The following is a 125,705-nucleotide window of genomic DNA, read 5'->3' on the forward strand; positions in this document are numbered from 1 at the left end:
CGATTAAAAACATTGACTGATATGTTTTATTTCAAAATATTCGTGGCGAAGGCCAAAAACCAAACTCTGCCTGGAGACACATATTTTCACTTTGCGGGCCGCATGTTGCACACCCCCGCTTTAAACTTACCGGCAGAGCAAAAAGTTACCGACCTCAGGCGCATGTTAACGAGAAACGATTTTCTTTAAACTACATAAGGCCAGTTAAAAATCAAATCAACTACAGTTCTTGTGACACGAGGGACTCCTCTCAATATACAAGGATACAGTAGAGTTTCGCAGAACCTCCTTCGGTGAGCACTGATGCGGAACATGCAAAGACCTGTAGTAGTGTCCTTCGAAACAGTGTATTGTTTTTAACACAAATCGTTGGCATTTAATCGTTTTAGTATGAATGAACCAACATTGGTAATTGAAAAGTACAAATACTCAAATACGCTGTTGATTGTAGATCCTAATGCAAATCAGGATAGGATTGCAAGACACCCATGAGACTACGTATTATGCGAAACTTCTACCGGTAATAACTGACTGTGATTACACTATGACAAACTTTGACGTTAAAACAACGTAAAACTCAGGGCTGTGGAGTTAGGCGAAAAATATACGACTCCTACTCCTCGGTTCATAACAGGCCGACTCCAACTTCAGTGCTGTCGGATTTCTTTTCATTTTTGTCTTTTGTTAAATTTAATATCATACAATTGTAATCGAAATGGCGACTTTCACAAAAACTGACAAAAACAAACACTTCTATTTTCTGGTAAATTTTAGAGCGCAAAATAAAGAAAAAATATTTTGAAAAAAATTGCAAACAACTTTTTTTTATTGTTAATCGTGTTGTATTAGGCCGGAGAGACGGCATTTTTTAACGACTCCGACTCCACAGCTCTGATTAAAATGCAACAAGCGAACTTTACCACAACTGGGGACCAGGATCGTGTTAAAGGCTGTAAGGGCGCCACGACACAACAGACCCATTGCAAAATCGATAAAAGCTGGGATATACAAACATGCGTAGATTTATGTAGAAGCAAGGCACTAAACGCAATGTGGTACTGTTGTTGAAAACGACTAAGCAAAAACACCATTCAACAAGTCAAATTGGTATGACGATAGAAAAGGAAAGCCTTAAACTTTTTGAACTATTAGGTAAAATTCTCACCGTTCCTTCAACGCAAAGGTTTCATGACGTCATAAAACAAGCTTCGTCTGAGATTGACAAGTTAAGTAAAATCAATGTTGCTTTCTAGAAAGGTTTCCCTAACTTCGTGATTTAGAAAACATTAAAATAAAGGCAAGAAGTTTTGTTTCATTCAAGATTTGAGCCGGATAACCACCAAGACAACAATAAATTAATCAGAAGAAGTATATGGACTATGAAGAACTTCAAAACTTATGTGACCTATGCGTTCTTTAATTGTTAAGCCACACGATCAGTGACGTGAGTCGTTTTTGCAACAGTTGTCCGTCCATGATTTGAATAGCTGCATTTCACTTTGATTAGAGTCCTTCTCAAAACGAACAAACTTTTTGAGTGTGTTCGTAACAATCTTTACGCAACTAAAGGTTAACAGAATCTTTCCCTACATCTTAGCACCTTCATATCTTCATGGAGAGGAGTTATCACTGAATGTTAGCTTAAAACAAATGCAAAACTTGTCATTTTGTCATATTATTATGATTTTGCAGCTAAGTCCTGATATTACTTAAAAAATGCACGAAATAGATCCGATTAGTATACAAACAATTAAGAAAACGAGAACTAAAAAAATGTTGTTGTTGTTGTAATATCACTACATGCGGTAACAGAACATAAGAAAGTTGGCATTCAAAAGTAGACTTTTTGGAAAAACAAAAATACTTGAAAATGTATTTCTCTAAATCAAACCCTTGATTAGCAGAAGTAATGACGTAGCCTACAATTTTAACATTGTTTTAATAATTTTTTTTTGTTAAAAACTTCTTAAAAATCACAGCAATCCTAAGCAATATTCTGTTTTTTTTTTAACTAAGTCAATATGGACGTTACATATTCAAAAAACATTGCAATTTTTCATGCAACAAACTGAAACGACGCAATAAACTGTCATGAATAAGTGAAAAATCGTTGAATCTTGAGATTACCCAAAAGATTTTCAAAAACAGGATCGTGGTAGCAAAGTCAATTTTCTCTTTCTACGTGAATTAGTTCGCAATTAATTTATGCTGTGAAGTTTTAATGCTAACAAATGTGAAGCAACCCGACTTCACAGGTAGTGAAGCAAACACGCGGGTTAGTCAGCTTCTCTTCGGAAGCAAATCACCAGGCCTGCTATAAACACGTCACCGCAATGGCATATACTTTCTTTGAAGCAATTGTACTAAAAGCTGAATACTTTTACACTGCGGTCTTTTTAGCGTCGCTGCGTGAACATTTGGAGCCAGGGAGGGGGTAGGGGCGATCGCCCTAATTGCCCCCCCCCGGATCTTCCACTGGTTGGAGCAATACACAAACGTAATTTTTGTTGGATGGGTTAAACATTTTTGAACAGTCGCATTGTCATATAAGCCACAGCCGGCAGTGCGGCGAGCCGCACAAGCATCGCGTGCGCTTCTTGATGGAGGAGCAAGATGAAGAATAAGAAACCTCTGATCCGGAATCATCTCCATTTGTCAAAGGAGAGTCACTTGTGTTAGAGCTCCCGTCCTCAAGGGGAACACAGCGTCCGTCTGCAATTAGAAAAAAAATTTCGTAAAAAAAGAAAGAAAAAAACGACGGAGTAAAAATAAATTCACAAACACGATAATATTGGAATCTCAGGCAAGGATAGAACTTCTAGGCCACTCAATCAACTGTAGACTAGTTAAGTAGTTACTGTCTATGTGAGAGCCATTGGTCATGCCTGATGCCACAGTTTCTGAACAAGCTTTATAGTTCGACTCCAACAATACAAGGTTTGAAATAAGATGGAAACTGCTTTGATCCCTTTACCTTACTTTTGGTCTCAACTCTCAATCGTTCATAGCCAAAATACGTTTGCGCAGGCATTATTATACACAATTACACATACAGTACATCAAGGCAGTGCATGAACATGTTAGTGCAATGTCAAAACACTGGGTGCTACAATTTGTTCATAGTATGAACACCGACAACATCTTATTACCTGTCATGTCTCCTGTCATCTGGTAATCAAAGGTAAGCTCTTCGTTGACGGCAATGTTTTTCCTCGCGAACAAAGCTATTCGAGGGAGTGACGGGTCGAGGTTGTCAATAAAAACATTGTAGACTTGAAGGTTCGGGGAGCACTGGAATAAATGACACAGATATAATCCTAAATAACGCTACAAGATGCATTGCCTACTACGTATACGCGTAAGCCACGGATACATGGCATCTGTATATACATGGGAAATATATGGTAGGCTACACTGTGCAAGTAATTTTCACGAAACTAAAGATGTGATGTAATACAACAGATTACATCATTTTATACTAACACGTGTGAAATGGATTTGAAAACAAAATATATGCCTGCCCACAACGACTGGGACAATTAGTCAATTACCTTTGTTTGGTGCGTATTTAAAAGTTGCTATACAATTGATGGAAACAGTACGATTGCATGCTTACAGAATGATTGACGAAATGGGAGATGTTTCCAAAATTTGTGGCATCCACAGTCAGCGGATTTTCCGAATCACAAAAATCTAAATCAAACAGGTATGTGATTCCATTGCTGTCGTACTCCTTGCCCCTTTTCTCTGCTTCGTCGTTCGTTATAATCTGTGACACGAATGTGATAACGTGCTTGAAGACTGAAGTTGAGCATGCTGTTACAAATAAAACAATAACTGCCAAGCAATGCAGAGTTTGCGTTGTCTGTTGGGGGAACATTTTATTGTACAGTGGAGTGAAAACGCGTTACAACGCTGGCAAAGACATGTGAAAATTTGGAACTTAAACGTTTGTTTGCAGAATACCAAAATATAAGTAATGTATATCAAATTTTCAATTGATTTCTTTTTTGCACTCGTCATATTTTGGTAGCCTGTAGCATACAATGCTAATCATACGATAGGCAAAATGGCTGAACGATACATAAATTTCCCCAGTGCAAAATTGAAGAACCATTTAAAAAAGTCAAAACCACAGCACATCTGTGCGACCAACCCACGCAACAAATTAGTCCACTCCTGTTTTACATTGGTAGAATGTACGCAGACATTCCAGATACAAAAACTTGCTGGCAGAAAATCTGCTTAGATGTTTTTGAAAGAGGAAGGTGCAGAAATACTTCTTGCATAGGAGCATAGCGCACGTTCCGTGAGATGAGAAGGATAGAAACCAAAGGGATGTGTGCTCTGTCATGAAGCACAACTTCCGTTGTTGAGCGCGAATACTTTTAGGACGGTCTCAATGTTTTTGCTTAAGTTTTTTTTTAAACTGCAAGTTATAGATGACTATGCAAATGACACAAAAGTTTGCACAGACACTCTTCAAAAAATAGGCCGGTTTCAATATCTTTAAAACACACATTTTTATGTAAGACATAAAAACAAAAATTTTTAGCCCTTAAACGTTGGTAACAAGGAATACATGGCAAAGGTAAAAAAGGTATTGATAAAAAAAGTTCCCATGCCAGAAAATGCTCTGGCTAACACAGACTATTGAACACTCAGCTTGCAAAGGGCAATGCAATGCAACTGCCGCTTTAAATGTAGTTCAGTTGGCTTTTAGAATAGTGTTCGCAGTTGGTTATAAATGTTTGCTAATCGAGAAAAAACTTGGAGTGATAGACTTGTGCGAAGAAAATTTCTGCATTTTCAGAATTTAATCAAACCTAAATTCATCATTTGTTAGACAGACGCATTACAGACTATTACTCCTAGTAGAAATGTTAAAAAATAATAGGTTTAAATAACTTCACAAACAAACGGTAGGAAAACTTCTGCAAGGTGTAGTTGTAATGCTCACAAAGCTCATTGGATAGGTACCTCTCCAACATATTCCATTACGAAAGATCCTTTCACGATCGGTTGAAGAGCTTTTACACCCCATCCTTTTCCGTTGGACGTTCGAAAGAGTGAAATAGCGGTTCGTGGGCCTTTTTGAACAATGCGATTAGGACATTCTGGTCCACATTTACATCTGAAGCACAAATATATAGTTTGTACTATGAATACACTGCAATCTTATTAACGAATTATTGCACACAGTGTAATACTGTCCGGGAATCTACAAAAACACCATAGGCTACCAGCAGGAGTATACTACAGTCCACGACATTATAACGCGGTTCCAATGAGTTCAGCCATAATGACGCAATCCTAATGCTTCTATGCCCGAAAACCGAATAGCTGTAAATTTTTTTACCAGAATGCCGCGTTGGCGTAATGACTTTTTAACCTGAATGACGCGAGATTTGGTCACTTCCTGTATCAATTGTTGAAGTTGCGCTGTTCAGAGACATCACTTACACTACAGTGCCAGCAAAGCAAAAATAAATCTCCAAACGAAGCGCGTCACGTTGCATGGAGCCATTGTTCGATCATGGGCGCTACTTCCAGCATTTTCGCAATTTAATTTTGCCTTTTTTGTAATGTTTGATGTCCAAATGGTTTTTGGTATGTCTTTGCTTTTTTCATTTATCTTCTTTTCCTAATCTTTGCAGGCCAATACATTTTACTGTGCGGTAAATGTGTGTCTGAAATAATTTTTTTTATTATTTGTATCAGAATTTTTATAGTTTAATATGGAAAATTCTTCATCTCTAGCGACCTTTTGTTTCCACACAACTTTACTAATTCGATTGTAGTAAGACATCAATTTGTTTCTACATTGACTGTGATATTGAATTAACGTTGTCTAAATTTCTTGACAATTTTTTTTTGCAAGATCTTAAGCAGGGATTCATACTATAGGGATCGCCAACTCGGCTGGAAATCCGACAATCGGAGTGTAAAAGTGTTGCCAGATAGATTTTATATTTTTAGAAAAAATATTATTTTGGCATTTTGTAAAGTAGTAGTTGCCCAAAACTTGCCCGTAAATAAATATTTTAAAACTAACCTAAAGCAATTTTATTCTTCACAAATCAAACTATCATATTTTTGGCAAATTTAACCTCTCTTGTACATAAAACATATTACTTGAAAAATAATTACCGGCTTCAACACTTAAAACATGAAGCTCTTTATTCCTGAGGTGTATTTTTAAGTTTCTCAATTTTTTTTGTTCTTAACTGGTTAGTATAATTTTTTTTTAAACAGTGCAAGTTTAATTTAAGTTTTGCACATAAATTCAGCACATTTTTATTGCAAAGTAACACAACTACAAACTACTTTAACTCAATCTTGTGCAACTTTAAACGTCAAGTTAGTTTTAAACGGACAAGCTTTGGGCGACCACTAATCTTTAAAAATGTCAAAATAACATTTTTTCTAAAAATATAAAAAATATCTGGCAACACTTTTACACTACGATTGTCGGATTTCCAGCCGAGTTGGCGATCCCTATACTATGAATCCCTGATCTTAAGAAGTATTAGACAACGTTATTGGAATTAGTACATGCTTACCTTACACATATGCCTACTCATTTTTGTTGGTCACTCGAGAAAACTATATTTATATTGGCACTTGACACGAGGGTACGTAACTGCCCGCTGTGTTATTCATGAATTTGCAGGGCAAGGGATTAATCGCAAGAAGTCAGATTTATGTACACCATGTGAACACTTAGAGTATGTTAGGTTGTCCACAAGACTGCTCTAGTTGTTTTCAAGACTTTATTTCAGATATGTGTTCAAAGAGGTGACAAATGAAAAAAACATTGGCACCCGTTAAACTTTACTTTGGTAAGAGAAAGAGATTTTATTTAAATGCTAAACTAGCGCTGCAAGTGATGTCTCTGAACAATATCAACAAACAATCAAGTCGCTGTCTACATTTGTGTGAAAGTTATTTAGGGATGGTAGAAGTACATGACTTGTGAGACTTTGTTGAAACCCTGGATTGCCGCCAGTTCTGACGCATCTAAACCGTGCTGAGTTAAAAGTTCTAAGATGAACAGTTTAACAATGTCATGTGTATAGGATAGGCTATATGAAAGAAACTTTTTTTAAAATAAAATTAATGTAATTCATCATTGCGTAATGATGGGTCAATGAGCCAGAAACAACAAACAGCTCAATATTCCACTGTCCCTAAAGTTATTACAACCTCGTGGTATTCAAGTATGGTGGCATACGGATCGCGTCATTCGAGCGTCAAAAACTTGCTCCCAGTACACCACTGTACTTGAATTACTGTTAATTAGTTCTACTAGTATTGTGTGAAATACAATTGAAATGCATTCTCTTTACAACTGACTGCACTTCAGACAAACAGATCACTACATAATGGCAAGAAGATGGCACAAAATAGTATATATTAGAGATGTACCGATACCAATATTTTGGCCGATACCGATATATCGGTACATCTCTAGTATATATACATACCCAAAAGTTCATGAGAGATTATTACAAACAAATTTATTAATGTTGCATACCTAGAATTACATTCAAATATAGGACGGCCAGGTCGAAGGCGAATCAGGCCGTTTTGATAAGGAAACTTTCCTTTGTGGAATCCAGGACAACATTTTCCCCTTTCCAGGGCAAGTGCACAACCATCTGTACATTCACAGCCTAACAGCGGGTCAGTTGGTAAAAGCACTCCTTTTCCAGCAATGTTATTTACCACGTAAGTAAAGGCATCCGGGAGACACTAAACAACAAAAACAATGCGATAAAAGTTATTCACAACAAACACTTTCACTACATTGAGCGAATGTTACTGAAATATAAGAATATCTTCTCAGAAATTTAAGGTGTCCTATATATTAAATTTAAAAAGCACGTGTACACTGAATACTGACAGGAAGCAAAAATATAAACAATAAACTTAATTAGTCAGAGCTAGATCCAGGTTTTTAAAATTAAAACATAACAAAACAACTTAAGACACCTTTGCCTGCATAATGGATCTGCACTAACAGAAAAAAACTATTATATATAATCATATATATCTTCTGTAATGGCGCAAAAGAATGATATTTCTTTTGGGACATGAAAAGACTTTAGATAAAAACTAAATTGAATGCAGCAGCATACTTCAAGGCAGTTTTAATTAACATTTTGTTACAACTTTAATTTGACACAATTTTGAAAGAATATGATACCTTTTCTTCAAAACTGTAAGTAAATATCAAAACTCAAACAAGAGCTATTTTTACAAACTACTTGTCCATTCATTGAAAAAATATTAAGTTAACACTCACAAAAATTACCTTAATAAGATGGTGCAAAATTTAAGCAGCACAAACGTAACCTAATTAATAATTATACACTATATTATACACTTATACAGTATATATATAATATCGAAATGGCCCGTTTCGATGAGTCCGATCCCTATTCGGTGATTTTTTCAATTTTTAAAAAAAAATTGTTGGGTACCGTAGCCTAATTATCATTGCCGTTTTAGGGTTAGGGGTTCGGGGTTAGAGGTTAGGAACTTACCGAATCGAACTCACCGAATAGTAGCAGACCCATATAATATATATATACAATTGCATCTAGTCAGTCGTCAATGTGATTTTTTTTCTGCTTAACATAGTGACTTCTAAGACAAGTTGCTCTTTCATAATTTACAATTTAAGTGTTCTGCATTGTGTGCAGCTAACTTCATCCGGAAGTGGAAGAAGGTGTGCATTTGAGAAGAAGTTGTAAGCTCTCAGGGTGTGTGCTTATTTGCTTAAGCAACGCATTTTAAGCATAGCTCTCCAATTCTCCATTCAGCAGCACCAAGTAGATGGTATAATTCACCGGAATGGCCCGTTTCGGTGAGTCCGATTCGGTGAGTCCGATCCCTTAACGGGGGATTTTTTCATTTTTTTTTTAAATTATCAGGTACCGTAGCCTAATTATCATTGCCGTTTTAGGATTAGGGTTTAGGGCTTAAGGTTAGGGGTTAGAAGTTAGGAACTCACCGAATCGGACTCACCGAATAGTAGCAGACCCATAATTCACAGACCACAACACTTCAACAAGCAAAAACTTCAATCGATCAATTTTCATGACCAGGCATGTGTTATTAGTTCAAAGCCTGTGCATTTGTGCAAGTGTGCAAATCTGTTTAAGTCGGAGGAGAAAGATTTCCACGAATAATGCCGGAATGGCCCGTTTCGGTGAGTCTGTAACGATTTCTTTCTATCTCTTACCAGGAAAAAGACTTGGAAAGGTTCAATGACGTAGTTTAATGGGTTAAACCGAAAAGCAGTCAATTAAATTCACGGATAGTTCTACTAGTGAAACGATATATATGAAAACGATTGAAGGACTCCAACGAATGGTTCACCACTTCCAGCAATTAATCAAAGTAATAGTAAACAGCAATATATTCCAACGCTTGCGGCTTTTGATCGAGTCTAACGTGATCCACTCACAGCTTCTCATACGATTCTAATTTCAATCAGAAATTATATTAGCATCAACTTTGCTTTACTCGTATTCAATACTTCAACTCTCGATCAACAATAATCTTTGCGTCTATTAACAGCTGCTACTACTACAACAATGATCTCTCATCACCAACTCATAATAATAATCAACTCATCATAATAATACTCCCATAATAATCATTACGCAAATTACACCACTATTTATAAAAGGTTTGTTCGGTCTAGTAACTTCGAGAAGGTTACGTAATGTTGCATCACACGAACACATCGTTCGGTCACGTTGCACTGAGCGGCGTAAACAAGCAAGTTTAAAGAAGACTATAGATTTGCACGTAGCAATTGAATGATCTAGAATACACGTTACATAATACAGATTTCGTAATCAGAGGTTACTTCAGGACAATGACCGATGATAACCTATAGCATAAGAATTTTACAATCAAAACAGCACGCTCGATCGAGATACAAGCAGCCCGTAGCAAGACCTCGCACATTGATTGTGACAGAGTCCGATTCCTTAACGGAGGATTTTTTCAATTTTTTTTTTTAAATTATTGGGTACCGTAGCCTAATTATCATTGCCGTTTTAGGGTTTAGAGGTTAGGAACTCACCGAATCGGACTCACCGAATAGTAGCAGACCCAACAATGCAGACCAAAGCAGTACCGGTATGACACAATGACACATGCAAGCATTCACTCAATCACTCATTATAGTTTGCAGCATAAAAAGTACTTTACCTCCAAATCAACTTCGTTTTCCACAGCAATGACTGGAAGACCCTTATTCTTTTGATTAATCATCTTCTGCCATCCTTTTAATTTCATAAAAAGTTGTTGCTTTTGTAGAGCGTAATCCGAGACAAAATGAAAGTTATTTGGAATGACATCGTACAGGCGTTGAAGAACATGCTTTCTTAATCTATTTGCTTGCATGAGCTAAACAAAAAATATGTATTATATAAATTGAGGAGTTACTACACTACAGTATTCCTGTCAACCAGAAAACTTTACATAAACCTGAAAAGCATATGGTGCAGTGTAATTGTTGGTTAATAGGTAGTTATATATATATTAAAAGTGTCTTATATTAGAAGCTTTTAGCAAATGGTGTATATAAATGATAACGAATCCACCAATTGCAATTAAATACAGGTTAATCAATGTTACACCATTGGTAGGCAGTCTTCGAAATTAGCATATTTTTACTTCGGCAAAAACGTTGCCGAGGCCAAACGGCAAAAGTTGAAATTGCCTCGGCAATTGCTGTGAACGTTTATTACGAAAAAATTGTAGGCTACCACAACATGTAAAACGAGAAGCGAAAAATATAATAGAGTAGTCTATCAAGACCGCATTGTTTGATTTGTTGTGATGTAACAATACCAAGAGTAGCGGTAAAGCGAGCAACGCGATACGCACGCTGTTACGATAATTCATGTTAAATAACTCACGGGGGGGGGGGGGGGGAGTATGTTAATTTTGGGTTGATTCAACGTTCGAGTCAGCACAAATCGATTTAATTTTCCCGACCGGTTGTATTGCGTAACAACAATGCCCAATAAGAAATGACGACGACGTCAATACGACGCTTGAAGCTTAACCTTGAAGACGCAAAACTGCCCGTTCATGAACGCGCGATGTCATATGATCGGAAGCATTACTTTTTTTACTGCCGCAGTACCATTTATCCAATTTTGTACTACTTTTTTAGCTGGGCCCCGTAGCTTTTCTAATTCCGATTTGTTTCCGTCATAAAATTCTTTACAAATTTTGCGAAATACTGCACTAACTTTTCCTTCTGTCCCCTCTGTTTCATAACCTATAGCAGGTAAATTCCACTTTTTAACTGTATCTTCCTTTACCATGATTTATTTTGGCAATGACACTTACATGTATTCTATTACTTACATGTCTGTTGATGTTGTGTGGTTCGTTGTGAAAGCGGCGCGATCGTTTCTGATACAGCTGGACGAGATAACGGAAGGCAAAGCGCGATAAGGAGTAAATGCTTACAATAATTTGACGTCTACTGGCGTTGAATCAATGCAAATAGGGTGATATTTCTATAAAAGATTCAATTTTCCCAGCTGGGCAGTGGGCACGTGTCTAAGCGCCGGCGAAGTAGAAAGTAACCCAAATAAAAACATCAAGCAATAGTAAGATTGAATCAACCTCCTAGTCTGGTGTGGTCTAAGAAAATTAGGGTTATTTTTTTTATCTTGTGGTCCTTACAAGCGCTCGTGTGGCCTCGGCATTTTTATTGCCGAGGCTAATGTGCCATTCATGCATCTGCCTCGGCAATCACCGATTGCCGAGGCTAATTTCGAAGACTGGGTAGGCTAGCCTATTGAACATTGCAGTGGTTATTCTTACCATATATTGTGAATACATTAGCGTCAATTTTTTACTGAAGTAAGCCAATTCCAGGGGGAGAAAATTTCTAGGTAATTCTGATAGGTAATTTCTAAAAGTTGCCGATTTTCAGCTTTAACAATTATAATGCACTATTTATGTATACGCATATCAGCCTGTCGCGATTGCCGTGCAAAATTCTGCGCATTATTTAATTTGGCTGAAATTGCATAACGTTGACCAAACGCCCTGGAAGACACACAGCCTTCTGGTTTGGCGCCAGCAATTTCTGAGTCAACAGGTAAATGCTGAGCAGCCTAATCGTACAAAATATGAATTGCGTCAGCAAAAAAGTGCCAAAGCAAATTCCAAACATAATGTTAATTAGCCTACAAAAACCAAGTCAGCAAATCAACTCTTTTTACATTGATTCAATGCCTGTAAACGTTGAATCAATGTAAAAAAGGATTGATGTCTGATTGTCTGCCAACAATTGGTTAACTGAGGCGAAAAAACGTGTCCAGTAGCGAAAAGAAAAATTGTAACTCGCTACGGTATGTGATTTGTCGATGTCATTAAAAGTAGGTTTAGATCAGGGGTGGGGAACCTTTTTAGTATTGCGGGCCACATAAAATGAGAAATAACACAGGCGGACCACTAAAAATTTCGAAATTTTATTTACAGATAAAAAATGCAGCGAAGTAGACAATGATTTATTTCACTTTCACAGCTAGTGGGATGGCTGAAAGTTTTTATTTTTGGTGAGTCGTGTGATGTCTGCTGACACGGAAGATGTTGCAACTCTTAACTGCATCTCCACGTTTTTATCAGTCAGTCTGAAGCGAAGCCGACTTTTTGTTAGATTCAATTTGGAAAAAAACTGCTCGCAACGGTAGGTGCTTCCAAACAGAGACATATATTTCAAAACATGTTTCCGCATGACTGGAAAATCATCAGCATAGAAGGCCATTTGCAATATACCGAGAATGCAGAGCCTACGCTTTTTTGAGCTGTTGTTTCAATATATTTTGGGTGAAGAAATTTTGACGCGGGCCACATGGAATAGTCACGCAGGCAGCATTCGGCCCGCGGGCTGCAGATTCCCCACCCCTGGTTTAGATGAAAACAAGTTTCGACAAAACTAGGTCAGTGAAGTGCGCGATGAAAATTTCTCGAGTCCCCATGACGTTCTTGAAGCAGAGATACTCATAATGTGTGAAAATTCAGTCGAAGAATCATAAAAAAAAGATGTTCAATGGCCTTGATCGTAAATATAAATATTGCGACTTTGACGTTCTCAACATTTGCTTCTTCAATTTTTGTGCCGAACTCGTCGCACAATTTAAAAATACTTGTGCAAGTTACTGTTAAACGATGAAGATTGAAAATTACCGTTGTTGGTGGGTGTGGTAACGCTTTAAACTTTTTGAGCATTTTTACTTAATTTCCTTTTTTTTTTGTAAACCTTTTTTGTGTGATCAGCTACCTGTATTAACGACGTCTACAGACGCGATTATTACCAAGCCAACTTTACACCATTGTTTCATGCGGCCGCTAAGGTTTACGATCAACTACATTACAGTGGTTCCCAACCTTTTTGTCTTGGTGACCCCCTTTAAAAATTTTTGTAGATACCGCGACCCCCACTTATATTCTTTACTCAATGCAAGTATACTATTAACAAATAATACAACAAAAGGCAGCACTAAAAATGTTTTTCTTGCATTTATTGACAAATCAATGCGATGGTTGACCATGTAGGTCTGCAGCTAACCGTAAAATTCGAAGTTGCGTGCTGGACAGAGCCAGTCTCATGTCGTCTTCCACATCCGTTCTATTTCTTTCCTTCGTCTTCATATATGCAGAAGAGCTGAAAAACCTCTCTCACTTAGATACGTCGTAGCAAAGGGCAGTAATACTTGAAAAGCCAGCTTAGAAATCTGTGGGTATGAATCATACATTTCACACCAAAATTGAGAGAGTGACTTTGTATTGTTGGTTTGCAATTGCTAATTTAAATTAAACAACCAGCATTCCAGTCCCAGTTGAAAATATCTATTATTATGATTTCAAAAACACAAAGCTATTGCACTGATGTAATGCTCAAGACTGTTCTCTCTTCCTCCGACACTAAAATAAATACTTAAACAGACCACAAACTACTAGCACTAGGGCTAATCTCGTTGCTAGGATCTCATTGCGGTGTGTTTACATCACCAGCAACCGCTTCATTTCGGTTTTATTTCTGTTGAAACTACCGACATGAAATCCAGACCGCCACGAATCTCATTTCGGTCACCGCATGTAAACAGACTACAAGTCTGGCAGACTAACCGAAATGGAAAATTTTCATTTCGGGCGCAATGAAACGTCATATAAACGTAGCCTGGCACATACTACTAGCGGACCGGTACCTCGTCCTACTTACATGCACTTTTGTTGTTGCATGAGCAACAGCTTTGCGACCCCCTATAAAATGCTCTGCGACCCCTTTGGGGGTCACGACCCTCAAGTTGGGAACCACTGAACTACAATGATCATAGACTGTTACGTAATGAGAACAAATATATTATATACGCAAAAATAAAAACACCATCGCTTAAAACAGCTTTTTTGCTTGAAACTGAGTAGAGAATACTATTTTTCCAAAAAGCAGTTAATTTGTTTCGTGAGCTTTGCATATTAAATAACTGCATAAAAATAAAGTTTAGAATTGGCAAGAAATCATTAAATTTGAAAATACAATTTGAATCCCAGCAAATAAATGTGGTTGAAGTTTTTACTTCCGCAATTGCCCATCCCATTTCGCAATCCGTAATTTTATGTTGGCAATCATTTTTGCTGAAGGCTGGACAAATAGCGAATACCCCATTACCCCTGTATGCTTAATCAGTCTTCGAAACTAGCATACTTTTACTTCGGCAAAAACGTTGCCGAGGCCAAACGGCAAAAGTTGAAATTGCCTCGGCAATTGCTGTGAACGTTTATTACGAAAAAATTGTAGGCTACCACAACATGTAAAACGAGAAGTGAAAAATATAACAGAGTAGTCTATCAAGACCGCATTGTTTGATTTGTTGTGATGTAATAATACCAAAAGTAGCGATAAACGTTCGAGTCAGCACAAATCGATTTAATTTTTCCGACCGGTTGTATTGCGTAACAAGAACGCCCAATAACAAATGACGACGACGACGTCATTTTTTAAGACGCTTGAAGACGCAAAACTGCCCGTTCATGAACGCGCGATGTCATATGATCGGAAGCATTACTTTTCTTTACTGCCGAAGTACTATTTATCCAATTTTGTAGGCTACTACTTTTTTAACTGGGCCCCGTAGCTTTATTTGTTTCCCTCATAAAATTCTTTACAAATTTTGCAAAATACTACACTAATATGTTTCTCGGCAGCCGATTTGTAGCAAGAATTGACAAACCACAATTAACAAAGCTCACTCTAAAGGTTAACGCGTTAACCTATTACTTACATGTATTCGACGTCTGTTGATGTTGTGTGGTTCGTTGTGAAAGCGGCGCGATCGTTTCTGATATAGCTGGACGAGATGACGGAAGGCGAAGCGCGATAAGGAGTAAATGCTTATAATAATTTGACGTCTACTGGCGTTGAATCAATGCAAATAGGGTGATATTTCTATAAGCGCCAGCGAAGTAGAAAGTAACCCAAATAAAAACATTAAGTAATAGTAAGATTGAATCAACCTCCTAGGATGGTGTGGTCTGAGAAAATTAGGGTTGTTTTTGTAACCTTGTGGTCCTTACCAGCGCTCGTGTGGCCTCGGCATTTTTATTGCCGAGGCTAATGTGCCATTCATTCATCTGCCTCGGCAATCACCTCGGCAATTGCCGATTGCCGAGGCTAATTTCGAAGACTGCTTAATTGCTTAAGTAGTACTCAGTTAAATACAACACAGAAAATGTCGTTCGTTCAGGATTGAATTCGTTGGTCCATCAAACACAAAACAAGTAAGTAAATTAAAAAAAAAAACGCAACAGCTTTTGTTATCTAAAATTGGTGGCAATTTTCGTTTCACACACTCTTGATAAATAGCTTGAACAGTTTTCGCAAAATTGAACTTTTCTTGCTAGCCTGTTAGAGTACACATTGTCAAAAGTCGTAACAGACGTTCCAGACAAGCTCGTCGTCACTCAAAGTTAAATAAACGAGCTAAAATTGCGGGAGCAAGTCTTTTAGGCGCAAACAGTTAGGCGCCGGTCAAATAGGCGCGCACACTGTGACGTCTGGATATTTAGGTGCAGAGCACTGTGGCGCCCGTTCATTTAGGTGCTATTTCTAGTAAAGTCTGTAGATTGTATCAGCTTGGCAGGTAGGGCAATGCTTTTCACACAAAATGCTATATTGAACAAAAAATATGTCATGGCTTCCGTGAGTGAAGCTGCTTAAACCGGCAATGCTTTTCACACAAAATGTTATATTGAACAGATAAATATATATTATATATTGTTTTTTAATTGCGTGTTCGGCATTTATTTGTTGTTTGTTCAGGTTTGCGTCGGCGAAAGCTTTATCAATAAATTATTCAAGTTTCCGAACATGACTGAGTTCACTTTTAATTAAGTCAAATAATAACTACACTAAACATCAGTAAAATATACCGTAGCCTATATTCAAGCGGGTGGTAGGATTGTGAAGAGTAACTTAGTTTTCCGTCAAAACCCTGACTAGGTTTAATAACGAGCAAAGTCGCACCATTATGACATGAATACTACTTCTATACAAGTCGCACCATTACGCTTGCATTATTACGCAGTCGCACCATTACGCATTATACAGTACTTCTATACATACAAGTCGCACTATTATGCTTGCAACTTGTAGCCAGGGTTCATATGCCCTATAGAAATGTATTCATGTAGTAGAGCGTTGTCTCATACGTACTCGCCACACGACCATTCCAGCGAAAGATAACAGATTAAGTAAAGTTCCATCTGGCTGCAACCTGTGTTCAGGATGCAAAGCAAATGTACTGTGGAGATGTGCTAATATCAAGAGTAGTAGAGCGTTGTCTCGCACCTCTTCTCCACACGCGCATTAACAAAACAACATATTTTTCTGTTCAATATAACATTTTGTGTGAAAAGCATTGCCCTACCTGCCAAGCTGATACAATCTGCAGACTTTACTAGGAATAGCACCTAAATTAACGGGCGCCACAGTGCTCCGCACCTAAATATCCAGACGACACAGTGTGCGCGCTTATTTGACTGGCGCCTAACTGTCTGCGCCTAAAAGACGTGGACCCAAAATTGCTACAGCACGGTCAGACTCGCAATCTTTGTTACAAGACATTTGGCAGCCGACTTTTGGAATTTAAACAAAGGTAGCTTGTGCATTCGGGTAAACAGCGCAAAACCGGCAGTTTTCTTACAAAGTTGTTAATATTAATGAACAACCGAGGAGGCCCGACAATCGACATATCTCGCCCCCCTATGTCTCACACCATGGGGGTGCCGCCTCCCTGCCCTTGCATAATTGACGCGTATGTGTGAATATAGTTTCAGAGGCTATATGCAAGAATGCACCTGTTCACTCAAGCATGACATATTTCTTTTTGACTTCTCTTATCTCAATAACAAAATAGCTGCATTTATAACAGCTAAAATCGACAAATTTTAATGTAAATGTCCATGGCTCATAGCGACCGAAATACTTAGGCTATTTCAAGAAAATAGTTTTATCACGTATTATTTAAGACTTTTGGTTTTGTCCTTTTTTAATGCTGTCATCTTGAAATGTTTATTAGAGCATGTGCAACTTTACGTTTAGTACTTGGCACTATGGTTGCACAAAAAGATACAAACCCCATGTAACACGCCTGAGTGCATAATTGAGGTCATCGTCTTGCTTGAGTAAACAGGGGAATTCACATTATATGGTACAGGGAATTCACAATATATGATAAATATGGCACCCGGACATTTTGCTGAATGGACATTTTGCCAAAACTCATTTTTGTGTTATATGTATCGATGTTCTCCACAACGTGTTTTAGTCTATCGTTCACAACCTTAGTCCTTTTGGCAATTTGTCCATTCGGCAAAATGTCCGCGCACCGGTAAATATAGCCTCTGCCATAGAACATTAGGTCCTAAAGATGGAAATGAACATACTTTGTGCCAAGTTAGTTCTTTCTTCTTTAAAAAACTATTTAACTTTCTCATATAGTCTTTATGAAAACCTTCTATTAAGCCGCAACAACTCAAATTGGATGCTGGTTCCCATGTATTTGCTTCAGTGGGCCATCCGACCCATTTCACAAGATAATAACAGGTGCCCTGCAAAAACACACAATTGAACTAATATAACTCAATAGCTTAGCTTATGTAAAATCTAGTACTAAAACCAATTGATCGACTTCTATCATGTGCATTTCTTCAGATGAGCAGAACATTTCCAACCAGTAACGATTCAACATCGCCTAGTCAAGGATAAGTTCATGGTTTGTTTAATTCTCTAAGGTACCGGTACAGTGACTACACAAATGCAAAACTGCCAGAATTACACTTTAGAGAAGTCTTTCTCAGTTTAAGACAACTAATCTTGCAGGATGCTCCCTATTCCGTCTCCTGAAAAGATCAAGAAAAAAAATAGAACAAACAGATGTCGCTGATCAGAGTTTTGACAAACATTTTTAAATTTTCCCTTGAATTAATCATTAAATTTTTATGGGCCACCACAAAATAAGTGTGACAAACCCAAACCCGAAAGTGCGGTTCGGTTTATCGTGGTCTACCGTTTCGGCAACTTTGATCAGCGTTTCTGTATTTTTTCTCTCGATATTTTCAAAGACAAAATTTTGAAATGTTTGCGGCAACTCCAATCAGCAACTTTGACTCTGTTGTATTTTTTTCTCAATCTTTTCAGGGGACGAAGTGTTCAGGGGATGGATAGGGCTGCACCGATCAAACTGCATGTAATCGCATTTTAAAAAACATAGAGAAAATAAGATAATACCTCTACAGTATCCTCACATACTGCGCGTGTCACACATTTTGTTTTGATATTAAAACTATATCACAAAATAAACATTCATACAAATTACAATCATACCGTTGAGAATGTCAAAATTCTTAGGTCTATATAACATTTAAACAGTCTGTGCAATTACCAGTATTAAAATATTTTTATAAAACTGCAATCAAAATAAAGATTACATACTTTGATCACTTTAAAATCAGCTATATATTCAACTTCAAACATGCTGTGGCTTTTCTTGGAAGACTGAACTTTATTTGCTTTCAGCTGATGAGCTTTAACAAGCAAGTCTTTACATCCAGTTAATGTTTGTTTTGCTTTTTTTCTATAATAATTATTGTGCTTTCCTGTGGAAGCGCTGTTGTAAAACCAATCTGTTTCAGCATATGGAATAGAATGCTTTCGTTTCCTGGTTTCCTTGACTTCAAACTTATATCCCTGCTTTCTTGCATGACTTTGTAAAACCTCCATGACCATAAAGCCAGGTACAATAGGTAGAAGACTTTTTTTAATTACATATTTAAGATTTGGCACTTTTACAACTGGAACAGCACAAGGAAATATTTCTGGTGAAGAAAGAATGAGCGGCTCTTCAGATTGTTGAATTGAAACTTGATCACCAGCTAGCTTTGTCGCAAGTGCATTTACTTGAGACAGCTTTGTATCTATATTTTCTTTCAATTCATTAACTTCTGTAGCCACATGAAACTGATTAGTAGAAGATTTGCTGGATAAGAAATTGTCAACAGATTTGGTTTCATAATTACATGTGTTTTGACATTTCACTTGCAGAGCTGTTTCTGAATCTAGTTTCAAACGTTTTTTCAATGGTTCCATAAAGTCAAAATCAGATACAGAAACAACATCAACATCTTCATCCATCATAAATTTTTTAAATGCAAAGCATTTCCACATGAGCCAACTGTCAAATCACTGTTTCAATGAACAACCCACATCAAAATTATGTTAATTTTCCTAAATATCTATAACAATCATATATGTCAGTGTCACGGGTGCAACCTAATTCGTACCATGAACAATTCGTACCGTCAGTTCGTACCTAGAAAAGATCGAGAGAAAACATTAAAAAAAGCCGAAGTCGCTGATCAAAGTTTCCGCAAGGTTAGGGTATTGGTAGTTAGGGTTAGAGCAAGGCGATCAAACGATCATCTTGGGTTAGGGTATCAGAGTATCGGTATCCGCAAACAAACAAACTGAAAAGATCGAGAGAAAAAAATAGAACATTGCTGATCGCAGTTTCCGTTTTTCCGCAAACATTTAAAAATTTCTGGTAATGATCCTAAGAGTTTGCCGAAGTCGCTGATCGCAGTTTCTGCAAACGTTTTAAAAGGATTAGGGTGTTTCTGCAAACAAACTGAAAAGATTGAAAGAAAAAAATAGAATAAAGCCGAAGTCGCTGATTGCAGTTTCCGCAAACATTTTCTCTGTTTTAAAATTTCCGGTAATGATCCTAAGAGTCTGCCGATTGCCGAAGTCGCTGTTTCACTGATCGCAGTTTCCGCAAACATTTTAAAAGGGTTAGGGTCATAGGCGCCTAACTATTTTTTTGGCCGTGGGCGTGGGGGCGAAAGCGTGTTTCATCAGCAGCAACGTAAATTCAGCAAAATGCCACACAGATGGATGACGTAATTACAGTATGTCGTCACACTAGGATTGCTTTTATTGCCACACTCGGAGTTATCGCTACGTTCGACCTACCGTTAATTATTATAAACAAAACTCGACCAAAACACATGCTATGCGTCTGCGTTGGCTAGCGGTTGATGGACTGCGACTCTTTAAGCTAAGCACAACATAAAGTTTAGCAACGAACTAGATTTATTTGCATGAAACAAAAGAGGAAAAGGTTTACTAAAAGGTATACTGTAAATGGAATGAAAATACTAACTTGATCATATCGCCGCTTGAATTCAAAACTGACTTAAGTCCATTTTTAGCGTTTTGAGATAATTGCAAATAACTGCACTTGACTGCATAACTGAACAAATTTCTTTGACATGGATGTGCACACAGAGACTTACTATTTACCAGTGATAGGCAATATGTTGGTCTACAAAAATCACTGAATACTTTGCCACTAGGTGGTGCCATTTATATTTTTGTTTGTATGTTGTTGGACTTAAGTCTTTCTTGCTCCGAAATATTTTTGATTCATTTTTATGTAAATGGACATAAGTCTAATTTATCCTGAAGGTTAAGGTACGTACGTGCTGAAAAACACGAATGAATTGTTTAACACCAGTGCAGCATCATTCATTTTCATTTGATGAGTCACTTTTAGAGGTAAAGTATCATAGCATACAGCAAAATAACTTAATTTTTACTCAAACTTTGATGTTCAAAATTTCTTTATCACAAATTTAATTATTTAATCACACCGACACAAACTCTTCCAAAAAAACTCTTTTTCTTAACAAACTCTTACACTAAACTGTGAATTTGCAACTTTTTCCCAAAAGAGAGTAAAACTGCTGTGTAGTTGTGCTGAATTATCTTTTTCTGTTCAATTAACATGTTGCCGTTTCATACAGTTAGTGCAATTGAACTTTCAGTTACTAATTAAATTTATTGTACTTAAACAACTACTACTGCTAACTCAACTACTGTATAGCACATAGTCACTACTGCACTTAATTTGTTTCTCAAATCCAATGCACTTCATTAATTACTACTATTGCCAACTCGATTAAACTTCACCAGCACAATCCTCTTATTAAATTTACTCCATTACTATCATATTTGCTAAATTCAATGCACTTTCATTCACTTCACTACTGGAACTGGAACAACTTATATATACCACCATAATGCGTAATGGCTTTGACGAGTTCACTGGACATAACAGAATGATGCGTTATCATTGCTGACTTGATGTTGTTATCATCAATATGCATAACTTCAAATGAAAAGTGTCTGCAAAGAAGCGCTGTCACTTGATTCTGAGCCTAGTTTATGAAATTATACTTCAATACTGTCTTTGTTGGGAGTGACTGGAAGATTTCGAAAGAAGTCATGATGTTGAATTGGAATCAAGCCTTTGAGGCAGAGTTTTTTCAAATCAATTATGATTTATTAAATGATATTAAATGATTTATATAACCTTGGCATAGTGGTAGTGCTCAGCTTCGTCTTCCTGTATTTTCGAAAATTAGGTCTAGTTTTCTGAATGTGCTTTCACTGTTAGCTGTATTTTATAAAAAAAAATGTTATTGGCTCGGCTTTGGTGATTTTTAGTTATACATGATTTTGGACAAGTAGATTCTTTCTCCATTGCAATCATTGACATTGGCTTTCATCATTTTCGGAAACTGAACTTTTGAAATCAATCACATCACTATGTTGCATGCATTCATCAATTGGTTGATGCTTTTTGAAGGCAGTCATAATCAAACTTTCCCATTGTGCAGTAGTGTAAATGGTCATTTTGCTTGCAGCACGTTCTATGATTGAATGGGCTGTGTCATTTTAGCTTTGGCTATGCTCAGATACCAAAAAGTTGAAGGTGATTTCATCGAAGCCATAAATCTCGAGAGCAATAGCCAGCATGATATAAACCATACAGTTACTGTTCTGGCCACAGCATCTATCACAAAACAAGTAAATTTTCTTTACACCATAGGTGTTTGCTTTTGATAAAAAACTAAGAAGACATGATGCTACTTCACAAGAATCTTTTCTTGCATGACATTCGTTCCACAAAAAGCAAGCAGTTTGCATAGAGTTCAAATTAGTCACAGTAAAGTTGTAATTTTTCAACCTTAAACGGTAATAAAATGAAGATGGTTTTCCATGAGGTGAATGCAATCTTTTCTGGAAATCGAATCCTGCAGTAAGAACAGATGCATTATTGGAAGCTTCCTTCTTCATTTTTTCTTTATGCTCTCTTGCAAGTTGTTTTTGTTAATCAGCCTTCATTTGATCGGTAACAAGATGTTATGGAGTATTATCAAAAGCAACACAACAGCTATCGCATTGATCCTTCTTTGGTTTGTGAAATTTCAGATGGAATTGTTAGGTTAATACTTGGTATGTAATATGTGGAATAATTATCTGGTTGAAACTTACGTTCACTGCACCATTCAATATATATACATTCTGTGCATCTCTGCTATAAGTGGAAATGATTGTTCAAAAAATGTTAAAGATGTGGCAAACAAATGACTGATTCTTTCGTGTACTGTCATGAAAGTGCGTTTCCCCGCTAGGAGGTATAACCAACAATCTTTTCTGATGCTATATTGGTATACAATATGTATTCCCTAAGAGATCATGGCAAGACTGTGTGGTTTCTGTTCGTATCTTACGTACAGGTGTACAACTGTACATGACATATTGCAGTAATCTGAAAGTTGCTTAAAGCTCCGAACGCATAGATATAATGTGCATACGACTTGTTCAATTAAACCGCACTTGCCATGCTGCCAGTTGAAGTGCAGGCCAGCTGCTATAGCTTTGTTGCAAGGCAAAGTGATTGTTATTATTATGATGTTGATACAATGCAAACTTCACTACTTGCCAGTAATTGGACATGGACTTACAACTAAAATTATATAGATAGTCATTGGACATAAGTCCAAAAAAATATCTTAAGTCCAAATTTTTTATAAAAAAATTTATCTTATGTCAGGCCTCGAAATTCACGGCGGACACGGCGGACATGTCCGCCGTCACAGCATGTGATGTCCGCGGGAAGTACCATCTAGATCGGTCATATTTGTCCGCCGAGAAATAACACAGGAACTACGGATACAAATCGTCATTGCATAGCACAAACAATTGTTGCAAGAATATAATTTCCCGCGCATCTAGAAAATGTGAATACTGTATCTCCTAGCTTCCATTCAAGAAGGAAAACTTTCGAGTTTTACGTTGCTTCAACGATTGATAACATTGAATCAGCGTAACAAAGGCGAATTCTTCGCTAAGAATCGATGGGAATACCAGTACTTCTACACTACACCAATCACACGCAACTTAGTTCAAGTCTTACGTCACAATGTCTGGCTTTGATCGAGTAATATTGATAACACGCAAGGTTGGTTACAAAATTAGATTATACGAGTAAGCTATATTACAGCAAGATGCAGCAAAATTTGCTAAGTTTTGGTATTACAGTAACAAAGAAAACGCCCAAGGAAAAGTAAATTTCGCTCACAAGACACGCAAAAATAAACCTTAAGAAAAAATCCCAATGAAACTTTGCACAGCAGAAAATAGTGACATTAGTGTAGAAGTTTTCCGACTCGTGCCCAGAGCATTGTGACGCAAGAAGCCACACGACCTCGTTCGGTGAAAGTTAGTCAGTTATGCGTCGTATTAAGCATCTACACGGCGCTTTGACTCTTCGAGCGCACATCGTTGGTCTGATGACATGACGATCAACGCTAAAACTGGTGTGTCCGCCGTGAGACTTAATTTGTCCGCCGAGATAGCTGCTCAGACCGGACACGTTTGTCCGCCGTCAACAAAAACGAATTTCGAGGCCTGTTATGTCCATGCATGAACATAAGTCTATATGGAATTGAAACTTGGAAAAATATGTGGACATAAGCCTATGGTATTTCTGTTTTTAAGGCAGGTACAGCTTAGCAGATTTGCTCATAATATGGGTTTATGTCCAATTAGGAAAAAAATGCAAAAAAGTCAAAATCATGAAAAGTGGACTTAAGTCAGTCTTGAATTAAAGCGGCGATATGCTTGAAAATATACCTGTTAAAGGCAAAATCATTCATGTTTACATCAATTCAACTGCACGTCACCTTGAATAAATTTAAAAGTTGCTGACATCCGTAAACAGCCCTTGAAAAATAGTTACGGAGAGACGTTTGATTAAGTTTTCGACTTGACATTGCTCCCTTTTCACTACAATATCGCAACTTATCGCTGACCAGCTTTCAAGTTTCAAATAGCTGTAATACGCCCGTTTTCGTGTTGCAGATGAAATAAAAGATGCGCATATTCCACGCCTTTGATCGGGTTTCTATGGCAACGATCGTGTGTGCGCCATGCAGTTTGTGCGATTCCGTTGTTGTGTTGATTATGCCGCGTGTGCCGCAATGCAGTTTGTACCAGCCCTTGTTACATTGGTTAGTGGTTACCTCGAGCCGAGACTTCAAGTTCATTTTCACAGCAAGCGATTCACTGCCACGACAATTCTCTGCAGAGGTTTCGACTGTCGAAAGCGACATCGAGTCTGTTTGCAAGCGCATTAAGCTAAACGCACGCTGCGCCAACGTAGCAAATTATGTTGTTTTTGGGTGCATTCAACATCTGATGACATTGAATCGACGCAAAATGGTAGATTTTGCTATGTCTCAGGCAGCAAAATCAGTCATTTTTACATTGATTCAACGTCTGCAGACGTTACATCATTATTTAACGTCTGCAGACATTAAATCAATGTAAAATGACAGATTTTTTTTGTCTGGGGTGGGATTGTAGCATCGCTACTCGTTCTAGTGATTATTTATCGCGAAGCTGTTGCGGTTTGCATTTAAAAATGTTTTCCTGCTGCCGATCGCTAGTTCATCTATTGTTTTATGTATCAATGCAGCATAAAAGGTTGCTCCCACGCAGAAATGTGCGTGGGAGCCTGGCCCCCACGGCTTAGGCGCCTATAGTTAGGGTTGATCGAAGTTTCTGCAAACATTTTAATAGGGTTAGAGTTGATCAGAGTTTCCGCAAACATTTTAAAATTTCTGGTAATGATCGTAACAGTTTTTGTTTGTTTGCGGAAACTGCAATCAGAGACTTCGGCTTTTTTTGAGTTTTTCTCTCGATTTTTTCAAGGTACGAACTGACGGTATGAATTGTTCATGGTACGAAATAGGTTGCATCGTATGTCACTAAGCTAGGCTTACCATATTTTTGTGACTTCAAAACAGGACGCCTCCAAAGACCAAGCCCACTTAGCTGTAATTTTTTAACTTTACATTTTCCGATATTATTACCGTACATAGGCCTAGCCTATATTTAAAGCCATCCCGGCTGTCTTCATTAACCGTATTGTCATCGAGAGATCATACGCATATTCTCTGTCTAAATATCGGTTTCAGTTCGAAAAATAGAAAGGAATTGACGTTAACGATACAATATAATTCAAATTTAGATTTTTTTCTGTAAAGCAAAAGGAAGAAAGAATAGCCTAATAAAATACCGTAGCCTGCGGTTTTCAAGCACCCTCTTGACGTACAGGGCTGACACGTAACACATTGTACCAATTATCCGCTAACAATGACATAACAAATAACATTTTCATCGAAAACAACAAAACAAACAAAATCACGCATTCACCTTCAGCAAGTAGGCTACCGGTGCGCTACACAGCAACAACAGTTTCAACGAGAACATGCTAATAAGTAATGTTCGTGTATTACCGTATGCTGGCCGGCTGAACGCCCAAACTTTTTTTTAACTGGCTCGGACGTTTGGTTGACCTGTCGGGGCGCCGGGACAAGACGTTAAAAAGCGGGGCTGTCCCGCCTAAAACAGGACGTATGGTAAGCTTACAATAAGCAGACCTCTACATTTTGACAATATTGTCTTTTTGGCTATACCCTTAATAGCATCAGGCCATAACAACTCCAATACCGTACTCCATGTAAAATATATTTTCTTGAGTAGCAATTGCAGCAGCACTATATATTGTATTAATCGACAGGTTACTATTAAAAGCAAGTCTTATAATAATGCAACAACACAAGATGTTCTTTGGAAAAGTGGATATGTACGCACATTGTACGGTATGTAGCATAGCGATCGGTACTTTCCCATCCCAAGCCCAGCAATGCAAACCCATATTAATGATTGGAGGCCAATGCAATTTTGGTTTCAAATTTATAATGACCTATAATCCGTCGGACACAGATAATCAATTTGACAAATTTATTGTTTTCTGTCCGAATTTTAGGTCACCTGGCAACTCAGTCACCAGCAAGTCGCCTTTGGTAGCACAAACCAGCTTGTAAATATAAGCGAACATAATAATGGCAGGTAAAACCACATTAAAGTTTTTATCTTCGAATTATTCCCTTGAAGAAAAGCCCAATTTAACTAAAACTCCAAGATGAACTTATATGCCAAACAACTACATTTGCCTTATCTTATTGAGTTGACTTAAGAATCAACAATCAACAACAAATTCCCGCGCTCACTCTGAAGTCACACCGATTGGGTCAAAGAGGTCGGACCGGCGATCTCAATGTAGAGCTGCATGGTAAAGGTAAGAGAGTATAGCCAATTTGATGAGTTCCGTGAACACGTTTAAAAGTAAGCTACACAGCTGATGTCAAGTAGGCTGCAGCATGATAAACTCAAAGTTTATAGAGCAAAAATTGTGTAGAACAGTGAAATCGATGAGCTACCTCTTACGAACAATAAAGGAGTTTAAATGCTTTTGATGTCATTCGTCGGCGACTGACCTTCCAAGGAATATTATTATTATTATTTATTTGCAATCAGACTCAAAGTCCATAGAATTCAAATTTTTAACAGTCATCACACAAAATATCAGACTAACACAACATCAAGCAGGCTACATCAAACAACGTACAAAATACTGAAGCACGCTTGATATCTTTAAGACATAACTTCCCTGGGTATAATTGAATTTCCGCAAGATGATGATGTTGTTTTTTTTGCTAGTTTGATTTATTTGTTTTTTGTCATTGTTTCATGTCGTCAAGTTATAGCCTATCTATTTTGTGAGTCGTGCAAGGCCTGGTGCGTTGCGCTTGAAATGGCTTTGCCCGTGGTAGGATTTCTTTGTAGGGTTTTCTTTGCCTGCCTTGCTTTTTGCTATGAGCTAAACGCATCAAGACGTGTTCCCCTTACGACCATCAGCACTCTTGATAACGCACCATGGCCGATCTTCATAGCAACTGTCCATACAAGTCTTCAATATATCAGCTAAAGTTATGTAGGCTAATAAAGTTATAGCCTATATATGTTTATTTGTTTTGTAACATTTTTTATTTTTTTATTTTCCCTTTAGGCTATATCTTAAATTTTTCTGAAGGTGTTGCGACCGTGCCAAATTTTTTTCAACTCAATAACTTACTTCGATCACAAGCACGTTTTAACGTTCGCGTTTTGTCGCTTCTACCTTTTTCTTGACCTTTGCTATGTTGACGTGTATTGTTTTGATATGATGGTCAGAAATAAAAAAACAACTGAACTGAACTAGGCTTCTGTTGTAGTGAATATAAAATGTAGAATTAAAGTAGTAATAATAGACATCGGACAAGTTATTTTGGCTTGAGAAGGAAGTGTTGGAAAGCATGTCCAAAAGTTTAAACCAGAAAACTTTGGAAATTTTATTTAGAATTACTAGATAAAATTTCTGTTATGAAATGTAGTTCGTGATTTGAAGAACATTGAAAATTAATTATTTTATGAGACAGCTAAAAAGATTTAAAAAAGAAAACCTTTGAGATACAAAACAAACATGTGAGCGGCCTTTTTCTTCCACGCTTTTATTTTTGTAGGCCATGTTTCATACGCATAGCTATCAGCAGCTGCGGAGCTAAAAATAACACGTTTGAAACAAAAACACTAGCCGTCGGAAACCAGAGTTTGCGTTATGATGTCACAGAGATTGATAAGATCAAAGAAGTCCGATCACATCCTTTTGCGAAAAATGCTTTGATCATACATGTTCTGGGTGATCGCTGACAATATTGTGTTGTCTAACACAGAACTAATAAACTTTTTCAAGTTTAACCAAAATTGTAAACAGTTGGTAGGATTGGATCAGTTGTAGGCTACTGTAGGCTAACCTTGCAGTCTATTGTTAGCATATGCACAATCTACACAATCCCAGCACAATACCGCTCATTTACAATAAACTTTTTTTTTAACAAATTGGTTAGGCGTATCAATCGGATAAATAATCATATCAAAACGTCTGACAAGTGACAAATAGGTGGTAGCTTACGACTAACCGATTTCATTTGTAGGCTATTTGAAATTTTTGTTTCTATACAACTAGGTTTTAACTTGTATAGGCTATTATGATTTGTTAATAGATTATTAACCATTCAGACTGAATAATCCGTATAATTTTCTAAATAAACAGATGCTGTCTTGGGTGTTCGATGCTGTTACCACTTCCCATATAGACAATTATATTTTAATCATGAATTATCAATATATCTAATTTTGATACGGTAGCCTACCACAGTATTTGTCACTGTTTTTAATGTATTAACCCTATATGGACATTTGTGACAGATCTGTTACGTTTCAAATTATCGCAATTTATTTTACTGTAAAAGCATTCATAAGTTTTAATTTTGAAGAATTTGATTCTGTGGCATCTAATTATAGTGCTATTTCATTTTGGAAACACTGTGGTCTCGCTTCACTGATTTTTTCGAACACAAAGTTTTTTGAGTGAGGTTCATAACAACAGCAGCTTAGCCTAGATGTTCTCTCGTAAAGTTTTGGATTTTCAGAACACCCAGGTGCGTTGGATTTTTTGTTTTATTTGAAAATAAGACTGTTGGAGTAGTTGATAACAAAATATTTCATAAATGATGTTTATATATGCTACAGCAGGGGTTCCCAACCATTTTACGATCTTGTACCACTTGGACGCTCTGTATTGCCAAGCGTACCGGTACCACTTCTTGCAGAACAACTAATTTGATCGAATCATATTTTTATTCAGAAGAATAATATTGGCGTACTAAAATAAAACTAAAGCACCACAACTAAATTTAATGAGATTTTTGTTTACTGTCCACCAATTGGTTGATGCGTGGTGTAAATTTGCTAACAGCGCATCGAAAGCCATTTCCGGGTGCACCCAGTCGGTTTCGATTTTTTGACTTGATGTTCATCATGACTGAAAATTCCTGCTCACATTTCCACATGGAAGGGACAATCAGTAGCTGTGGAACAGCATGGGAAGCTAGCGTTGAATATGAGAAGCCATAATGAGCCAGAAATTTATTGGTTAACATTCCTTGTAACTGTTATTGAACATTTTATTTCGATCTAGTTTTAGCTTACAACTAGCATTATTCAACGCTATTTGTAGCTTAAGTTATAAAACAGTAGATGATATCTATCAAGAGCAATCATTTGAAGTAATTAACGCCCACTGTCCCACGGCGTTGTACAACTTTTCAAAGCAACTGTGCTCCTTGTTGACAATTGACATGACCTGTATTTTGAAGATTGTAATGTTACGAAACAACAGGAATAGTTACGTTACAATAAGAATATGCTTCGTGGGGGGAAAAAATTGTAAACAAAACCAGATAAACAAAATATAAAGTTGAAATCCAGGTTTTTGTGAAAAAAACAGTTAAGCTACCCGCGTACCACCTGAAAAACCTTTGCGTATCACTAGTGGTACGCGTACCACAGGTTGGGAACCCCTGTGCTACAGTCATCCTAAGTTCAAACGTAACAAATCTGTTGACTTCGTCCATCATGGAACTGTTTTTTTGACCTCAAAAATTTTGTTTTGTTAGATTTGTAATCAATAAAGTTTTATTTTCATAGGTGCAAAATGAATGCATGATCTTTTTATGGAAAAAATCGATATACAAGACCAGTTGGTGGAAAAAGAAAAGATGAATGTTTTGATATTTTGGAGTCTGACACTAAGAATGTTCCAGTAGTGGACCCTTCTACCTTTGTTGATGTGCCAGATGACAGCTTTAGTGATTCAGGTAAGTTTTATACAAATTAACACTATCAGTGAACACGTATTATGGCTGGCCTTCCATATAACCAAGCATTAACTCAGCTTTAGTGGACTTTGTCACAAATGAAACTTACATGTACTGCAAAAAAATCCATTCCATGTTATAATGATAACCAGAGGCCCACACGGCGACGACAGCTAAAAATATAAATCATACCTCTCTACTATCAAACTGATGTGTTCGATATATACTCTGATAGTAAAAAGGACTCTCCACCATGCTCTCTTGAGTAGGGATGGGCAAAATAGAATACCGAATATAGAATAACCGGTTGTGAAGCCTAACCGGTTTCAAAATGCATATGAAATCGGATAATTGAAACCGCTTTAACGTTCGACTTCGTACCGCTCCGTCTGGTCGCAACGAATTCGCTGCAGCGAAAGTAGAATTGTTTATCGATTTAGTGCAATCCGGCATAGGAAAAACGTACGTGTTCGCATTAAAGAGATCTTTCTTGTCAAGCGCTATATTTCTGTGTAACTGCCACATCTGCTTCTTCAGAGAGATGTTTTTCAAGTGCAGGTTAAATTGCCACTAGTGTTGGGCGATATTGAAAAAAACAAAACAATACGATATTTGAAAAAATACTCGATATTTCGATACTTTTCAATATTTTTGTTCTAATTAAGAAAAGAGTTTCTCTGTCTTTGAAATTAGCGTCGGCAAAAAAATCCCGAGGCTACACGAGCGCTTGTAAGGTTAGGGTTAGACATTCCTGCCAGTCGTTATGCTACAGCCATAGATTTGTTCCTTAATCAATACCCTGATGGAGCTCTGCGAAAGAGGCGTGTGGATAGGTATCAAAGCACGAAAGCCGCAAAACGTGGACGTGGAATGTTACGCAATATAACCCGCCGGTAAAATTGAATCGATTTGTGCTGACTCCAACGTTGAATTAACGCAAAATTAACTTACTTTTTCTCCCCGTGAGTTATTTAACGTGAATTACTGTAACAGCGTGCGTAACTATCGCATTGCTCGCTTTATCGCTACTTTTTGTATTTAATTATTACATCTAGGCCTCTAGGGGTGTTCAATTTCGATTTTCGATTTGATTCGATTTCGATTAAGGTGATATTCGAAATTCGTTTTTCGTATCGGACATATTCGAAATTATAGCCGCCCTTTCGGCTGAACGCAGTTGAAACTTGAAAGTAACGCAAATGGCGCGAAATCTGTCTTGTCGCATTTTGCAAGCGAAAAAAGACTTCGACGCATGCGCATCGTCGATCACGTGACCATCAAACGCTTTCGCGGGTCCAACGGCCAGTCCCGCACCAGGGATGCCAGGTTGGCATTTTTAATGCCAAATTTCTCTCAAGAATGAAGATAGCTAGGTTGTGCAATAGCAGAAAGTGTAGGCTGAGCTTTGTCGCAGTTTTATCCATTTTTTACCGAATCCATAGGTGCCTAAGCCGTGAGGGCAGGGCCGTAGCCAGACCGCAGAGCAGGGGGGGCAACTTTTTTTAGGGGGGGCCAATAAAATTTAAATGGGCAAAATCATTATAATTGTAGCTGTTGCTCGAAAATGTTGAGATTTTGTCAAGGGGGGGGGAGAGGCCCCCCTGGCTCCCGGCCTGCGTGGGGGCCAGGCCCCCACGCATATTTCTGTGTGGGGACAACTTTTTATGCTGTATTATATTGATACATAAAACAATAGATAAACTAGCGATCGGCAGCAGGAAAACACTTTTTGAATGCAAATCGCAACAGCTTCGCGATAAATAATCACTAGAACAAGTTGCGATGCTACAATCCAACACCAGACAACAAAATCTGTCATTTTTACATTGATTTAATGTCTGCAGACGTTAAATGTAAAAATGACTGAGTTTGCTGCCTGGGACATAGCAAAAATCTACCATTTTGCGTCGATTCAATGTCATCAGATGTTGAATGCACCCAAAAACAACATAATTTGCTACGTAGACGGAGCGTGCATTTAGCTTTATGCGCTTGCAAACATACTCTATGTCGCTTTCGAGTCGAAACTTCTGCACTCTGCAGTGAAATGTCGCGGCAGTGAAAATGAACTTGAAGTGTTTGGGAACCCAGCGACCTCGGCTCCAGCGGAGCGATCGTTTTCAAAAGCTGGCCTAACCATCACAAAGCTGAGATCCCGACTGACGGGTGACCATGTCGATCAGCTTTTCATAAACACCAACATGGGCCTGGAGCTGTAGACGTTATTTTGTGTTCTTTTTTCGCAAATTTTTATGACTTTTTTTTGCGTTTTCTAGCGAATTTTCATGTCGTTTCTTTCAATAAAATCACATTTTGCAGTGTGGTGAATAGTTGTGATATTCGAAATCGAAAATAAATTGAATTTCGAATATTCAAATAATCGAAATTGAACACCCCTAATTACATCACAACAAATCAAACAGTGCGGTCGTGATGGACTACTCTAGTGTATTTTTCGCTTTTCGTTTTACATGTTTTGGTACAATTTTTTTCGTAATAAACGTTCAAAGCAATTGCCGAGGCAATTTCAACTTTTGCCGTTTGGCCTCGGCAACGTTTTTGTAAGGGTTTGTAGTTATGAGTTAGGGCTGTGATTGTTAAAACATCGAAGGAAATTGAAATAAGAATTGATATTGAAAAGATATCGTATCGAAAATTTTAATTCGATATATCGCCCAACACTAACTGCCACCAAGATGAGATCCTGTTTGACTGGTGAACATTTAAAAAGCCTAAATTTGTTACACTGCAATAAGCAATTTTGTGATGTTCATTGTTTTTGTAAAATCATTAAAATGTGTTGATGGTAAAAACGGTCAATTCTTCTAGAATAGATATCTGTATTCTATATTCGGTTTCAGTATTCTAGAATATTCTAGAATAGCCAATTATTCTATTTTGCCCATCCCTACTCTTGAGCCACATTGAGTTTTGTATTTGTTTGAGAATGTCTCATTTATTTCTCAGTCCCACAATAGGTAATGTTTGTACAATGCATAATTGCATATGTATATATGTCAAATTCATAAATGGAAAATAATAGTGATTCTTGTCATTTAATTTTATACTGCAGCTTTGTGGTATTTTTTCTTACTCTTTTACAACTTGTTATTTTTAGATGAAGGCATAATGGAATCCATCAATCCACCAACAAGGACAACCAAACCACCCTGTTCAATTTGGAGCTGTGTAAGAAAAAGTCCTTCCATGAGAAACACCCCTTCGATGACCACTGTGCGTGAACAAGCTGACCCACATTTCATCACCAGCCAATTACTTCAAACTGTTATATGATGAAGCTATTGTGGAGCAGTCCTATTTGTATTTGGTCCAGTTAGACCCTTCCAAACGTCTCGGAAAAACAGCTAAGAAGTTTGCATATATATTTACAAAGAAAGGGGATTATGCAAAATTTCTGGCTGGACAAGCTGCCTATACTTTTGTTAGAAGTGTGAAGAACACCTTTGCATAGACAGAACAAAACACTGTTTTGAAATTCCACAAAAAATGAACAATTTGGTGCTGTTTGTGTGAAAATAAACTAGTTGCTTGTTACTGTTTATTGTGTGCTTTTGTTGCTAGAGCGCCTGACGTTACAGATCTGCTACGTTTCAAAATTCTGTAGGTAGTGCGAATGTGCCTGACGTAACAGATTTGCTACGTTTGAAAAAAAATTAAAGTACTCGAAAAAAAAAAAATTTAAAATACAACATGTTTTGACTGGACTAAAATGTTTTCAAAAAATAGAAAAAAATTTTTTTTTTTAACTAAACGATAAATTTGTCCATATAGGGTTAATTCGTCCAATTTTGGAATACAATAATTTGATCTGGTTCCCAACATGTAAGTACTGTACTCTGTAGCTGTAGCCTAGTAGAAAATGTTCAAAGGCGTGCAACCAAATTGGTTCCTGGATTAAGGCATTTGTCATATTCTGAGAGATTATAAAAGTTAAACTTGCCTTTGCCTACTCTAGCATTCCGACGTCTTCGCCATGATATTATTCAAGTGTATAAATCTTTAAATGTTTTTATCAATCAATCATTTTATTTTTCGTCATTAACGCGTCCGGGACGAAAAAAATACTAACTACAAAAATCGATATAAACCTACCAGCACGTTAACGAACGGGAAAAGGTGGCAAAACCTTGAAAGGTTTAAAACGTGCCTGAATGAAAAATTATGTAGTAGGCTATATATCAGTAGTTAGCACGTCCACAAAACCCAAAAAAATAAATGAAAAACGGAGAGAAGCACACATGTAGTAACTAATGACAGCCCAATGAAAAGTGTTGTGGATTGAATTTGCCAGTTTCAATATTGATGTGGATGAGCAGTTATAATAATAATAATAGGATGAAGAAAGAAAACCGGACATAAAAGAAACCCATCCTCAGGCAAAAGCCCGTTTCAATGTGGCCTAGGAGAGCAGGTGTTGAGCTCTTTCTATGGTTAGACTGCACATCACACAGTAGCCTAAGACGATTGAGGATTGATATCCAGTTTAAGTTATTGTTTCTTGTCCTGGTGGGTGATCGAATGGATGAGATGATGATGTCATGATGGTGTTCATGATGAAGCTCTCATCCCCTTTTGCGACGTGTCGTGTTGATGATCAGCACAAGCAATCGATATTATTGTTAGGTAAGCCTAATCTTTTGTAAATAATTTTGGATTTCCACTGAAATCTTCACAAGAATGCAAGAAAGCCTTTCTACGTTGTCTTTCTATTCAATCTATTGCGTGTCCGTTTTGCTTAAATGTTGTTTTAGTTTGTGAATAAAAAGTGACTTTGTATCAGTCTTTGTAATTGAAGAAGGAAATTCGTTCCATGTTTTTCGCACCTGTGAATTCTATTGAATGTTGAGTAAGCGTTTTTGAGAAGTATGGAATGTTTAGAGAATCATTATCATGGTTTCTTGTAGACACTAGACAGGCTGTGAACCTCTTTGACATATTTAAAAAGGTTGGTGAAGCAATCTGGTAGTAAATTGTTGTGAAATTTAAACACGAAAACACCAACTTCCAGTTTGAACAATTGCTCAATTGATATCGGGATCTTGCTACAACTATCATTGTTGGGACGGAAAATATGATGAAATTTGTCACAGATTTTTTGAAGTTTTTGTATAAGTCCTTCCCTTCGTTGCCATATTTCCAAGTCGTAATGCAATACCTCAGGTTACTTTCAATTAAAGAATGGTATAAGCAGATCAAATTTGACAAATTAAGGCAGGGTCTAATCTTGGTAATTATGCCAAAATTTCTTCGAAGCTTTTGCAGCAAATGTTGCATGTGTGGTTTCCATGAAAGATTTTCATTCAGAGTCAGGCCAAGAAAACTGATATTTTGTACTCTCTCAATTGGTTGATCATTTATACTTAAGATTTGCTTACACTTATTCGCACGTAAACTGTTAGTATCAAATACCATGTATTTTGTTTTGTTTACATTGAGTGATAATTTATTTGCTACAAGCCATTTGACAACTTCTTGCATTTCTGTATTGGCCGCTTCATGCAATTTATCCACACTCTTACCTGACATCAGAAGATTTGTATCATCCGCAAAAATGATAGAATCAGTACAATTTAAACAATTTGGGAAGTCATTGATATAAATTATGAATAATAGGGGGCCTAAATAGAACCTTGGGGCACACCACACTTTGTCTCTAATGGAGTTGAAACACTACCAGAAATTTCTACTGTCTGAAAACGATTATTTAAGTAGCTTCGAAACCACTGGAGGGGTGTTCCTCTGATACCATAGTGATAAAGTTTTGTCAGAAGTATTTCATGATTTACTGTGTCAAAAGCCTTTGATAAATCTAGAAAGATGCCAAGAGTTGCTTCTTTATTTTCCATTGCTTTGTAGATCTTGTTGGTTAGCAGTGTAGTAGCCTGGTTCGTGGAGTGGTTATGTCTAAAACCAAACTGCTGGGTGTAAAAGAAATTACGCTGATCAAGGAAATAGTATAATCTTGAGTACACGACTTTTTCTAAGATTTTTGAGAAGCAAGACAAAAGACTAACTGGTCTATAGTTACTGCAATTGCTTGGGTCTCCTTTTTTATAGATTGGCACTACTTTACCGATTTTAAATGCTTTTATGAAGTCACCATGTACCAAAGATAAGTTAAAAATATGTGTTAGTACTTTTATTATGCCATCGGGGGTATGCCTTAAAATTTTGCCTGGAATGCCATCAGTACCACAACTTAACTTTGGTTTCAAGGATTTAATAAATTCGTAAATTTCTTCAAAGCTTGCAGGTTTTAAAAATATTGATTTGGGTGATGAATTTGGAAGATACTTGGAAAAATGATCAGCAGAATGGGGAATCTTTTCAAGTAATTTTTCTGCCACAGAAGTAAAATATTCATTAAAGTGATTGCATTTTTGTGAAGTATCATTTACTACCTGACCATTAATGCTAATGGGGTAGTCACTTTTAGTTTTTTTCCTTCCAAGCAAACTATTTATGACACTCCAGGTCTTTTTAAGATCATTTTTGTGCTTATGCAGAAGGGTTTTGAAATAATTTTGTTTCTTAAATTTCAAAAATCTTTCATAAGTATTTCTTTGTTTATTATATGCTGCTTTATTTGTTGGAGTTGGTTTTCTAAGAAATTTTTTATATGCCAATTGTTTAGTTCGATGCATTTCTTTCAATTCATTATCATACCATATGTTATGTTTCTTGTTTTTGTCATTACATACTGGAAAACAAGTTTTGAAAAGAGTATTGTACTTGTCAATAAATATATCATATGCTTGGTTTGCATCAATTTCATAATATATGTCAGAGATATCTAATTGTTGTAACTTTTCTGTAAACATAGCAATGTTTTTATCACATAAATTTCTATGTTCTTGTTGAAAATTACACTGTTTGACTAATCCTAATTGTGAGCATTGTAATACTGGAAGATGGTCTACACATCATATTTTATAATGTAAATTATACTGTATTATTTCAAATGAATTCAAATACCTATGAAAGGCTATGATACAAGAAACCATAACTTAAAATTGTATATTCCACAAACTAATTTAGTGATGCAAACCGCGCGGAAAATTGAACAGACAAAGCCGCGCCGCTTGCCGCGTAAACTTTCAATAAATATCAGATATGAAACTTCAAATTTAAATTGGAAATAAAGTAAACAATATCACACCAAATCAGAAGAATCGGTTTATTTAAATACAGAGCTTTCGCCACACAAGTGTGGCTTCATCAGTATAAACTGCAACAATAATAAAGAATGATATACTATTAAGATGGTTATAAAATTTAATGAAAGTGTTAAAAAAGTAGATAATATAGTAAAAAAATAGAAAAGATCAAATATTATACATAACTATAAGACTTTAGGTCAATACACTGGATAATAAGATGATAATCAACATGTAAAAATTCAAATCTATTAAAATTGTAATTGGAGAGAACTTTTAACTATAAAACTAGTTTCTACGTATTGTAGCTCCTATCATTTGTCTGACTTGTCTGACTTCTAACGATGACATAGCCTACACTATTTATTATCGTGATAGCAAGGAATAAAAACAAACTGAACTGCTAATTCAAAGAATGTTGAGATGCAAACAAACTGAACCGCTAATTTAAACAGAACTAAATTCTAAGAATGTTGAGATGTAGCTAACTGCTCTTGGCTGATGCTGAGCTGCGTCGGAGTCTGCCTCGCTTTCTGACCTAGTCTTATTCTGAAACGATCCCTGTTCCATATCTAGAAAGCTAAAACCTCAATTGCTAAGGTAACAGGGATCAGTTGTCAGTAGATGTTACAGAAAATATATTTCGCACTTATTCAGTGCATCGTCAGTTCTGATAAAGGGCAGTTAAAACCTACAAGTAATGTTTTAAACAACATTACAGTGACGCAATAATGCCAAAACATGAGCGTAAAAAATTGAAAAAGCATAAGCGTAAATATTGAAAAAAATGCTGAATGAAAACTAAACCAAGCCGGCAGTAAAGTAAATTACGTATCAAATATAAATTATAAACTAGAAATGAGAAACTAGAAATGTTGAGATGCAATGACATTGGCATAGCAACGATAGGTTAAAAGTAAAAATGCATTTCAATAATGATGTCATAATGAAAATTTTATATTAGAAATGAATTAAAAATGAACAAGGGAGTAGTAAAGAAAAAACGTATTCAGTTCAGTTCAGTTCAGTTGTTTTTTTATTTCTGACCATCATATCAAAACAATACACATCAACATAGCAAAGGTCAAGAAAAAGGTAGAAGCGACAAAACGCGAACGTTAAAACGTGCTTGTGATCGAGTGAAATGTTTAAATCAATTAGTGAAAGAAAAGAACATCTAAATCTAAAACGAGAGAATTAGGAAAATAGACAAAACAAGAAGGTCTAAATAAGAAGGTATAAAGGTTATCCAGTGTATTGACCTAAAGTCTTATAGTTATGTATAATATTTGATCTTTTCTATTTTTTTACTATATTATCTACTTTTTTAACACTTTCATTAAATTTTATAACCATCTTAATAGTATATCATTCTTTATTATTGTTGCAGTTTATACTGATGAAGCCACACTTGTGTGGCGAAAGCTCTGTATTTAAATAAACCGATTCTTCTGATTTGGTGTGATATTGTTTACTTTATTTAAAATGTTTTGTCACACCGTGCATCCCAGTGGATCATCAGTTGAATTATAGGAAAATTTGATGAAAAGTTTAGGAATGAATTTTTGTTTTGGAATTAAATTGGAAACACAGATCACTTTTTTCCTTTGACAGAAACCAAGACGGAATAGTGCTCTCATTTTACGGGAATTTGTCCCTAAATCGGGACTTTTGACCACTTTTAGGGACAAGTTTAGGGAATTTGATGATTTAGGGATTTTTTGGGGATTTTAGCAGTTTTTTTTTGTTCGCTTAAAAGATGAATAGAAGTTTATTTGTAAAGTTTTCTTCCATATTTGAGTTCATATTAAGCAAAGAGGAAACACGAAATTGCTAAATTGTTTTATTTTATTTTTTGCTATTTGTTTTTGGGGTTTTGTGGCCGTGCTAACTACTGATATATAGCCTACTACATAATTTTTCATTCATTATTATTGTAACTGTCTCCGCCGCCAGTGTAGCCAAATCGTTCGGCATCCGCTGGCTTCGATCAGTCTTTCAACAAGGTTGATAGGATCTCCATTCTGTTTTGTCCTTTGCGATGTTTTGCAATCGATGGAGATGTGGTGTGCTGAGCAGGGATCCCAGGCCAGCTTTTCTGATGTCAGATCTCAGCAGTTGTAATAAATTGGTACGGTGACGTCCGGTTCGGCCTTGGTACTTTTTGCTGCCAATTATTGCAAATTCAAGGGCTTTCTGGGGAGGTGAGTCCTGGTGAAGTCTCAGAATGTGTCCAAACATGTTCCATCTCATGGTGGAGATCTTGCAAGACAATGGTTCACTGTTGCATATTTTGTAGAGATTTTTGTTCGAGATAAGACTGTTTGGCCAAGTATGACCAGTTATGACACGTAAATGTCTTCGATGACAGGCATCCAATCTTTCAAGACTTCCTTTGGTAACAGACAAGCTATTACAGTTGTAGATCATAATTGGGATGCAGTACGCGTTGTACAATCTTAGTCGCAACTGTAATGGGATTCTCGATCTCTTGCTCCATAGTTTTCATTCAGGCACGTTTTAAACCTTTCAAGGTTTTGCCACCTTTTCCCGTTCGTTAACGTGCTGGTAGGTTTATAGCCTATCGATTTTTGTAGTTAGTACGGTATCTTTTTCGTCCCGGACGCGTTAATGACGAAAAATAAAATGATTGATGATTGATTGATTGATAATTATATCCATAATCCAATAGCTTAGTGGACAAGCTCATTACAGGGTATTCCCAGGAAAACAGCATCGAGCTGTTTTTTGTCCGTTACTCCGTTAACTTGAGCTTAAGCAGAGAGATTAAGGTGATTCCGCAGCAGTCTAGCCAGTGTTGCCGATTGGTACTCTGGAGGGGTGCAACTAGGTTGCATCCACTCTGGAGTACCTATACCAAAAAGTAAAAAAATTGGTACTATTTTGGTTGCATTGGTGCCCTAAAAATGATTTGGTACTCTGCATAACATTTGGTACTACTATTTGGTACCATTTTCAATTTTTGGTTTTTATCATTCGTATTGTACTTTTTTGGCAGTTGCTATTTAACCGGCGCCGGTCTTTGAATCTGAAACACTATTTGACCGGTCATGACGTCACTATGTAGGCACTTCTTTCTTTTTCTCTTTCAAAGCAAAAGACGAGAAGAGTGCCTATATATATAAGTTAAAATTCGACAATTATGTTCAACTGATTCGGTGGCGTGTAGGATACATCTTGGGCTGGTGTTCCAGAGGGAATGAGTTCGATACTATGCGGAAGCGTTTTTTTTTTTTTTTTTAATTTTTAACTAAATTTTGACCCGAAGTGACTCAATCGTTAGGCTGCATTTTTGTTGTCAATTTTTAATTTGAGTAGCCTACAGCCCAATTTTTTTATGTCTTTTCAACTATGAGTAATAAAGTTAAAGCTTTTTAATTTTCTTGAATTTCTCTGGATAATTTTCCGTTTGTCATAAGAGGATGTGACCGTGTTTGCCGAACGACGCAAAAATGTAATGGGTCGTTCGGCAAACACGGTCACATCCTCTTATGACAAATGGAAAATTATCCAGAGAATTTCTCAAATTCAAGAAAATTAAAAAACTCTAACTTCATTACTCATAGTTGAAAAGACATAAAAAATTGGGCTGTAGGCTACTCAAATTAAAAATTGACAACAAAAATGCAGCCTAACGATTGAGTCACTTCGGGTCAAAATTTAGTTAAAAATTAAAAAAAAAAAAAAAACGCTTCCGCATAGTATCGAACTCATTCCCTCTGGAACACCAGCCCAAGATGTATCCTACACGCCACCGAATCAGTTGAACATAATTGTCGAATTTTAACTTATATATATAGGCACTCTTCTCGTCTTTTGCTTTGAAAAAGAAAAAGAAAGAAGTGCCTACATACTGACGTCATGACCGGTCAAATAGTGTTTCAGATTCAAAGACTGGCGCCGGTTAAATAGCCACTGCCTACTTTTTTTCCATATCAGAAAAGTTTGACAACCTGACAATGACAGTGTCATTTCTTCAAATATGTTTTGCTGTATGGTGTATGGCAAAAGTTAAAGCAACCAAATGCTATCATAAAAATCATAGGCATTTGAAACCTGGGAAGTTGAATTCACTTGGTCGTGCAGCCTACCTGAATCTAGCCTGATAAATAACAAAGACAAAAAAGATTTCAGCTCCTTTAAAGTTTGTAACCTTCCTGTCAATCCACATTGATTTGACTTGACTCGATACGATAAGAGCGAATTGCACAGAAAAAGTTAAATTTTGTCTGAAAGAAAAAAAAACTCGATGGAAAGAATTATGGTCATAATTTTGTTCTGCGCTAAAGAAGTGGATAAAAATTTGTTATTTTTAAAGGTGAAAAAAATTTGGTACTCTGTTTATCAATTTGGTACTCATTTAGAAAAAAATTGGTATGCCCATTCATTAAGTGTGGTTGGCAACACTGAGTCTAGCGGACGTTGGGCAAGGAAGCTGCGCTGTGAAGACTGAAGCAAAAAGTATGCCTCATGTCTCTGTTACAGAGTATGCTGCAGTATTGCCACCTGAGCTTTGCTTGATGTGAGGAGATAAAGCTAGGGCTAGGGCTATCTCCTCACAAGGTGAGGCTTAGGGCTAAGTTGAGGGGTAGATTAGGGTTTGTGTTGAAGCTAGTATCAAAATGACTTACAGTATGTACATTATTAAATGGTAACATTGCTTTTCATACAGCCCGCAGGAATAGCCTCTGAATTCGTTGTTTTTAATAAGCTATAGGTTTAGTTATGGCAGAAGTTGAGCAGAAAAGCAAAAGGATAAAATATGATCAAAAGTTTCGTGCTGAGTGGTTGCTGCAAAAAGAGTTTAAAGACTGGTTGGTGGGCCCAACAAAAACTCACAGGGAAGCAAGATGCTGCTTGTGCAACAAAGATGTACCATGTCATCGATCTGCACTAATGAAACATTTGAACACTCAATTGCATATAAAAAGTATGTCAAGTAAACAAGGTGTCCCATCAATAAGTTCTGCTTTTGAAAAAATTGCAAATCAAAGCATATACAAGGAAACTACAGAAGTACAGATTGCTGCTTTCATAGCCCAGCACAACCTTCCTTTTACATTGGCTAATCCTTTGTTGTCATTAATTCAATCTAGAGCACCAACTAGTATGACAGAACAAAACGCTTTGTCAAATGTACACCTGGACACTACAAAGTGCACTAATATTATGAGGCAAGGGACAGGCTGTTACTTTGCAAAGGAGCTGGAAATTAAACTCAAGAAAACAAAATTCAGTATAATACCAGACGAAACCACTGACATAGGAACTGAAAAGCAACTTGGCATTGTTGTAACGTATTGTGATGATGAAACTCTAAGTATTGTAACCCAGTTTCTGGATCTAATACCTGTTACTGACAGCACAGGTAAGGGAATATATGATGCTATTAGACAATGTCTTAGTGATAAAGGCATATCTATGAATAATGTGCATATCTATGAGTACAAATACAGTAAAAACTACACTTCAAGCATTAGACAACAAATTCCACAAAGCTGTATTGGAATTCTTCAGCTTTCAGTTGAAGAGAATTAATGCCTTTAACACCCTCTTCCAAACACAATCCCCAATGCTTCACTATGTGAGATCCAAAGTATCTAAACTATTGAAGGAAACACTTTGTGATTTCTTGTGTGTGGAAATTGTGAGACAAACCGATCCATTTGAGGTTGACATTTATAATCTCAATAACAGAGTCCCACTTGATCATGTCTATGTGGGTGTTGCTTCGACAGCTACTCTTTCTCAATGTTTTGAAAAAGATCTAGCTGGAGTTCGACAGGTGAGATCATCTTGCCTACCAACTGTTTACAGGCCCACCCACTTTTGAAAGCCAAATTTTTTTGAAAACGGAAAATCAGAGAAGAAGTTCCAAAAAAAGGTCTTCACTCATTTGATACACACTAGTTTGATTATAGCTTTGATAGCTTAATGAATGATGAAATCCAATCTTCAAAATTTTCTGTTGAGCCCACTATTGATGGGCAGCAGGTGTGAGTGTGGTTGGTGTGATTAGTGGAGCAATCTATCAATCAACATAATTATTCTCTATGGTTAAAACAATGATATCATAACATATGCAGTTATGCAATGCATACGCTGTATAATGTTGCAGATTATTACTCCCAGGTGGTATTATAACTGTGTGTGTATTGTTGCCTTTTAATTTGTATGCACATCGCCATATTTTGTACAGCGCTAGAGCAATTTAACAATTTTGTAAATTTTTTACTCAAATCGGGCCCAAAATAGAAAATGTTTGCTTCTTAGCACAAAAGGCAATCATGAAAACACAATGTATAATTTGTATATATAAACAATTTCAAGTATTAGGAATGCAACAATGTTGTGGGGGGCTAGGCCTCCCAGAAGTTGGATTGACTTTGACTGCAGCGCCTTTGGGCCCACCTACTTTTAAAATAGTTCCTCCATGCCTGTCCAGTAGGCCATGGTTAGTTGCCGGCTTCCACAAGGCTTTCCACATTTTTCCACTCCTTTGGTAGTTGCATTTTTTTCTACTCGCGTGCGTGTTTCAAATTTTTTTTTCCACTTGTGTTTGTACGTGAAAATTTTTTCTCTTCACTCCCATTTGCCATCTTTTAGGCTGAGAGTCAACTTATAAACCCTCGAGGACTGACTCTACACCTACTTGAGCAGAAGTGCATTTTACAACTACAATTAGTTTTTCAAAGCCTTGTTTATGTTTTTGTTACCTAATTCCTAAGTGAATGCATAAACAGTAAACACAATATTAATAGATTTTTAAAAACATGAAATTTTAGCTAATTTTTTGTTTTAGCTGCCGGGCACCAGAATTCGGCCACTGGGAACAAGCTCTGGTAGGGTCACTTGAAAAATAAAGGAGCTTAAATGCCTGAAAGGTATAACTGACCTTCTGTGTTGTTTATAAAGCAATGAGAAACAAGATTAACTGCAGAAAGCCAGATTTAAACTTGAGTTTGCCAGATGTTTCTGATTATTAAGAGTTTTCCTCAGACTTGTCTATAAAAGTGAACAGTGGCACCTTCATCTATACTGTGTTACGTGTAAAAAACCTCACGTGTCATATCGCATGCTGTAAGTGCATGTGTGTCAAGAATATTTCAAATTTTCTAGTCTTGTGTTATTCGTGTCTTGAGGCATTCTGGTCTCACGGCATCAGGTAGTGTATTTGACTACTGTTCATGAAAGGTGGAGTTTAAGCACACTGTTAATTGTTTTTATGGAAAATATTGATTTGACAATGACATACTTTGTCAGTTTTACAGTATTCTCATATTCTGTAATGAATGTTTCAATTAACACAAGCAGTGATGTAACTACTTTGTCATCCCTATTTCAAATTAATGCACCTCAATGCTTGAAAGATATTCCTCAGTCATGCCAACCTTTAAATGACAGTACAACCTGTTTTGGATCACGTCTGCCTCACAATAGCACCTCATTTGATTTGGTGACTGACGCAGGAAATTTGCAAGAGGCAAAAGAAAAACTTCTTCTTTGGTCTGGTATGTTGTTTTGTAAATGATTTGTTGTACTAATTGTCAAAATCTTTATTAGTTTATTGTTAATTTCATGCAGTGGTTATATTTATGATATATTGTAGCCTAACCATTGTCTGTGATGCTATTATCACCTGGTCACTTGAGCATGAAGAGCTGCGTTTTTTGCTAATGTTCAACCATGACTAAAAGCTTGTTTTAGTAGTTTAATGGCATTGTAACATCGCTTTTTGTGTCAACTTTTATGGCTCGTCTGCCATGTAATTTTCCCGCATCTGAGACTCCATGACCAATTGACCATAGGTCTTTAGTTTTGACATTGTCGAAAAATGATTTTTTTTCTGAAACCTTGATTCTAACTTAAAGTGAATCATTGGTCGATAGTGATTTCGCTCTTATGTCGTCTTGTATAACCTCCAAGCACCCAATAAAATATTCTTTACTTGGAATAGCATGTAAGTCCCCATCACCAACAACGTGCACTCCAATCTGGCAGATGTCTACAATCTACATACATGTATATAATATATATGTGGCTACAAGTCATGTTTCAGAATATAGTTGTGTATAAAATGCGTACCGTAATAAGTAGTTTGTTTATATTGAAGTTAACCATAAACCCAATTTTTGTGAAGGTTTGAGGGCAGTTCCAAAATGCTGGGATGTGATCCAGCCTCTGTTGTGTTCTGTTTATTACCCAACTTGTGAAAACGGCAAAGTTCAGTTACCTGATAGGTGATTATCTTAATTTAATGCTATTGTGTGGCTAACTAAGTGTATTATAACATAATAATTTAAGAGTTGACATTGTTATCCATACTTTTTGTATTTGCTATAATTGTGTATATTTGCCTTGATGGAAGTAAAGATATATGTGTCATTTACGTCTGAAGTTCAGTATATTATATATAGGCTTAATCTTTCAATGATCAGATAGTGTTGCCCTGTACTCCTGTAGTTATTCAGTTGTCAATTAAATCATCAAGGTAAAAATTGCTTGTGAAAGTTAATGTCTGTACATGGTTTTGCATAAAGTAACCGCATACATTGTTTTTATTCATTGTAATTTATTTTATTTTTTTTTTGTCATTAAACTCTTGTTAATCATAACCACTTACTCCCTCTGCTCAATGCTCATTTGATAAGCTGCTTATGTCATAGGTCATTATGCGAGCTCACCAGAAGCCCATGCAAAATTGTGGATACAGAGTATGGGTGGCCTGACTTTTTACGATGCAATAATAATAATGTTTTTGAAGATGGCTGCAGAAAAGTAAGTGTGTTTTATTTAAGAACACTTATGGCATTTTTTATCTAGTTTTTTATATTCAGAACTCAAAACCAATTGTGTATATTCAAGCTTTTAGAGTTGAAAACTCAGGAGGACTTTGCATGTTTGTATTAAAAGTTAATACTTTAAAATATTTAGACTTGGATATTTTTAGTCCAACTCTGTAACCCTGGAAAGAATTTTGGAATCGTTTACTTCTTAAAAATTGCATAGATAGACAGTCGCTCCAAATCACTTGCTCATATTGAAAAATGCAAGTCACACCAAAGCAAAAACGCACCCATGTGAATTCAGGTGCAGCAACAAACTGGTACATCAGAGGATTTTTGATAAATTTGCTTTGCTGGTATTTGAGTTGTTTTGATTGATGCGCATTGTGCACTTGTGCAGACTGAAGTAAAGTTCAACAAGTCTGATTGTGAGCCTCCTCTGATATCGACCAACAATTCCGCTTCATACTACGATGAGGTGGAGGGATGTGGACTGCAGTGCATGAATCCACTGTTCAATCAAGCAGAGCACGACGAGATACACAGTTTTATTGCAGGATGGGCAGCTTCTGCTTGTATTTGTATTATTTTTGCAATGGTATGTGAATTTGATGGTTGGAAACTGTGTAATGACTTTTTTACACTAATTTTATAATACTTGACATTCCAAAATAATTGTTAAGTCGATAATTAGTATTCACCTGTAATGGGCGCTGCTTTTGTAGCGCCATTACGGTTTTGTTGGAGTAGCGGATGCAGTAGCGGCGCTACTTTTTTTCAATTGAACTGTAGTAGAAAGGCACTACGTTTCTTTCATTCGCACTTCCGCTACCCGCTACTTTCCAATTTAAAGTAAAAAAAACGACTAGTTTTTGAAGATTTTTTATGGAAACAATGTGTAAAAAAATCAAAGCAAAAATCAGTCGACTATTGTGGGAAACATCAAGCTACTTTGATACCGACAAGAGTGACACCAACACTAGTCACGACTGAAGAAGATTGAGAATAGAAGTGAAGACAATTGCTACAAGGAAAGAATCGGTAACCCCCACTAGTGGAAACAAACCCGAATTTAGATGATATGGTCGTGATTTGATATTGAGTGAAAGCGCCATGCTTTGTTTCCAGGCACTCCAGGCCAGGCGCCAGAGCAGTGAATGCTGAGGGCTAATTTGATGACAAAGAACAATTGTAGTAAGCTTGAATTAAATTAATTACCAACAATCAGGTTCTAATATATTATACAGGCTTAAAAACTTATTAATTCTGAAGAGATTGGATGCTTTTCTTATTGTATTCATGTACAGGCCTCGAAATTCACGGCTGTCATGTCCGCGTCACAGCATGTGATGTCCGCGGAAGTACCATCTAGATCGGTCATATTTGTCCGCCGAGAAATAGCTATACAAACCGTCATTGCATAGCACGAACAATTGTTGCGACTTTCGAATATATAATTTCCCGCGCATGCTAGCGCGCATCTAGAAAATGTGAATACTGTATCCCTCAGCTTCCATTCAAGCAGGAAAACTTTCGATTTTACACGTTGCTTTTACGATTGGTGACATTGAATCAACGTGTGGTAGGTGTGTGGTACAAGTAGCACCTTTGAACCCTGGGCAGTCGCCATGGATTGTTACACCATGGGTCTCGGGGAACACTGGTCTTGATCACACACCAAACTAACAAGTGGGTCCACGTCCCACCTCATGGGCAACAACCTCGACTGGTTGGCTAAAACTTGTTAGAAATCCTGCTGCCTTGCAGGAAATACTTTTTTAAGTAAAGGCTAGGCCCACCGCCAATAACTGTGGTTAGCGTCAGGAAGGGCATCCGGCTGGAAAATCTTTGCTCCAAAATATTATTTAAATGCAGCAAAAGCTAATCGGCCACCCCCACTAGTGGGGAACAAACCGACGATGGATTATGATGATGTAACAAAGGTGAATTCTTCGTTAAGAACCGATGGGAGTTACCGGTACTTTTACACTAATCACGCGCAACTTAGTTCAAGTCTTACGTTACAATGTCTGGCTTTGATCTCCGAGCAATATTGATAAGGCAAGGTTGGTTACAAAATTAGATTATACGAGTAGGCTATTGCAGTAAGATCCAGCAAAATTTGTTAAGTTTAATACAAGTAGCTTTAGTGTAGAAGTTTTCCGACTTGTGCCCAGAACATTGTGACGTGCGCAAGAAGCCACACGACCTCGTTCGGTGAAAGTTAATCAGTTATGCGGCGTATTAAGCAGCTACACGGCGCTTTGACTCCAAGCGCACGTCGTTGGTCTGATAAAAGCCTTTCAGAGTGACTTTGGTGAAATTTTATAAATTCTTCTGAACCGTAGCTATAGTTCTCAAATGGTGAAGAATTATCTTGATTAAGCATGACGATCGACGCTAAAACTGGTGTGTCCGCCGTGAGACTTAATTTGTCCGCCGAGATAGCTGCTCAGACCGGACGCGTTTGTCCGCCGTCAACGAAAACGAATTTCGAGGCCTGCATGTAAATGTGTCCTTTACCCTAAGAGTGAATTTTGGCTTTGAATAGAGGCAAAGGAAATTCGCAGGATAAACAGGTTGTGAACCACTGGATTAATGGGTACAAGTGTTATTTTTTTGCAAAGCCATTATCCCATTTTGTGTGACGGAAACTCTGTTCCTCGTGTGATATAGAGAATTTGTTATAAACATATATATTGCTTATACGGTGAGTTGTTTTCCAGACAGCCTAATCCTTCATTGTCACATCAGCAGGATGTTGAATCAATGTAAAAATGACGGGTTTTGCTGTCTCTGTTATAGTGTTGCATAAAGGGCTCGACTTCCAACGTAGCCTACACTAAATGTTCAAGTGAATACACTTTCGATCCCAGAATAACTTTAATTTGAAAAAACTAGTGCTTTTGTAAACCAAATTTTAAACTTAATCACAGATCATATCGGTTTCTTTTTTGTCATTAACTTGTCTGAATGTCTGAGGCAGAAAAGAAAATGCCAGCTGCAATGTGCGATGTACCAGCAGCCCAATGAATGAAGAAAAGTGTCAATACCTTTCGCTTTATAACATTCATGATTGAACCGTTGTTTGGATTATTATTAAATTCGTCACTAAATTTAAAGATCTTGTGATGACGTAGCTGGTGGTTAACTTGTCTATGGATTAGCGACATTAAAGTTTATAAGAAGAAAAAAAAACGACCATTGACCAGCAATTATGATCGAGTCTTTTGGGTCTGCTACTATTCGGTGAGTCCGATTCGGTGAGTCTGATTCGGTGAGTCTGATTCGGTGAGTTCCTAACCTCTAACCCCTAACCCTAACCTCTAACCCCTAACCCTAAAACGGCAATGATAATTAGGCTATGGTACCCGATAATTAAAAAAAAAAATTGAAAAAATCCCCCGTTAAGGGAATTAAGGGATCGGACTCACCGAATCGGACTCACCGAAACGGGCCATTCCGGAGTCTTTTAGCTTCAGCGCACATGTATTGTCAATTGTCATTTCATAGCTGTCAAAACTGTTGAAACAAGTTTGTCCGCAGTCTAAACGAACGGCGTCAACTGTCTGTGGCTATGTAGTAATTGATTTTGTTGGTACATTTTAAGCAAGAAGAAGGTGGTGGCGTCCACGACATTTACAAATATAAACAATTGGTTGATAACTCTATTTTAGAATAATTGAGTATTGAATTTTATTCATAGTACCAAAGAAACGATTAAACACAACAAGTGTAGATGAACGAAAGGTGTCGAAAATAGTGAAAATGTTATACCGAGTTTTATTTGTTTGGCGGACAAGTTTCCAAATAGTAAATCAGTTCTTGATTACATTTGTTCGAAGTCTGCTTGAACCAGTCTAAAAAAGACTGATTTGCTGGCTGAATGAATCATTATAAATTAAGTCAAGTCCCATAATTGTGCTTGATTGTCACTACCCAGTCAAGAAAATCCGTCATTTTTGCATTGATTCAACGTCTGTAGACGTTGCAAAAATGATGGATTTTGTACTTTGGTTATCAACTGTGCGCATTGTGTCTGTCACCGTTTTTGCTCATGTGAGACCAACCGTGACTTTAAGTTTAATCACATAAATTGTGAAAACCTTTGAGCCGATCACGACTCACGACTGGTTGATACAAAATCGCTTTATCGCCTCAGGCTAATTCTAAACAATTAAACTCATAACGTTATTTTTGCTGACACTATCGAATTTTTTATGTTTTGTAAGGTTATGTTGAATTATGAGGTTTTAGTCGCTCCCAAGCTTTTTGATTAATGCCTTGGGATTGCTTGTTGTGCATTTGTGCAAGTCGCCGCCCAGTTAGCAAAGGTGGTCTAGTTGGCTGAAGCGTCACTGTATTATAAACTATAAGGCATCAACATTAGAAGACGTTGAAACAATGTGAAAATGGCTACCCTTTCGATCTGTTTCGGTTTTGAGTTGGGAAAGTGCCATATCTGCTAGACTCAGTTTAAATATGGTGTATCATGTATAATGAAAACGTAGAAAGAACTTCAACTACAATGCACCAGACCAAATAATAGAACTTAGTAGGGATCATGATTATTCTCCATTTTCACTTGCTAAATTGGAGTAAAGTTATTGTTAACATAAAATCTCAAAGTGTAAAATTATTAAAATATGCTCATTTTAAAGCGCATTCATAGCAAAGTTTACTTATTGGTTTTACATGACAGACGAATTTCTGCCTATAGGCGAAAACAATAATGGTTTGCTGCCTGCTGATTGTTTTTCTTGCCAACTCAGAATTACTGGGCCATTGTGTTTCCGCATGACTGGCTGCAACAAGATACTCTGTTTTACGATCTTTTGCACTTGTGTGGCTGGCTTCACACCGACTAATTCACTTTTTCTCGTTTATATGCCGCTCAGCCGGCGAGACGACCTTTATATCTTTAGAACATTGTTTCTACTGCATAACCAACCACCACAATCATGTACTTTTTTATTGCATTGCTGATCACTGTTTGAAATATACCAAACAAGGATTACTCAAACGTTTTAGTTTGTGAAGACATCTTTCCAATCTAACTCGAATTAGTTTATGCCCTTTGTTCTTTTCATTCATTAATTTGTTGCAGTTGTTTGTGACAACACAAAGTAGATTACGTTACATTGGCATTGGTTCACTTGAGTTTTTCATTAGTCGGACACTACCATAATAACATTACGACTTGATCGGTTGGCATAAGCAAACTTTAGGATATTTTCTAGTACATGTAAATATTGAAGGTAATAACATGATGTTCATCTTCAGCTTTCTTTCTTCATTGATTGGAAGAATTCATCCAAGTATCCAGCACGTATTATATTCTACATCAACTTGTGCTTTTTCATCGGAGGAATGGGATGGTTGGCCCAGTTCTTTCCTGGCGCACGTGATGAAATTGTCTGCAGGAAGGATGGCACAAAACGGCTTGGAGAACCTGTGTACGTTTCTAAACTAGTAAATAAATTGCGTAAAGATCACTTCTACGTGAGAACATTACGTTTACGCAAAGGTATATTACCTGGACTAGAAAAGTTGTTGATACGTCATACGTGATGAAACGTATGGACAGAGAGCCTTAACACCGGTAATAGCACTCACCGTATAATACATACGGGGTATAAATGTTGTTGTTAAATAGTTAGCTTGCAATGACAGGTGGAACGACACCAATGCGTCATTGCCAGCTGCGAAGTTTACAGAGAATTATCTTCTTTCATTACAATACCTCCTCTGCACGCGAATGCTTTTTTCTGCTGCCACCTCAATCACGATTGGCGGCTCAGTTGTAATATTTTGATAACCATCTCTTTTAAAACTTACTGTTTTGTAAACAATCTCTTCATGTGTGGTCTCTAGTTCTTCAACAGACGATATTAGGTTATGCAAGTTATTGGGTCGTGACAATACTTGTTAGACGTGTCGGTTGACCCAGCTAATTACTAAACCAATGTTATCCAATGTCGAATTATTGCTTGCTTAAATTTATTTTGAACGAAAAGCAAACTTGCAGTTGCTCCTTGCGGTTGCTTACTGCAAAGCTAACCTTGCTTTTAACTTCATTCTTGAAAGTTGTATCAGTGTCAACAGTTTTCTTCAAATCAGGTTTCACAGTCGATCAAGTGATTCATCATAGCTTTGTAACAATACTTCTGTAAATTTTTCGATGAAAGTTGCCTTTTTATACAAAGTAACAAATTTGTGTTATCACCTGTATTCTACCTACTAAGTCTACTTAAAAGTCATCACCAAGTCATTATTTGAACAACTTTGACCGATAACCTGATCAGTGATCACTTCACATTTGGATAGTCTGATTTACCCATATTGGTATTTATTAGTTCTATTTATCACAGCTTGTTAAAGCTTAGGGATGTCAAAAATTGCTTTGCTTATTGCTTCATTTTACATCTACCGTTCCAGAGGGTATGAGGAATCACCTTCTTGCGTCATCATCTTCGTGCTGGTTTACTTTTTTCTGATGGCCGGAATAACGTGGTTTGACATTTTGTGTTATTCCTGGTATCTTATGTTCAAAGCACTGGGAACGTACAAAGATCCACTCATAGGAAAGGTACCTTGTGATACTAAAAGCATTATTTTGCAGTTAAAATGTTTACTTCGGCGCCGTTTCCGATAAAAGCGATTGTATCGCCTATACTTGTGTTGTTTTGATGGGAATCTAGAGTGAAGAACTTTGCGAAATATTCAAAAGATAAAGGCACATTTTCGTGCACCTTACACACCATCATCATCATCTAATAGTTGATATCTGAAATAGCTCACGATTCCCGTTCACGTGTTGCTCCCTCTCATATACATACAATCGAACTGAAATTATTATGTAAACAGTCCTTCCAGCATTTTTCTCTCTAAAATGGGATTATCTAAAGATTTTCGTTGGAATATAATTATGATTGGATGAGAAACTTCTATGGATCTAATTTTTAGGGAGAAACAGCTATGATGCTTTAGTATTAATAATTTCAATCATTAAGTTGCTCTGTTTAGCGCCGCATTGTATTAATGCTATGTATTCATTAATCAAAACTGATCAAAGGCAAAAGAAACCAAGGAAGACCAGCGCAAACTTTCATGCGAAGGTTCGATCCCTTGCAGAACACAACCCGGAAAAACTATGACAGTTGGCTGAAAACTTACCCAACTGGTGTGAAATAATTATGATTATTATTCAATCGTGTCAAAACTAATTTTTTCAGGCGAAAGCTTTCCATATCATAGCTTGGTCTGTCCCGTTCATTCTCATGCTCGTGTGTCTGTCGGTAACAGAAATTGATGGGGATTCTATGAGTGGAATTTGCTTTATTGGTTATAAAAACTATATGTAAGTTCCAATGCTATCAACTACAAAAGTTATGTAAGCCGTAGGGTGCATCTCTACATTTTGAAATACTTTTGTTGTTGCTACAATGTCATGCATTTTTGTTGTTGGTGGATACAATGTCACCAGCTGAGTACAGAGATTCATAAAAGCTTGTTGTCTCCTAATGTCTCGCCAGGTGTTGAAGGAACTGAAATAATAAAAAAAACTCAATGCACTGAATTCAGCTTGATACGTCTTTTTATTGAACCTGACAACGTGCTGGATATGACTATTGTCTATGATCTCTGCGCAGTTACCGTCTGTGCTTGCTGCTTGTTCCTGTGGGGATCGTACTCTTGGTTGGAGGCTTCTTCATCTTTCGTGGATTTGTTACTTTGGTCAGCATTAGGAAAGGACATCCGGGATTGTTGAGCGAAAGCGCGGTGTCGAAGATCAACTGGACTATGATCAGAATAGGTAAAGTTTCGCGCTTTAAACCATATGTGATATAATTTACGTAGAAATAAGGAGTTGTACTTCAACGCCGTGGTGCAATTTCGATTTTATGTTATTTAAACAATTGCTGCAGCCTTTAAATATCGTAAAATCGAAATTGTATCAGGGCGTTGAAGTACAACTCTTTATTCTTACGTAAATTATATCACATATGGATTTTGAAGAATTGCTGCAGGCTTGTTTTCACAGTTAAATTATTAGAAAAATATAATTGTACTTATCCTGTTGGTAGAACTTTATGAAGACAGCCTGTGATTATTCCGCATTTAAAGTACCGAGCAGCCACACGCGTGTTGATAGTATACAATGCTTTGCAGGTGTCTTTGCAATCTTGGCTTTTATTTTTGTGTTTGTCACGTTTGCTGCTCATCTGTACGACTACACCAACCAAGCCTTGTGGGAGAAGAGCTTCAGGGAATATATAAAGTAAGTCACGTGATGAGACGGTTGGTGTCGTCGTTGCCGCCAAGAAAACAAAGCGACAATGATTAGGATGATGAAAGGATGTGTAGCTGCTGCGTTTACATCGATACACATTACACAAGTGCTTGCTAAGCACGAAACTCTAGTTTTGCCCGTCATTTTAACCCAAACTCTTTTTCAAACTTAACGGTGTTATTTGAATAATAAGCTGCTGAGTTTTTATTGTTCATTCAATCTTTGTACAGTTCATTAAATGTCAATTTTCAAGTCGCAACCATTAGAACAACCGAAAGTAGAAGATGTTTAAAAAAGTTAACGTTGCAATGCACTGAGAAAGGAGTCCCACTTTGAATTACTTTGTACTTCACACTACTATATGTGCAATTGTGCATTGCATACTTTATGCAAGATTAGCTGAAATTTTTGACCCAAGCCATTTATTATATACCATGCGACATTAAGGACTTTGGAACTGCATTTTATCAACTCGACTTTTGCTCAACAGAATAATTCAAAACTTCTATACAATGGTTTTCATCAAAATAAACTAAGCTGTACAGGTAGGTAGACATGTAAGTATAGGTAGACTACATCTGCAGTGCGCACTTATATTTGTTCTCCCGTGAAGTATTATTGATGTAATCAGATGCCAGGCCAACGTAACGATATTGGAACAATTGAGCGGCTTGCCACCCAAGGAATGCATTCTTGAAAACCATCCAAGTCTTTCTATCCTGAAGCTTAACATTGTCGCATTGTTTGGCACCGGGATTGTCATGAGCACTTGGGTTTGGACGAAGTCGTCAGCTGAAAACTGGAGAAGGGCGTGGTACAAGTAAGTCGGCCGGAAACAATTGCTTGGTCATGTTGCTTTATTTTGTCGCATAGAGCGATTGTCTGCATAGCCAGATGTTTAGCCGAAAGGTGAGAGCCTTGTACGTTGTTTAAAAGACACCAGTTCGACATCGCACAGAAGCATGCCGCCATGTCTTTACCAGGACACTCAATCTGCCTAAAGGTGGACGTCTGGTTTCCTTGTCTTCCTTTGTCACTTAATCTAAACTTTTTACCACCGAATGAAGGCTAAGCCTGATATGCGAAAAACAGGCGATTGCTTGTGTTTTCTTGAACAACTATTGAATGTTGCGTGAGGGAATTGGCTGCTTACATTTTTTCTCACTCGTCACATTCAACGTCAATAGATTAATCGGCCGTAGCGACAACGAAACGAAGAGGATCAGACACAAAAGTCGGATCATAGCAAAAGCTTTTGCGATGAGAGACATCTTGAAGAACAGGCATAAAAAGTAAGTGCTACGGTACTACGATTTCAAATGAATGTCATTGCACGTTAAACAAAACTGCTTATGTCCAGTAGAATGTTCTCCCACCTCGTCTGTGCAAGCCGTCATACTATGTTAATTCAAGCTTGCGAAACTAACTTTACAGAAATGAGTACAGCGATGATGATGATAGAAGTGACTTGAGCGAACTCGAATACAGTGATCACACAATGTCGCACCAGGACCCTGTGGGAATGAATTTTGACCTACACAGTGTATCGCGGGTATGCTACCCCTATCTTCCTATCCGTATATGTGTGTACCTTGTGCTAATGTGTTGTTTAGTTATGCCATACCATGGGTGGCTGCGTGTTGTACGAATAGCAACAGTAACATAATATTACATCTTTTTAAAGAAAACCTTGTTGAAATATCATTAACTCTGAGACAGAACGCGTTTTTCTTGTGCAAATACAAAAAATAATTCCAAAGTTTTCGTTCCTTTAAAGTCACAACTCCCTCTACCGCAGCATTCTATTTTGTGAACCGACAGGCTTCCATTTATACTTTATTCAAACATCGAGTTTTGAGCATGCAGTTGCTTAGCGCTTGGCATTATTTTAAAACCTGTTTTAATTTAGGAAATGTCATCTACATGGATGCGCAATGTTCCGAAGATAGTGGAAAGAAGAGGAGGACTACTCCCGGAAGGTAAACTGTCGGCGAGAGGAAATAGAGACTCGAGAGTAAAGAAGAGCAACAGAATCAGGGAAAGAGAAGCTGATGCTGAACCTGGGTTGTGGGCGGTGTCGCAGTATGTAAGTACAAAGAGGGTTTTGCACTAATAGGGTTGTGGCCGTGGCTAGTTACAGACCTGTATCTCACTATTCACACGCGCTTTAAACCTTACATGACTTCAGACCATGGCCATGTCGTGTCGGCAATACGCATACTGTAGCAATTGCATTGTTTTTTGTTCCGGATACGTTAATAATGGAGTGATATAGATCCTAAATAAAATGACATAACGTTAGCTTTAAATGTGCGTCTGACATCTATTTTGTACTTACGATTTCAGTTAAGCGTGGTAGATCTTTGGTAAAATGTTGTTCTGTTGTTTGTGGTAATGATTGTGAAAGAGATAGACAAATCATTTCATTGATGACTACTCCAATTTTTATTTAGCATGAGTAGATGAGCTTTGCCATCCCCTTCATAGACTCCGAATCTTTTATGAACTTTATGAAAGTTTTCGTGAACTTTAACTTTCACATTTGTCATTAGATTCACGGTTCCAATATGAAAACAAAGACGGACAAAGGAAAAGTTGCCAGAAAGACTGGTCCTGCCAATGTGAGTCGTTCTTGTGGAAATATTGATGCGAAAAGTAACACTTTTTTATGTTGAACTTTATCTTATACAACTCTCTAAAGCGTTAAATCATTTAATGCAGCAGTTTTTAACCAGCAAGCTTTCAAGTGGGAGGGTTGCAGTGTCTTTTTACTATTGTGGATGAATGTGTAACAACCGGCGTAACTCCGAGATAGCTATCACTAACGAGATAAGTGGGCCCTTGACTACAGCACACAGCTATTATTTATCTAAGGATATCTGAGACATTTGTCAAAAAATAGGTTTCGAAAAAAAATAAAATGGTTTAAAAAGAAAGAGAAAAGGAAGGTGACTTACAGCTCAGGAGGACATGAGTCGGAAATTGATTTTATTGTGGTTGGGCAGGAACAGAGAAAGTACTTGAAGAATGTGAAAGTAATTCCGTGGGAGTTGCAGCATAGACTAGTAGTAGAAGACTTAAATATGAAAAAAGTGAAGAAAATTGTGAAGAAAGAACGAGTTTTTGTGAGAAATGTGTGGAAACTGGAGGAAAAAGAAACGAGAATTAAGTTTGTGAAAAGAGCAAAAGAGCTGGTAAACATGAGTGCGCTGGACTTGTGGGCTTCATTTCAGAAAGGTGTCCTAGCAGCATGTGATGAAGTATGTGGGAAAAAGAAAGTGAGGAGGGATCGTGGAGACACGTGGTGGTGGGATGAAGAGGTGAAGCATGCGATTTCACAGAAAAGAGATGCATACTAGCAGTGGCGCAAAAATGGGTCAGAAGAGAATAAAAAGAAGTATAAGAGTATGAAAAAGAAGGCAAAGAGGGTTGTTGCAAGAGCTATGAAGAATGGTGCTGAGGAGGAACTTAATAAAATGGGGGAAAGCCAAAACAAAGTATTCAGACTCATAAAGCAAATGAAAAAGGATAGGAAAGATATTGTAGGGGGAAGATGTACAAGGAGTGGAGATGGGAAGTTGCATTTCAGCCCGGAAAGCAGAGGAGAAGTGTGGAAGAAACATATGGAAAATGTTATGAATAAGGAGAATGTATGGGATCATATGACAGAGGTTGATCTGGTGGAGGGTCCAGTGGGAAAGGTTACTCGTGATGAAGTGATGGAGGCAATGGGGCAAATGAAACTGCATAAAGCAGCCGGTTCATCAGAAGTGAGCGTAGAGATGATAAAAGCAAGTGGAGAGTTGGGAATTGAAGTAATGCTACAACTTAGCCAAAGGGTATTAGATGGAAAGGGAATGCCGGAGGAGTGGAAGCATAGTACTGTTGTTCCACTGTTCAAGAGAAAGGGGAATGTGAGAAGTTGTAGTGCATATAGAGGTGTAACACTACTAGAGCATGGAATGAAAATTGTGGAGCGAATACTAGAAAAGAGGTTGAGAGCATTGGTGAAAATAAATGATATGCAGTTTGGATTTATGCCAGGAAAAGGTACAGTGGATGCTCTGTTTATATTGAGAAGAATGCAGGAGGAATACCGAGAGAAGCAGAGAAAACTATATATGTGTTTCGTCGACTTAGAAAAGGCATTTGACAGAGTACCAAGGAAAGTGATGGAGTGGGCAATGAGGAAAAGAGGTATACCGGAGGTATTAGTGAGAGCTGTGTAATTGAGAGCACAACAAGTGAAGGATGAATTTAAAAAAGTCGGACTGAAGGAGGAAGATGCAAGGGACGGGGTGAAATGGAGAAAAGGGATTAAAACAATTGCTTCGCGGAAACAATCGGCCACCCCCACTAGTGGGGAACAAACCGACGATGGATTATGATGATGATGATGATGATGTGATGTCTATGTATGAGGATGCAAGAACAAAAGTGAGAGTTGGATCAAATTATTCAAACGAGTTTTTTGTGAAGGTTGGTGTACACCAAGGATCAGTTTTGTCACCTCTGATATTTGCTATTGTGGTTGACGTTGTAACTGAAGGAGTGAGGGAGGGCTTATTGGGTGAAATTTTGTATGCAGACGACCTGGTCTTGACAAGTAATAGTATGGAGGGATTGGAGAGAAAGTTTGAGAAATGGAAAGAAGCATTTGAAACCAAGGGTATGAAGGTGAATCTTGAAAAAACAAAAGTGATGGTGAGTGGAGCTGAAAGAACAGTTGTTGAGAACAAAGTAGATCCCTGTGGAATATTTGGCAAGAGAGTGATGAGAAATTCAATGCAATGCAAGGAATGTGGAAAGTGGGTACAACATGTAAGATGTGCTAATGTCAAGAGAGCCGCAACAAGATTGGCGAAGTGTTTTGTTTGTGGGAAATGCAGTAAAGGAAGGAATGAAGTGGAAGGCCATGATGATGAGTTCTGCCATGGCATCGAAGCAGTGACAGACTTCTGTTATCTGGGTGATCGGATAAATGGAAGTGGTGGATGTGAAGCAGCGGTGACAACAAGGGCAAGATTGGGCTGGGCAAAGTTCAGGGAATGTGGGGAAATGTTGCATGGCAGAAAATTTTCACTAAGGATGAAAGGAAAAGTATATCGGAGCTGTGTGCGGCCTGCAATGCTATATGGTAGCGAGACATGGGTATTGAGAGAGAGTGAACTGGCAATCCTGAGAAGAACGGAAAGGTCAATGGTGAGAGCAATGTGTGGGGTGAAAACGAGAAGGGAAAAAAGCACTGAAGAATTGTTGGATATGCTAGAGATGAGAGAGACCATAGACCAACTGGCAAGGGCAAATGGAGTAAGATGGTATGGACATGTGATAAGGAGGGAGGAAGGAAGTTTTCTTAGAAAGGCACTAGATCTAAAGGTGGATGGGAAGAGGAAACGCGGTCGTCCAAGAAGAACGTGGAAACAACAAGTGAAGGATGAATTTAAAAAAAGTCGGACTGAAGGAGGAAGATGCAAGGGACAGGGTGAAATGGAGAAAAGGGATTAAAACAATTGCTTCGCGGAAACAATCGGCCACCCCCACTAGTGGGGAACAAACCGACGATGGATTATGATGATGAAACACTCCTTGGTAGACTATAAGTATAATGGTCTTGCTGGTTTGGTAACACTTCTGCTTTCCAAAGTAACTTATCAAGAAAAGTTTGGTTTACCGGTGTGTTGCTTTTTTCCATTTTGAATAAAAGTACAACCACTGCATTATATTGATGTTGCCCATTTGTCGAATTTTTCTCCTTTCTTGCTTAACTGTAGGTTATATATTTCTTAACGTCTACAACGATGGATTTTTCAATTAAACTTGTTTTTATAATGCTTTTATGTGGTATCCCTTTCCAATCAAATGCGACAAGACTCACATGTCTTATTCGGTTTTAAAATTTATTACTTTAGCGTCTGTTTGATTTTCCTATACGTTGAAGCCATGAAAGTATCTAATCATTCATCTCGTACAGAATTTGAATAGCGTTTTCATTGGCACTTCACCATACAATTATCCCATCAACCAAAGACCTCTGCCGCCTCAACCTGGCGATACGGAAGCTCAGGGAACCAACCCATGTTGTAAGTTAGTCTGGATTTAGCTTTATAAACATTTTAAAAGTAAAAAAAATGCAATGCACTTTAAAGTGCGATTACCCATACAGTAAAATCCGTCATTTTTACATTGGTTCAACGTCTGTAGACGTTGAACCGATGTAAAAATGACAGATTTTGTTGTATGGGTATTGAAAAACTATGAAACATCTTGACGCTTTGAAGTAAAATGGTTATTTATTATTATCCACAAATAGTTATGCGTCTAAGACGGAAACGCTTTTTCTTGTTGCTCCCATTGTTGTCCAGCTCTACTATTAACACAAACGATAAAGCAACTTCACAGTGATACATGACGTCATGTTGGCTCTTATGGCTTTCAACTTTCTAGTCAAGAATGCTAAGTGATAGGCTAATCTTAAAGACTGAGTAACCCAAAGAAGCTTTTCAAGGCTTTTTCGCGATTCTTCCTAACTCGAATAAAGTCACAAAGTTTCCAAAGTGTTTACAAAGTTCATTCTTTTTGGTTTTTGATTCTCAATTCGTATACACCACATTCGCTCCGGTAACATTCCTGCAGTTTTATGTCACCTGCATGCACAGTGAGTAAACGGTGAAAATATTTTGTGGCAGAGGCAATGATTTTCACATAACCGGACAAAGCAGATAGGGCACGATCATCTAGTTGCTTCAAGTGGAACAGCTATTTTACCCCTGTTTTCTCATATTGAAACATGTTACTAATCCGAAGCAAATTCTCTGGTTGAATGTTTAAACCGGTCGGCAAATCAGTCATTTGTTTACGTTAGATAGAGCGTCAGCAGACATTGAATCAGTGTAAGAAATGACTGATTTTCTGACTTCAGTGTTGAGAATAAATACATTGACAGACGCTCATCCTCAAGAACATGGTGAACACACAAGACATAGAAACATTCTTCACCTTGACTCTCAGTTCCTACCTGGCATGCTGCAAGGTGATGTGCGAAGTAAGTGCAAGCGAATGATTTGGTGTTGGTTACCACGCTTGTGTTGCTTAGATGTTTCTAGTACCGTAGCATTTATGTTTTATGGATACTTTTTTAAATGTAATCTTTGCTTTGTCCTGCCTGCTGGTATTTAAGGAAGGATTTTTGTTCAATTTGATGAGCGCAAGTAATTTTATCTTTGTTAAACGTTTGTTTCTTATCCGCGAAATTGGAGATTATTTTTGTGTGAAAAACGTATTTTACTTTAACCGCTACGTAATGGAACTGCAAAAGTGGTCAAAAACATTTGGGACAACCGCGACCCAACTAGCAAACGTTGTCCTTACATCATTGCAGGCCTCGAAATTCGTTTTTTTTGACGGCAGACGAACGTGTCCGGTCTGAGCAGCTATCTCGGCGGACAAATTAAGTCTCACGGCGGACATACCAGTTTTAGCGTCGATCGTCATAATGCTTAATCACTTTGTCTTGATAATTCTTCGCCATTTGAGAACTATAGCTACGGTTTAGAAGGCTTTTTAAAATTTCAGCGAAGTCACTGACTCTGAAAAGCTTTCATCAGACCAACGACGTACGCTTGAAGAGCAAAAGCGCCGTGTAGCTGTACGCCGCATAACTGATTAACTTACACCGAACGAGGTCGTGTGGCTTCTTGCGTCACAATGCTCTGGGCACGAGTCAGAAAACTTCTACACTAAAGCTACTATTAAACTTAACAAATTTTGTTGGATCTTGCAGTAATAGCCTACTAGTATAATCTAATTTTGTGACCAACCTTGCCTTATCAATATTACTCGGAGATCAAAGCCAGACATTGTAACGTAAGACTTGAACTAAGTTGCGCGTGATTGGTGTAAAAGTACCGGTGACTCCCATCGGTTCTTCGCGAAGAATTCACCTTTGTTACGTTGATTCAATGTCACCAATCGTTGAAGCAACATAAAAATTGAAAATTTTCCTGCTTGAATGGAAGCTAAGGGATACAGTATTCACATTTTCTAGATGCGCGCTAGCATGCGCGGGAAAATATATATTCACAAGTCGCAACAATTGTTCGTGCTATGCAATGACGGTTTGTATGGCTATTTCTCAGCGGACAAATATGACCGATCTAGATGGTACTTCCCGCGGACATCACATGCTGTGACGGTGGACATGACCGCCGTGAATTTCGAGGCCTGCCATTGCAAAGTCGTCAGTAGACAACGTTTTCTAGTCTCAATGGTTTATTTTTGTGTTCAGACTGGCCTTGCTTTCCGCCTGGATACAATGAAACCGATTGTTGTTCATTTCAAGCTGCTTCGTGCGCAGTGAGTCAGGAAAATTATGAAAAAATTCCTACTAGCGTCAAGTCTTGCGAACACGCCTACGATAAGCATTGTGGCTTTTTCAATTCCAACAACAACGGCAATAGAGTGCATTACTTCACTTCTCCGCGTCATTCAACGAGCCACGAATCTCCAAGTCCGTCCGCACCTGCTGCTCGCGCTTCACTTAACAGTTCAAAGTCAACTCGCAGTAGCAGTTCCCCACACAAGTGATGGAGGCTTCATGCACAAACTTAGAATCCATTTGATCAAATGTCCACGTCTCAGACAGCAAAACTGACGGATTTTTCTATCTGATGTGTTACTGTTGAAGAAGAAACCGAATCACCATCATGCATAATAACTGTTTATTTAAATTTATTTTTTCTTAAAACTTCTATCATTCAATGTACGCTGGAGCTATTTTCTATCTTACCGTGGGTTCTAGTACGTTGATCTTACTGCCTTAATTTGCGTTTGTTTACCTGTAAAGCCGAACTCTGTAATGTGATTTGTATCGTGAAACCAACTATTCACTTCTATTCTGCCGCCATACTTGTGTCTTGCCACCATTTGGTGCTTTGCTTTTGTAGTTTGTCTCATTCATATAAACCGCCCTATATAAACCTATGTGAACAAAATGCAAGGTTGAATTTAGAAGCATGCATTTTTTAAGATATTGCAGTATTTCTGTTCGTGTAGTCAAACAATGCCGCCTCATCGATCCTGAAGCAATTGTTGTTCTTCGTTTGATGTCGTTTTCTACCGGTGGTTTCGTGTCTCATATATCTACTGTATCCGTCCGTGAAAAAGATTTTGTAGCACTGCAGTATGATAGCTTGTTTGAAGCGTTACAATCAGTCATGTTTTGACTACAACCATTTCAAGTCATGTCCGCTATACACAGTGCTACTTTTGTTTAATGCTCTATTGTTGCTGTTCCTGTCTTTTGTAGGAAGAATCGCCTTAATCGCACCGTATTGCCTACTTGATATTTTCTTGATCACACAATTTCAATGGTTCATGTTACCTTCTTTAAGATTCAAACAAGCTGTCAGTTTATTTTTCTTAATTTTACCTCGCAATTTGATGAAATATTTTTATTCCTGCGGTTTACTTTTAACGTTCGAAAAGCGATTTAAATAATTACAAACGTGTAATGCATCGAAAGACGCAGATGGCAGAGAGCGTGGGCAAACCAGTTGTGAAAACTGGCTATATTTGTCCACCTAGCACAACTCTCGCAACGCTGCTGGAAATACTATACAATAAGTCTGTAGACAACTAGACGCACATTGATGTATGTAAATGGTGGTGCATAGATTCGAATATTATGCTTGTCAATTCATTAAAATGACTCGGCATTGATCTCATCTGGTGTGCAAGATGTTAAAGAATTTCTCTTTTCCAGACACTGAAGTAACGAGCTCAAATGTTATCAGTGTAGATGGCTGTGTAAGTGTTTAAGGAAGATGCAGTGCAATCAAAAATACCTAGCAGTATCCAAGTTATTTATCAACGTCTGCATAAATACACGACCCGTTGAGTTAAAATAATGTAAACCGCAACGTCTGCTGTTTTAAATTTGGAAAATCGCAAAGCGGCGTTGTTTGTTACAAACCCCAGCTCACATTACGCCTAATGAAACATAACCAGACTTTTAAGCAATAAATACTACAAAAAGAAAATTACATCAAATTCAGTTACTATTTGCTAATGATCCTTGCAGTCTGTTTCACTCTTACTGAGGATCAGAAGGCTCTGGAATTATGCAAAAATAATAAATCAGTAATACTTGAAAAAGTATTAAGCATTACAGTTTAACCTTATAATGTTGCCTGCAAAAAAAAAAAAAGAATTATTAAAAAGGCCACCACCAGTGGATGCCGCAAAAGCCTTAACCAAGACGTCAATTAAAAAATTAAGAGTAATCTAATATTTATGACGTCATAGAGAAGCAAAAAGTAACGTAACCGGTAGAAAGCAAAGTAAATTTATGTTAGTATGTAGTAGCCTATTTGAGTTTAAATTGGTTGTGGTGAAACGACTTTTCAAACCCGTTTCTGCAGCCACAAATGTACCTTCACAGATAGGTCTAAAAGAAATACCGTAGCACTGAACTATCTAAAGCGGTTTGAAATTTTAAATGCTCGGCCTTACAGTGGAGGTGGCCGCAATATTATGGCTTTTGTTTTGCTGAAAAGTCGGCCATTCTAAAGGCCGATTGCAGCTACCTTTTGAACAAGCGTTCTGATCAGGTGAGTAAATGTCGTCATCGCAACACACTTAAACTCAAATCTTTTAAAATATAAATTTATGAAGGGGTACCCAGTAGCGTTGACAGGGGGGGCAGTCCAGGAGGTACTTTTAGACCCAGGCCCGGTATGATTTTAGGGGCCTGCGAACTTGAAGAAACCACCGCGTATTCTTTAGATAAGTTATAATGTGTGTTTTTTTCTTAAGTGTCTTGATTCGGGCCCGAGGATCTCATTGGCACCGGGCCCACATTTTCCTCTCAACGGCCCGGGGTGAACCAACAAACATCTATAAGATAGGCCCATGATACAAGAGAACATAAAATTTACATTGATTTCTGTAGGTTACGTTAGCGAGCAAAATGGTTGGAACACCAAAGAGCCCAAAATGTAGATAGCCTACTACACCCATGTTCACTTGTTCAGCCGATAAACGTTTCGAAAAATGAATAGCCTACGATTACGTTAGCGGTTTATCACATTTTGCTTCTCTATTAGCGGTATACGCTGATGGTAGGCTGACATTTTTAAATAATTCTGAGGTTTTTCATGCAGGCAACATTATTATAAGGTCATAATCTTTTTATTACCCATTTATTATTTTTGCATATTTTTCAGGACCTTCTGATGATCCCCACAGCAAGGGTGAAACAGGCTGTAGAGGTTATAAGAAAATAGTAACTGAATTTGATGTAACCTAATCAGACTTTTATATGGAAATACAACATTGGTATTGGTTGGTGATAAATGTAAAATCAACGGTGTTGTGACCGTGCCAAATTCATGAATATGGTAAATTATTTCGGTTTCGAGCAAGCTTTCAGGCGCCCGTTTCGTCCTTTTACCAGACCCCTGCTAAATTATAACAAGTAGCTTATTATGTTTCGCTTTGATGAACGGAAACAAAACTGAACATGCCATATCGTTTGGCTGATGATAAGTTTCTTTGAAGGATTACTTGTTTATTGTTTAAAAGACAAATGCTACAGTTTACAAAATTTAAAGAAATAAAGAAAACACAAAATATTCTTACACAATGGTTACTAAGTTGAACAAAAGGCTACCGGTAACAAAACTAAGCACAGCTCAACAAGTGAATCAATGGATTATGTTACTTTGAGGTAAGGCTGGCACTTTGATTCATTTCCCATTGTGTAATTTGGACTGGAATTATGTAATAGTAAGAATTCTCTTTTGTGATAGCACTGTGGAAGAGGTTGAGGATTGTTTTAGTGTGTAATTAAGCTTTAACTTCTGATAACCATAACTTTGAAAAGCATGCTATGATGTGCGAAACATTACCATTGGAATATTTCAGCAAAGTTGCTTGTATTTGGTATCCCATGCGACGAGCACAGCCAGAGAAGTAATCTGATGCATAACTAAGCTTCGTAGGCCAGTGATGGGAAACAGATTTATGACAGCTTTAAGGTTTTACTGAAAAAAATGAGCCTGAGCGATTTATCTTTTTGAGGCAGTTGGCTAGTAAATTCAGATCGAAGGCTTGACTAGCTGCTCTATTGGGCAAACAAACTTACAATGAACATTTTGAGCCAGTGCCGGATTAAGGGGGGGGCGGACTGGGCTGAAGCCCAGGGCCCCCAGTTTTGGGGGCCCCCACTTCAAAGAAAAAAATCTATTAAATTTTTAAAACAATGAAAACTATTAATACTACAAAAAGTGCTCAATGCTAAGCAAAAAGGCAAATAATTAAATTTTTAAATGCACAGCTGGAGATTGCTGCTTTATTCGTATCTCAAACAAGCAGGGGCGGCTCGCCCATATGTGCTGCGCTGCTGCAGCACTCCTGCCCCGCCCCAGTTATTCAATTTTTTTTAAACAAAAAACATATATCAGGAAATGGTACGGACTTTTTTTGAAAAAAAATTTACTTAGCTCATTATGTGCCTTGCACAGCACATTCACTTAATTTAATCGGTAAACGTGCTGTAGAAATATGCCGTTCTGCCGCTGAGCTTTTTGAATTGTTGCAAAGCCTTTATTCGTGGCTCGTCTCGTCTACTCATCGTTGGCAAGTCCATCGAAAATTCCTAGATGGTTTGCCTGTTTTAAAGACATTATCTGATACAAGATGGTCAGCTAGATATGATGCAGTCACTGCATTAAACAAAGGATACAGTGAGACCATTTTAGCGCTTGAAGAATTGGCCTCTGATGATGCTCAATCTCGAGAGAGCAAAGTCGATGGAAAAGGATTTGTAAAAAATTTGAAACAACTGGAGACAGCTATTTTGCTTGAAATGTGGAGTGCAATTTTGGAAAGGTTTCAAAAAACAAACCTGTTCCTTCAAAAAAGTAGATTGTGTTTGAATAATGCAGTACAGTTGTTACAACGTCTCATGAGCTTTGTCAAAAGCGAAAGATCCAACTTTGAAATGTACGAAGAAAAAGGTAAGAAGAAACGTGGATCCAACACCTACGCAGGTTCTTCAAAACGAATTCAAACCTAACGTTATAGGCATTTTGATGAGCCCTTTACAGAGCCAACGATTTTTTCCCCAAAAGATAAATGTAGAGTTGAAGTGTATCTTGCTACTGTATAATTGACAAACTATCTGCAGAACTGGATAAGCGTTTGAAAGCATACCGTACCGTGACATTGAAAGTAAGCTTGGTTTCATTTCAAAACTGACGGATCTTAGCCCTAACGAGATTCATCAAGCTACTGTTGCATTGATGAAGGAATATCGAAGCCAATTTTCCAACTGAAACAGTTCATTTGCAGAATTTTTCAAAGTGAACTGCTGATGGTGGAAAAGAAGCCTCAGAAAACCCTGATAAACACAAAGTGGAAGACAGGGTTGAGATCAACATGTTCTCAATTCTAAGGGAAAACAGGTGCATTGAAACCTTTCCCAACGTCTTTGTTGCTCTGTGAATGCATTTGTTTGTTTGTTTGTTTATCTTTATCCTGCATTGCGGGAAAGCGGACTTGAGCGCTATGCATCGGTGTACGCCTTGTGACGTACACCTGACCCACGCTGCAGCCGACGACAATGTCTGTTTCCGGTTATCTACTCTACTTATGACTTAAATTTGGTACTACCCATTACTCGAAATCGATCACTAGGTAGAGGCAATTATCGTAAAGTTTCTTGCCCAGAGAAACAACAAAATGATCGAAAATGACTACCGGTACCGCCTACCAGTTTGCAGTTTCATTTATGACCTATACTTCTATGAATATGATTCTGTTTTTTATCGTGCAAAGCTGACAAACAATTCACAGTTCATACATAAAGTTGCGGCCAAAAACAAACGTTTAGTTTTTTTGTGAAACGATTAAGCTTACTTTGATCGCTCTGTATCTCAACAGTTTTGTGTTTAAGTATTCGACACAATTCACACCAAGCACTAAAAGTAAATTGTCATTGCTAAATTCGCTTTTCAACCACAAAACGAATCTTTTCCGAAGAAATACTGTTGAAAATTAACCAGGTTTTTCCTCACAATTTTTTTGGGGCGAAATTGTTTGTTTTGAACAGTAAGCCTACAGTAGGTACCGGTATTGCACAAAATTAACATGTTATAGTACAGTAGCCTATATCAATAATCGCCTATAAGCAATTTGTATTGAAAGTGCTGCCACTAAAAATTGTGGGAAAAGGATTGAGTTCACTTTGAACGGTGATAGCCTATCTCACAAACGGATACGTTTGTTGATCTGCTCTAAAATGATTGGTTTTGCTTTCAAAAAGACAACTAGAGACAGTGGCGTAGGCTACCTAGAGAATAGTGGCGTCGCTCGGGTAAGTTTGAGAGTTTGTGCCCTTCTAATAAAGTCAGCATTAAACGAATTATGGCATTTTGTTGTTCTAAAAATAACGTTCCTGTTTAATCACTTTTTTTCTATCCCAATCGCAGTAAAAGCACAGTAGGCTACCAACTACACAAAACACACAACTCGGGGTTTGGAGGCGGAGCCCCCAGCTGCGGAGAAATGCTTTTAGCGTCATTGATCGATAACCTTTTTAGCGAAAAATGTCACTTGATAAGGGCCCCCACTTTCAGCTCAGCCTAGGGCCCCATAAACCCTTAATCCGGCCCTGCTTTGGACCACGTATTACAAGCAATGTTTATCCCGCAAATTGCATAAAAATATAATTACAGGTTTTATAGTTGCCGGTAATGCTGACAAAGGGTACCTTTGGCCCCGGAATAATTTAAGGGTCCCGAGACCTTTCCGGGGAGGGGCACGAGAGCTGGAATGATTCACCGCGTATTCGGGTTTGGTGCATTCGCATCTGCAGTTTATTTTTGGAGACAACTGTTGCGTTTGGGGGAGAACCGTCAAAGCAACATATTTCCTTGATGATCTCACTATAACTTACCCCTTTGATTTTTTTAAAAAGTGGCTTGTTTTCGAGGTGTATGAATTTGGGACCTGAAAATCTTATTTGTACCGGGCTCAAAGTAGTTTCTTAACGGGCCTGGTAGTTGCTGTGGTCCAGGTCCTGTGTGAACATAACGTAAGCTAACAGTTGTTCATTAAATGGATTTATATTTAATCAGTGTTTGACATTTCGACGTATAGGCTACTTGGTGTTTGTGAAGAATTTTTCAAAAATTTTACAACATTTCTCAGACGTTGATTAACAAGCTCGGTATACTATCGGTGTGTTGATGACTGTTTGTTGTAATATAGGCTATATATTGTAATTAAAAACATCAGCTAGTACCCAAGTCATTTTTTTTACATTCAATCAATGTCTTTAACATTTCGAGGCGAACTTCACAGCCCTGTTTGTATTGTCACGAGGTTGGATTTTATGACATGTATAGCTCTTGATTTACTATATTTAGATGGCTAAGGAAGCAATAAAAGTTTATTGTAGAGTAAAACCTGTTCTGGGGATATCTACAACGATAGAATATGATATTGAAAACAACAGAAGCAATGGGAACAGCGGAACAATCGAGTTCTTCGTCCCCGACGATTTCAATATAAGACACACACAGAACCGAAATTCGTCGTACAAATTCAGGTTCAACGATGTCTTCGACCAAGACATCAACCAAGAACAAGTGTTCGATGATGCTGCTAAACCAGTTTTAGATAACTGCTTGAAAGGTTTCAATGGAACTGTGTTTGTGTATGGGCAAACTGCTACTGGTAAAACGTACACAATAACTGGAGAAGACATTGACGAAAAGCACAAAACGTCAAGCCCTCGGAAAAAAACTCGTCGAAGGAAACCAAAGAAAGAAAAACCTTCAAGCACAGTTGATCAACCTCATCAGGAGGAAAACGTTCCTGAAGCTACAGAAGCGGAAAAACCAAACGAGTCAAAAACTATTGCTGACGCTGAGAAAGCCAAAATAGAACCACCACCTGTGCCTTTAGAACCATCACCAGTGCCTTTAGAACCATCACCTGTGCCTTTAGAACCATCACCTGTGCCTTTGGAACCATCACCTGTGCCGGACGAAAGCGTTATCTCACAAACGCCTGTAAAGAAATCAATCATCAGCACACATGGTATCGTTCCCAGAACATTATCTTATCTCTTTTCCTACTTTTCTGACTACGAAGCGGAAAGCGAAATAGCAGTGTCTTACTACGAAATATACAGAGAAAGTGGATATGATTTGTTGAACGGACTGCGACAAGGACGTCGAGCAATTGATCTCAGTCAGCTGACGCAGATTAGAGCGATGACTGACGCAAGGCACAAATTGCATTTGAAAAACTTATCTCGGCATGTCGTAACGAATGAAAAAGAAGCACTAGAACTACTTGAGCATGGCAACGAAAACAGACAGGTCGCCGAAACACACCTTAACGACGCCTCATCTCGTTCGCACTGCATCTTCACCATATACTTGACCATCAAGCACCCGGAATCAGAAAAAACACTGCAGCCGAAAATCCATCTTGTAGACTTAGCTGGGTCTGAGAGAATAGGAAAATCTCACGAGACAAACGACAAAATAATGGCAGAAGGTAGAAACATTAACTTATCGTTGCATCATTTGCAACAAGTTATCGTTTCTTTGAGCAGAAAGAAAGCCACGCTTCAACACCACAGGCACCATCACGTGCCTTACAGGAACTCTACAATGACTCTTGTTTTGCGCGACAGCTTAGGTGGCACTTCGCACACCAGCATGATTGCTACTGTCAGCGCCGAAGAAAGGAATTTAGAAGAATCGATTTCCACATGCAGGTTCGCCCAACAAGTGGCCACCATAACCAACAAAGTTGTGATAAATGAAACGGTGGATTCCGATCTCATCATTGCTCGGTTACAACAAGAACTGGAAGAAACCAAGTAAGCAAATAAAAACGCAATTTTTATGTAAAATTTCCTTTGCAGGATGATACCAGAGTTGGTAACAGGCTACTGTAACAAAAAGAAAGGCGTAATGCAACAAATTTTGTAAAAAAGAAGATAATAAGCTTACTATCACTGAATTGAACACTGAAAAATTTGGGTGTTCATCAGGACAATTATCGTTTCTAGTACTAGTTGCAACGTTCATCTGGTGAAAGTAAAAGCAACAACAAACAGGTTAATTTATTGCTTCACTGACGTTTCGCGCACAATGGCAATTCGCTCTGAAAACGCGCATTGTCATGGTGCGCGAAACGTCAGTGAAGCAATAAATCAACCTGTTTGTAGTTGCTCTATTTTCATCAGATGAACGTTGCAACTAGTGCTAGAAACGATCACTTAATTGACAATTTAACTTTTAAGATATTGGATCAAAAAAGTAAAAAGCACGTTTTTAAGTGAGACATTAGTGACTGCTTTTCGATGCTTATACCGACAAAAATTTTGAGCTAAATTCCTGCAATCTTTACACAAACTTCCACTTCCAATGCACTAGCTAGGCTACCAATGTACATCAAACAAATTAGTACACATTTACAACACTTGTGATTTTAGGCAACAGTTGGAGGTTGCGCTTCTGTCGAATGCACCTAACCAATCTATCGATGAAAACATCGAAGATTTAACTGAAAGAATCCAGAAATATTTGGAAGATGAGAATGAAAATGCTCAATTGGAGGTCGGTTCAAGTAAAGAAAACGTTCAATTTTGTTTCAATGACTTGAAGATGAGATTGCTTGAACAATTGAATGAGAACATGAGACTCCAGGAACAAGCCACAGTAAAAAAGAAGAAATCAAAAGCATGTGTCATTATGTAAATATTTGACTTGTGTCAAGATGACGTAAGGAAAATAGGATAAGTTGCAAAGCATCACACTTACCATTAGGTGGCTGTAATTCTATGTATAGGAGAATATTTTCTGATCACTTCTGCCATAGCTCTTTTATTTCTGCAGTGTTTAATCAGTAGCAACAACACGAAAAGTTGTTTCTTTTATTATAAAAAAAACAAACTTGCGCACTTATTAAGATGCAGTGAATTTCATTGTCGGATTTCTGCGTTCATTAAATTGACGTACATGATCGTGAAATGTTAAGTCCATTTTTTCTAAACAGCCATGATTGAATAAAAAAGGTTGGCCGGCATCAGCCTAAAAGTGTCTAATGGCTACGGTCCAACACGAAGTACCTCAAACCACCAAAAATGTTGTAAAATTAAAAAACTTGACGTAGCAAAAAGGTAAAAACTTCACGTTTATCTCAAGGGGGGACGACGCATGTCCATATGCGGAGGTCCGGGCATGTCTGCCCTCATCATATTTCCTGGCCGTATGCCACGAGGCCCTGGTCCACTCGGGCGCATCATAAACCTCTCTTCAGGAGGGGGACCTGGAAAAGGTCGGGGTGGAGGTATACCTCCAGGAAACCTTCCCATTACATGGGGAGGAGGCGAAAATCTACGGTGGTGAGGAGGGGGAGAGCGTGGAGGTGCGGGGCCATCAAATCCTGGTCGCGGAGGAGGACGAAAGTATTCAAAAGTGGGACTATAACGACGTGGGGGAGGGCTGCCAGGCCGAACATGGTACGGACCTCTCGAGTAAGGTGGGGAAAATCTGGGATGGCCTGAAGAGAATCGGGGTGGTGAAAAGCGAGGGTGCAAGTGAGGTGGAAAATGTGGAGGTGAGCGAGGTGGAAAACTTGGACGCGAAGGAAAACCAATCCCTTCATCACGATGCCCCATAGGAAAGGGGTGATCAATATTACCCACAGGGGGTCGAAAATCTTCCAAGCCGCGGTCTACTGAGTAGGGATCCCTAACAAACAAATAACAAGATCAGACAGTCGGTTGAATATGTTTTGTTTTATCTTAAAAACAACAAAACTATAAATAAAAAATGAACAAGAACAGAAACAGCAACGCGAAAGGAAATATTAAACTAAAAAGAAAGAAAAAAACTCGACATATCGAGAGTTTCACATGCGGACCACACAATAACATTGGCAGTAGAAAGGTGAAAGTAAATTAAGACCTGAAACGTGGCGGCATTGCTGGGGCGAAAGCTGGTTCTACTTTGACACTCCGATTGTCTTCTTCAAACTACAAAAATGAAATAAAACAATAGTTTTTTTAAACTTACCTGAAAATATTTAAAACTTTGTCCAACGTACAATATTATTTAAGTAAGTGGTAACTTCAAAACATGTATTTGTATCTTTGTCTTGTAATATTTGAAGTATATAACCTTAGAGAGTTGTCAAGTAAGGACAGCTTACCCGAACAGAAGCATGAGGCTGTGGTGAAGGGATAAAGAAGTGACGTTGAGTGACGTCAAGATGAGGTGGTGAGAGGCTTGACCTGCACAAGAACGACTTGTTAAGTAACCTCGCTGGTTGATTTTTGGGTAGTCAGTGAGGTTAGTCATTCCATGCCAATGTAGAAGTTTCAGCACAAAAACTTGTAACTTTAGGAAGCAGGTATATTGAGTTCAGTGACTGTCCAGACATATATCTTACTAACTACGTAAAAAATTGCTCATGCATTTTTAAAACAATTCAAGGTTTTACCACTTTTCCGGTTCATTGGCCTGTTAGCATCGCAACCGATGCATTCGGTTTGTTTTGGACATGTTCATGACGAAAAATAATTAATTTATCACACAATATAAAACAAGAATGTCAATTTCTTTCGGGAGAAGCAACTCAGCACAAATACAATTGAAACCACTTAGACAAACACTAGCCTTCTATATTCTGAAGACGAATCCCATTGCAGAACTTCTTGAGAAGATTCCCGAACTTTTGACTTGGATCTTTTATGCTTTTTACTCAGCTTCTTCTTTTTCTTTTTCCGAGACCTGCATCACATCGTAACATTTCACTTTCATGGCCGATAAAAAATGAATATAAACAAATTAAACATTGATAAAGCGACTCAACCCAAGTTGTTGATTAAGAAGGAAAAGGTGTCGCTTTAACTTTTACATAGTCAAAGAGAAATCTGCTGCTACACGGCGGCTGCTATTATGACGCAGCAACCGGCAGAAAACGAACCTGGAACGAATGACTTCTGCAACTTCGTTGTCAACAGACGACGCACGCTCACTTGCCGACGAAGGCCGCGCACTTGCGTCACTGTCTTGCTCTGTCGAGCTACGTCGTCGTCGACGATGCTTCTTGTGACGTCGCTTCTTCTCACGCGAATGAATATGTTGCTGCAAAAGTTGTTTCGAGTGTTCGATAAAAAGCCATTGTTTCAGTATTCCAGTTAAACTAACACTAAATATATAAAGTTTGGAATGATAAAAGTTAGAGATATTAAGAAAAAAGATCACTGTAGTAATGAACCAAAATATTTCTGTACCCAAACAGCAAAATCAGTCAATTTTTTATTGAATCAACGTTTACAGACGTTGCATCAATGTAAAAATGATTTATTTTACTGTCTGAATAGTAGAATTTTTTGTTTAGAAACTGATGATAAAACTTACTTGTACTTCCAAGTCTTCTTCTCCTGCTACTTCAGCTTCAATGGCGATGTCTTGAACATCTCCGACGACTAAGCAACAAGCGACACTATCAACGAATTATGTCTACTCCGTATATGTGGGGGAACAAGCCAGGATTAAATCAGCCGAATGGGAAAACCAGTCGACGTAAAAACTTTTCTAAATAAAGCGAAATCAAAGTAGCTCAAGCTTAGTGATCGTAATGAAAAATCTTTGTGAATAAGTAAAATTTTTGAAATCTTAAGTTTATTATTCATGCAGGATTGAAAACCTCCCCTTTTGGATCATTTAACTCTATAAACTGGAGAAAAACAAATGACCCTATAAAGAAAACTGTTCGTCCTTTCTTTACGTTGAATTGCTACAAAACTAACCTTCATTCGACAGCGTATTTTCTTCTTCGAAACAAAACATATTGCATACAGCTGTCAAGGCAAATAACACTACGTTCTAAGTTTTAAAGTGGCTCACCATTTGCTTGGACATCCATGACAACGCACTCGCCCTCTAGAGCCGTTCCGGAAAACTCGACCACCTCCAATTCTTCAAGCTGAAGAATAAAAGAAGAACGCCCATGTGACACCCATGTGGTAAACTTAACGTGAAAATTAAACAAACAAACTTGAGCAGGAATTTGTTATTTAAAACAAACGGTATATCAAACGTTTCCTTTAAAAAAATGAAGAAGGATTATTTATCTATTTTTGGGTAAACTTTTTTCAATTCCAGTGTAAACTTTAAATCAGAAAATAAATGTAATGAAATCGATGCACTACCTCTCCTCCTCCAAAGCCTTCGTTCATATCAATTATATTGATCTGGCCATCATCGTAAGAGAAACATTGCTCATTTCTATCATCATCGGCAGCATCTTGAACACTGCTATCTCTGCAAAAATTGCAATGCAATAACATCCTATGCATACGGTGTTGTTCACACCATGACAAATGTTAAGTGGAACGACTGACCAAAAATCCCAGAAAGAAAATTTGTCATTTTTACTGTCTGGGATACAACCCAAGTTTTGTACATACCTTTCATCGGCCACAACTTCACAATCAGACTTGGGATCGTTTTCACCACCAGACTCAAAACTAGCATCAGAGTGAACCTGAGGCAGTACATCGCAGTTGATTACAAAAATGCTTAAAGCCACATTCTTTGTGAAAACAATACTCCTAGCCATTTTAAAAACATTAATTTACTGAATGTTTGGTAAATAGAATAGTTAAGTGGTGTCGTTAGTTTCTTTACTGAAGATGCCAGACCAGATTTCATGTTTAAGAAACACATTGAACACCTTCCGTAAGTCTTCGTTGGAGAGATCATCTCCATTATCGCTAGAAGACGTGCTGTCGTTCAGCTCTCCCTCAACAGAACTTGATTTTTCTTCAATTTGTCGATCCCCGGTACCATCTGGTGAAGAGCCGTCTTCCTCATGATTGAATTGGTTTGGAGGAGAATCAGATCCCAACTCTTCAGGAGTTCGAGGCCCAACTTTGCTCGATTCTGAAAAAAAACAAAAAAACAGCATGTGCATTGTGCAGTCAGTGGTTTCAAAAGTATTGTTGAGTGATTCAACCGAGCCAGACTGCAAGAGTCCTGCAAGAACAATAAATTGTTTGGCGGCCGTTAAACTTGTCGAATTGCCGTCTGGTGTATATGGATCAAACTCCCCAACAGTAAAACGTATCATCCATCACTGCCTTATCTCCAGATGGAATAGCGCTTGACAACGACACAGTCCAATGGCTCTAACGCCTGGATGGACTGACGTGACAGTCACCTGCTCACACGCAAGAAAAGCATGATAACTACTAACACGTGACCGTCTATTTGTTGATAAGAAGTTAGTTCTTACTTGTGGCTTCTACTTCACTATCAGCTTCTTCATCGGTGAAAGCTTCAATTTGTGAAGAATCGATTGTTGGGGAATTTCCTAAAAAAAATTGCATAAAAAACAAAAGTAGAAGCATGATGTCAGAGAATATTTATGACATGACAGTATTCATTCAATCTGAGAAGAAAATGTTACCTGATGTGCGACTTGTCTTAGTTTCGGTTTTCTGCACATTAGCCTCATCTGTCTGTTCTTTGCTGTTGCAAAAACAAACAATAGTCATGGTACCTCACAGATCAATAAATGCAAGATAGAAAAAGATTGAATGAAAAAGAATGGACACAGATACAGACTTTTGGATATTCCTGCCTTTCCACGCAGCTTTTACTTTCATTGAACAACGCTTACTGTTTCATTGAACCTTTCTACTGTTGGAAAAATATCCTGAGGGATGGTTAAGGAGAGAACCGAGTCCAAACCGTCAGCTTAGAAAACGAGGCCAACTACCACACCATGACACACATGTATTGCTATGCTGCAGGCAAAAAACAGCTTGGAAGTTTTTCGCTGAAAAAATACACTCTGCCTTGCATATCATTTTTTTTTTCTGAAAAAATAGTTGAAATTTCACTAACCTACACTTTGTAATTGTAGACGTTTGCTACATCGAAAACAAAAGTCTTCGCGTGCAATGCCCATACGAGAAATTATCGCAGACTGTGTAAAAGATTTATTCACTTACGTGAGTAGCGACTGAATGTCACTGGTCATAAGAGATTGCAAGAAATTTCGTAGAGTGCTCGCTGCATTTTCTGGTATGTCTGGAATCTATATTTAAACTGAAGAATAACTGTGGCGTAGCACAAAAACATATCGGCAAAGTAAAATAAACGTACGGTATATGAATAAAATAAGGCACAACGTATTCAAAATCGCTTACATACCTGTGAACTATAATCTCATAAATTAACGAGGTTGCGCATTGGTCCATTCCATTGGATTTCTCAACCAACCTAACACTACCAAGCACCTTTTTTGACACACTTTCGACGATCAACATCGGGCAAGTAAATAGTTTTTTCTCCATCACGCATAAGCAACAAGTCAAAGATGAACATTTGTAAGAATTTGGGTGAACAAGGTAATCAAATAACTAAATAAGTATCAACGAAAATAAACTATTCATAAATAAATCAGACGCAAGCAAACCTCTTTTTTCTCTTCAGCAGGGGCAGCTACTTCTGCAGGTTTCACGTCATCGTTACTGCTTTCTTCTTGTTCCGTTTTAATTACATTCTGCTCAGGAGATGAAGTTTCTTGATGTGTTGCTTCAATTTCATAATCTAGATTTTCATTTTCATTCTGCAATATCGAGACTGCATTGACAAACTCAACATTTAAAATATCAGACCAGGATGACAAATTTGGTTGATACAAACCTCCGGTTCTTGCTCCATTTCCACTTCAGGTTGAGGTGTGAATTCCTGTAACACAGTAATACAAAGCTAACATTAAACTGTTTCAAGCAGTTGTATCGCATCTCAAAACACAACTTTTCAATAAAGACAAGAAAGGCAGTGATTGTCAAAGAATATTAATGTAATTAAATCATTTTTCTCACCTTCAACAGCATGTCATTGTTTTCCATCAAATAATCTGAAATTTTGGGTAAAAACTCTGTGTACATTTTTGCATCAACAACTTGATGCAAAATATGGTCAATTCCAGTATTTAACATTCCCGATCTAAAAAGTAAAGAAATCGATTAGCGTTCAATTCACTTAACGCTGTAATATATCCTAATCAAACAGTTGTTTTCATATAAAACTTCTGCAGCTTACAGGGGTCGATCTTAACTTTTTTTTTCACTAGCCCGCTGGACTAGTTGCTCCCCGTTTTCACTAGCCTGCACGATTTTTCACTAGTCCGACCAGTTTACTGACTTTTCACTTGTCTGATGATGTATTAAGATAAGTGTTTTGGCTTAACTGAAACTAACTAAAGTAAAGGCTTTCAGATTTCAGTACGCACAAGAGAGCAACAATACACACAAAAACAGGTCTGCTACTATTCGGTGAGTTCCTAACCTCTAACCCCTAACCCTAAAACGGCAATGATAATTAGGCTACGGTACCCAATAATTTAAAAAAAAAATTGAAAAAATCCCCCGTTAAGGGATCGGACTCACCGAAACGGGCCATTCCGCACAAAAACACCTTCTCGTACTACAGACGCAAACATTGCAATTTTAAAACATAAAAAATAAATGTGGCATGCGGTGTGCTTAATATTTATTTATGTTTTAATATTACATTATGTGCATCTGTAGTACGAGATGACATGCCACTCGCCAGGGTGGTACAATACATAATATTCGTTCACTGTCAAAAAAAGTGGACTATTGGATGGATTGCGTTTGGTTAGGCCTCTACCATCAGACCTGTCTGGCTTGTTGGGTCAGCATAACTCTTTAGGTCACGGAGGCAAACGAGCTCTTCAACTACGACAAGGTAGCCATCCAAAGAAGAGGGAAAAAAACGAAATAAAAGTCAAATAAAATATTGTTTGTAAAAATGTTCAAGCTTGGGGACGTATTAATATTACACAATTACACTGTGACAACAAGCTCTTCTTCGCTGTCAATATTTTCACTAGCCAATCGGACTAGTACTGCAACATTTCTACTAGTCCGCGCAATTTTTCACTAGCCATTGGCTAGCAGACTAGCGTTAAGATCGAACTCTGAGCTTAGGTCTAATGATGTATCGTCTACCAAATGCAGAAACTCTAGTTTTTCAAACTGCTGCGTACTTTCTAGAAAAATCAGGCAGCTCAAACTAAAATTGTGTTTGTAGGAGAAAATACAGACATTAACAATATTCTATCACAATGATACAGACCAAAGAAAAAAACAGCCAAGATTTAGTTAGCAGCTATATTTCCACAATACAACACAAGATGTATATAAGAAAACTCCAACAAAATCCAGTACAGAAGTTTGGCAGCAAAGATTTCTATTATGCAAGCACCAAACTGAAGAAGCTGACTGGTTGTGTAATGTGTATTGTATAGCCTAGCGTTTATCTACTGCAATGCCAGTTGTTTGTTGGGTTGCATGTGTATTGTGTACTAACTTTACACTACATTACGTCATTACTGTAAAATGCGCATGTCATTACAATGGGTGAAAAAAACAAGATAATCCTGATCAAGTCAACACAATAAAAATATTTTTCATGTGCATGCTCTCAATGTAAACGGGGCATACCTCATCACAGAAGTACGAACTTTAGATCGCAGTTGATTTTTATTTAATGTTGGGCTCCATGTTTCTGTTGATAAAAGTGCATTGACGTAGTTTTCCACTCTTTGCTTAAGATTTTGAAATGCCGGCTGAAAAGCAATGCAACATTAAAATCTAGATACAAACACAAATAATGGTTTAAAAATACAGTGGTAGTAAATGCGATAAGTAATGAATATATACAAACTCAAAAAAATATTCACAAAAACATGTCAATACAAAAATTTAAGTAAAAAAGTGTAAAAGAAATTGCTCATTTCAACGCATGATAGCATGCAAAAATCTACTGTTTTCGGTTTTACTGTACCGTATATAATACCGTTCATACCGGTAGTTCTCACAAGATAGGCTAACTCAAACGACTCAATCAACAAGATTAAATAATAAACCCAGTCTACACATGTAATTGGAGAAATTGGATTTTAGATCATATAAAAAAAAACTTATGTGATAGATAAAGAGTCACTGTGCAAATCAAGCATGTGTTAGAAACTTTCTAAAAAATGTGAAAAAAAAATGGTCAGTGATTCAGCTCAGTTTATTTTTTTCTGCTGGCGAATAAACAAAATAAACACAATCAATTTGCACAACAAGGATGGTAGCATAAATATGTAGAGTAGGCCTAGTAGACATGCCTAAGACTAAGACAATACGTTTAAAAAGTTAACACGATCAATTGTACAAAGTTTGGCAAGTTAACACCTACAAAAAAATTTAAAAGTTAGAAAACAAATATAGTAACTGTAGCCTTTGCCTTTTTATGCATGAAATACTAAAACAATTGCTATGTTGATCAGCCGGAATATTGATGGTTGTGCTCACAAGAGATCACAACTTGATGTCTTAAGCACATATAATAATGCAATAGCTCAGGTTCAATAGTCTAGCTACAATACAGAGTAATTTATGTTAAAGAATATTTTTACATTATTAAATGTTTATAATTACCGTATATCAAACCTTGCGATCCATATGAAGCAAAATGAACAATTCAACAAATTCACTTGCATGCAACATGCACTATAAGACATAGGCTATGCCAGTATAAACAAGTACAGTAGACAAATTCAGAATAAGGTTATATGGTATATTCGAGATACATTGCTTGTGAAGATGCATACCTTTGTATCAATGTCAGCCAAGCAATTTCTTCGCATATCATCAAACATTCCATTGGTTTTGAGCTTGTTAACAATTCCTTCAATAACTTCTGGAGTTGGGTCTAGGGAGTAATTCATCTCGCATTGCTAATAATTGGTTAATTGCACAAAGTAACTACCTATAATTCACGGTGGTCTTATCAAAGTATATTATCATTATTATCCTATAAAAAATTAAGTTCAGTATGTCATCTTCCCAGGCTCCCTTTGCGACTGTCCAGAAGTTAATGGACTTGCCAAATAGTAGTTTATTCTTTCAATTTTACTACAACAAATGATGCATTGCACTGAGAGCGTTGGAACATACAAATTTTAAATTTAATTTCATGACATGCAGTTGCTAATCGCTATGATCCACTAATATTATTGTTGATGGCAACGTTGGGCAACTCTGGTAGGCCTACTGTATTAGCCTACAGTACCTATATACAAGTACTGCAGACTAACAAGCATTTTTGCCAGACTCCACTTTGCTCACTACACCATTTCAACCCCCAAATAGCACCATTTCACCTAGAATTACACCAACGCCCAAAATTTTCTCACTAAAATACAGAAATGTTGGAAAAGTAATGGGAATAAGGAAAATTTACATAGCTCAGCAGGATTAGGATTACAAACAAACAGTTTTATAAATGCAACGCAACAATAAATACTTCATTAAAACAAATATTTTCCAAATTACACCAAACATGTGATGGTGTAGAAGAAAATTTTTTCTACACCAAGCCGTTTCAAATTAGGCTGTGGCTATATTTACACTATATAGTGTAATAATAGCCTGAATAGTGTTGCCAGATAAGGAATTATGCCCTAATTGCATTCTGCCCATATGCATTGCGTATTGACCTCAACCTTAAATTGCCAGAATGTGAAGATTTGTGGATATAAATTCCTCAAAAAACAGGTAAAGCATTTGTTATATGTGCCATGTATCGCCATCCAAACTACAGCTTCAATCACTTTCAAGAAAAACTATGTAATTCCATATCAGCCATAGAAAACTCTAAACAGGACTACTTAATTTGTGGTGACATGAACATCAATCTTCTTCTAAAAAATAACAATCTATAAAGAGTCATTGAATTCACTTGGGTGTAATTGTCTCATCCAAAATGCAACCAGATTTCTTGTTAACAACACTCCTTCTCTTCTTGACCATATATACTCAAACAATTGCAAACAAAACATTTCTAGTGGAATTTGTAAATATGACATATCTGACCATTTACCTGTTTTTGCAATCATAAAGAATTCTACTGTACGCTTCTCTAATGTACATACTCAATACAAAAGGTCATGGAAAAATTTTGTTCTTGAAGACTTTTTGCTAGAATTGCAAGATGGTATGCAAAATATTGAAAACAACATAGCGCTAACTGATGTTGATGTAAACAGTAACTTTTATCAATTTATTTCTCACCTACAACTTATGATCAACAAACATGCACCTCTAAGACAATTATCTAGGCGTGAAAAAAAACTAACACTTAAACCCTGGATAACCTGGGTTTTTTTTTTCGCTGACACTTTTCGGTCATTTGTCCGAAATGACTTGAAAAAATTCGGTCATTTTTTATTTATTTCGGTCATTTTTTCTGATGAAAATATTTCCTTTCAAGTAGCTGATACAAACCAAAATTTGCAATTCCTGACTAGCTACAACATAGGCGCCAACTTTTTATGCTGTATTGATACATAAAACAATAGATGAACTAGCGATCGGCAACAGGACAACATTTTTTGAAAGCAAACCGCAACAGCTTCGCGATAAGTAATCACTAGAACGAGTAGGATGCTACAATTCCACACCAGACAAAATCTGTCATTTTTACATTGATTTAACGTCTGCAGACGTTGAATCAATGTAAAAATGACTGATTTTGCTGCCTGCGACATAGCAAAAATCTACCATTTTGTGTCGATTCAATGTCATCAGATGTTGAATGCATCCAAAAACAACATAATTTGCTACGTAAACGGAGCGTGCGTTTAGCTTTATGCGCTTGCAAACAGACTCGATGTTGCTTTCGAAAGTCGAAACCTCTGCAGTGAATTGTCGCAGCAGTGAATCGCTCGCTGTGAAAATGAACTTGAAGTCTCGGCACGACGTAACCACCAACCAACGCAACAAGGGCTAGTTCAAACCGCATTGCGCACACACGACATAATCAACGCAGTAAGGGACTCGCGCAAACTGCATGGCGCACACACGACCGTTGCCATAGAAACCCGATCAAAGCTGGGGAATGTGCGCACCTTTTGTTTCATCTGCAACGCGAATACAGGTCAGTCATAAAGTTGAAAGCAGGTCAGTCATAAGTTGAGATATTGTAGTCAAAAGGGAGCTATGTCAAGTCGAAAACTTAATCAAACGTCTCTCCGTAACTATTTTTCAAGGGCTGTTTACGGATGTCAGCAACTTTTAAATTTATTCAAGGTGACGTGTTGTTGAATTGATGTAGGCCTAAACGTGAATGATTTTACTTTCAACAGGTACATTTTCAAGCGTATAATCAAGTTAGTACTTGCATTCCATTTTCAAGACATTGTCATTCCATTTACAGTATACCTTTTACTTTTTAGTAAACCTTTTCGTCTCTTGTTTCATGGTAATAAATCTAATTCGTTGCTAAACTTCATGTTGTGCTTAGCTTAAAGAGTCGCAGTCCATCAACCGCTAGCCTACGCAAACGCATGGCATGTGTTTGCTTAACCGAAGTGGTCGAGTTTTGTTTATAATAATTAACGGTAGGTCGAACGTAGCGATAACTCCGAGTGAAGCAATAAAAACAATCCTAGTGTGAGGACATAATTATGTCATCCATCTGCGTGACATTTTGCTGAATTTACGTTGCTGCTGATGAAACACGCTTTCACCCCCGCGGCCAAAAAAATAGTTAGGCGCCTATGAGCTACAACATTAAGTTTCGCTGAGAAACGTTGTCGTGTTTTATCTGAGAAAACTTTCTTCAACATTCATCAGCGAAACTCAACCTTGCAACACCCGATTTGACTATATATTTTTCGGACATTTTGACCGAATTGACTATATTTTTTTCGGACATTTTGTTAAAAAATCGGTCAATGACCGATAAATGACCGAAAAAAAAAAACCAGTGGATAACTAAAAACCTTTACAAATCAATTAAAACAAAAAATAAACTTTTCAGATTGTGTTACAGGCATGATGATAAATTGATGATTCTAAACAGATTCTTTCCTACAAAGCATACTCTAATAAACTGTCACACTTAAAAAGAATTGCAAAAAAACAATATTACTACAATCTGTTTAACGTTAACAAAAATGATTCTGGAAAAATGTGGAAAGTGATTAATGATCTAACTACATACAAAAACTCTTCCTCAAAAAATAATTTACCTCAACATATAATCATTGATGACACAAAGTATGAAACTGATTCTATGAATTTTACAAATCTAATCAACAAACATTTCACTGAAATAGGAACAAAAATGGCAGCTAAAATACCATCAGTACATCCACGTAGTGATATAAAAAGTCAATTAAAATCATTTGCCTTTGAAGATATTATTGAAAGCGAAATCTCTGATTGTATCAATGGCATGAAAACAAAAACAGCTCCTGGTTTGGATGGTGTCTCCACTAAAATTGTTAAATTAGCTAAATGTGTCATTACTCCTGTCCTGGTCAAACTATTCAACAAATGCATTGCTCAAGAAGTTTATCCAGATTGTCTAAAACTATCACAAATCACTCCAGTACCAAAACACCCTCATCCCAAAGCCTTAACTGATTTTCGACCAATTTCTTTACTGTCAACATTCTCTAAAATCGTTGAAAAAATTCTATATCAAAGAATTAATAAATTTCTCAACAAACATAACATTTTATCTACATGCCAGCATGGCTTTAAAAGTAATGACTCCACTTCACTAGCCACAACAAGAATATATGATGAACTGTTATCTGCCATGAATCAAAAGGAATTTACATGCTCAATTTTTCTGGATTTAAGCAAAGCCTTTGATACTGTAGATCATAAAATCTTACTAAGTAAACTTTACAATTATGGCCTTCGAGGTAAAGTTCTGAATCTTTTAAATTCCTACTTATCTAATAGACAACAATGTACTAAAATACTTGGAAATACATCTGACTTTGAACAAGTAAAATGTGGTGTCCCTCAAGGCTCTGTTTTAGGGCCATTACTCTTTCTATTATATGTGAATGACTTACCAAATGCAACAAATTTTAAAACAACATTGTTTGCTGATGACACCAATTTACATATGACAGATAAAGACTTAACTTGCCTTCAAAAAAGAGTAAAAAAAGAAATGAAATTTGTCGATATTTGGATGAGACAAAATAAGCTGTCAATTAACTATTCAAAAACTGCATACATGATAATATGTAAAAATCCTTTCAAAGCCAAATCCTTTCAATTAAGTATTAATGGAAATCCTATTCAACAAGTAGATTCAATTAAATATCTTGGTGTTACCCTTGACAACAAGCTATCATGGAAATCACATTTAACTTTTCTTCGCACAAAGCTAAATAAAACTTGTGGAATTTTATATAAGCTCAGACATTTTGTACCACTTTGTACATTGCGTGTTGTTTATTTTGCTCTTTTTCAATCTCATTTACAATATTCACTAATAAATTGGGGTAGGGCTGATAAATCTATTTTACATCCCATAGAAATTAGGCAGTGGCTATTTGACCGGCTCCAGTCTTTGAATCTGAAACACTATTTGACCGGTCATGACGTCACTACATAAGCACTTTTTTCTTTCAAAGCAAAAGACGATAAGCGCGTTAAGTTTTAAATTCAACACGTTTTCTTCAACTGAGTCCGTGGCGCATACGTAACGTCTCAGGCTGCCACTCTAGAGGGAATGAGTTCGATACTATCTAGAAGCGTTCTTTGTTTGTTTTTTTTTTAACTACAAAAGGATACAAACTGATATGAATGAATCAACAAGTGAATAAAAACGTTTCAAAACGAATTAAAAAAGTTTTTTCTAGTCTTTGTTTTTAACAAATTCCTTTCATTTCTTAGCACAAATTCTCTGAAAAAATCACACCTTCTAATACGCTGTAAGATTACGTTTCACTGAAGTCCGAAGTTAAAAATTAAATCCAGTCTCATTGTCGCACAACAATCAGTCAAGTTTCAAATCATCATCTCAACCAACCCTTCAAGACAACTTTCCACTTTCACTTTTAATACTACGCTACGCTGAAGAGGTCGGGAGATCGAAACACTGGCCTTTGTCCGTAGTTGCTTTTCATAATGTCTTTTTAGATATTACTTTTAAAGAAATAAAAAGGAGTCAAAAGGCATGTAAATTTCACTCTGTGTGGAGCTACATGTACTTGAGAGGTTAACTGTTATTCTTTTATTCACAAATTAAAAAAACTTAACTTTATTACTCACATTTGGAAAGATTTAAAAAAATGGGCTGTGGGCTACTCAAATTAAAAATTGACGACAAAAATGCACTTTGGGTCAAAATTTAGTTAAAAAAAAAAAAAAAAAAAGAGCGCTTCCAGATAGTATCGAACTCATTCCCTCTAGAATGGCAGCCTGAGACGTTACGTATGCGCCACGGACTGAGTTGAAGAAAACGTTTTGAATTTAAAACTTAAGGCGCTTATCGTCTTTTGCTTTGAAAGAGAAAAAGAAAAAAATGCTTATGTAGTGACGTCATGACCGGTCAAATAGTGTTTCAGATTCAAAGACCGGAGCCGGTCAAATAGCCACTGCCTAGAAATTATTCAAAATAAAGCTCTTAGAGCATGTTTATTTTACCCCAGACATGCCTCTGTAAATTTATTATATGTTAAATTTGATGTTCCCAAGCTTAATGACTTAATTGAAATTGAGTATGCCAATTCAGTTCAGTTGTTTTTTTATTTCTGACCATCATATCAAAACAATACACATCAACATAGCAAAGGTCAAGAAAAAGGTAAAAGCGACAAAACGCGAGCGTTAAAACGTGCTTGTGATCGAAGTAAGTTATTGAGTTGAAAAAAAATTTGGCACGGTCGCAACACCTTCAGAAAAATTTAAGATATAAAGGGGGAAAAAAAAATGTTACAAAACAAATAAACATATATAGGCTATAACTTTATTAGCCTACATAACTTTAGCTGATATATTGAAGATTTGTATGGACAGTTGCTATGAAGATCGGCCATGGTGCGTTATCAAGAGTGCTGATGGTCGTAAGGGGAACACGTCTCATGCACAAATATAAAAATGGACTTCTACCTGATTGTTTTAGTGCTTATTTTAATGATTTAAATAATATCCATCAACATAATACTCGCCACAAGATAAAATCCCAATATTTCTTACCCAGAACCAGGGATATCTATAACTACGGGATTGGAAACTCTATCCAGTGCTATACATCAGTAGGGTCATCACATTACTACGACCTGCTACAACTACAGAAAGATTAGCAAAATAAAACACCGACTAAAAGATATACAAAATTCGATTTTACAATAATAATACAAAATGTACTCTCACATTAAAACTTAATTGATTATAAAAATACATTTACGCTGCTAGAAAAAAAACAATGAATCCAAAAAATGAATGAATGCAACGAGTCCAAAAACCGCCTATTGTTGTTCTTTAGCATTTTGCGTAATGCAAATCAGATCAGAAGTAAATGAGGAGTGTTCAGTAATCAGCGAAATATGCTGTTGTATCATCAACTTGTTCACAGACCAATCCAATATGAAACCAATCCGTTTACGATGTCATCAGAACTAAAACCAATATTCATTCTGGAAATTTTTTAAGCAGCAAACCAAATACAACATCACTTCACTAATGGAATACAAACAAATAAACAAACCAGGCAAGCGTAGACTTTACAGTTTACAGCAGGTGAATTGATTGTTACACTTTTGGTTGTTCGTTTAGCCTACTACTTGCTGCCCTTTGAAGTCAATTTATGTTATTATTTATCACAGCAGCTCACAAAGAAAAGTGACCCTACTGGTGTATAAAATGGTTTTCAGTTCCACAGAGTTTCCAATCCCGTAGTTATAGATATCCCTGCCCAGAACTAATAATAACTCCGGGCAAAAAATGCTACAGTACTTGGGACCCCAAGCATGGGGTAAGGTTCCTTCAGAAATTAAATGTTTGTCTCCCTTTTCATTCAAAAAGCAATATCAAACGCACTTGGTCGGTTCTTACTCTTGCTAAATGCAACTCTGTTGTGTATTTTTCAGTGGAATTGATCTGACATGTCTGACAACTTTTGGGATCTAATTTGTGTTTTGTTTGATTTCTCTGTTTTTGTTTTTTTATGTTATGTTCATATACAATCTTCTCATGTTTTGGCTTGCATTTACTAACCCCCACATTGCGATTGTAACCTTATTCAACGTTTCATTATTTTCTTTAAGAGTTTTCAGTATAATTTTCATTGGTAGTATTTTTTTGTAAAATACGGTACTGCCGCCGGGGTGGAAGCTGACTTGGTTAGGTAACCAATGGTTACCTCATAAGGTCTTTCGCTTCCTTCCTCTCTCACTTCTATGTATTGTACCAATGTATTTGTCGTGATAATTTGAGAAAAAAATAAACCAGTGATTGATTGATTTAGGATTGATTAATTTGAGAAAAGTTTAAAGCTGTTGAAAACAAAAACTTGTATTTTTGAATTTTTTTTTAGTCCTAGGAAGATCTAAACCCTAATCTTATTCCTAACTCTAACCCTTACCTTAACCCTTCCTAACTTTAATCCTAACTCTGCAACAACCAGTGCAACAGTCTTAGATCAAATATGGTCCAATGTGCAAACAGGTAATGAAACTCGCTGTGGAATTCTAATTAATGAAATCTCAGACCACTTCCCAGTTATGTATTGTACTAACATTGGAAAACCCTCAGTTACATGTCATCAATATACCAGATCATTTAATCTCTCAAACATACAAAATTTCTCAAATGCTCTGGAAAATATGGACATCACTTGTTGCTTAAATCAAACTGATGCTGATGAAGCTTATGAGTCATTCATAGGAGAATATACCAGTCAATTTAATAAGCATTTTCCTTTGAAAAAAACACCTTTAAAAAAGAATAATTCTTGGTTTGATAAAGAACTACTACATCTATTACGAAGAAAAGAGCGTTTGTTTAAAAAGTACATATCAAATAAAACTATTCACTCCAAACAGAACTACACCTCTGCAAGAAACTTATACTTCCATACAGTTCAGCAAAAAAAGAAGGAATTTTATAAATCCGAATTTGAAAAGCAAAAGTTTAATATGAAAGCTACTTGGCGAACAATCAACAATCTATTAGGTAAATCCCAGTCTAAGACTAACCATGGCATCAAAATAAATGATAGTACAGTCACTGACAGATTAACTATTGCAAATCACTTCAATGATCACTTTTCCTGTGTTGCCCATTCCCTTACAAAAAAAATTCCCAAATCAAATACAATATTTTCAACATATCTTGATTCTCCATGCTCTGAGACAATTTATATTTATCAAACTACTTTAAATGAAATAAGCAATATTATTCATGCAATGCCAGCAAAAACTAGCAGTGGCATCGATGAAATACCATCCATAGTTGTAAAGTCAACCCCAAACAACATACTGCATGCTTTAACTCATATATTTAACTTATCTTTAACGAGTGGAAAATTCATAAATTCATTTAAGTTGGGGAAGGTGATACCTATCTTTAAAAAGGGTAGCTGCAAAGATTCAAACAACTACAGACCAGTCAGCCTACTACCTGTTTTTTCAAAGATATTAGAAAGACTCATGTACAACAGATTATACTCGTTTTTAATTAGACATAAATTTTTCTATAACAATCAATTTGGTTTCAGAAAAAATCATTCCACAAGCCATGCTGCTTCAATGCTAATAGATAGTATCACTAGTATACTCAATGACAACCACCCTGCATTAGGAATCTTTCTTGATTTATCTAAAGCATTTGACACCATTGACCATAAAATATTGCTAGCTAAATTATATCATTTCGGAATAAGAGGCGTGGCCTATGATTGGTTCATGAGTTACCTGAGTAATAGAAAACAAAGAGTGGTCTTCAATGGCACACTATCTTCTAATGTTAACAACATATCTTTGGGTGTCCCACAAGGGTCTATCTTAGGCCCTCTTCTATTCCTGATTTATGTAAATGACTTTCCTAACTGCCTTCAACACGGAACTGCAATTATGTTTGCAGATGACACCACCATTATATATAAAAATAAAACCGTTTCTACGGTATATGATACGGCAAATCAAGAACTTGTATGCATAGATCAATGGCTATCAACAAATCGATTGTCTCTAAATGTCACCAAAACCAAACATATATTATTTTCAAGTCAAGGAAGCAAGACACTATCATACCACCCACCCTTGAATATTCGAAAAAGCAACATAGAACAAGTTGCCTCAATAAAGTTTCTGGGAATAATTGTAAACGAGCATTTGTCATGGAAATCTCATATGGAAATCTTGCTTCAAAAAATAAGATCAACACTCTGCGTGACAAAAAAAATTAAGCCTTTCCTAAACAAACAAGCACTTCTCTCCATTTACCATTCTCTAGTTGAGAGTCAGATATTATATTGCATCTCAACGTGGTGTCATGAAAACAAAACTATATTGCAAAAGCTACAACGTACATGCAATAACTTTCTTCGTACTGTATTTGACATTGACCGCAGAGAAAGCATAAAAGGTGTAATGGAACTCAATAATTTAAAATCAATTAACCACATGAAAACTACAGAGATTGCAACTTTTATGTTTAAATATTCAAAAAAGCTGCTTCCCACAACATTCAATGATATACTTATGTGTAAACAATCAAGTAGCCTAACAACAAGAAGTAATTCTCCTTATATTCCGATATATTGCCGAATTAACACTTGCAAACAATCAATACGGTACATGGGGCCAATAGTTTGGAACAAGCTTCCCCCTACTATAAGAAATGAATGTAAAACTGTAAAAGGCTTTAAATCAAAAATAAACAAGCTAAATCTTCCTTGAAATAATCCCATCTAAGTATTACATCATGCACCAAACATACTAATATATAAAAGATATATAAAAATATATATATATATAGATATATATAAATATATTTTTGATTTAAAAGATGGAGGCACCTTGCTATGCATTGCGCAAAGCTCACTGCTTGCAGTTTGAGCACTTTGGCAAGGTTGGCAGTAGTACCATTTTTTGGTTACTGATAAGGTACCACAAATGGGAAAATGTCACATGGAGGTATATATATCTTCATGGCCATTATTCCAGTGTAACTACTGCACTGATGAGACCGGGAGGTCGAAACGGTGTGCACTGTCTGCAGTTATATATACTGTATATATTTTTTTTTTTTTTTTTGCCCAGCAATGATAAGCCAATGTGTGTAGATTTATTAGCAAAATAGTAAGATTGTAAGTACTCCTACTGGCCTTCTGGTTCTTGTGTTTTTTTTGTCCACAGAAGTTCTACAGAGTCTGCAGAAGTTTTTCCATCCTTTTTGACCAATCTCCATCTTTCGGTGAAGCGGTGGCCAGTTGTTTTATTTCAATATCTTGGACTGGATCGTCATGCTATTGTCTGATTGTTTATCTATTTTTTTTTTTTTTTTTTAACGTAATATGCCAAATTGGATATTTTTTGTCACTTTAATATGGTTTAACGTGTAAAACATACGGTAACCCAAATTTATCATATTACTGGGACATACCACTACTACATCCCAGCTGGCGATGCCTGTCATTTTTGCATTAATACAACGTTAGCTAACGTTGGATCGGTGTGGAAGTGGCGAGTTTAGCTGACTGGGGTCTAAAATTATCGCTTTATCAACGCAACTTTTATCAAAGCACGCTTGATATCTTTAAGACATAACTTCCCTGGGTATAATTGAATTTCCGCAAGATGATGATGTTAGTTTTTTGCTAGTTTGTTTTTTTGTCATTGTTTCATGTCGTCAAGTTATAGCCTATCTATTTTGTGAGTCGTGCAAGGCCTGGTGCGTTGCGCTTGAAATGGCTTTGCCCGTGGTAGGATTTCTTTGTGGGGTTTTCTTTGCCTGCCTTGCTCTTTGCTATGAGCTAAACGCATCAAGACGTGTTCCCCTTACGACCATCAGCACTCTTGATAACGCACCATGGCCGATCTTCATAGCAACTGTCCATACAAATCTTCAATATATCAGCTAAAGTTATGTAGGCTAATAAAGTTATAGCCTATAGGCTATATGTTTATTTGTTTTGTAACATTTTTTATTTTTTTAATTTTCCCTTTATATCTTAAATTTTTCTGAAGGTGTTGCGACCGTGCCAAATTTTTTTCAACTCAATAACTTACTTCGATCACAAGCACGTTTTAACGTTCGCGTTTTGTCGCTTCTACCTTTTTCTTGACCTTTGCTATGTTGATGTGTATTGTGTTGATATGATGGTCAGAAATAAAAAACAACTGAACTGAACTGAACACCTGATTGTGGAAAAATAGCCACTTCCTTCAAATTATGGAATTATTTTTCAAAATTGGTGTCGTAGTACACCATCTGGCAACACTTCTAACAACACTAGTCAAGTAGTCATATCCTTGTGCTGAGTGGCTGAACATCCAACAGCAGAAAGTTCTACACTTTTGGTTAAGCAGAGTTGTTATTCTAAAGACAAAGTATCTTTATATTATCAAGTGTTAAATGAGAATAATTATAAATCTTGCCGTTTACTATTAATTTTTTTGTATCTTTTTTGTTTTTTTAACTCGAGTATGGACATTCTTGTCTGATGCAACGAAAAAATAATAATAACTGTCCGAATTTCTTCCTGATTATCTGGCAACCTTGGTCACGAGGTTGGGATCGCTCCACTCGATTTTTGCTAAATACTGAGGTTCCTGGTTTGCAAAGGTTTTTGTGCTAAGCTTTACGAATTTACGATCATCATCATTATGTTCCTTCCTCGTATTGAGGGTTGGATACAATGCTCCATGAGCTTTGTTCGTACTGCATTTTTGTTTTGTGAAATTTATTTTTCTGTTTGATCTGTTTCCATCCGGTTTATTTTTTTGCACAGGATAGTTTGCTATTGAGATTATGAATAAATGCCAGTTTTGTATGGAATGCATATCCTACCTACTCTGATATGTTGTTACAGGACTCATTTAGGCTCAGCAATTTGCATTTTTGTCAATCATCAAATAACCAAGTTTTCAAAGTCATCCATTGCCATTTGAAGACACGTTGGAAGTAACAGGGTATGTTAAAATTGCATTTTTAATTCAATGTTACTGTACATATGCTAGACCTAATGATATAGCCTACCTTGGCTTATAGGTATAAACTGACTTTTATGTATCATTTTTAAAGATAAAATGACGTTTGGAAATATACCGTATTAGGGCGTCTTTAAATGTCGCAAACCTAGCAAACGTAGCAAACCTAGCAAACCTCGCAAACCACAAAGTTGCCAGATGGTATTTTATTAATTGTATTTTTTTTAATTTCTTGGCGTTTTATTTGTCTGGTGCCTGTTTTTTAAAACCCTTTTAACCCTTTGCTTTTCAACGTTTTTTTGGAAGTTAACTGCTCAAGGGGGGGCCGTTTTTGGATCAAATTCAATCAGCTGTTACGTGTTATCCGCTGATGCTATTTCAACAGAAGTTGCACTGGTGTGAAAGCAAATCATTTGTCTATAAGTTTGAAAACTCATTATTTTAAAATTTTATATGTTAAACTTGATATTTCAATTTTTGCAAAGGTACCCAAAAACGACAATTTTGATTTAACTTGCCGCCTTTAATTAACCGTGCTAATCCGATTTCATGCAAACTTCTAAATAACAAAGAGCTCGATCGAACGCACGAAGTGTGTGTGCGGTGTGCCGAATCATTGCATTGATTAGAATTTACGACTTGCGAGCAAATCTTATTGTAAGCTACTCACTGATTCTAAAATAGTTACAATCAGAGTAATATTGTTACACGAATTTGAAAAAAACAAAACTGCGTTTGTTGTCTTACATTTTTATCCTAAACTAATGCATTCCGAAACTCATGGCTAGCTTCTAGTTTTATGGAACCAAATTTCTCATAAGTAACACCTTAGCCTGCTTGAATAGCTGTTTACATCTTCGTTTGTGTATTTTAGGTCTACAATTGAGTCTGTAGTATGAATATTTTTAGTAGAGAGAAGACAATTGAACAAGTTGTTGAAATAATCTGAAATTTCTAAGTTCAAATTAGGTGCTTTTGAAATTGTGGATTTGTGTCAAGTCGCATCACAAATATCATGCAGGCCACATCATAAGTCATTTCGCTTACGGGTGTTTATAAACATGACTCATAAATTACATCCACAAAAAATACAGCATTTACATCAACAAAGCTAAGTTCGAAGCTCACTTTTTATTGAAGATTGTGTCAATCAATTTGAAAATACATTTTTAGTCAGCCAGCGTCGAAATAATGCAACAGCGAATTGAGGAACATGCGTAAACAAAAGAAATGTGAAACAACCCACAGTCAGCAAACCTACATAAATTTAACGTTTACAAATGTTGAATCAATGTAAAAGGACTGGATTGCTGACTGGGTCCTTATTGTTTGAAGCACTAAAAATACGCGTAAAAGCGACAACGTCAGCAAGGCAGTGATTATGTTTCTGGCCAAAAAAAATAACGTTTGACTTCAAAGATAAAAATGATTATAACGAAGCTTCAAAGTTTATCGTAAAACATTTTACTGAGATACAATAAACATAATCATTTTGTGCCAGATTGTGAGAAGACTTCCTAGATTCTTTGCAACCATTTGCATGATTGCAAATTATTTTCTATAACTTTACATTGCTAAAAATGGCTTCTTTGTTGAAACAACGTGGCTACAATTCTATAAAAAATTCTTAGGCCTACTACATTGAAGTAATGAATTTTTTTTTTGTGATTTTGCTGATGACGTTTTACAATATCCGAGAAGTAAAAAATAATAATGATGAATTATTTTACAAAACCGTGGTTTGCAAGTGCTTCACAAAAAATTGTTTTACGTCTAAATTTACTATTAGACGTAAAACGTTTGTAAAAGAAAATTGTCGGTTTACGTATTTATAATGTTTATTGCGCTGTTATCGAATTATAAACTGCCTGTAAGCTATTGTCTACCTTTGTGGTTGCCGGCCAGCTTAGAGCAGCATGCAAACTAAGCGTTTATGGTATTTACATCGTGTTATGATTCTCGAAAATTTCCCACAAGGTCTTTATTTTTATCGTGATATTTTGTGCCTCTTCTGTCCTAAACTTAAAGTTATTGTGCAGCACTATCCACATCGGTTTTTAGACTCAGTCTTCATTGAAAATTTTTTGTGTGGTGCATCATTTCAAGTAGTGTCTTCCCCTAAACTGTTACACAAATCGCCCAGAACCAGGTTGATTATTATGTATCTTACAGCAGTTGAGAGCCCGTTATTGTATGTGTGGAATTATTACTGTAGATGTCTGACTAAATTCATGCCAAAGTCGAGCAAATTCTGCTTTCGGGATCCTTGCCGTTATTTACTGTATTTTTTGTTGATAAGTTTAGGCAGCATTTTTCCAAGATAAATGAAGACATCGGTATTGTTCGTCACTTAGATTTAGTTTTCTCAGCATTATTTATTCATTCTTTGATCCACTAGTTTGTCCCACTTTTGGTATAATCGGATCGTTTATAAATGGCGGGTCTTCACAATAGCCGGCCTCTTATACATTGGCGCAACGTATTCAGATGTTGAATCAATGATGAAGAAAGCTGATTTGTTGTTTGTCTTATGTGACGCCTAAATTTATGCCTCGTCTACAGTACAAAATATTTTGTAATGTACATTGTACATTTTGTTTGTAGGCCTACATTACAAAATATTTTGTAATGTAGATGAGGCATTATCATCTTTATTTTGCGCTCTTTGGAACAAAACACAGTGCACTGTGAAACAAAAATACAGGACATAACAACAAGTAGGCGACATAAAGCAGTGAAGGGACGCCATCGAGTTAGCTGCTACGTGTAAATGGAGCCTATCTCATAATTTTGAGTGTATCTCACAATTACTGTTTGCAAAAACGCTATTTCTCAGGCTTCTCCCAAAAGCATTTGCAGTGATACATTTCCTCAATTGCAAGTTTTGTCAATGAGAGCATTTCCATAGAACGTTTATTTCGAAACCAGGTTTTCGTGTCTTTATCCAAGAGAAGATTTCTTATTGTAACGTTTTTTATTCGTCAATGAATATTATCTGCTTGAAACAACTGTTTTGAATAGTTTGTGGCCTCCATAGCCTACTATTTTGATCGTGGATTGCTATTCTTCTTTGTAGAGCTGATAACGCAAAAAAGCTTGCTATTATTGTTTCTAATTAACAGCTTTGCGATCACTGGCTTTTCTTTGTAGCATAAGAAATAACGCGCTTTGTATTATTGAGGTCAAACCAAACAAAAGAAAGCAAGAGGATGCTTCTCTCTGCTCGCGCATATCGATGCACGAAGCAATTATGAGCTTATGGCTTGTCATCGCAATGTAATCCATTTCACGCTTTGCTGGAAGTTAGCTAGAAATAGCAAAAATTCACCAAAATCTTGAATTTACAAGAAAACTACACAACTTTTAGCATCAAATTTAATATCATCAGATCCGCCTGGCAATTTTAGGAAAAGTCAAGAAAAACCAAGTGCATGGCGTTACTGTGCTTCAAATAATTAAAGGAAATATGAGGGGGGGGCCAAATCTGGCCTCCCTTTGAGGAGCAAAGTGTTAAATATGTTATTTGTTTAGTATTGATGTGCTATTATCATCTATAAAATGTTATCAAAATCTCTGCTTTGTTGTTTATGGTTAGTTTTGATATAAATACGTTTAAAGCAATGCTTTTGCGATCAACATTTGTGAGATGTTGAAAGTTAATATTAGGCAGTGGCTATTTGACCGGCGCCGGTCTTTGAATCTGAAACACTATTTGACCGGTCATGACGTCACTCTATAGGCACTTCTTTCTTTTTCTCTTTCAAAGCAAAAGACGAGAAGAGTGCGTATATAACTTGTAAATTCGACGATTATGTTCAACTGATTGGGTGGCGCGTGGGTTACGTCTCTGGTTGGTGTTCCAGAGGGAATGAGTTCGATACTTCGCGGAAGTGTTTTTATTTTTTTTTTTTTTTTATTTAAATTTTGATCCGAAGTGACTCAATCGTTAGGCTGCTGCATTTTTGTAGTCAATTTTTATTTTCGGAAGCCTACAGCCCAATTTTTTATGTCTTTTCAACTATGAGTAATAAAGTCAGAGTTTTTTAATTTTCTTGATTTTGAGAATTTGTCTGGATAATTTTCCGTTCGTCATAAGAGGATGTGACCGTGTTTTCCGAACGACGCAATACATTTTTGCGATGTGACCGTGTTTGCCGAACGACGCATTACATTTTTGCGTCGTTCCGCTAACACGGTCACATCCTCTTATGACGAACGGAAAATTATCCAGAGAAATTACCAAATTCAAGAAAATTAAAAAACTCTGACTTTATTACTCATAGTTGAAAAGACATAAAAAATTGGGCTGTAGGCTTCCGAAAATAAAAATTGACTACAAAAATGCAGCAGCCTAACCATTGAGTCACTTCGGGTCAAAATTTAGTTAAAAATTAAAAAATAAACAAATAAAAAAAAACGCTTCCGCGAAGTATCGAACTCATTCCCCCTGGAACACCAACCAGAGACGTAACCCACGCGCCATCCAATCAGTAGAAGATAATCGTCGAATTTACAAGTTATATACGCACTCTTCTCGTCTTTTGCTTTGAAAGAGAAAAAGAAAGAAGTGCCTATAGAGTGACGTCATGACCGGTCAAATAGTGTTTCAGATTCAAAGACCGGCGCCGGTCAAATAGCCACTGCCTTAATATTAACGCAATATTTGGTAGTCAGACATTCGGGAATCAGTATTCCCTCCCTTAAACCATGGTTGGGTGAGTTCACTAATCACTGGTTCTCTAAAAACCGAGCTGCAGACGATAAATAAAACTTAACTTTTGCAGGCAACCGTAGTTCCTGCCCTTGGCTACGCCGTGTGACACACAACGAACAACGAAGAAGTTCCTAATGACAAGTTTTTGTGTGTGTTTAGAAAGTAAGGGATATTTTGTGAACAAAACCGGTTTTTGTTATATTCAAAAAAAGTCTTTGTTATTTCAAGTGTGTTTAAAATACCTATATGCTTTGACTCCTTTTTGGGCTACTTGCAAAAATATTGGTTTATTTTTGGGATTGGTTTGAAACGTGTTTTTGGCTGGGTAATTTTTTAGAATCTGGCAACTCTGCAAGGCTTGCTTCTTTAAATGTAGCAAACCTCGCAAACCCGACAAGGTTTTACTATCTAGGCTATGACTTTGAGGAAGGTTTGTGCATTTGTCAATTGATAGTAATGAGGTTTTCTCAGCGGGTGTCTTTAAATGTCGCGAACTCCGAATTCCTCGTAAAGCTTGAGAAGGTTTCTGCATTTGAAAGCTTACCCCAGTAGGTTTTCATAGTCTCTCAAAAGAAGATAGATTTAGACTAGCAGCAAGTAATGGTAAGGTTGTCGCGTCTGTAGTCTAGGTCTATCTATTTGGTGCAAACTATGAACAGTTGAAAACCTCATCGGCCATCAATTGTAGAAACCTTTCTCAAGATTTGCAAGGTTTGCTACATTTAAAGAAGCAAGCCTTGCAGAGTTGCCAGATACTAAAAAATTACCCAGCCAAAAACACGTTTCAAACCAATCCCAAAAACAAGCCAATTTTTTTTTGCAAGTAGCCCAAAAAGGAGCCAAAGCATATAGGTATTTTAAACACACTTGAAATAACAAAGAATTTTGGAAAAACCGGTTTCGTTCACAAAATATCCCTTACTTTCTAAACACACACAAAAACTTGTCATTAGGAACTTCTTCGTTGTTCGTTGTGTGTCACACGGCGTAGCCAAGGGCAGGAACTACGGTTGCCTGCAAAAGTTAAGTTTTATTTATCGTCTGCAGCTCGGTTTTTAGAGAACCAGTGATTAGTGAACTCACCCAACCATGGTTTAAGGGAGGGAATACTGATTCCCGAATGTCTGACTACCAAATATTGCGTTAATATTAACTTTCAACATCTCACAAATGTTGATCGCAAAGGCATTGCTTTAAACGTATTTATATCAAAACTAACCATAAACAACAAAGCAGAGATTTTGATATCTTTTTATAGATGATAATATCACATCAATACTAAACAAATAACATATTTAAAAGGGTTTTAAAAAACAGGCACCAGACAAATAAAACGCCAAGAAATTAAAAAAATACAATTAATAAAATACCATCTGGCAACTTTGTGGTTTGCGAGGTTTGCTACGTTTGCTACGTTTGCTAGGTTTGCGAGGTTTGCTAGGTTTGCGACATTTAAAGACGCCCCCGTATTACCGTATATTATACATTCTAGTCTCTAGATTGTGTTAATAAAAAAATAAACATTTTCATAGCTAGTTCAAGTGGGCATTTACAACCATTTTTTGAGGACCTCTAAAAATTGTGTTTATTAGCTTAAACAGTTAGCCTAATCTTTTTTATTAGAATGATATTTTCATACCGTACGGTACGTACTCTAGTGAAGTAGGCTAGTAAGTCAGTTTTAATCTGATGATGTCTTCATCCTTGTATACCCTAAAGTATGTAATAATGTAGTAGTATTGTTGTGTGTATAAGGGATAAGAATTAAAAAGAAAAGTTTTATTAGAAGCAAAATCAAAAGTGAATAATATTGACACTAGATAAACTAAAAGTTTTCCGTTTGAAAGATTCATTGATATGGTAGATCAGATAACTAATAAACCACAATGTGATTTTTCACATCACTCATATCAATCAAGTCATCTAAGCTGAAAAGCACATGATCATGCATGATTTCTTTAGACGAGTCTGTCCTGACTAGAGATGTAAAAAAACGTTTTTTTTTGTTTTTAAAAAAAACGAGCTCGTTTTTTTTGTTTTTATCGTTTTTTTTGTTTTTTATTCGTTTTTTTTGTTTTTTTTACCTATTTTTTTATTAAATGTCACAATATGCAGCAATTAGGGTAAACTCATTGCAATAGCGTCTCTTTCAACAAAAAAATAGTCTCATAACTCGTATAACATCTTTCAAATGAGACAATATGTCTCTCAAGTCTCAACACACGAGCCATAAAGGTTTCTCATCGTCTCAAATAGTAACACAGTGTCCTATGGTTGGCACATCTCAAGTATGTCTGTAATTTGGTTCAGCCAGTTGTTAAATGCAGTACCACACTCGTGTACAGTTTCGAAGCCACCTGGGATTTTGGTTAATGGGCATGTTACATTAGGACCAGGTGGTCAGGGTCCTGTTTCTCTACTTCACAAAGGCACTTTTCACCAGCACACCATTACCAGTACAACGTCAAGAGATTGTTCCAGTTGATGTGCATTTGATGCAAACGTGATGAAAATCACACAAGCGGTTCTCGAGTTATAAGTGAAATAACCTTAGCCACTAAGTGGCTTTATAGATAAGGAGCAATAGAAAAACGGCCATATCTCAAGAACCGCTCAACATATTTACATAAGTTTTAGCTCTACCCCAATGTTTTATGGGGTGGGCTATCTGTTTATGAATATTAAAACAAGTTTTGGCTACTACTTTTTGAGCTAAAAAGAAATTAACCTCTTGTCGTTACGCACCAATAAAACCATGGTGCGTAAATTAAAAAAAAAAATAATTGGGTAGAAGAAAGATTGATGACAAGTTTGGCAAAAGCAGTGTAGTGCTAAAGTCCCAACTTTTAGCCCAAATCACATTTAAATGTAGTGAAAGATGGAAACGTTTTGATGTTTTTTTATTTTCCCTGAAGAGATTCAATAATCCTTTGTGACGTCATAGTCATGTTTGTTTTCCCTTAATCACACCATTGTGCTGTCATAGACATGTTTAAAAGAAGTATGGTTATTGGTTGCACTTAATCCATCCAATTTGAACTAGTTTGCAGAACTTTGAGACTTTAGCACTTTTTTTGTTTTTGCCTAACTTTTCGTCAATCTTTCCTCTGCCCAATAAAAAAAATTAAAGTTTGCATCATGGTTTTATTGGTGCGTAACGACAAGAGGTCAATTTCTTTTTATCTCAAAAAACAGTAGGCCTAGTTCTCAAATAAAATAAGTTTTCATCTTTGATGTTTGTTTTGTATCTTTATCCTGCATTGTGGGAATATGGGTAAAACTTTATTCTTGTCAGGAAAAGCATTGTAAAGCATTTATTCACTATGTGAACACTGAGCAGTGCTGAAAAACTCCACTTTAAAGGAAAAATTTCTTCATTCAAGGTTGGTAGAATGGTAGTTACTAGCAATAGTCAACATGGGTGGTGGGCATTTGAAAGGAACATTAACCTAAACCTTTTCTGACAAATGCACTAACTTTTGACAGCTAAAAATATCAGTGATAAGGTCTCTTGCATTATATGTCCCAAATAATCTGCAAGAAGCATCAATGACGAAGTGTCCAATCCAAGATCTTACAACACACGAAAAGAATACTTCTGTTTCAACATTTATAAAGCATATACATCGTTGGCAAGCTATCAGTTACAAAACATGTTTAAACAAGCTATTGGCAATAGCTTGCATTAGTAAATTACCACGTCCACAAACAAGGTAAATGTGTGTACTGAATACTGCCACCTTGTTTTGTCAAAATTTCGTCAACCCATTGAGTGTGTACAAGAATAACCAGTACCACAGTATACTAACATCATAGGCTAACTTCCATAAAAGGAAAAAGAAATTAACTCATCTACATTATGTCATGTATCAAATTTCATTAATTCAATGTTTGTCAGGTCTACTGCCACAAACATGTCAGAGAATGAAGAAGAAAGCGAAACAACATAGGTCCTCATAGGACTATGCAAGAACATATGATGCCAAACACAAACACTTAGGAATTTCAGCACACCAATAAAACTATTTTTAGTAATTTAATGTTTTTCAAGAGCACTATAATGAAACTAAGCTGTAAATTGCAAAAAAATTGCAACTTTTCCAGAAAAATATGAAAAAAAACAAAAAACGAGTGTTTTTTTTGGCTCAAGTTTTTTTTGAAAAAAAACACGTTTTTTTTGAAAAAAAACGGTTCGTTTTTTTTGCATTTACATCTCTAGTCCTGACTGATTGATACCTCAGAATAATGACTAGGTTGTCTTTATCTTATGATATCTCCACACCAGATGAATGTCATCATCTACATACAATTTTGTTTCTACTAGTAGGGGTGGCCACGACTAACAAAATAATATATTCTTTAAAGTTATGATCATTTTACTATTTTCACACTTTAAATATATGCAAGATACTGACCATACGGCATTACTTACCGTTAAGTGTCATCAGTTTCTAAAACAGGGTTCGATCTTAGCACTGGTCCTCTGGCCAATGTCTAGTGCGAGTTCCCCGTGGACCAGTACGAATCATTTCACACTGGTCCGACTGTCCAGTGCGAAAATATCATCGTATGTCGTTTGATCGTTTAGAGCAGTGCTTCTTAAACTTTTTTAGTGTTGTTCACCCCTAGCATCTATCTCCAGATTTCATTCACCCTTGTCTCATGATGTGATAAAACTATGTCGTCTATATATAACAGCACAAAATGCAGGGCCGTAGCCAGACCGCAGAGCAAGGGGGGGCCAACTTTTTTTAGGGAGGGCCGAAAAAATTTAAATGGGCAAAATCATTATGATTGTAGCTGTTGCCAGTGGTGCCGAAGTAGGGGGGATGGGGAGGATATATCCCTCCCAATATTTTGGCAGCATACCCCCCAATAATTTAGAAAAAAACATTTGCTATGAAGTTGTAGGCTACTTCGATTTAGTTGCTTGCAAGCATCTCGAATTGCTGTTGTTTTTCTTTTGTTCATGTTTGATCACAGTTCTAAATTGTCTTGGATTTGACGCTAGACAATGACTCCATAGAAATCACTCTAGAGAAATATCGTGATTTGAAGTTTGAGAACAATTACAAAAGTGCAGTTTCATTTCCGGAAAAATTTGCTGCTAATTTTATCACGCCTTTGCAAGTACCACGGCGCTACTGCAGACACTCAACTGCATTATAAAATAATTTGCAATCAGTTCAAGGACAGAGTTATCTCTGAACTGACCGAACGGTTTAAAAGTAGCCTGAATTCCGATTTGGCAAAGTATAAAGAACTTGCACGAATTTTCAAGACCCGCTTAGTTCCTGAAATGGTCAAAAATTATCCAGAGCTGAATAGACAATCGATGAGTTATCAAATTGATTCATTGAGAAAGGCATCAGGAGCAAAATCTCTGTAGGCTTCGATGCTAAAAGAGCTTACCAGACATTGTCCAAGTTGGAAAAATCTCTCTGACTCTATTCTCAAATACTCCAGCTGATTAAGGTCCTCTTAGTTTGCCTGATAAGCTCTGCTGCTTGTAAGAGGTCGTTTTCCAATCTTCATAGATTGAAAACCTGACAGGAAAGACTGAAAGCTAGAATTGTTTGCAACATTCACCAAAATATTCTTAACCCTATAGTGCACTAAATGTAGTGATTCTAGTGAAGGAGAGGACAAGAAGAAAAGTATAACTTCTGTTTTTGTTTTTTTTGAAAAAACTAAGTATTCATTGGAAGGTCATAGGTTCGAATCCCGCTGGAGGTACCAATTTTTCTTTGTTTGTTTCTTAATCTTGCAGCAGTCATTCACAAGAGCACTGGTAACACTTATCTTCATGATTTCTTTGTCTGTATATTATGCTGTTAGCAGCTAATGTACCGAGGTCCGGTGATTGTTAATACCGGTAGGCTACCACTAAAATAATGTACAAAAATATGCATCCCCCCAATGTTCAAAATCGTCTAAAATTTGATAAAATTTTGATTTATCCCCCCAATCCTCAACTAACTTCGGCACCACTGGCTGTTGCTCGAGATTGTTGGGATTTTGCCAGGGAGCAAAATTTTTTTCAGGGGAGGCGAGGCCCCCCTGTCCCCCGGCTGGCTACGGGCCTGACAAAAGGACTTAGGTTGTTTCGATTTTTGTTAAGATCAACTCAAGCTAACTTTTACCATTGCAAATCTACAATTTCTGGAGTCCAGAGATATAAAGCTACAAAACACTGTCACCAAATTTTTGTACTTATGTTATACACTCAGTGCAAACCAACTTGACTATTGCAATAAGCTAAAAAACACCAAAAAACAACAGTTCAGTAGTCAATTTACTGCAGAAGATTGTTCACTGAACAGGTTGAACACCCGGAATATCCGCCCTGTTCGCAAGCCATCATCCATTTCCGACGGTTCACCCTTATTCACCCCTTTTGGTTGGTTCATCCCTGCAAAAATTTTATTCACCCTGGGGTGAACCATTCACCTGTTTAAGAAACACTGGTTTAGAGTGAGTGGTTCTCGTTTGCGCTTCTCTTCAAACAACAAAACACGTGATCCGTGCGTGTTAAACCGTAAGAAAAAGGCAATCGCGACATCACGTGTTGAATCGTAAGAAAAAAGCAATCGCAACATCACGTGACGGTGTTAAATCGTAAGAAAAACGAAGCTGAGGTCAAGGCTCCGGGCTGACCACGTAACAGATCTTCTGACCATCCAGCTACAGTCAGCAGAAATAAAATATTTCGACCCCAAACCTGCCATGGCAAACGATTCATCTGTGAGGTCAAGAAGCCCCGACACTGGCTATGTGTTTACAAGGCCAGACAAACATACATCGGATTCCGATTATGACCCCGTCATCGGATTCCGATTATGACCCATCATCGGATTCAGAAATTGAAGAAGAGCCCCAAGTATATTGAAGACTCAACGTAGATTGAATGTCTTGCCTAGATAAACTGTTGTTACTGTTATTGCCATTGTACTATATTTCCATGTTATTGCCACCATTCATTATTGTCGTTTTAAGGTGGTTTTTCCTGGGTTGGCCTCGTGCTTCCCACGACAATCTTGTTTTTATCAGTAAACGGGACGGACCAGTGGGATCTCGTGCGGACCAGTGCAAATAGTGAGCCACTGGTCCGGTTGGCCAGTGCGAAAAAAAGTTAAGGTCGAACCCTGTAAAAAGACCAAGAAAGAATGCAACACAGCACCAGAATTGTTGGTAACTTTTTTTTAAGGAAGACAAACATTGCTTATTCTTTGAAAATGGAAAGTAATATGAAGGCAAGATAAAATTTCAACATAAACTAACACGGGTGCCAGATGTTTCGGCCCTACCAGACATTGGCTGCTTTGGTGGAAATTGTGCGAGGTTGAGAGTGGCAAAACACCGCGAAGACATCGGCTACTTTGGTGGAAGGTGCGAGGTTGAGAGTGGCAAAACACCGCGGAAAGATCTCAGGGACGAAATATCTGGCAAGCGTGCAAGATTGAGAGTGGCAAAACACCATGACCAAAAAGAAGTTTTATTCGAAGTCGGCATGTAGCTGTATTTTAGACTGTAGGCAACCCTAACCCGAGCGACCGCACGCTACGACAGCGGCGCCCTTGTTATGGGAGACAAGACGAATCGCAGACCAGAAGGCTTACTCTCAACGAATCGCAGTCGAAATACTGCTCTAGCAATTACGACACCCCATCTTGCCGCAAACGGTTGCTTCGCCGAGCGGTCGCCGAAAGAAAGATGACCACCCTATCTTCGCCTGGACCGGACGCGAACAAATCCGACTTGGAGACGCTCAGTCGTAAGCCCATGGATGGTAGCTTTGCGCCGCTGGCCGATTGGCCAAGCACACATACCAAATGTTGGAATCTGTGATTTCTCTTGTACTGAGCAGAGTTGCTGTCTCGACGACCTTCAGTTGCCAGACGACCGTTCATCAGTAGGGTAAAACTACCCTGTCTCACGACCGTCTATACCAGGGTTACTCAACTAATCTTAACAAAGGTCCAGTTTGACAAGTTGAATATTTTTAGCGGTCCGGTGAATAAGTTATTTCACACGCAACCACGAAAGTTAAACTATCTGTACCAAACCACTTTTTTAGGTAAAATGTAACTCGAATTGGATATCTGAGAACGTGTCTGGGTGTCGAAGCCCCCCAACAAGTAGGACAATCACAGTAAAACTTGCTTCCTCTCAATAGAAATCTGTTTAAAGAAGCCCTGAAACGTTGCAATGAGGTTATTCTTCCAAAAGCTCAAGTCAAGGTCTACCATCAACACCCAGAAGGTCCGGATTTGGACCACGGTCTGCCAGTTGAGTAGCCCTGGTCTAAACCGAGCTCACCTTATTGGTGGGTGAACAATCCAACGCTTAAGCCTTAAGGTAAGGGCCAAAATGTCAGGACGAAATATCTCACGGATGAAACATCTGGCAAGCAACTAACACTACCTACTTGCAAAATTTAGAAATTTATTCAAAGCTGAAATAAACCTTTTTGATTGGAACTCTTAGTGGCAATGTATTTTTTTACTCTAACTATGAGGTGGTGCGTGAAGTGTTTGTTTTGTAACACTTTGTACTCGTTTCTCTTCTTGGTAACTCTCATTGAAGTTTGTTTTTGCTTGTTTGCAACATTGCCTTGTGATATTTTTTCAGCAAAGTCGTACAACATGATAGGTTTTCACATACTCACACACATTTTCAAAGTGATATGTCATTATGTCAGGCCTCTAAGCTCCTTTATTTTTCCGGCGACCAAGCATGACCTATCAGAGCTTCTTCTTGGTGGCCAAATTCTCTCGCTCGGCAACCAAAATAAAAAAAAATTTCTTCTACAATTTTTACTTTTAAAAATCTGTTATACCGGTAATTAATATGTTTTTATGTTCATTCAGGATTTCAGGTAAGAACAAGGCCTTAAAACATATTTGCAGTTGTATTTAAATGCACTGCTTCCCAAGTAGGTGTAGAGCTAGTCTTTGAACCCTCGGCCTTGCAAAGATTTTATAAAGCAATATTTCTCGTCGGCGTGTGAGAAACTGCCTTTTGTGAAAAAAGGTTATAAATACAAGTAAAGAGAACAAGTTTAACAAACAAACACAAGTGAAGAAAAAAGTTTCAAATGCCAACAGAGTGGAGAAATGTTGGTTTGTGACAGTTGGCGACCAAGCATGGCCATTTGGCTAAGCAGTGTGGCAGTTTCGAAGGCCAAAGGCCTGCATGTTCCTTTATATACAGCAATCAGCCAATTTTCACAAAGACAAGCATATTTTTAGCAATTTTAACATAACGGAAGGAAGCATCTCATATTCTCATATATATTTATGTTTTAAAAACTAGAAAATCAAAAATCAAGAACAAACAGGGATGAGAATAGTTTACCCAGAAGAAATATAAAACATGTTTTGTTGGTGGCAACTAAGGATGTGAGTCAAATACTGTGCTCATTTTTTGAAGTTGGGTGGTTCATTGGCATCAATCTAATCACATATCTGACTTACCAATCACATTTCTGACTTACCGAACTAAGTCAAAACTACAGTAAACTAATTCATACGTTATGTAGCAGATTTTTTTTAAGCAGCTATGCTTTCACAATTGTTTTTACTATGATCAATGAAAACAGTTGTTACTTGAAAAAATGTATGAAGTGATTAGAAATTGTATAAAAACATACAATTCATGTAAAAAAATAATGAAAAAAACAACGTATTTTAACAGCTTTAAGTGGCAGAAAAATTTAAGTTGCCGTACATAAAAGAGGTTTGAATCATGATTGTTGCTTTCTTGATTTCTTTATTTTTAGTGATATCTTTTGGTCAAAGAGATGTTCAAAAACAATGGTATAGATGTCCTCTCCTGTTATATATAGTTTTTATCCTTTGTTTTGTCAACAAATCTACATGATTTGGTTATGAAGATCACACACACTTTTTTATGAAGTGATAAGACAAAGACAGTTGTCAGTAACGCATAGTTACGGTATGATTTGCTCTTGTCCCAAGAAAGCTGTTTGGAGATCTTTGATTAAAATATTATTTTATGTTAAGCACATTTCTATGATAGTTCACCTGCGTGGAAGACCTTCCATGGTCCCATAGACTGAGAATACTAATTATTTGAAGCATCTCTCGCAAGCTTGTACGTACCAGGCACAGTTTATTAGAAGCTTGATATTGAGCTTGTAATTTCTTCTACCTTTCTTGTTATCACATTATACACTGTTTGTGTGCTTTATCTTTGTGATTTCAAAATGTTCTACATTATGTAGATTCTGTCGCAGGAATTCTTTTGAAGAACAACGGTTTGGGGTGTAGATTGTTAGATTTAATTAAGATACAAACAAAGTGTTACAGTCGCTGAGAAAATAGCTGTACTTCATGTTAGTGTAACACCCTGTAATCTGTATTGTGCCTTAAAAATGCAAAAAAGAAAAGATTTAGTTCCAATTTTAACATAATCTGACCAGCTTCCTAATAGGAACAGGGATTGGCTCATGTCTCAGGTTTCTTCTTGATGACAATTGTATGTCCCTTTATTTTAAACTCCCAGAATCGAATCGAAGGTTATTTGAGAAAATCTAAAGCTGCTCTTCATCAGATTCTTTTTTGTTGATTAGGCTACTGTAATCGTTTGATCGCTTACCGATTCCACAACTTGTGGTATCTCCGAATTCAACTTAAGTTCTCTTTTTACACACGTTGCAAGTGGGAACTAAATTATTATTCCAATGCAACACCATCACCTTAGATGTGTGGATGTAAGAAATTATTCTGAATCTCAATAGCTAGACTAGTAAACTGCTAATGAATTACTGTTCCTTTTTGTCTACCTGGATTGAAACACATCATTGCAACGAACATAGTTCCGTTGAATTAATCTTGATAGTTCTAAAATCGCTGGAAGTTAGCTTTCAGCCTGCATCAAGCAATATTTGCAGCAAGAAAACCAGTAAATGTTTTTTCTTGATGTACCGTAACCAAATCTCTTACTGATGCTCCTTGTTATATTTTTAAACTGTTATACGTACTAAGTTATTTGCCAAATTTCTTTGACAGATCTACCTACCAATGGATCGTTTTGGCCGACCTCGATTTAGAGGTGCAGCAGCACCAAAGCCTTATGCAAGGCCAACTTCTCAAGGTAATAACTTTGGTTCTCCATCTATGCGACAATCTGGTGGCCAACAGCAGGACTCTTATCAAAATAAATCAAAAGAGTGGCAGCCATCTCAATCTCCAATGTCTGGATCTTTACTGGGAGTACCATCTAAACGCTTTGGTGGTAATGATTCTGCGAGAGCATCAGGTGGTAATCATTCTTTGCAACAAAATAATCCTCCCGTTCCAAATGAAGTGCGCAAATTAATGCATAATTTAGGTCTTTCACAGGGAGACATACAAAAGTTAAGCAAACTTCCAGAAAATGAGCTTTCTGCGAGCAATCTAGCTCGCATAATAGGTGGTTTAAGACAGGAAAAGAACAACGATGGTAGAAGGTCCCAATCATTTGATTCTTCCACTTCAGGCCCAAATCGATCTGGCTCATTTCGACGTGAAGAACGTGGGGCTTTTGGTGGTGATGGCATTCTAGGAGAACATCCAGAGCAATCGATTCGTTACCCCACTCCTAGACCAGATGAGCGTCGATTCGATAAACATTCAGAACAAGACAGACCATTTTTTGATTCAGACAATCGTCGCAAAAACTCTGATAGGTTTTCAGAACAACAGTATGATCGAGATGAATTCATGGATCCTAAACCTGGCCCTCGATTTGGTGATAGACGCCAATTTTCTAGAAGTGATCGAGATGATGACTATTATGATGATGCGCCGTCTTATCGTCGCGATGGCTCAGGCGATCGCTTTGACCAACCACATGATGATTCCTTTGAACAAAATAATAGAAGATTTAATAACAAAAACATTAATCAGCGTGAGGTAAGCTTGTCGTCAGGCACTTTGCTTTTTCTCTCAACCGAGTTTTGTTGGAAATTTGATTATACTTTAAGCTCCATCTGTATCAATGATTTTTATTGGAGTCTCTTTTATGAATGAAGATGATCGAGCTGCTATCTTATTGGCAAATTTCAGACACACCTACAACTTGCTAAAAAAAACTATCTGTTCCTATTCTTAAAACGATGCCGGACCTTCATCAGCTTTTGCTTTTATTGACTGCGGCTTAAGTTTGGAATGTTTTGCTAGCAAAAACCTTGTAAAGAATTGTTTGTTTTGCATATATTTTGGTTGTTAACTATGCATCTAACAATATTCGGGTATGCCATTGATAAAATTCTCACAAATCATCATTACATTTAGGAAGAATCAAGACAAGGCTATGGAGGTGAAAGAAGGATGGAACGCGGTCGACAAGAACCTCGGGTTCGACATTAATTGTACCTGTTGTTTAGAATTTCATTGTTCCTTTTCCGAGTCATTCTACTCCAGTTTGCACCATGTTTCAACCCTTAGAATTTTTTCCATTGTTTCCACCTGATAATATTCATTAGTGTATGCTGTGATGGTAAATCAGTGACTCCATTAGATATCTTTTGTTTTTATAGGGTCGTGGTCGTGGGCCCAGAGGTACGTTATCTCGTCCAGCGGGGATGCGAAATCCGTCCAGATCGTCCATTCCACCGTTAATGGGGGAATCACCCCGACGTGAAGAAGGGCGCATGGGTATGGGCTTATGCAGCAGAACAAACTTAAGTTTTTTTGTCAAAAAGTCGTTTTTGCTGATATTAATGACGAGCCTAGAGTGGACTTGTGGTGTAAAATAGCTCCGGAGTGTCGTCTTGCAAAATTAAAATAGCTTGGTCTAAATGCGCATGAGTTAAACTACATGGGTATGCATTATCTCTGCTCTCTCAATATACTGTTAGTTTTCTGTTGTAACATGTTTTTGCCACGTGTGTGCTTGTATTCAAGAGACATGATCGTTTTTTTTTTAATGTGTAAAAATGAAAAAAATTAAGATAATAAAATTTCAACGCGGCAATGACGAGCAGAAGAAAATCATTGTTATTCCAATGGCTACAATTTAAAGATATGGTTAGTTAGCTTTCTGATAACATTGCTACAAGAACGATACTTGTTTCAGGCAATTCTAACAGGTCTGGCGCACAAGGACTTGGGGATCTTGTTGCAGCAGTTGGAGGAGGCTCAGTCGGCCAGGCTGCTTCACTGCTGACGCCCTTAATGCTTGTAAGTGATGTGTTTTGTTGTGAGATAGGTACTTTCTTAGGTACACATTATTACTGCGCCGGCCTCAGTTCAGGTCTGCGATTCTTTCTTGTCGAACGACCAAAAATTCTGCGTTTGTTTGTAATATGACGTCACAAGAGTCAGATTAGCGTTTGGCGGCGAATTACTACACAAGTTGTGGGGATGTACGTCAGAGTCACTTATTAAGTTTTTAATCGCACGCTGGTTAAGTGATTGCATAGAAGTATCAAGCGCTAAGTTGTATACCTAGTTATAGTTACCTACCGGACGTGTATATTGTTTGTTTTGCGTCAGAAAGAGAACTGTTGTAAACTCGAAACTGACGATGGCAAAAGAAGAAAAAAAACCTTAGGCTGTACCGCTAGCGTAACCCGCTGCGATATTTTTTTCTTTTGGCATCTCTTTAGTCTCCCTTAGTTAGTAGCCTACGTAAATGGTTATGCACGTACCCGCACGCAAACACAGTTAGGAGCGAAATATGCAAGTTACCACATGTTTGATGCCAGGCATTAGTACTTCGTTCAAAGCATTTTCCGCAGTCTTCAAAATGTTCTTCTGGAAGAGAACTCCTTTCCATAAAAATAGCGGATTTTTTCATCTGTATTTCTGAACATGTGGTCGGAAACTAGGCTGTTTTCGAGATGTGAAAAACTTTCGTAACAAGTATCCAACAGAGTCATTTTTACAGTGCATCATTGTTGATTTGGCTTATACGGCGAAATACAAACTGGCATAGGCGTACACAACTAAAAGTAGCCTAGGTCATTTCATCTGTAAAAGAAACCCGTTGTGTCGAATAGCACGAATGCCAGGCGTTAGAACTTCGGTCAAAGCATTTTCCCGCAGTGTTCAAAATGGCGGCGTGGACTGTTTGAAAATTTCTCGCTTGGAGCGTCGCTTTTAGGCCATCCCTTGAAGTACCTGGCGCAAGAAAATTTACGTAAGTCGGCACTCTTATGATTACATCACGTGATGTCCCCCCCGCGATTGTTCCTCAACGTTCTCTCTCAGTTTTTCCCGTAAGGCACGGCGTTTGTCGAATAGTGACGGCGCGTGTCGAGCTGCAATGCCGCCGAAAAAGGCAAAAATCGCATCGCATACCTGGTTGTGTTAGTAAAGAAATGCATTTTGCTGTTATGGCATCTTCAATTTTCGACGTCGAATGCGTTGATGTTGGCTTACAAACACTTAATGTTCAAAATTGAAGATTTGTCACAGCGATATTGCATATTTCATTAATGCAACTGAGGCCGGTGCACTGATACTATGCAATTAACGATAACAATCGATGTACTGATGTGAATCAGTCAATCGCTTCAAGCAAACAGTTAGCTTGGGTTAGGTTCTCAAGACCAAAAAAGGTTGATTTTTTCAGTATGTTAAGGCTCATTAGATTATTTTTTATGAGCGTAAAATGAGCTGGATAGTAGGTGACGAGGACTTTCAATGTTATGTTTCAAAAGTTACTTTGTGAAGTTGGTAAAGTAATTGGTTTATTTTTACTAATTTTGCTATGTATTTTTTTTTTTTGTAAATCAAAAGCGTTTTCTAACGTAACATTAACCTTTTCGGTGCTTCAAGTGCACAACAAAGCATACTTTGCAGTTACATGCAAATGTCAGACTCATGTGATCTATTTGTGGTAAAATAGACGCTGCGGTTTCTGAACCTTTGTTCCAGTTTCACGATGCGACCGATTTAATCATGCAGGCTCACTTCTTTGAGCGATCGAAGCTACACATGTTATAAGAATTTTTAGAGAAATATCATGACCATTTTTTACGTTAAGGCGACACAAACTGATCCGTCTGTCCTGGAAGCTCAAATTCAAGCAATGAAAGCTTTGCAGGCACAAGCGATCAAAATGAAAGAACAAGACTCATACAATCGTCCGGGTATGTACAAGTGTGAACTGAAAACATATATTCAGTTGCAATGTTTCTCGTGAATTAAAATTTTTCTACAATCAGTATCAAGGTACATTGGGATTTGCCTAATTCGTCACCTCAAGGAAGTAGAACAAAGTGGCAAATTATGCTAATCGGAACCGACAAAAATGTGACCAATGAGGCGAACCGACGAATTAGATGAATTCTACTGAACTGTTTAATTTAGACAGTAATAATTGTACAGGGAGAGACCAAAGAAGAGGTCGTAGTCCTCCTCGAAGACGTTCCCCTCCTCTTCGCTCTCGTGGTGGTGTGGTGGACAGACGCCTCGAAGAAGAGGCAAGGAAAGAGGTAAAGTCTGTTTGATTTCTATGTCCAATGTCCATAGCGGATTTTGCTGTATGGCGATAGAGCAGGATGTCTGCGTATAGACTAAGACCTGACAAAGTATTGATTGCTGGATACCTGCCCTAGTGTTCGCTACCTAGTTCGGTGGCCTTCACTGTTTGTAAAAGGTAAACCTTCAAGGATGTAACCGTGGAGTTCAGTAAACTGAAAAGTAGGGCTGGTGTTTTTTAAGTCTGACTTTTTATATTGTATCCCAAGGAATAGTATTTCCTTGCCTGAGGTTTTCGAAAACCTACCACAGTTTTGCTGACCATTGTTACTAAAATTATTTATGCGTTCAGGCTCAAATCATGCGGTCGGCGCGAGGGCGTGTGCTTTACATCAAATTCAAGTCGCCTCGTATTGTTGAAAATGATCTGAGACAGATGGCCTCCGCCTTTGGAAAGGTCACGAAGTTGCTTTTGATCAAACCAAAGATTCCAAATGGTCATTTTCAGGTAAGGGTTGTCTTTCATGATCAAACTGTTTATTACTTCAGCTGTACACTTTATAACAATGCGTGTTTTTTGATAGCGCTATATCCATCGCAGATATGCATAGCTCTCAGCGCTTAACAAATCAGACAGTGTCGGACCAGTATAAATGCGCAGCTGAGTACATTATTACCCTGAATCCATTCCTTTGCTGAGTGCCAAGCAGGAATAAGATTGCACCACGTAAAAAGTCTTTGGTATGACCCGACCGACAGGGTATTGAACCTACTTTGTGATACCTTGCGAGCTTTAAGTAGGAACAAAACTTGTGTTATGACGAGGTTATAACCAGGAGAGGGAACTTCTTGTATTTGTCTATCAAATAACTTGGTTATTTGATAGACAAATAATCAATTTAACTAAACAGAACTAAACAAAAAGAAAATAGAACTAAAGTTGTAAATAAGCAAACATTTCAAAAACGAAGTTGCTAAGAAATATCCTAGGCTTTGCGTCAAACAGTCTCGAGCTGAGATGTCCTGCGGTAAATCATCCACGGTTAATCTCGTGTCTAATCCACAGTGAAAGCTGTCTACGTCTGCTAAAGATTATCAACAAATACATATTCCTACTTCCATTATCACTTACGTCATGTCACCGATGGTCGAAATCCCCTAGCAGATTATTACAAGTTCAAGTATTAAGTAAATGTGGGGAATTGTAGAGGTAATTAAGGCCCTGTTAGAACGAAAATGGAAGACACCTCATAGTGTGAAACGCTAGTATGGCGTCTTTCATTTTTATTTGACCGGAGCCGTAATAACAAATTGAAACGCTTGTCCAAAGAGAAAGAAATCATTTCTCTCTTGTCACGCAGGTGTTTTTGGAGATGGGCCAATGGGAGGGCGCTGCTGCCATGTTGGAACATTACATGGCAAAGGCTCCCAACATCAAGGGCTGCCCTGTGGATGTGAAACGTTCCAACTACGTTGATTTGAAACTTCGCAGTGAGGTAAAGCGATTGAGTTTTATACGCAGGGCATGTGGAGTATGTGCCGATGCTGATATGTCAATGTATGGTTGAAAGAAGCTATTTAAAATTTTGTTTAAAATTTCAGCAAGCCCGTGGAAATAAACGCGTGCGGTCAATGTCTCCGGTACGAAAGTAAGTCAAGTGTTTGTGTTGTTAAATTTCTACATCTAACGGTCGTGATTTGTGTATGTCAACCGCTAAGTGAGTTATCCGCCAGCCACGGTAAACTAACCACATGAAAATTGGGGTGTCCCATGTTTACTCCACCATTTCGAGGGTTTCCCCCATATGTGGTAAGCTGCAGGAAGTCCTAGATTGCCTAGCTCAGACACGGATGGTGCTAACGGAACCCACTGTCACCACAGTTTATTGGGAGACGATCATCATAGATCCACCGCCAATGTGTGAAACCTGGCTGGAGGCTTCCAAATTGACACAAGGGCCATTCGCTTGTGTGGTTGTTTAGGGTGGTCGTGGCTACACGAGGTCTACGCACACACTCTTAATCAGCTCCATGTCCACTACGATCCCACAAAATCGAAACGTACAGCTTCAGGAAACTCGTTGCAACGGGCTGCCAGGTGCTCTGTTCATCGAGGTCTGCTTTACATGATGCTTCCCCGTCAGGCACTGCTCTTTTCCGCCAAAAAAATATTGCCGTTGGGGACTTTCACGTGTGCCTATTAATGTTAGGAGTTGCTAGGAATGAGCCTAGTTTTCACCCGGTGTTCACCTCTACAACACGCTGAAGTATCTCTATAGAGGTAGGGGCTGAACAAATTCAGCTCCCTAGAATAATAATCATGCTTTTATTTACGCCCATTGCGATAACATACAGAACACTGCGCTCACAGATGCGATACAACAGACGATCAGGAAACAGCGAAGTGACATATAGTCTTCGAGTCAGCTGCTCCCCTTATTTTGGCTTGCCATTAAGTGTCTTTGCCGAGACACAGCCGCGTGCTCTGCAGCGGTGTCGAACCCACGTCTTTTCGAATGTCGCGCAGACGTTTTCATCGGCTACGCTGCTCGACCAGACTCTCCGATTTAATGATTCTTGCCCTTTATTTCAAATGGTTTTATGTAATATATTGTGTGTGACTCTTTTCATCGAAACATAAAACAAGAAAATTAATAATTACATGTTAGCAGGGCCTCCAAGAGCCCTGCCGGGCCCCGGTGCAGATGTTGCTGCCGGGCCCCCCAGCGCGACATGTCGCATGATATCTCACAAATCACAAGCAAGATTTGCGGTGCGCGTTAATCCACAAGGCCAATGCATACATGGTGTTCCGCACAGTGTTTCTATTTTAAAACCAGACCTGTTTAAAAAATAATACAAAGTATACATTAGGTTAAAGTATAAACACTCCACCATTTCACAAAGAATGCAGTATTGTACTGGTGTTTATGACTTTAAATTCACAGATACACACTAGTTATACACAAAGATAAAAGGCTGTGGCTATAGTTAGACTATGTAGCGTAAATATAGCCTCAATAGTGTTGTCAGATAAGGAATTCTGCCCAAATTTGAGGAAAAGTTTATAGCTGTTGAAAACAAAAACTTGTACGGTATCATATTTTGGAAATTTTTTTAGTCCTGGGCAAAGATCAAAACCCTAACCTTATTCCTAACTCTAACCCTTACCTTAACCCTTCCTAACTTTAATCCTAACTCTGGCAACACCTGATTGTAACCATGGCAAAAAGTGGGTAAAAATATCCACTATGAAGATAAAAATGGCAACACTATCCGGCATGGCTGACATATGTAGCATTGCATATGTGTGCATACAGCTTTACATTAACATACCGAACAATATCATTTCTGACCTTAAAATCAGCAGAGACTAGGAGACCAAACTTGGATGAATGCATTGCTATTGTTCATGACATTAAGAAATATATATATGATATATACCAACTTCATTTCAGGATCAATAGGCTGCTTCTTATTTTTACTCCTTTAGTTTTCTTTGCTTGTTTGAGTGAAACTGCTTCAAGCAGGATTGAGGGTCACTTTCTCTTCATTTCTACAGCAAGAAGTCAGTAGAAAACAAAGTTGAATATATTTCTATTTTCAAGTCCTATCAATGTAAATGTACCTACATCTATCACTATACTATGTATCAATACCTTTACAAATACCTTGCATAACTACAGAATGGCTGTTTTGAGTCAATATTGACACTGTTCCTGAAATTCAAGAGTAAGTTTGGATTGGCCTGGCTGGAGAAGACTGCTAAGAAATACTTAGTGAAAACAAATGAAAAGGAAAACTTAAGATATATAAAAAAATATTTGTTTATATACTAAGCATATTTTTCAAAATCAACACCTTTCTGCAGTGCTGGAAAAAGTAAGTTGCATTGCAATTAGGACACTTCTGATTCTGTCTAGAGTTAAAAAAAACTGTACTTCAACAGAAGTAAAGATCTATGATTTTTTACACAAAAAATCACACTTTCACTAATCTTTTAACTTTTTTTCGATTTTTGTTAGACTGCTATGACATTTGGCCTTGCTACAAGGACAAAATTATTTTCCAGCACTGCCTCCACGAAACTTGCTTGCATTCCAATATAGCAAAATCATTCAAGTCCTAAAAACCCAAAAATACTGTATTATACTGTTTCAGGCTATATTAGAGAAGTTCCATCATTTCAGTATATATATAATTAGCATCCAAAAAAAAACACTTGAGCATTTTTGTACTGAAAAAGTGACAGTAAAGACTTCTTGCTAAGCAATTCTAACAATATTTCAATACCGGTATTTTTTACTATTTTCTGAACTCTTAAAATATCACACTAAACAAGATTATCTACAACTAAAATTGTACCAGTTCAACATGATTACACATAACTGTCAGTCTGTCACTGCTTGCTTGTGTCATAAATGGACAAGATGTCAGAAAAATGCATGGAATACCTTTTCTGTGTAATGACTGTAACCTAACCTGATCAATCAATTGCTTATTAAAACATACCGTACACACCCAAATATTCACATTAAAACAGCACTGAACTTAAAACACTAACACTGAAATTAAAACATTGAAATAAACTGAAGTATTCATTCACATTTTTTGGAGTTTTTAAAAAAAGAGTGCCTATGATGGGCCCAATCGAAATACGACACTAACATAAAAAATAATATTTCATGCAAAATCGACCTTGGCACGCAAATTTAAACATTTTATCAGGCCCCCCTGAAAGTAAAAAATTGAAAATTCTGTAGTCATAAAAAAGAGCATACCCATGAGGGGTCCAATCAAAATACGAAACTAATATAATATGAAGTAAAAAACAATATTTTATGCAAAATCGACCTGAGCACGCAAATTTAAACATTTTGTCGGGCCCCTTGAACTCAACAAATTGAAAATTTTGTAGTTTTGAAAAAGGGCATACCCATGAGAGGGCCCAATCGAAATATGAAACTACCGGTAATATAAAAAACAATATTTTATGCAGAATTGACCTGAGCATGCAAACTTAAACATTTCGTCGGGCCCTTTCAACTAAAAAATTAAAAATTCTGTCGTTTTGAAAAAGGGCATACCTATGAGGGGAGCCCAATTGAAATATGAAACTGCCGTTAATATAAAAAACAATATTTTATGGAAAATCGACCTGAGCATGCAAATTTAAACATTTTGTCAGGCCCTTTCAACTAAAAAATTGAAAATTCTGTCGTTTTGAAAAAGGGCATACCTATGAGGGGAGCCCAATTGAAATATGAAACTACCGTTAATATAAAAAACAATATTTTATGCAAAATCGACCTGAGCACGCGAATTTAAACATTTTGTCGGGCCCTTTGAATTCAAAAAATTGAAAATTCTGTAGTTTTGAAAAAGGGCATACCCATGAGGGGGCCCAATCGAAACACGAAACTAATATAAAAAACAATATTTTATGCAAAATCGACCTGAGCACGCAAATTTAAACATTTTGGCGGGCCCCATGAACTCGAAAAATTGAAAATTTTGTAGTTTTGAAAAAGGGCATCTATAGGCTACCCATGAGGGGGCCCAATCGAAATACAAAACTAAGATAAAAAACAACAGTTTATGCAAAATCGACCTGAGCACGCAAATTTAAACATTTTGTCGGGCCCCTTGAACCCAAAAAATTGAAAATTTTGTAGTTTTAAAAAAGAGCATACACAAGAGGGGGCCCAATCGACATAAGGAACTAATATAAAAAACAATATTTTATGCAAAATCGTTGAAATCAATTTTAACGCGTGAATTTAGACATTTTGTCGGGCCCCCTTGAACTCACCGGGCCCCGGTGCAATGCACCGGTTGTCCCCCCCTCTTGTGGGCCCTGCATGTTAGTAACGCACATTTAGTGCTTAAAACAGTTAACCAATCGTGTAGTTTTTGTGTGCCAACTTTGATGTTTTAATTCTAAAAGAAATCCAAGTACTTAGCATGAGCACAATCACATCAGCATTCAAGACTTATCTGACCGTGTACGGTTAAAGAACTATTTTAAGATTTTTTTGTGAGCACTTGGTACTTCTGCATGTCTCGAATTTTCTTCGCGCATAGTATCGCCAATCGCCATACTAGATCGATACCTTTCAGGGGAACCACCCAGTTGTCACACAAGCGTGACAGAATGGACAGCACTCCGAAGCTGTCAATCACCACAAGCAAGTCCGATCGTCGAATTGTAACTCGCTCGAACTCCGCAGAAAAGAATAAAGATGAGCCTGTACCCAAAGTAAGGTTGATTAGTTCATCTCATTTAATATTTTGAAACGTGCTTGTTATTTCATACTTTCTGGATGTATGATTGGATGTTATTCTTTTGGTCTTTCATCTGAAATCTTTCTAACCGTTCTTAATAGAGTTTATCACAATTGAAAGTGACGTAAATACGGATCGTAATTCTGACGTCTACCTCTTCTTTTTTTTCTCATTTTACGGATGTGGGGTAAAACGGGGTCTGACAGGGTACATCCTCAGTCTCCGCTCACCACGATCTTGGGGAGCTAGTGTTGGCCATCTGCCATCCTTTGCTCTTAAGAAAAATATCAATCTCTTACCATTCGAGTTTTACTTTGTTTGCAACAACGTGAGGCTATACAATATACATCCCCTGTACTTTGCCTTCAGGCACGTTTACCTTTTCAATTGCATTGATCTTTTACAGGGAGATGCGCGCGAAATTCTTAATCGAACCCGAAGTGAGCAGGAGAAGAAAGACGGAGAAAAGAAGATCCGAGCTCGTACGAGATGGGGAAGTCCCACGTCTGCTGACAAAAAAAATGATGAGGATAAAAACGACGACCTCTCAAAGGAAAAAGGAGACAATAATGACAAAGCAGCCGGGAAAGACGGCGAGGTGGATCAAGGTGCAAGTGGATCAATCAAAGAAAAAACGGATTTGTCAGAAACAGATGCACCTAAAGAAGATTTGGGTACACTATATGGTACGATCTTCAGTCTTGAGTCAAATTTTTTTAAGTGCAAGACGGCTTTTTCAGATGAAGAATTTATTTGTTTCTGATTTTTTGTTACGAGTGATAAGTATCCTACATGGCCCATGGTATCCTACTATGTACTTCAGCATGTGGGATACCCACTTGTCTGGAGATCCCTACCCCCCTATTGAATGTTTGCTACTTTTGTTTGTAATTGTATGCCAATGTATTCATTTGTTTATGTTATGTTTTTTGTTAGATCCTCTCGATGCGATTGCAGATGAGTTGGCTCTCAATGATGAATTTACTCTGATGGAGGAAGCTGATAAAAAAGGAGAAAGGTCTAAAGAGGAAGTTGGCGATAAATCAGAAGATGCCGATGAGGAGGAAAAAAAGGAAGCAGAAGCCGATTTGGAAAAAAATGATTTTGATCTCAATGATGTCAATGTTGACGAGCATCCTGACAATCCAGATGGTGATAACCAACCTATGGAAACGGTAGATGAAGAAGATAACAATAAAGACTCACATAAAAACCAATCTAATGGAGACTTTGAAGAGATCGCCTCATCAGTTTACATCGTGAAAGAGGAAACCGATGAAGAAGACGCAAACGATGGGAAGCAGGAAAAATTAGCTGATGATGAACCACAAAATGACAGGTATTTGACTGTTGAAGAGTTGAGCGACCAACAAGAAAAGGAATTGAACAAAACTAATGAAACTAAGGATGAACGTACGGACTCAACTGCGCTCAATGAGGTAAGCTTTTTCCTCAGACAATTTGTTGTTTATCAAAGTATTTTCTCACGTTTTGCCGTAAGTTAGAGATAATTTTTCATGTTTATTTCAATCAATGCCACTGCGCATTAATATTGTAATAAGGAATGATGCTGCGCGACTTCATTCAGAGCCCAAAAACAAAATTATTCTTCTGTGCAGTCGGAGCCTGCCAACGTCAGTACTGGTTTGATGGATGCTATTGACGAGTTTTTAGAAAACTCCGATGACGACCGCCCGTATCTTCAAGCAGATCAACTTGAAACCGAAGAAAGCTACAGAATGGATAAGGTTGTCTTGTATAAGTTTTAAAAGAAATGAAAGTAGCTTTGGTCATGTCGACTAAAAGGCTACAATGAGAAGCGTAGATTGTTATTTCCATTTGGTCGTAGGAATTCAAATCGAATTCGACCTTTAGAATTAGCGCATTTACTGCAAATTTTCTGCACATTTTCAGTTCCCAGACAACAAAACTCGTCGTTTTTAGGACGTCTGCCTACGTTGAATCAATGTAAAAATGACGGATTTTTGCTGTATTGGTTGGTTTGTTTGTGTTTTGGTTTTCGTATCGAATTGTCACCCCGTTGTTGAGCCATCCACTTATTCCCAGTATGGTTGTTCGTCGTTTCAGATTGAACATTTTCTAACACTGATGGAAGACTCTTTAAAAGAAGTACAAAACGCTCGAAATCATCTTGAAGCTTTAACTAAAGTCACAAAAGCTGTAAGTTGAATAACAGTTTCTGCTTTTACGTTCGCATTCATCAAATCAACGTTGCAACTATTGCTAAAACATATAATAACCTTGATGAACAGTTGAACACCCAAACATTTCGGTATTCCATATGTTTACACTAATTTGCACATTTTGTAATACGAGTGTTGCATTAGTGCTTGTTTTTGTTTTATATTGGTCATTAATATCAGAAAGGTACCATGCTTGAACAGACGTCATCTCCTTGCCACTTTGGTCAACGACCAAGAAATGTGGCGAAAACTCGTAATAATCCATCTGCGGAAATGTCTTCACACGTTTAATCGCTAATGAATAAAATTATGCGTTTTTTTTTTCACCCTCAAACCAAGAAATAGTTGTAGAGATGGGTGTCATGTAAGGGAACGTTCAAATATTACGTAACGCTTTTTTTCCGAATTTTTGACCCCCCCTCCCCCATGTAACGCCAACGTAACGCTTTTTTCAATCCCCCCCTCCCCCATGTAACGCTTTTTCACTACAAATTCAGCACAAAAAACTATCATTCCGTACTCGAAAACGTTACGTAACGTTTTGCTTGAACCCCCGATGTGACGCTAACGTAACGCTTTGCATAACCCCCCCCCCTCCCCCTCGAAGGCGTTACGTAATATTTGAACGTTCCCTAATCATGACCTTCGTTGCTTCTCGTTATACTTGGAGTGATGGTGCTGTTGGACGACTGAGTCACAGTGTTGAAATCGAACAGTCCTCTTGCTGATCGCTTCCATCATACATTTAGTGCACAACGACTTTATTTGCTAGTGGCGAGCTATTTTGTTCAGTTCATTCATCCTGTTGCTTTATTTTGCAGAAAGCGGCTCTCGCGTTGGCGAAAAAAATCGATGTTTGTTTGGACATCGCTTCTGGTTTTCTAAAAAATCCCGAATCACCGCCAGAGGAGTGATTTTTGCATCACTTTGACCAACATATTAATGGACAAAGCCAATGTCAGTTGACTTATCCGAGTTTCTATTGTTCGTAACCTGAACAGATGTGTTGGGATCAACAACTCTAATTTAAAGATCAATTTACGCTGGAACTTATTTCGCAAAGCTACACGATGGCTATTTTTTCGCAGAAGTTTGGATATGTGTCTGTGTATCGTAATGCTCACCTGCCCATGGCTAAAGTCAACGTTTAAATGCATGCTGTGTGCTATACTAGTTCAGTGAACCATGTGAACTCTGTATAGTTTGAACCAAAGCATTAACTTTCGTTGACTACCATGAAGTGTGGAGCGCGAACTGTGGAAGGACAAGAAGTGTACCTATTTTTCACGCTGAAGCAGATTGGATGAACCATTTTGAAATTGTTGCCATCAGTCTTATTAGTATAGACGCGATTAGTTCAGAAAAGGTCGTGAGGTATCAATAGGAATTAATATTGATAAAAAAAACTTTTAATTTGGACGTTGAATTTTATGTACCTTACATAGCTACGGAGCTATTGTAAAATGATGTGCTTTTGCTTTTTTGTAAAAAAACTGTTTCATCGTCGTCCATTTTTCTGCCAAGCGGTTTTTATAAATTACGCTGAACCATCGACTCTCCTTGATTTGTGTTGCTTTTGAGCTTCGTAATTACGTAGAAAAAGAATTTTTTTGACACAGCCTAGGCCTACTGGTTATAGCAGAAAGAGTTTTCATGCAAAGTTATAAGCCCACAACTATACTTTAGTTTGACTTAACCTCCGCGTTTATTAAATTTTAAAGGTAGAAGGTGTTTAACTTTCCCCCTAGGACTCTTTGCCGAAGACGTTGGAAAACAAAAGTCGGCTGCATAGCCGAGTGGTGGAAACCCTGGAACGGCAATCGAAAGGGCGCCGGTTCCACACCGCTCATGAGCATACGGCTGTGTCTTTGGTAAAACACTTAAATGCCTGAAGGTGGACACGAAGATTTGCTTCTTTGTCTTTCCGCCCACTAAATCTTCAACCACTGGGTGTAAGCCTGGATGCGACAAACCGTATTATCCAAAATAGTAACTCATTCAAAGGATCTTAAAACACGTAAAAATTACGGCGTTAAATTTTACAGCATCTTTAAATCTCTAACATGTGGGTAACGTTAGTTTACCAAGTTACCATATGCTAGGGTTACCATATTTGAAAAAGCAAAATTCCGGACAGTGCATGACTATTTTCATGAGACCATATATATGCGCTACCGAAATGCTAAAGCTGCAAACGTTGTACGATACTCATGCTAAAGCGCCAGCTACCGAAATGAAAAGTATTGTCTTCTGTCACGAGCAGAGTCTCACACCAGGCAGGGTAAGCACTCTCTAAATATAGCTACGGACCGTCACTGAAAAAAATCTCAACTTCAGAGTGAAAAATAATAATGAGAATTAGGTTGTGCCGAAAAAGGAAGAACAGCAATTACATGCTTAAAACAAATTAAAGACACGCTTGTAAGTCAAGTCACTACAAATCTACTCTTCTGACCATGCATATTTTTCTGAAAATCTAATTCTCTTCAATAGGGCCTTGTGTGATTTCAAAAATGAGAAAAATTCACTACAGCACATATCTTTGAAATTATATTGAAGAGTCAATATGCCTTTCATAGTCGCAACGCTCAACTTGTTTCTTTCTTTAGTCCACTGATTTTGTATCAGTGAAAAGAGTCTCTCTACATTGGCATTGTGGGATGTAACAGCAAAGAAAAACTATACAATCCTTAAAATTTCTGAGTGGCATGTGATGTTCGTAGACTGATCGAAATATTTGCACCATTTCTTATGCGTTGGCAATTTAATAAATTCTTCGTCCTGTAGGTAACTTTCCACAAACTGCTTCAAGTTACAGATTTGGTCAAAGTACTTTGCATCGTCCACATCAACCTCCTTACCAATCAGATATTCCAGGCAATAGGCTCTACATCCTTCCAACTTGGTATCTCGTTCAAGGTCATCCATTTGAAACAAGCAAACTCTTCCATTGGTTTCATCCATTTGCACAGCACAGGTACTCCAAGCATCTCTCATAGGGGTTTGCAACTTCGGAAAGAAAATTGTTACATTCATCTTCATATCCCTCTTCTCTTTTTTCAACTAAAAGCCTTTTAACTTTCAAGGACATAAAGTTTTCATTCTTCCTTTCCACAAGCACCATATAAACCAGCTC

At 37.4% G+C, this 125,705-nt stretch overlaps 6 protein-coding genes across 8 annotated transcripts; 4 read left to right on the forward strand and 2 right to left on the reverse strand.

Annotated features, from left to right (window-relative positions):
- Window positions 1–328: 328 nt before the first annotated feature.
- Window positions 329–19,835, reverse strand: LOC145778377 (histone-lysine N-methyltransferase SUV39H2-like). Its single transcript, XM_082589853.1, has 8 exons — window positions 19,043–19,835; window positions 17,995–18,159; window positions 10,231–10,428; window positions 7,538–7,755; window positions 4,981–5,134; window positions 3,617–3,769; window positions 3,150–3,291; window positions 329–2,712 (listed from the first exon to the last, which is right to left on the reverse strand). Exons 1-8 carry the CDS (start codon window positions 19,772–19,774, stop codon window positions 2,543–2,545), a joined length of 1,932 nt encoding a protein of 643 aa, XP_082445979.1. The 5' UTR covers window positions 19,775–19,835; the 3' UTR covers window positions 329–2,542.
- A 6,733-nt stretch (window positions 19,836–26,568) lies between these two features.
- On the forward strand, window positions 26,569–33,893 carry LOC145778919 (uncharacterized). Its single transcript, XM_082590510.1, has 5 exons — window positions 26,569–26,622; window positions 26,790–26,872; window positions 27,001–27,101; window positions 30,445–30,561; window positions 33,680–33,893. The coding sequence occupies exons 1-5, from the start codon at window positions 26,569–26,571 to the stop codon at window positions 33,853–33,855; spliced, it is 531 nt and encodes a 176-aa protein (XP_082446636.1). The 3' UTR covers window positions 33,856–33,893.
- An 8,592-nt stretch (window positions 33,894–42,485) lies between these two features.
- LOC145778920 (protein smoothened-like) lies at window positions 42,486–64,557 on the forward strand. The gene is made up of 18 exons (XM_082590511.1): window positions 42,486–43,128; window positions 45,032–45,271; window positions 45,901–46,000; window positions 46,427–46,538; window positions 46,947–47,144; window positions 51,830–52,002; window positions 52,985–53,135; window positions 53,782–53,906; window positions 54,199–54,362; window positions 54,719–54,827; window positions 55,471–55,659; window positions 56,027–56,131; window positions 56,274–56,391; window positions 56,749–56,925; window positions 57,392–57,460; window positions 60,814–60,922; window positions 61,786–61,884; window positions 63,127–64,557. The coding sequence occupies exons 1-18, from the start codon at window positions 42,486–42,488 to the stop codon at window positions 63,423–63,425; spliced, it is 3,180 nt and encodes a 1,059-aa protein (XP_082446637.1). The 3' UTR covers window positions 63,426–64,557.
- Window positions 64,558–66,189: 1,632 nt separating this feature from the next.
- Window positions 66,190–72,871, forward strand: LOC145778259 (kinesin-like protein KIF6). 2 transcript variants are annotated; one of them, XM_082589715.1, is made up of 3 exons: window positions 66,190–66,238; window positions 70,271–71,739; window positions 72,358–72,871. In XM_082589715.1, exons 1-3 carry the CDS (start codon window positions 66,230–66,232, stop codon window positions 72,620–72,622), a joined length of 1,743 nt encoding a protein of 580 aa, XP_082445841.1. In that variant the 5' UTR covers window positions 66,190–66,229; the 3' UTR covers window positions 72,623–72,871. The 2 variants fall into 2 exon arrangements, with proteins under 2 accessions (XP_082445841.1, XP_082445842.1); XM_082589716.1 differs by lacking the exon at window positions 66,190–66,238 and adding an exon at window positions 66,296–66,567.
- On the reverse strand, window positions 72,785–81,771 carry LOC145778258 (uncharacterized). The gene is made up of 18 exons (XM_082589714.1): window positions 81,576–81,771; window positions 80,419–80,543; window positions 78,772–78,895; window positions 78,590–78,634; window positions 78,360–78,512; window positions 77,893–77,978; window positions 77,346–77,407; window positions 77,172–77,249; window positions 76,611–76,819; window positions 76,345–76,421; window positions 76,087–76,198; window positions 75,782–75,860; window positions 75,293–75,360; window positions 74,856–75,016; window positions 74,546–74,659; window positions 74,079–74,160; window positions 73,835–73,902; window positions 72,785–73,618 (listed from the first exon to the last, which is right to left on the reverse strand). Exons 1-18 carry the CDS (start codon window positions 81,690–81,692, stop codon window positions 73,060–73,062), a joined length of 2,319 nt encoding a protein of 772 aa, XP_082445840.1. The 5' UTR covers window positions 81,693–81,771; the 3' UTR covers window positions 72,785–73,059.
- A 12,041-nt stretch (window positions 81,772–93,812) lies between these two features.
- On the forward strand, window positions 93,813–124,123 carry LOC145778789 (uncharacterized). Of its 2 annotated transcripts, XM_082590372.1 has the most exons (17): window positions 93,813–93,914; window positions 109,680–109,764; window positions 110,149–110,564; window positions 110,946–111,008; window positions 111,191–111,308; window positions 111,730–111,833; window positions 113,644–113,749; window positions 113,988–114,094; window positions 114,433–114,588; window positions 115,442–115,576; window positions 115,683–115,729; window positions 120,201–120,339; window positions 120,772–121,051; window positions 121,302–121,804; window positions 121,985–122,113; window positions 122,454–122,546; window positions 123,391–124,123. In XM_082590372.1, the coding sequence occupies exons 2-17, from the start codon at window positions 109,692–109,694 to the stop codon at window positions 123,481–123,483; spliced, it is 2,562 nt and encodes an 853-aa protein (XP_082446498.1). In that variant the 5' UTR covers window positions 93,813–93,914; window positions 109,680–109,691; the 3' UTR covers window positions 123,484–124,123. The 2 variants fall into 2 exon arrangements, with proteins under 2 accessions (XP_082446498.1, XP_082446497.1); XM_082590371.1 differs by having other exon boundaries at window positions 109,680–110,564.
- Window positions 124,124–125,705: the final 1,582 nt, after the last annotated feature.

Source organism: Aplidium turbinatum, chromosome 10 (assembly GCF_918807975.1).
Source record: "Aplidium turbinatum chromosome 10, kaAplTurb1.1, whole genome shotgun sequence".
Lineage (NCBI taxonomy): Eukaryota > Metazoa > Chordata > Ascidiacea > Aplousobranchia > Polyclinidae > Aplidium > Aplidium turbinatum.

Excerpts from the sequence above, each read along its gene's own strand:
- LOC145778919 (XM_082590510.1), top strand. The coding sequence starts at position 26,569 with ATGCAACAACACAAGATGTTCTTTGGAAAAGTGGATATGTACGCACAT. Across the intron at positions 26,873-27,000 it reads AGCGAACATAATAATGGCAG|AATCAACAATCAACAACAAA; the intron begins GTAAAACCACAT and ends AGTTGACTTAAG. Across the intron at positions 30,562-33,679 it reads TGACAGCTTTAGTGATTCAG|ATGAAGGCATAATGGAATCC; the intron begins GTAAGTTTTATA and ends TGTTATTTTTAG.
- LOC145778920 (XM_082590511.1), top strand. The coding sequence starts at position 42,486 with ATGGCAGAAGTTGAGCAGAAAAGCAAAAGGATAAAATATGATCAAAAG. Across the intron at positions 47,145-51,829 it reads TTTGTATTATTTTTGCAATG|CTTTCTTTCTTCATTGATTG; the intron begins GTATGTGAATTT and ends GTTCATCTTCAG. Across the intron at positions 61,885-63,126 it reads GCTGCAAGGTGATGTGCGAA|ACTGGCCTTGCTTTCCGCCT; the intron begins GTAAGTGCAAGC and ends TTTTGTGTTCAG.
- LOC145778377 (XM_082589853.1), bottom strand. The coding sequence starts at position 19,774 with ATGTGGAAATGCTTTGCATTTAAAAAATTTATGATGGATGAAGATGTT. Across the intron at positions 7,756-10,230 it reads AAAACGAAGTTGATTTGGAG|TGTCTCCCGGATGCCTTTAC; the intron begins GTAAAGTACTTT and ends TTTGTTGTTTAG. Across the intron at positions 5,135-7,537 it reads ATATTTGAATGTAATTCTAG|ATGTAAATGTGGACCAGAAT; the intron begins GTATGCAACATT and ends TTTGTGCTTCAG.
- LOC145778258 (XM_082589714.1), bottom strand. The coding sequence starts at position 81,692 with ATGAATTACTCCCTAGACCCAACTCCAGAAGTTATTGAAGGAATTGTT. Across the intron at positions 76,820-77,171 it reads TAGTGAAGTAGAAGCCACAA|AATCGAGCAAAGTTGGGCCT; the intron begins GTAAGAACTAAC and ends GTTTTTTTTCAG. Across the intron at positions 75,861-76,086 it reads AAGGCTTTGGAGGAGGAGAG|CTTGAAGAATTGGAGGTGGT; the intron begins GTAGTGCATCGA and ends TTTATTCTTCAG.
- LOC145778789 (XM_082590371.1), top strand. The coding sequence starts at position 109,692 with ATGGATCGTTTTGGCCGACCTCGATTTAGAGGTGCAGCAGCACCAAAG. Across the intron at positions 113,750-113,987 it reads AGACTCATACAATCGTCCGG|GGAGAGACCAAAGAAGAGGT; the intron begins GTATGTACAAGT and ends ATAATTGTACAG. Across the intron at positions 114,095-114,432 it reads AAGAAGAGGCAAGGAAAGAG|GCTCAAATCATGCGGTCGGC; the intron begins GTAAAGTCTGTT and ends TTATGCGTTCAG.
- LOC145778259 (XM_082589715.1), top strand. Across the intron at positions 71,740-72,357 it reads CAAGAACTGGAAGAAACCAA|GCAACAGTTGGAGGTTGCGC; the intron begins GTAAGCAAATAA and ends TTGTGATTTTAG.